The following is a 138,536-nucleotide window of genomic DNA, read 5'->3' as shown; positions in this document are numbered from 1 at the left end:
TGGGCAGCTGGGAGGGTTGCCTGGTGCTTTGTAAAGGCTGTAAAACTGAAGTAACTGTTTTCTCTCCGGCTGGCAGAGGATGAAGGCACGAGGGTTACGGGTAGCTGGGCAGCTGCCGACTTGCGCAGCCTGAGGCGGCACGCAGCGGGCCGGGAGGGGGGTGGGGGGCAGGTTGCGGGACCGGCACCCCCACGTGACGCGAGGTCCGCTGCGAGCGTGGCGGGGGAGCTGTGCTGCTCCTGCGGCCGAGCCCGAAGGAGCCTTTTCCTGGGAGGCGGGGCCACCCGGAGGTGCTCGGGGCCGCGGCCTTCTGGCTGGGCCAGAATGTCTGGGCGGTGCGCAGCGGGAGGAGGCGGTGGGCTCTGGAGGATGGGCTCGGTGAGGCCCCGTGTCGCGGCGGGAGGAGGGCACGCCTTGGCACCCGTCGTCCGCGGCGGCGGCGGGGAGGGAGCGTCTGGAAGGCTTTGGGCGGGTGAGGCTGGGCGGTGGGCGGCATCCCGGAGCGAGCGGTGGGTGTCCCCCGGTCCCGGGTGCCGTCTGGGGCCGTTGGGGCCCTGTAGGCAGGTCCGGATGTTAAGACGCGGTCCTGGGGGCAGCGCGGGAGGTTGTGCCAGGTGGGGCGGAGGGTCGCTGAGGTCTTTGCCGGGCTGTGTGTGTGAGGAATGTCGGCGGGGTCCGCCCCGGGACGAGCTCCGGCAGCCGTCCCGTCGGGGCGACTTTCCCCCCTTGGGCAGCACACCTGCGACTGCACGGTGTCTGCCCCTCACCAGACTGATTCTGGTGTAGGCAGTCTGTCTTGTTGCCCTTACTCTGAACCGTCTTGTCCTTCTAAAGAAAGGCTGCACTGGCCCCAGTGCTCCTTGCTGGCAGGCTCTGGGGCTTCTTGCAGCGTTACGGTTGTGGGTTGTGAGGCAGATGAAGCTACAGAGCAAGACCCCTTGCGGCCTCAGTGATGACTGGCAGTGGTATTGGAAACCACCAGCACTTCACGGAACTTCCAGCTCCTGATAGCTTGCTAGGTCCTGTATAGTGATCTGCTCCTGCGAGTCACCCTCCTGGTGACCAGGCTTTCTCCCGGCACTGGGTAGTGTTCAGATGCCTGCTCTCAGGGCCCTGTGCTCCAGCGTTGCAGCTCAGGCTGGAAGTGCTAGATCCCTTGTGGTTTTAGCTGGAATTAGCATGATTGGCAGTAGAAATCCTTACCCTTGAGGATCTCTTAGCATAGGATAGAAGTGATGCTTCAGGAAGTCTGTTTCTGGAGGATACCTTGTTGCAGTGCTTTGCCCTTTCTAGTTCGTTTATAGTGCCGTGAAAAACAAACGTTTCTTTTGGGCAAAATCGTCTGCAGGTGCTGGAGCTGTTGCATCATGACATTTACCCTACATCAGTTGGTACAAACTGGTTGAATGCATGTGGTTCTGTGTAGCTGTGTCTTTGGGTTTACGTAGTCCCATGTAGATAACACTGTATACTAGACCAACAGTTCTCTGTGGTCATCAGTGGCTTGTGGAGCTATGTAAGCTCTCTATGATTTCAAAATAACAACAGTAAGGGTGTGCAACGAATCCCAAAGGTTGACAATGGCACTAAGAATGTGGGAAACAAAATAATTCTCAGGCACTAGGAAACTCTTAGAAAAACTGCCTGGGTTTTGTGCTATCTGTGCACTACAGTAACTGTCTGCAGAAGTCATAGGATGAGGCTAAACCATTCTGTCATGCCTGGTGTTTCAAGCTATTGGTACAGCATTAGGTCTGAGGCAAAGTGGTTTCTGCTTGGTAAACATTTCCTTTTTTTTTTCTTTTTTAATGTGGGAGTTGTGATTAACATTATGCTGTGACTATTCAGCAGGTGTTAGAACAAGTCGTTTGACCCAAGGTGATTACATTGGAGATCCCTCCGTGCCCTTGCTTTGGCTAGAGCGAGGCTTTGCGTGTCCCCTGGGATCTGGCTGTATTGACCAGGCCCCAGTCTGAAGGAAGTTTTGTCCCTGCCTGTCTGAAATGGAATAAAGTAGGGTGAGGGACTTTTCAGATGAAACTTTGATATAGGAACAGCTCAGCTCTGTTGTTTTGGGGTGTTTTCTGAAGTGTTGTCTTTTTATTTTGTGTCAGCTTCACTCTGTCTTTAACAACTGAAGGTTTTCCTTTTGTCTTCTCTCCTGTTGACTCCAAGTATGTGCCTAGGAATCTCTCTATCAGGTAATGCAACCTGGGATGCAATATCTTATTTAGAGAGGTTTTTGCGCTGGGAATGGCTCAAAGCAATCGATTTGTTTAGTTAAATAAATAAATAAATGACAGCTCACTCTTCTGGACAGTTGTTGACTTGTGCTTAGATATTAACAATGTATGTAATCAGTATTGTTCCACACAATTAGAATAGTCAATATTACGCTTACAGGCAAGAATAGCATTTTAATGGCATTTGAATTTAGTATTCCAACTGTTTGTTTTGTTTGAGGCTCTGCTTAGAGACCAGTTTTTCCTCCTGGGGTTATGAAGTATATTGGGGGGACAGGACTTTATTAGCAGGAGCATCTACTGCACTACAAGCAGCAGTTATTTAAGGGTGACTGAAAAGAGTTCCTTTTTCTAAACTCTGACATACCACCACGTTCTAGATAATGTGTTTTTCCATGTGGAATTTGGTCATCTGCATTGTAGGTTATAGTTGGCTGTGAATTTCTATATTTTGGAGTCACAACCTGAAAAATGCTTTTGAAGTATGGTCATGTTGTCCAGATTATTGCAAAATATTAGCGGAAACGTAACGACTTGATAATAAATTTAAGCGTGATGTGTTGGGAATGTGGTGTGTGTCCCGTCCCGTCCGTGTCCCCCGCTCCCCTCCCTTCCCCCTCACCCCTTGTGGTTTTCTGTATTTCTTTTTTCCATATCCCTTCTTTTTTACTTCCATGTAAGCCTAAACCGAGATTGCCTTCTAGCTAAATGTGGCAGGGGGATGAAATTTGTGAGATCAGCTGATGCTCACAAATCGCTAGATGGCAGTGCCGCAGTTGCTGTCACCGAAAGTGCCTGTTTGCACTGGGCTGTCTGAGTTTCCTTTGTGTTTTCAGTGCAGTAATACAAAGCGTTCTACTTGGCAGAAGGACATAGAAGTCACTTCCTTATGAAATTAGGCTGGATTTCAGCAGGAGTTGCTGCAAATGTTGTGTTTGTGGCTTGGACAGTGGAGAATTATCTATTACTGTTTTTTTTAAGTCACTGAAAAGAGCAGCCACTTCCCTACCCATCTGGCATTGAGGATTTGCAGGCTGATCTTACTGGGGAGCTTTTTCCCTGGATCTCCCGTAGGGGAGGGTAGAAACGTTCACTGGAAACTTTGCTGAGGCCTGAACATTGTTTAAAAGTCCGTGGGTTGGTTGGGTTCTTTGCCTTCCATGTTCTTTCAGCCCAGTGCTTTCTGGTTTCTTCCGTGTAAGTGGTTTCAGATAGGCCGTTCAGATGAAAGTATTTAACCACATGTCCTGTAGGATCAATTTTAATTGTCAGCAGTTCTAGATTCTTTCAAGATGATGAGCTATTTGCTTCCAATTACACCTATCATAGTTTTGCTTTTCTCTTGTGAATTTTCTCTTTCCATCTCTCATCTTTTTCCTTCACCTTATTATTTTTATGCTTTTTCATGCAGCATTTGCAAACTACACCTGGCTTTTGTTGAGAATTCGGTGTATAGCAAAGTGTTACCTGGGCAAACTTCTTGTTCATCCCTGCCAAGTCAGGAGTTCACAAGGAGATTGTTGATTGTGTGAGGAGTTGGGTAAGCTAAAGGGAGAAGGATGATAGGGAGCATTTAGGCTTCAGGCTTCTCTAATTTTTGCAGGTTTGGGCTTGCTATTGCTGTTCAATGCTTGCTTCACTTTTCAGTTTGGTAATAACAGTAATTTTCCCTCTTGTCCTGGTTTTGGTCAGGATGGAGTTAAATTCATTTGTAGCAGCAGATGGAATGCTGATGTTGTTAATTGCTGTCAGACAGTCAAGGACTTTCTCAGCTCTTCATGAGAAAGGAGGGGCGAGGCCAGGACAGGTGACCTAACTGACCAAAGAGAGTATTCCACGCCAGTTACCTCCTGCCCAGGATATCGGGGGGCTGACGGGAGGAAGGCCGAGGGCGGCTCCGGGACGCGCGGTTCTTGGGGGACGGTCGGGTTCTGGGACGGCTCTGGGTGGCACGGGCTGAGTTGTGGGTTTGGTGAGAAACTGCACTGTGTATCAACAGCTTCATATATTTTTGCTCTAAAGTCCTGTCAGCATTGTTAGACGGTATCTTTCTGTTATCTTAGTAAACTCTCCTTATCCCAACCCACGGGCCTCTTATTTCTTGGTTTTGGGGTTATTTGCCCCTTCCTTTTCCCTTCCCTTACCTCTTACCCTCCCCTCCCCCCCTTCCCTTTTCCCTGCTCTTTTCCTTTAAGGAGCAGGCAGCTGCGTGGATCTCGGCTCTCAGCCGGGGTGAAACCACGACAGAGGTGAAATCAAGCAGCAGCTGAAAGGAGCCTTGATGAAAGAAAGTGTTTCTGGGAGGGTTTGGTCAGTGATTACAGATGTTGCACAGTGGGAAATTCTCTCTTTGTTTGCAGTGTATAATTGGAAGAAGAATGACTTTAGAAATACTTCTGCGAGGAGGAACGTGAACTCCCGTAGGTGAGTGAAAAGACAAAATCTTACTGCAAATTCTTCTGCTTAGTGAACTTTAGGGGAGGGCTGTGTAGCTCCTTTCTGAGGGATGCTGAGATGTGCTCATTCGTCAAGGTCAGTCTGTTCCCCACCAGGCAGTTACTGGCCCTTTCATCCCGTCTGCAGAGAAACTTTCAAGGTACTCAGAACCCACAGTCCCTGGGTCATCAGAGCTTTTAGGAGGTGTGCTGCACAGGAACCATACTTGCTTTCCGAGTCTGGGCTCAAATGCTTAATCTTGAGTTACTTTATTTCCTCTTACAACACATACTGGTTGTAAGAGGAAATACACTTTCTCCTTTGTGATTTCAATGCTTTCATTTGCTTTTGATGCTCCTTAGCCTGTCCAGACTAACACTGGCATCCTACTTTTTGTATTTTTCAGTTTGGTCATAACAGTAATTTTCCCTCTACATTAAACATAGCTGTATACACATTTTAAACAGCAGTGAGGGTTTTTTCTTTTTTTTTAGAGGAACCCCCCCTGTATTTTTGTAAGTGGAGTTCTTTATAAATACCTGTGAGTACTTTTACTCAACACATTACCTAAGGCTTTTCCTCTGATACTTGTTAAATGTAGTAAGCTGTCAGTCCTCAGTAGCTACTGAGGTAATGGATATGATGGAAAATATTTTCCTGCCAATTTTTCAGACATAAATTCCTTTCTGTAGGGTTTTTATGTTATTAAAATGTCCTTATGGAATTGCTACCTCAGGGAGTGGTACAAACAATCTCGGTCTGGTTTACCAGACTTGGGAGGAAGCAGGGGGTTTTAGGTGACTTCCTCTGCACTGAAGAACAAAAATCTCCAGGTGTTAATCTTAGTCTTTCATCCTCTCCTTTTCATCTCCTGAGGCCTTTCTCTTAATTTAGGGGGTTTTAAATAAGCACATCGCTTTACTTTTCCACAAGTAGTGCACTGTACAGGTGTAGTCAAAGATGCTGGAAGATACTTTCAATGTAATGTGGCCTTCAAAAGAAAAGCCAAAGTTTTCAATTACTGTCACTTCTGATACTCACCAGAGCAGTACGAGACCTGGATTTTACAGGAATTGTGTGCAGTGGAGAACTTGTTCAGTGTAAATGAATGTCATTGTACTTCTAGGTAGGTTGGAAGTAAATTTCCCTGGTTTCTTGTGGCGTGTCTGGAGGTTTCTTTAGCTTCTCCTTTAAGCAGACAGGGTCATAGAGTTCAGGTCACGGAGTCTGGAGCCCTAGGCCCTTGCAAGCTCTGCCACTATGCCTGGTGTTGGAGAAAGTGCTTGCAGTCAGTTTGATGGTGGGTCGAGAGCATCTGGGGCAGTGCTTAAGCTGGAGAGGGCTCCAACTTCAGGGGTAGTTGTGGTTCTTTACGGGCAGAAGGGGGAGACTTCGTTCTCTGTCTCGCTTCTTGCCACCTTTTGCATCCTGTCATGCATCAGCTCTGAAAAGAACAGGTCCTTCTTGGAGTTACTACAGCTCAGTATTGCAGCAAACACTATCCCTATTTCTCAAGATAAGCTTTTTCTTTATTTTCCTTTCTTTTTGTCTTACAGCTTTCTGTAGCTGAAGGAAAATGATGGAAGAGAGTGGAATAGAGACAACTCCACCCGGTACACCCCCACCAAACACAGCAGGGGAGACTACAGCTGCTACCACTGCTGCTACAGGTAGGTCATTAGGTACAGAAACTTCCTCAGAAACTCAGTGATATTTATTCATGTCTTTTTAAAGCACAGCAGTTCATCCAGAGGTGTTGGGATCAACCTAGAGAGCTCTTCTCCAGGCTGATGGGAAGAATTTGTTTCTTTCTCATGGCAGTATGGCATACATCTGACAGAGAGTAGTGTAAATGTTTTTATTATTCTTGAAACTTTTTGATGAAGTCATGTGGATGCACTTAGGGTTTTTAAGGACGTGGGGACAGGGAATACTGGCCAGTACAGTGCACAGTGAGATGAGCAGCACAGAAGGGAGTTCAAACAAGTCTACAGTCTTGTGGGGGATAGTGAGAAACGTGGACGATCACTTGGATTTTACTATTGTGGGTGGTAATCAGAGCACTGAATCTGATTTTTCCAGAGTCTGAACCCCATGTGCTTGACTACCGAATGCTCAGTTTTCTGACACATCTGGTAACATTACCTTGAGTCACACTAGTGCCGTGGACTCCCGAGTGGAGCGCTCTTAGCCCCAGGAGGATGTGCTGGGCGATCCATTGGGTGCAGGAAGAAAATACCAGAGCATTCCTTTATAATAGTTTTATCTAAAAAAAGAAGAAAAATCAAGCTTTACTCATATTGAAGATACTTCTTGGCATATATTTCAGAAACCACCAGAGACGTGGTAAAAATGTCTGTAATATTAAATGCAAACAATATGTTGACAAATGGATTTGTCAGGAAATTCTGTTGGAAGGAGACATAGAAAACATTGCTGATGATTATAAGAAACAAGCATGAGAACAGATCACAGTATGGAAGGTTTGCTGTACAGATGTTCCTAACGTGTTTCTGCTTATGGTTTTTGCTAAATTCTGTTTCAGTAATGAAATACAGAAAGAACAACTTTATTGTCAAATGCTGAAGGAGGGCTGTGCTGGAGAAGCTGCATCCTCAACAGTGAATGATTTCTTTAATAAAAGCCATGTTTTTATTAAGACTGCCTCAGAGTAACCATTGATGGAGTGATTGCTTTGACTAGGCTAAAAATGGATTCTCGAATAAGGTTACCGATCTATTTCCACCCATGACATTTATTGACCGCCTCATTCATAGGCAAGTTACTGCAGCAGTGAAAGTGGAGCTGGTGCACAAAGGGCTACAGGATGCCAGCAGTGTGGTTAATTTTATAGAAGTTCTCTTTAAATAGTAGGGGTTGTTTTTAGCTGCACCTTGTAATGGTAGAGGAAGTGACCGTGAAACTTTTGTGCATCGCACAGAGGTTTGCTGGTTGTCTTGTGGCAAGGGATTTAAATATGGCTTCAGCTTTCTTCTTGTACCAAAACAGACTTGCAGACTCGCTGACATTTTCTGTGATGACAAGTGGCCATCAGCAGTGTGCTACCCAGTAGTTATTTAAAAAAACCCCAAAACACACTTACAGTTTGTCCCTTCAAGATAAAGGTGGTGTTTTAAGGAGGAGTGATCTACTTCTTTGTAAGAAAGTCATGCGTTTGAGAAGGTGTTTTGAAAAGTGGTATTTGAAAGTGTTTACGTTGTCAATGCATTCCTGTTGCCAAAATCATTGCAAGTGTCACACAAAAAAACCTTTCCACTCTGTACATGTAAATTGGCAAAGAGAATTTCCTGAGCTATGTAGAAATCTTCCAGATGAATTAGTTTGGGTGGATTTTGAGCCCATTTGTTAGGAATACCAAAGTGCAACACCTTCTGATGATTTTTCCAGAAGAATTGAATGACATCAAGGAAGATGAACATTTGCTAGCTGAATTTCAAGATAAGCCTTCATATACTTGATGGCTGGGAGACGAAAACAAATAGCATGGTTTTGTAAGCACATCCAGCAACACCTTTTCATTTGGGTCTGTGTGTCTTTGTAAGGCATCTTTTCCAGGTGTGACAACCATTAAAGCCATGATTGGAATATAGAACCAGACCTCCAAATTGCTGATGATAACCCAAGATTGTAAAAATGATGAGGCTTCTGTAGTGACATTGCTCACACTACAATATTATTAATGGTATTCTATAGTGTGCTAACCGTTAATAACATAACATATTGTTTTATGAATATACTATTAAAATACTAATTTTCAGTGGGAGCAGAAGAGTTTCTTGATCTTTATCTCATCCTTTTAATATTTCTGTTCTGTATGTTTTAAAATCTATGGAATATACTAGGACAGTGGCCCATGTAAGTATTTTGTAGCTATGTTGGGGGTGTGCATGTTCCATTTTTTATTGACTGGTGTGCGTGATAAAGTTTGGAAACGACCTCCTTACGGTAACTTGGCACGTCACTTGACTGTCATCAATGTTTAGGCTGAGTGCAGTTTCACATCTGAGCTGATCCAACAGCTTAGTGCTGTAAAAACCAGTGTTTTCTGTTTCTCTGGCTTAATTTTCTGTCTAAATTTGGTTTAGAGAACAAAATTGGCTTATCCAAGGATCAGCTGGGGGCCAGACTGAAACACAGAAAGCAGAGGGTTTAGGAGCCTGAGTAGCTGGGTGCCAAAGAAGAGAGGGCTGCCTGGTGCTCAGCCCATCTCATAGACCTGTACCTCTGCAGTAAGTCCCAGCCTCACAGGTCCCCTGAGTGCATTTCTTAATCTAAAGAGGGACACTTCCTGCATCTTCGTTATTCCTGTGGATGAAGCAGGAAGAAGCGTGCTAGCTGGAAATTTCTGAGGCCCACTTCATCAGCTACAAAATGGGTAGTCAAATGTTGACTCGTCTTTTTAGCTGTGACAGATAGGGTCAGAGAAGAAAAGAGATTCCAGGCTACTATCTCCAGAAATTGAGGGCAATTGGTGGTGGTTGCAAACTCAAGCAGAACTAAACTTTTTTCCTTTGAAAGGAGAAAAGCAGACTTGGTCAAAACTTACTTGTAAACTAGCTGAACAATTACATACCTGAATCTCTGAGATGAAGGCTCGGTGTTTCTAAAATTCCATTTGTCTTTTTTTCCCCTAGCTTTGTCCAGTCCCCTTGCTACACCAAGCCTGTCATCTTCTCCTGAATGCTCAGCACCTCTGGCAGCTGGAGCATCTCCACTTCCTCCTCCTATGATGACTTCATCTTCTTTTCCACTTGTGCCATCTGCAACAGTTTCTACTATGGCGCCACCTCTAACTCCAGCCCGACCTCCAGTTGCCCCTTCGTCTTTTAGTACCTCTGTGTCGCAGTTCTCTACAGCTCCTTCATTAAGCTCTACTGCTGGCTCTGGTCTTCCTGCACCTCCTGCTGGTCCCCCGATTTCAGGATTTTCCATGTCTTCAACGTATGATATCACCAGAGGCCACGCTGGTCGAGCACCACAGAGCCCACTGATGCCATCATTCTCTGCACCTCCCGTCACAGGTAACTTTTTGTATATAGACCTTTGTGCTTGTGAGACAGGATGAGGGGTCTCCTGGGTGGCTACTTCAGCAGTCTGCTAGAGTCCCACAAGTTCAGCTTCTTTATTATTCTTGTGACACTTAATTACTGAGTAGCTGCGCTCAGAGGAATGGAGAATGGCCTTTGAAGTACGATCACGGTGTAGGACAAGAGTCCTCTTCCACAGAGTTCTGCTAGCACTCAGGCTCACAGAAAAGTGTTTGAGAGCAGTATTTTAAAATGTGCCCAGGAAAGCCCAGCTGACCATTTATTTCTGTGTTGCTGCTGTTCAGCTCAGAGGCAATTTCAGCCATTGTATTTCCACGGAATGGTAAGGTATCTCAGGCTGTAATCTCCTAATGGGCAAGTTTTTGTTCTGAGAAGCTCGCTATCTGTAAGAAGTCGTCTGTCACATGAGAGTAGCTTCTCTTTTCTTGCTTCTGGCTACTAAATTGCATCAGGACAGTGAAAAATACTTGCCTGCCATGCAAGCGAGTGCTGTAGTTGCTGAACTGAGGTGATTTTCTACTAGCCTAATGGAAACTTAGCTCTTCAGCTGCAGTTGAGTCAGGCTTTAACCATTGTTTGTGACATGTCTTTTAAGCAGTCTGTTCAAAGACCTATGGAAATTTGAAGACAATAAAAAGCACCACTCTTAAGCTAACATGTCTTTGTTTAATTTTACACATAAGGTGCAGGTAGGCTCAGTTCTATGAGCAGATATTGTTGAACTCATTCACAGTAGTTGCCTCTGCTAAACTCTAACAAGCAGGATTGTTCTGGGGCCTTCAAGAAATGAAAGGAATCAGCCCAGTATTATTCTATTCTTCCTGTTCATTTTCCTGTAAAACAATTGCATGTTGCTACGGCATAAGAAATGAAACGCAGTACTTGTGTCTTGTTTTTCCCTCTTCCTAGGTGTCTTCGCAGATCCTATTACTCAGCAAGCAACTTTCTCTTCCCCTTTGGCTCCTGGAACTGGTTCTGCAATCACTTTTCCTGAGGAGCTTGAAGACCCCAGAGTAGCTACTGCCCAAGGTGGAACACCTGCTGGAGGGCTGTGGGGGTTTATAAAGCTCTGTGGTTTTGTATGTTACCTTTCAGGAGGAACTACCATTTTTTGTTGTCTCTAACAAGATACAACTTTCAAGTGCATGTTGCTCTAGGTCCTGTCTTTCCTCTGTGCTCAGTTGCAGGTGGCTGTTTTTAATAGGCGCGTTTGCTGAAACTGTGCTTCTTTCCTTTCCAGAAGAGGAATGACTACATAAATGCAGGCGTCTAGGTGCTCGTGACAGGGAGATCCTTCTACCTTAGAGGTTTTGTCACATGCCCTTAAATCATGGGAAATGTCAGAACCTCTTTGATTCTTTGTACATCCTGGTTTTTTTTATCATTTCCTAATGAACTGAATTGGTTTTTTAGGGGATGCAAGTCCTTCCTGTTCTAAACCAAACAAGTCTCCTCAGGGAGAGGCAAATAAGTGTTTCTTCCACTGAGGAGGGGTTTCTTAAGAGGTGTCTGTGATATTTTGTAGGATTTTTCTATTCCGCTAGAGGGCACGGAGTGTATAATGCAGAACAGATAATCCTTGTGGTGCGATCTGATCGTAGAGAGGAAAAAAGCAGCAACAACTGACAGCATCTCATGAGCCTGTAACCTTTTTGGAGCTGTGACATGCTACATCTGAGTAGCGTCGTGAAGGCTGTGGCAGAAAGATGCAGGGACTGTGTGTGAGCTCTGAGCTGCCTTCAGGAGCAACACTACTATCTGTACTGTGCGATAGTAAATCGGAAGGAAGAATCAAGATTGACGTCCCAGTGGGACTGGAGACTTTTGGAGGGGCTTTCAAAGCCTTTTGAAGAAGAAAATCTGGAAGAATGAGTTGTGTGTGATGTGGCAGAGGGAGCCCCCCTTTACTCCAGTGATCTTGACAGTGCTACAGTCTTAAAGAGCAAGATTAATCGTCCATCAGTATGGTGAGAGCAGAGTTGTCGTGCTGCTTTTTTCTAGGGCACGTGTCTTATAATCATAAAAAGACAGCTTCTTTGGTCTTCAAGTAGAAATGTCTTCCAGTCACCATATTCCTCTTGCTTTTTTGCGATAGAAGGTAGTGTTCCAGAAGAGAAGGTTTTCCTTGTGACATGATTTTGTAGCCCGTTTGAAAGGGCAGTAGTGAATTAGTTGAAAAGCCAATCTCATCCACGTTATTGTTGCCTGTATACCAGTAGGATCCAGCAAGTGACCTATGTCTGTTTCTGGAGAATGTGTATGATTGACTTCAACCCAAATGTAGATTCTTTGATTGGAGTATTAAATGTTGTACGTGCTCTGTGTTTTCCATGACCTCTGAGAATTTCCTAGGTGGAAGAATGAGGAATCATTAGTTGTACTGAAGCTGTCAAGTGTTGGATGTGTGGAAGCACACGTCAGAGTCAGGTTTTTAAACATCAGACAGAATCTGTGAGGCTTAACTGTCAGTTGTTGCAGAAATGCAAGCTGGATTCTCTGTTGAAGTGCATACACGGCAGTGCTGCAGTTATCTCTGTTTCTGCTCTTGAAATCGATTGAACTACCTTTTTTGCTCTGCTGTTCTTCAGAAATCCAACACCATTCTTTTAGATGTCCCTCAAGGTAGATAATAGGCCAGCAAGACCCTGTCAGTGTTTGTGCTTACATTTAATGAACTTTTAGGTCTGTCAGCAGCTCCACCTGGGATTTGGCTGGAGAAGATAGAGCGTTTTTTCAGCGTTGTTTAGAATCTACTTATAAATTGAGGAATTTCAGCTCAATTTCAGCTGTAAAAATATTTGTTAGTAATGGGCCATTCAAAAATAGGTCCTCTTGTCTGTAAGGTCATAAAAAAGAGGCTCTTCAGTTGGAGTTGTCACAGTTTGAGTCTAGCTACCGAGTCTGATGATAGCTGTAATTAGTATTTGTTAAATGTTCAAGACTTCCCGTCCCAGAATAGGAGGAAATAAAGTGTGTTGCCCACCATCACTGGCAGGCCTGTTTCTGCATTGGTGCGTGAGAGGATGGCGGTGATGATATTTGGCCTTTGCTGTATCCGAAAAGTCACGCACTCCTAGTCACGTCTTGCAGCATTTGTGCTGGCGAGTGAGATGCACCAGGCATTACAAAGTGTAAATGTGGTAAGAAGACCACGAAGCAGCTTAATACTTGGGTTTTGTTTGGTTGGGTTTTAACTGTGCTATTGTGAGTTTCTTGGGGAAAAACGAGAAAATGATATGGAAGTCTGTTTGCTTATGTTTAGGGTGTAGCTGAGAATCCCATGGTGAAGTCTGTTCTTGATAAACCCAAACATTCAGTGGAGACCATGATTACACCGCTGGACCCTGGCATGGTTCCATATATCAGTAAGTATTTGTGACAAACCATTAAGTAATGCATAGAATGTTAGATTAATGTAACAGCACTTGAAGTTTATCTGGAGAGTGTGTTAATTCTGTCACAGTTACGTGGTGATTTCTCAGGTGCGTTGTCCAGTGAGACTCTCACTCTGCAGGCTGATTTTTTTATGTGCGTCTTAAGGTTCATTTACTTGTGTATTCTGCTGTAGTTTAGGTAGTAGCATAGTAATACCCTTCAGTTCAGGTTGTGAGAGATGAGCAAGTTACAGAGAACAAAACGGTGACAAGTCCTTGTCTGTAATCTGGAAGTCACATACTTTTTTCCCTCCCTGTTTCTCTGTTTGAGGGAGTGATATGGAATTGAGTTTAAAATATGCTGTATGTGTTCTGTTGGATCTGGTGATTAAATCCCGGTGTGTAAGGTATCGCATTGAGGGTCGACAAGCCGAAAGGTAAGCGTGCTCACAACGGTGTTTACATCGCTTTTGAGGCTTTCTTCTGACTTTCAGCTGTTCTGCTTTTCTAGCCCAACAGTATTTATACTATTTTAGGAAGCTCAGCAAACTTGAAGCAGTTCCTGAAACACTTGGGAAGAACATTGAAAAGGCTAAAACAGTCTAATAAAGTCTCAACTACAGGAAGGGAGGTTGTGGGGAGGTGGGCAATGGTCTCTTCAGCCAGGTGAGAGGAGATAGGAGAAGGGGAAATGGCACAAAGCTGCGCCAGCAGAGGTTTAGATTGGATATTAGAAAGAAATGTTTACTGAAAGGGTTGATGATCTACAAAGGTCTCTTCCAGTCGTATGATTCTGTGATTTTGTGAAGTATTGCTGAGCATTGAGCCTGGAATGAAAAGCATAGTATCTCAGTTAGAGCTTTAAAATGAATAGGAAGGAGCAGCATTGTGGTAGTCACAATTTTGTGTTTTACTAAAGTACAACCTGTGGGCTACGCTGCAGGTTTAAAAGTAAGTAGTAAAGTACCTCCAGCACAGAGAAGGGCAATGGAAACGTAGGATGAGAGAGTGGTTTGGTTTGGAAGTGACCTTACAAATTGTCCTCAGCAGAGGGGGCTGAAACTCTCTGCACTAGACCACACTGCTCAAAGCCACATCGAGCCTGACCTTAAGCACTTCCAGGGATGGGGCATTGACCCAGAAAAATCTGATTTTCCCTAAGGGGAATGTCAGTCTGTGGCATTGGGAGACTTCTCCTTTTCTTGTTTTTGCTGTAACTAGATCATTCTGAAGCTGCTTGTTGGAATAGCCTTTGGGGTTCTTGTGCAAACGCGGTCACAGCAGTGAAGAACATTTATGTCCGTTTTCTTCTAAAGCAGTTGATTGCCATCACATCTGGCATGCATTGTGATATGACTGTAGTTTGAAAGTGTATCAGGCATTTGTTCTTAGTCTGTCACTAGCACAGTACTTTGGGATGAAAACTAAACATGAGAAATTGAATAGGAAAAATGTAATCAGAAGTTAAGAGAGCCTTTGAGACTGGGTTGTCTCCCAACTAATTCTGTAGGTGAAAGACAGGTTGATCAACACTTGCCAAGGATCTTCCTGAACAGCTCCATTCTTAGATTTAGTATGTAGGAATGCATTGTGCAGCTTTTCAAACATGAGTTTTATCATAGCTTGTGTTACTGTTTGAGATTCCTGTTTGGGAAAGGCTATGGTGCTTTTTCATGACTTTTTTGGTTTTTCTACTGTTGAATAAAAAGAGTAATTTTTTTAAATCGCTGTTTTCTGTTTAACTTGAAAATTCTGCTCCACAGGGGTTTTTTGCACTCATCTCTGAGTGTTGTATGATGTGATTGAAAGAGAATGTTGTCTAACAGATCATGTTCCCATGTAGGGAGCCCAAGAAAGAATAGACAGCTTGCGCCGGACTGGAGTAATCCATGAAAAACAGCCTGCTGTATCGGTAGAAAACTTCATTGAGGAATTGCTTCCTGACAAGTGAGAACTTGAAATATATCCCTGAGGTGGGGAGAGGGCTGTTTCTCATTGACTCAAAGGGTCTTGCTTCCAGTGCTTTAAAGAATAAAATGTCATTTATATGTAGACACATATAAAATACATGAAACAACCGGAGCCGTAGAATTTTTTACAAGGGAACACAGGCACTTCAGTTTTTTATATATACATGAGTTGATACATGCAAATTTGATTTGAAAAATGCTGGGATGCCTTGATGTAAGTCATTGTTACATTTTTAACTACAGTTGTATTAGAGGTTGTAAAACGGTCATCATTCAAGGGCTAACATGTTGCTTTTCAACAGACTCTAACTTGGCTGTCATTGCAGGTGGTTTGACATTGGATGTCTGATTATCGAGGATCCAATTCATGGAATTCATCTGGAAGCTTTTACCCAAGCAACACCAGTGCCTTTGCAATATGTTCAGCAGGCGAGTTTTCTGTTTTCTTATTAATGTTGGATTAAGACTTAGGATTTAAGATTTAATTTATGATGTCAGCTCTTACTGGTAGTAGCTACACTTGAATTTCTTAGTTTATAAAATGAGGATCAAAAATATTTTTGAGTCATGCATTGTCTAAAAATTTTCAGGCCTTTGTAGAAAAGCAGTTCTTCCTTGGGAGTCTTCATTCTGCAGTACATGGCACTTGAGCCGCTGATTTTAATTCTTGTTAAAGAAGAAGAAATATTCCAAGAAGAAGTTAACCAAGGAAAAAATAACCTCAAAGTACTCCCTCAGAAAAGGAAGTACAGCTTTAATTATTGAATTGTTGTCATCAATCTGATTCCATGACTCACAAATGTTTAGATAGATAAGAATCCTCACTCTTCCTTAGGTGCAGAAGGAGGTCTTGTAGCTCAAGTAATGCACTAAGCAAGTGCACCTAGGAGGTGCAGTAAGCACTCTTACCCGTCCAAAGGCTCATTTTCCTTTCTTTAGCTTACTTCCCAGATGTGTTTGAGTGTCATCTAATGCCAACAAAATGGCATCACCAGTGAGGTGTCTGTGTGAGCACGTTAGCAATTGAGCAAAGTATCTGGCACGTCATTTAGGAACAAGTGTCTATTTTGAGATCTTGCCACTCAGTCTTTAATAAAGCTCATAGAGCCTTCATATTTATGTTGTTAACCACCAGCAAACAGACAGCATGCAGTACAACTGCAAGCCTTTTAACTTGCATTAGATCAAATTCTACTCTCCTGTTGAAAGAGAACTGTGCTTGTATATACTTCAACAGAAAAACACTGCTTGCTTTCATACTTTTCAGAGTTAAATTTTCCTGGTGTTGCTGGTACATTTTTCAGTTGAGTTGTGCATGGTGTGGCAGTGAGTCATTGGGCAGCAGTTGTTACCCTTATTCCCATTATGCCTGTCTCTTCCAGAATCAGAGTGGGTTTTTCTTGAATGCAAGATATTTAGGCTTCTATAAAACCAGTCCAAAACCAAGTTCTTATGCAAAAACTACTCACAGAATCATACAATATCCTGAGTTGGAAGGGACCCATGAAGATCATCAACTCCAAGTCCTGGCTCCACACAGGGCCAGCCAGGTCAGAGCACGTCACTGAATGGTCAGAATTCGCTAGGAGTTTACTGCAGTCATGGGCCTCCAACTTGAGGCATCTGGAGTCCCAAAGCCCATCGACTCTGTTGAAGACAGAGGCAGTGAAGGTGTTAAACTCCTTTTCTTTCTCTGTGTCCCTGTTAGTAATGTGACCGTTCTCATCTAGCAACAGACCAACGTTCTCTCTGGTCCTCCTCTTGTTGTTACTGTATTTGAAGACCCCAGACTGTCTACCACAGTATTGTCCAGCCTCGGCTCTCTCTAAGCTTTGGCCACACACATTTTCTCCCTGCAAAGGTGAAGAGTGTCCCCGTAATCCCCGCACATTTCCTGATCTTGCTTCCACTTTCTTTTTCTGCTGAGCTCTAGAGGAACATCCCTGCTCAGCCTCCTGCCCCACCTGCTTGATTTCTAATGTTTTGGAGTTGCCTATTCCTGTGCTTTTAGGAGGTGGTACTTAAAAAGTGGCCAGCATTGATGGACTTTCAAAAGCAGTTTCCCAGGGGACCTTACCAGCTACTTTCCTGAGCAGTCCAAAATCTGCTCTCCCTGTATCTAGTGTTGAAGTTTTGGAGGCAGTTTCCCTTCTTTCAACAAAGATTTTGAATTCCACTACTCTGTGGCCAAGAAGTCCACCTACTTCTACTTCCCCCCAAGTCCTTCTTTGTGGATGAGCAAGAGATCTAGGAGGGCACCTTTCTTCGTTGGCTCCCTCAATACCTGAACAAGGAAGTTACCATCCAGTTGCTTTCGGACTCTCCTGGACCTGTTTGTATTAGCTGTGGTGGTGTTCCCAGCTAACATCTGGCCAGTTGAAACCCCCGTAAGGACACGGACAGGGGATCTAGAGGTGGCTCTTAGTCCCTTGAAGAATAACTCATCAATGTTGTTGTTGTTCTGGCTGGGCAGTCCACAGTAGACTCCCACCCCTGACTCTGACACTCTTTTCCCGCTAGCCTGGTTTTATTCCCTTCCCCCTTCAGACCTAGTTTAAAGCCCACTCCACAAGCCCTGCCAACTGCTGGGCTAGGATCCTTGTTCCCCTTTGGGACAGGTGGACCCCATCTGCCGCCAGGAATCCCAGTGCCAAATAAACCATCCCATGATCAAAAACCCCCTGGTGTGAAAAGAGCTAATCACACGCAGAGTCGAGGTGTTCATTTCAGTTCTGGTCAGAACAGGGTGCCAGGCCTAAAACACCAGCACGTACACCCAGCACATCAAGCGTGCCTTTTTTATTACAGTCAGATGTAGCCGATCGGTGGTGTGAAACTTCCTTACCCACCTTTCATTCACCGTCACCATAAAGACGTGTTTTTCCTCATGGTTCAGAGACTTGGTGAGGCCTTGTAATTAGCACCCGCATGATTCACAAAACGGGGTACAACTCAGCATGATATGAACACATATACCCCTTTGACCTCAGTCAGAAGGCTCTTGTGACTTCTATTACATTTTTCCGTGCCTTGTGTCAAACATAGTGTGTTTGGAAAACACAGTTAGAAAAGGTTCTCATCAGAGACTGCTGAGCGTGATTGCCAGAGGACTGCCAGGCCCTGAGCATCTACAGGGGCACAGAAATCTGCTGGCTGTTCACGCTATTGCTAAGTGGAGAATCCAGTTTACTTCTAAAAGTTACAAATTCTGACATAAAGTACTTGAAACATGAATTTCTATAAATCACTGCTCCACTTCAGAGGCTTTTTAGAGCCGTATAGAGATTGCTCATAAACTCGATTTCCCTGGAATGTCCCAAAGCTGTATTTGATGGGAACTAACCCACTTTTTTCTTTGTTTTTCTCATATGTGCCAAGAGGAGTGTCCAGTGGGGACGTACGGGGTGCAGTGTGCTGAGCCCTGCAAGTGTATGAATGGTGGGAAATGCTACCATATTGGTGGTGCCTGTCTCTGTGAAGCAGGATACACTGGAGAGCAGTGTGAAACAAGGCTTTGTCCTGAAGGAATTTATGGTCTCAAGTGTGATAAAAGATGTCCCTGGCACAGGCCCACTACCTGGAGGTAGGCTTTACACCCTTGAACCTGTTCTTCTGTAGAGAAGATAGAAATCTGAAAAGAAAGATTTCCTGATTTTTCTAGTACTTTCATGCAATCTGAAGCAGCGAAGGACTTGTGAGAGAATCTGGTATTCCCTAACTGGATCAGGAAACTCTCAGCCCAAAAGAGCTTCTGAATTACAGTGCTTGCAGCTATATGTGATCTTAATATTCATTGCTGTATTTATTTGGTTGCTTACCCGCCAAATAAATATTATGACAAAGTGGGACCTTTGTCTCTGTTTACCAGGTGGGTAGATCATTACATTGCTCACTGTGTGTAGGCAGGATAGATCATATATCCCTTGCACGTTCTGGTGTGCTGTAAGTGCAAAATAACTGAAATCAGTATATGTCGTCAGTTGATGGCAGCTCCAGCCAATCCTCGTGCTTGTCAGCCTCTATGCTTCGTGAAGGGTTAGATATAGGTATACCTGGGAGGTTCTATTATTTTCCAGGGGTCCAGAGAGCACCAGCAGGTAACAAGCCTCTTATGCAAAGAGTTTTTTCAGAAATGGTTCTTGTCCATTACCTCTTTTGGTAGATATGCAAGGATTTGAGCTGGAGTGTGTATTGAACCCAGCCCTCTGTTCTCCGTGACCAGGTGAAAGTATCCATTTTTCCCTTGGTACTCAACAGTCAAGAGAAAAGAGAGAGTGAGCACTGGCTGGCTGAGACTAAGGCCACATAAACCCCGTTTCCTCAGTGGGGTACAGCAACAGCGCTGTGACCTGGTATGAGCAGATCCATACGTCCCTGCCACTTCCCATCACAGGTTGGGGGGTTTACAGAAACTTGTCATTCTGAAGATGCAGTTTGCAGGAAGAAGCAAAAAAGGCCTCTGTCTGCCTTTGTCAACATTAGCGCCTTGTTTTGTACAGGAATGTACAAAATGTAGGAATTGTAGCATTTCAGGCTGGTTTTGGCATGTCTTTACTCACGTGACACCTGGTGTAAAAAGAGCACACTGTAGCTACGTACTTTTCTACAAGGGTTTTTCCTTTTGTCTTGTAAGCTCTTTCTGGTGATCTTCCACCCCTGCTTCACATTTGTAAATAAGACTGTGGGAGGTCATTCTGCATCACCAACTAATTTGGTATAGTTAGGCTGGGATTAGGGTTTTTTCAGGACACGTTCTGGTGGCCTTTCTTTTGTCTCTTGCTTTCTCTGAGGGATATGTGCATACATATATATATAGGCTCCCTTTCTTAATGTATAAATCTTACTGCCAATTAGTCTGACTTCATGAAAACCCATCAAAATCCTTCAAAAGTATTACAGCTTCCTACATCTATTTACAGGACAGTGATGTATGTCTTAAAATGCCAGTACTAGTAGTTTTATAAATACGTTCTAATTTAGATCTCAAGAACTGTTCAGTTGTAGATTGTCATTTTTAGTCCTGAATTACTTATCCTTCCATCCCCTCCTGGCAGCTGTCACCCTGTGTCTGGGGAATGCTCCTGCAAGCCTGGCTGGTCGGGGCTCTACTGCAACGAGACGTGTTCTCCAGGATTCTATGGCGAGTCATGTCAGCAGATCCGCAGCTGCCAAAATGGTGCTGACTGCAATAGTGTGACTGGAAAATGCACCTGTGCCCCCGGATTTGAGGTAAATAAGTCTCTCTTTCGCAGTACATTTTCAACTCCATTGGCTTTAGTTGAGTGCCAAGTTCTTCATGGTGCCCGAGTGTCCTTTCTCCACCACAGGAAAAGAAAGGTAACGGTATTTAGGTACATAAATAATACTGGGCGTTGTCTAAGATTCTGAGGCAAAAATGTGATTGGTTCTCAGCACTGAAGTGAAGGCATTTCAGGAAAGAAAAGATAGTGACTTTGTAAGACAGTGATAAGTAGGAGGATGTGCTTGTGAGGTGTAAATAAAGGGAGGAATGATGGTTTCAATCATTATCTTGCTGCAGCAGCTCCTGATGTTCCATCCAGAGAAAATCTAGAGCAAGACACTTGTTTTTGCGGTTCAGGATGGATTATTCTGCAGCTTTTCCATGCATTTGCGGTTACCTGTGCTTTGGATATTTACAGGGTGACTGTTGTAGGAACAACAACTGTGAAAACTTCAGTCAAATTAATTCCTAAAAATACCGTAGACATCCACGTTCCATGAACCTGCTGTCTTACCGAGATTTGGTTTCGTGAAGGGCTTCCTTATTACTTAAGATACTGTCCATTGATCTAACCAAGTGGTGTTTGCTGTGTGACCTGAGCTCTCCCAACAACTAACAGGAAAGTAATGCTTACTGTGGACTTAAAGAGCATGAAGGAGTCCCTCGCCATGAAATTTCAGATACCTTAGTGACAGCCTGGAACAGGCATGTTCTCTGGCTTTTGTAGCACCTGAGTCAGTCTACAGAATGTACTGGTTCTATTGTCTGAATAGTTTTTAGACTCTGTTTTTGTGTCATTCAGGGTGCTGCTTGTGGTACTGCCTGTCTTCTGGGGACGTATGGAATAAACTGTTCATCTGTATGCAACTGCAAAAACGAAGCCATCTGTTCACCAGTAGATGTTTCTTGTGCCTGCAAAGCAGGTAAGCATCCCTTCAGATTAATTTCCTTTTTCCCTAATCATAAAATGAATTTGAGTTTTGGAAGTAGAGAAGAAGAAAGAAACTTAATAAAAAGCAGACCACGCTGAAGGCCATATCACCAGCTGATTTATGCATCTGCTGCTCTGGGAGGTGAAAACTAGGAAACCATCTGCCCCAAGAAGAGTGCACATGCCTCATGTTTGTGTTCTCAGTGGGCTGGAGGCTGCTGCGGCTTAGTGAATTACTGGTGTTTACCCTGAGGTGTGCCACCACTTCTCTCTTGGTGGCAGTGCTGTCATCTGCTGGATGTACCACAGGCATGCCTGCCATGTGTCTGACAGCAGCCTGCCTAGTCGAAATGCATAGGCGGGTTTCCCTCAGCCTGGGTGTGCATGACCTCTGGCTGCAACCCTTGCCCCTCTCAGCCACACAGAGGCACCGATTTCTTCCTGCCATTTTAGCACTGATGTTAGTATCTACTGGCAATTTATTCTATTTGAATGCTCTTTTCCTCACCAGCTCTCTGAGAAAACCTTGCCTAAGACCCTTCCAAGCCTTTGCGCGCTGTTCCCTGCTTCTGTGAGAAACTTTCTAGGTCTCCCAGTATTCGTGTGACTAGACTGACGGTCCTTGACCTCCCTGCCTGGCTCTCACCTCCCAGCAGTAATTCTGATGGACATTGTACCCCCTCAGAAACTGCACGTGCCTGCCCACCTCTGTCAGGGACTGATTTTTGCCTGAAATGACCCCTAAATGTGAAGTTCTCTATCCAGGGCACGAGGCGGCTTCGTTTCAATCCATGTGTTTTGCACAGTCTATTGATTAGGCTCAGTGCAGAATTACTTTTCCCTTGGCTTGCTGTAAACAAGGTACAAAATTAGAACCTTGGCTTGTGTCACTGCTGATGGTCACGTCAGACTGTCTCCTGCCGTTTCTATTGTATCAGATGGTCACATTTTTAAAAATCTATTTCCATTTCTCTGCCTCCAGCGTGCAGTCTGCAAATCATTGCTACCCAGCATAATAAAAAAAATAAACTGTATTGCAGAACTCCATCTGTTCAGTACTGGCGGAAGAGTGATGAAAGCAGCAGCTTGAATGTAGGGAATACAGTCCTTGCTTTTTCAACCCATGCCTTAAACCTTCAGTATCCTCTGGTGCTTGGTAGTGTAATTTCAAGGTGTCTGTGTTTTCCTTGCCAATCTGCCCTGAATTGCTATTGCACGGTGGCACCCATCTGCAAATGTGTGCTGTGCAGAGATGTCAGGAGGTGCCCTTCACCACCCTTGTTCCAACGTGGACGAGTCCTCGTCTGAAACTGCTGCTACTAGCTTGTAGCTAGTGGTACCCTGGGATTGCACATCTCCGAAAGATGCTGCCTGATAGGCAGAGTGAAACACGTCCTCAGAGAGGAATGGGGGAAAACTTGGATTAATTTGTCACTTGAAATTCTTCTTTTTGGCAGGTTGGCATGGTGTAGATTGCTCAATAAATTGTCCCAGAAGTACCTGGGGGCTTGGCTGTAACTTAACTTGCCAGTGCCTTAACGGAGGGGCTTGCAAAGCTCTGGATGGAACCTGTACCTGTGCTCCAGGCTGGAGAGGAGAAAAATGTGAATTCCCTTGCCAGGTAGTTTCATAATTTCACCAGATTTTGCACTGAATTTTGTCGGGGGGATAAGTCTCCAAGGAGGACTGCTCCTGGTAGCCCATACACAACTGGGTTGAAGATTGGTGACACATGACGACAAATCTTTGGGAAGAACTCTGCAGTGCAACACACTGAAGTGCAGAAAACACACAGTTAAGATGCACAGATGAAAAACTCTTCCTGCTTCCATGCTTTAAAGTTGAGCCTCAGACTTTTCTCCAGCTCCTTTAGAATTTGTTGAAAAACACAGACCCAAATTTTTCCCCGTTGGCATCAAATGCTCTCCAGAGTGCTTCTGTTAAAGCAGAAAAAACTGTGAGAGGAAAGAATGTGCCAGAAATAGATACTTAACATCAAACAACCTAGTTTTGATTACATTATCTTCTATCTCTGGTACAATATGAACGGAGAAGTTGCCTTCATTCTTAGTCAGCTGTGAGAAGGCACTGCGAAGAGTGCAGTGACAGACAGGTCTTTGCCTTCCTCTTGGGGCTCTGACGCTGTCACGCCGACATTGAGAAGTGCAAAGTTAGAAATCATTGCACTGCCATAACATTGCCTCATCAGGTCTGCTGCACCTTGCAATTTGTGCTTGGGGAGAGCAATCAAAATATCTAATTTCAAAGGTTTTAAAATGGTAAAAGTCAAAACCGATTTGTTTTATTCCATAACTGTTTTTTATTACATTTTGTAGTCAAAACATGAACTCTTTCTCTGAAAAACTGGCTCCATCTTTTCCAGTGATAGTGTTTGGTTTTCTAGGAAATTCTTAGAAACTCCAGTTTTTAAATAAATTCTCTGCTCTACAGGAGGACTGTGTGGGGCTGGAAGGAGACAGGGGCCAGTTCTGTGGCTGTTTTGTTCCATCTGTGATTCACAGGTATGGAAATGTTGTTGAGTGTGGGATCCACAGGCAAACTGGGAGTAGGAGGGTAGACGGGTCAATCTGAAACCTTGCGCGCCTTCACAGAACCATTCCTCAGGAAGTGGTGAAGAGCTGTAAATATGCAAGGCTGTGCTGGCAGCTCTGGTACGTAAAGCCTTGCGTGCAGGAACCCAGAAAGCTTGGCTCTGGCAGCCAAAAAGAGGATCAGTTGTGCAGAAGCTGTGCTTCCACTTAGGTTTTTCAAACTTGAGAACTCAAGTGTCTCTGCACATATTTTGTTCTGCATGAAAATTGTTGCACTTTTCTGCAAGGTTTCTCTGGCATTTTCCTTGTGGTTTTAGGAAGTATTTGTATTTGGTTATCCATTAGAATTTGTGTTTGGCACTGTTGTCTATGGAGAGCAAGGTAATTTGAAAACATGATGAAACTCTGCAGAAGGGCATGCTATCACAAACCTTTTATCTCCAGGAAGGGATTTGAGTTCTCACCTAAATGTCTATGTAAGTGTTGGGAAAACTCTTCCAGCTTCCATAAGATGGAGTTGACACTCTTAAGTATGCCCCTCTCAGAGGGTTCTGGAGTTTTGTGTCTCCGTGCGATACTGTAGCGTTGCAAGCTTCAGCTTTCCTGTTTGTATTCAAGGGTCAGTAGTCTCTGTGGACTCTCTCCACAGGAGTCCTCACAGAAAGAGAGGGAGGCTGCCACAGCCAGCACTCACCTAACTGAGCCCAGAGTGTTCTTGGCCTTATTGTCGTCCCAAAAGCCGCAGTGCGACCTCCCCTCAGTCACTCAGATACCGCTGGGAAATGGCAAGGCTGCAAAAATAATAAAAGTAATTGGAGTGAATGATGAGAAAATAGTAGTATTGTCATTGTGCCATCGATGAGTAGTTTGTGAGACACTAGGGCAGACAAATCACCAGAGACCAAAAGTATGGTAACGAATGAAGCCAGGTTAAAGTAGGTAGATTCTATGATTTGAAAGTCCGTAGTAAAAGTGTAGCATCTTTTTGTAACAGGTTCTAAAAATGAGCTGGCCGGTGTGATAGAACTATCCTGGGTGGAGATGACGACTTCAGGCGTAGCACAGACCTTGACTGCGTGACCTCAGGTATTGGAAAGGAGACACTGCTTTTGGCTTCAGTGAAATCTTCATCTATGGAAAGGAAAAAGATTTTGCTAGAAAGAGACTTTGTGCGTGATTCTAGAAAAAATGGAGTATCTGTCCTGGAATGATGTCATCACAGCAGCGTGTGTAACGGACTAGTTTCAACACGTTGGTGATGTCAGGACACACTGTATGACATAAAGAGCATAGTTTGCTTTCTGTTCGGTGTCTGGAAATATCCTCCTCCCACGCTTCACATGTCAGAGCAATACTCCTGAGCAATACTTTCATAACACGATCTCAAATAGCTGCTCTATAAAGTTACACTGCAGAGATAGCATCAGAAGGTAGGATTAAGAAAGGTGTTGTGGAACATATGTATATGCATAATAAGTGGAGCAGCAGGCAAAGGGTTTGTGACAATAGAGGAAGGAACTAAATTCAACAAAGTATGTTAGAATAGCTTGGGTTTTTTTTCTTTTAGGTTTGTTAAAGTAACCATCAGACTTGGTATTTTTTGGTGTTTAGTATTACCTACCAAAACAGCGAGGATCTCTAGGGAGATCGAGCCATGTAACTCGTATCGAGTGTATAATTAAAAGACTGAATCTTGAATGAAATTAAAATACGGGAAAGGTTCCAAGTTAAGTTCTGTGAGTGCTAATTGTGCATTGTGCTAATTGTGCTGCTGTGCAACAGCTATTTCTCTTGATGCGTTACCTAATATTCTAATTTATCAGGAAAAAAATACCAGAAGGGATTAGAGCAGCAAAGGAGGAGATTTTATGGAACCCCTGTCTGTCCTCCTCGCCCCCCCCTTTTTTTTCCCTCCTTTTTTAAAAGAAACTTGTGCCTTTCACGTAAGAATTAAGTGAATTCCTATTTCTGGTCTCAGGTTCTCTAAAAGTTAGGTGATGTGTAGCTGGCTGTATCATGTCATGAGTACCTAAAGGATCACTGGAAAACATTGGTAAGTTTTTCTCAGTGAAGTAATGGCTATTTGTTTTCCAAGTTAGGAAACAGGTAAGAAGTCAAGGTCTAAGATGACCATACTCCTCTACAGATAAAACTATCCAGTCTATCTTTTTAAATGACTTTTCTTCAAATATGCCTTAGGAGTTGTTTGCGTTGGAGAGGACATACAATGTGTAGTCAAATGTGTATAACATAAAAACTAGAGATGCATTTCACCTGCAACCCAAGTCAGCATGGCCTGACAAGTAACAGAATGTCAGTTAAGTCATTAAGAGCTGGGATATAGCAAACCTTAGAGGAAGACGAGCAAATCTCCATTTGTGAGTGTAAAGCCTTGAACTGCACGAATAATGAGGATGCCATTGCCAGCCTTGTGTATTTAGAAAGCAGCGCTAATTCAGAGTCAGGAAGTGCTCTGAAGAGTAGTTCACGGCTGTATAGAAAGTGTAGGAAGGAATGACGGTTTGTTCTTTCTGATTCCAGTCTGTTCCCCTGGGATTTATGGACACCGCTGCAGCCAGACATGCCCCCAGTGTGTACACAGCAGTGGTCCCTGCCACCATATTACTGGCTTACATGACTGCTTACCTGGATTTACAGGAGCCCTCTGTAACAAAGGTACAAGTTGTAGTAAAGACTCTCTGGGACAGAGAGACCAGGCACTTCAGCAATTTTCCTTCCGTCGCTTGGAAGCCATAAAACCAACAGCAGTTGCTGTTGTAGTGCTTGCAGCGTATAAATTAGGAATCTTAAGCAGGTTTAAACTGTTTGAACATTTGATCCTACAGTATGAAACCCACTGTATTGTTATTTGTATTATTTGTATAATGAGCATGTATAAAGGGCTTCCCAGAATTTCTAATGCCTTACTGAACATTATACTAAGCAGTACCTGTCTTGATCCTAGTATCAAGATTCCTCTTGAAATAAAGAAAAGGTAATCCCATTCTGATTACTAAGGAGTTCTAATTGTGTTTTGTTCCAGTATGTCCCAGTGGCAGATTTGGCAAGAACTGCATTGGAATATGCACGTGCACCAGTAACGGAACGTGCAATCCTATTGATAAATCCTGTCAGTGTTACCCTGGCTGGATTGGTAGTGACTGCTCTCAACGTAAGTATGGAATGTTCCCCTTTCTTTTAACAACAATCAGTTCAGGTTTGGCTATTTACATTATCTAGTATTTAGTAAAAAACCCACTGTCCAAGTCAGAAATGAGGACTGTGTGGTATAGGAGGAAGAAATCCGAAAGTTTTCTTCTTCAGTTTATCAGCACTATCAGCAACATAATTGCACTCTGGCTTTTCTAAGAAGTGGGATGGAGAATATGAGAGAAGAGACCAATTTTCAGTCTTTCACTGCCCAAGAAGAGTTGTAGAGGATCTGCAGAGAGCTTCTGGCTGCTTCTTGCAGAAGCCACCCCTGCTTCCCCCCTTCGCCACCAGAACCTTGCCACATAAAAGCACAACGCAGATACCCCTTTTTACTGCCATTCTACCTCACTTGAGGAGTATTGCCTTGGTATGCTAAACCAGTGAAGACTTTGTTACTGACTCAGAGTGCTAGGCCCTAATTTCATTATGTTTCATAGGAGTTCTTTTATGAAATAATTCAGCATTCTCCAGATGCCTTGTCAGGTCTATGAAAATACTGATAATAGGAGAGAAAAACCTGAGGCAGAATTCTCACGAGAAATAGATCCAATTCCATGAAGTACCAAAATCCACACGGTCCAAAACACTGTATTCCAAAGTTTCAGTCAACCCATTTCTGTGAATAAAAGAAGCCACACCAAAGCCTGATACGTCAACATTCCAAAGAGACTGTGCTGATTTCCAGGGAGGTGCATTTCCGAATACCATCCCACATTGGTTTCACGTCACTTACGGTAACTCATTTATGGCTTGGCTAGTCCAGGTTAACTAGCTCTGTACCAGTGCAATGTAGCAGCTGGTGACTTTGGAAAAAAAACTCTTTGCTGTCTAAATTCTGTGAAGTGATTGGCATGCACAACTAAGTATCATAGCAAGATAAATCTTGAGCCGATTCCTGTGGAAGCCAGTAGCAAGAAAGGCGTCTGGTTTTATGGTAAAATAAGTAGGTATTTTGGAGAGTAGAAGAATAGGGGTATTTAGGAGGAGGAGAGACTTACTCACAAATCAATAACAAGAAAATGGTGCCAGCAATATGAGTGGAAGCATCTATTTAGACTATGCTCATGGGCTGTAACAGAGCAAGTTTCTTTGCTTTGTGTACAGGCCTTTTGTTCACATGGAAAATAACGATTCCATTAAATTCTTCTGGAACCAGTAACCTTCTTAAAACTTTTAACCTTTCATCTGTATGGGATTTACATTCCTTCATAGCTGACCACTATTTTCAAACAAAAACAATAACAAAAAGAATCATAAGGCACATATGAAGCAAAAACAAGAAAAACCAAACTTAGTGTTTATTTTTTTGTCACTACAATGTAGTATATTTCTTAATGAAGTGAAATTTGGGCAAAACCACCACTTTGCAAAAATGCAGCCCACACATAGATGAGTCCTTTTGCATTTAAAGGATTCAGGAATTACTTTTTTTAAAAAATACTATATTCATCAATGCAACCACAGCAGCAAGAGTCCACTTGATAAAGGTACAGTCCTGATCATTTGCACTCTATTTAGGTAATTACCTAGACTCTAACATTAGAAATTAAAGAATTAAGCTTCATATTTAGCCTAAATCTATAGGCTGTGAGATGTGTTTCAACCTTCTCTGTTTGTACTCCTTCAGTTTTGAGGCTTAGAAGACTTATACCTTTGGCTGTGTTCAACGTAACTGCTTGCAGATTAAAAAATAATGAAAAGAGGAAAGTTACTTGGCTTTCTGTGTGGAGAAAGCTGGTATGAGTGTCCTAGTTACTGAGGATCAAGTTTGAATTGCTGGCTTTTTCGACACTTCCAATTTTTTTCAACACTTTTTATGTAGAGTAAAAGAAGTCCTTAGTTAGAGAAAACCCAACCTGTGGCGATTTGCTCAGAATGGAGTAGCCCAAGAAATGGCTTTAAAAGCAAAACAACAAACACCAAGTGAAGCAGTGCTTCTATGTGAATGTAAGCAGCTCTGTTTGTGGATATCACTGATCTTTGTCATTTGGGATCAATTAATGAATTGCTGTGGGTTGTTTTAGCTTGCCCACCTTCCCACTGGGGACCGAACTGCATCCACACGTGCAATTGCCATAATGGAGCTTACTGCAGTGCCTGCGATGGGGAGTGCAAATGTACTCCAGGATGGACTGGCCTTTACTGTACACAGAGTAAGTGACTTTTGTCATCCATTCTTGGTCTATAAACGAGTGACAGAACTTTCCTTTGGTGTTTTCACATTTCAGTCGTTGATGTCTTCCCACGCTGCTAAGCATTTTTGGCCCAGAAGATGTTACACGTTACCTCCGCGGTAGCAGGGGAGGCAGCTGCATAAGCACTGGCAGAGTGCTGGCAACTACATTTGAACTCCTCTTTAGCCTTGCTTTAGAGGAAGACAACTTTTGGCTGCGGCTGGGCATCCCTGTGGAAGAGTCTGTCATGTGCACACACAGAATGAATGACTCTGACATTCAGATGCTCCCCCTGCGGATGTGCAGTACTGGCTGTAGTCCATTAATATACTTACCCAGGATGTTTGCATTTTAGTTCTGGAGCAGTTGCTTCACTCCAGTTCTCTTCCCGCTCCTTCTATTGCAGGATGTCCCCTGGGTTTTTACGGGAAGGACTGTGCATTGCTATGCCAGTGTCAGAACGGAGCTGACTGCGACCACATCAGTGGGCAGTGCACCTGCCGCACGGGCTTCATGGGGAAGCACTGTGAGCAAAGTGAGTAGGAATGGCAAGTGTTGGTGCCTAAGAGCAATTACTCAACCGTCAGGGGAGTCTCTGTTTTGGCCAGTGTTTTGATACATCCTCTTTGCTTCAGGGGGAGTCTTAATGGGGTAGATGCTTCAGGAGTTGGACCTGGGCTTTTTCCAGAGAAAACCTGCAGAATTGGTTATGAAGACCTTATCTCTTGCTGTCTTCCCACATCGGCACACATGTCATATGACGTGACACCAGCCAGATGTCTGGCTCCGCTCATACGACTGCATGGGTTTTGAAGCACGGGGCTCTGAGTAGCCTGGGAGACCTGACAGTCTGGTGGAGAAGGACAATTGGTTGCTGTTTTGCCTGTTTCTTCATTGTCTTTTACCCTTTTCTTCTTTTTCGGTTTTCGTTCCTTCCTAATTTCACGGCCTTAGTGGCAGGCCCAGTACAAGTAAAGCCAAATCCCAAGTAGAGACAATTCCCTTCTCCTTTTCCCTCTTCCCTTCTCATAGTCTCCCAGATACACAGAGATCCTCTCGAAGCAAATCTTGTCCGTAGGGGTCTGCCACTGGTGACACATTGCCATCTGCTGGCCATGGACAGACAGAGTTTAGGGCTAGGAACAAAGGGTAGCGTCCGTGGTGCTGCAGATCTGTAATCCCGATACAGTTAAGAAGCTCCATCTGAAGGCTCGAGTCTGAAACAAGTGAAGGCAAAGAGCAAACCTGGGAGTGACGCAACGGGTACGTGAAACTTCAGGCACTGCTGTCTTCTGCCCACAGCTGTTAAGGCAGGCAGCAGGTGAAGAAGGTGGCAGAAAGAGTTTTCAGAGCCAAGAAAGAGCTGTCAGCAAAGGTGGGGGTGCTCTTGAGGCACTAGAGAGTGTTGCTATGAACTTGGTGGTTAAAATTCTCTGTAATTGGGACAGTGACTGCAGAGGCAAAAGAGAGCAAGGAACCTCAGGAGAGAAGTAAGTTAGCAAGTAACATGCTCTTGCTTCAAGTGACCTGTCAGTTCCTGCTCTGTGTCCCTAAATCCGTCAAATGAATGGCAATTTCCTAGGTAGCTCTTTCCAGAAACTCTCCCATTAGGTTTTGGAATGAGTGCAGAGCTGTCAAAAACTTCTCCTCAGAAAGAAATGCCATGCTATTGATAGTTGTTGATTTTATTTTCTTTTCAGAAGCCATCCCTCACAGTACCGGTGGAAATTCCAACAGTCACTATTTCTCTAACCCCAGTTATCATACTCTGACTCAGTGCGCTACCGCACCTCATGTCAACAACATGGACAGACTGACCCTGGCAAAGGTAGAGCATCAAAATCTCAGTGCTCCTCTGTCAATTAGCTTCTAGTTTATTTCATTTGGTTCCATCATGTTTCAGGTTTGGTTTCTTTTTGTGGTGGGTTGACCCTGGCTGGAGGTCTGGTGCCCAGCAAAGCCGCTCTATAACTCCCCTCCACAGCTGGACAGGGGAGAGAAGATATAACCAAAAGCTTATGAGTTGAGATAAGAGCAGGGAGAGATCATTCCGCAGGTAACATCATGGGCAAAGCATCTAATTTCCTACCAAATCAAAAGAGAGTGAGATAATGAGGTATAAAACCAAATCTTCAAACACCTCCCCTCACCCCTCCCTTCTTCCTGGCCTCAACTTTATTCACAAATTCTCTGCCACCTACCCCCGAGCGGCACAGGACGGGGGCAGAATGGGGATTGTGGCCAGTTAATCACACATTGTCTTTGCCGCTCCTTCCTCTTCAGGCAGAGGACTCCTCACATGCTTCCCCCGCTCCAGTGTGGGGTCTTTCCCACATCAGACAATCCTCCATGAACTTCTCCAACATGAATCCTTACCATGGGGGCTACAGCTCTTCACCAACTGCCCCGGTGTGGCTTACATGTGGCTCAGACCTCCAGGGACAGACTGCTCCAGCCTGCTTCCCCACAGAGCCACAGCTTGCCCCAGGCAAACCTGCTGCGGTGTGGGCTCCTCTGTCCACGGGCTGCAGGTCCTGCCAGGAGCTTGCTCTAATGCAGGCTTCCCATGAGGTCACTGCCTCCTTCAGGTGTGTCCACCCGCTCCAGCATGGAGCTGCAGCTGGGATCTCTACTTGGCATCTTCCTCCTGGGCTGCAGCAGGACTGCCTGCTTCACCATGGTCTTCTCCATGGGCTGCTGGGGAGTCTCCCCTCTGGTGCCTGGAGCGCTTCCTCCCCCTCCTTCTTCCCTGGCCTTGGTGTCTGCAGAGTTTCTTCATCTTCTCACTCCCTTCTCTGGCAGCAAGAAGTGTCTGCCTGTGGGTTTTTTTCCTTCTGAAACATCCTATCACAGAGGTGCTGCCACCATCGCTGATGGGCTCGTCACTGGCCAGCGGTGGGTCCATCCTTGAGCCGTCGGGTATTTACTCTGTCAGACGTAGGGGAAGCTTCTAGGAGCTTCTTGCAGAAGCCACCCCTGGCCCCCCACCGCTACCAAAACCTGGCCACGCAAACCCAAACCACTTTGCCTGATTAGCACCTGGAAATCCTGTAACTTCCCATCAGTTTCAGTTTCTGTTATCTGTCTTCCTTTGAATTAGGCCAAAACCAATCAGCTGTTTGTGAACCTTAAAAACGTGGAACCTGGAAAACGAGGAACTGTCATGGACTACGCGGGAACATTGCCTGCAGACTGGAAACATGGTGGCTACCTCAACGAGCTTGGTAAGAAGGAAGAAGGAGGAGGAGGAGAGGGTGAATGGTATTTACTGTGTTTGGGATAGAGAGGGAAGCAGGGAATTTTTCCTGGTTCTCCGCTCAGGGTAATGCCAAGGTGGTCTGGCTGTGCGTGAGGTTCAGGGTTATGGGTTCGACCTTTCTTCAAGGAGACAAAAAAGTGACTCCTTGTGAGGAGCGGTGAATCCACCTGATGCCCAGTGCAGACATGATATGCAAAACTCTCATCATATTGTCATACAACTATTTTCATACTAATTACTTTCATAAATCAATGGGTGTTGTAAATAAGGATCTGCTTTGGCAAAATTACTTTGATTAAATAGGTGTGGGGTTGGGTGAATCCTTTTCTCTAATCCCCACCACACAGAATCAAGGCTTTTTGAAGTAGTTTCTCATCATCTGGGCTGCTGCAGATGTAAATTGTAGCAGCATCTTCCCAGCTAAGCCTCCTGTCTGCTGAAACACAGCACATTGTCCGTCAAAAGAAAATTCCTGAGAAGGGGTGAGAATTTCTGTATCCTGTTGTCGCTTCATCCTTTCCCAATCTCAAGCATCCCAAAAAGGCTGGATCACACTCCTCATGTCTCTGCCCAGTGAAAGCCTTAGAAGGGACTCTGAGTGCCATTATTCTTTAGATGATTTAATTACCTTCATTTCTAGTCCTTCTCACTGTCAGGTTCTGGGGATCAGGTGCAGCATCAGAAGCAGTCTGCAGCAGGATTTTTCCCTGCCCATCCCTAGCCTTGGTCTAACAACAGCTCCGGCCGAGACGCGGGGTTTTTAAGAAAACAGTTTAACGCTCAGAGTTCAGCTTTACATTTTCTTAGAGCAGATGTACCAGCACTTGGGACTTCTGAGAGATCCTGGCTGTGGCTACCCCACTGCATGGGGAGATTCTGGAAGACTGGAGGAATGCTGATGTTATGCCTGGTTTCTAGAAGGTGCAGTGGGATTGCTTGGGTAGCTCTAGGCTTGTGACCTGGGTGTCAGGCTTGGCAAAAACAGCAGGACAGCTGACATGAGACCTAGTAAATAAAGATGGAGTAGGAATAAATTTAGTTGGTTTAGGTCTTCTCAAATAACCTAATTTTGTTCTTGGAAACTGTGTATTTTGTTTAGAGAGAGACTGTCTAGAGAAAGTTCCTTTAGACTTCTGTAATGCTTGTAACAGAGTACCATGATGCAATCTTGGTTGCAGTGACCATGAAATGTTGGAGTTCTAGATCCTCAGGGAAGTAAGGAGGGTGCACAGCAAGCTCACTACCCTGGACTGCAGCAGAACATACTTCGGCCTCTTCAGGGACCTGCTCAGTAGAGTACCATGGAACGAAGCCCTGGAAGGACCAGGGGCCCAGGACAGCTGGTTAGTATTCAAGGACTGCCTCTTTCAAGCTCTGGAGAGATGCAGCCCAACAAATGCACCAGGAGACCTGCCTGGATGAACAAGGCGCTCCTGGGCAAACTCAGACAGGGAAAGGAAGCCTACAGAGGGTAGAAGCATGGGCAGGTAGTCTAGGGGGAATAACGAGAAACTGTTCCAACAGCCAGGGACCAGGTTAAGAAAGCTAAAGTGCTGACAGAATTAAATCTGGCCTGAGACATCAAGGGCAACATCAAAAGCTTCTATAGCTCCGTCAGTGACAAAATGAGGGTGAGAGGAAAAATTGGCCTTGTCTCCAGAAGGAAACAGGAGATGCAGTTACCCAGGATCTGGAGAAGGCTGAGGTACTTCATGACTTTTTGCCTCAGTCTTTTCTGGCAAGTGCTCAAGCCACAGTGCCCAAGGCACAGAAAGTGAAAGCACGTGAAGTACAGTGTCCAGCTCTGAGCTCCCCAGTAAAAGACACTGAGCTGCTGAAGTGAGGCCAGGGGAGGGCTACAAAGGTCACCGCAGGGCTGGAGCACCTCTCCTACAAAGACAGGCTGAGAGAGTTGTGCTTGTTCCGCCTTGAGAAGAGAAGGCTCTGGATATTCTGTAGCAGCCTTTCACTACCTAACAGGGAGGGGGCTACCAGAAATCTGGAGAGGGGCTGTTTACAAGGGCATATAGTGAAAGGACAAAATGTAATGGCCTTAACCTGAAAGAGGTTAGATTTAGATCAGGTGTTAGGATGGAATTTTTCTCTGTTGGGGTGGTGAGGCCCCGTCACAGGCTGCCCAGAGAAGCGGTGGCTGCCCCCTCCCTGGCATTGTTCAGGGCCAGGCTGGATGGGGCTTTGGGCAACCTGGTCTAGTGGAGGGTGTCTCTGCCCACGGCAGGGCGCTGGAACTAGATGTGCTTTGAGGTCCCTTCCAACCCCAACCACTCTGGGATTATCTGTATTGAATGCCAGCTACTATTCTAACCAGAATTGACAGTTCTCAGACTGCAACAGGAATTTGCTGATGACAAGACCAAGGGCCATAAACAAGAATAGCAGTAGAAGTGGATTCATTAAGGACTGTCTAACCATTTGGAAGTGCTATGACTGGTTTCTATTTAAATATTTGATGGGGAGCGAGTTGTTAGAACTCAACACCCTGTGTAGCATTGATGTCCATACTACTAGCATGCTTGAGAGAAACACGTGTTTTTCTTGTTGCAGATCTAGTGAAGAACTCCCAATATAATTTAAGTAATTGCTCGTAAAGTAGTTCTGAGAACCCCTACGCTACTATAAAAGACCCACCAGCTCTTGTCCCCAGAAGTTCAGAATGCGGCTATGTGGAAATGAAGTCCCCGGCACGCGGGGACTCCCCGTATGCTGAGATCGCTGGCTCTGCTTCAGCCAATAGGAACGTTTATGAAGTTGGTAAGTGCAAAATGTACTTCTCGATGTTGAAGGTTAAGAACAAAGAGCACAGGACTTTTTCCTTTGAGCCAGGTTACTCAAAACACATTAAAAATCAGCTAAAAAAGCGATACGTTCAGGTTCTGGTTTCTGCTCCACCCATCTCTTTTCCAGGGAAGTGGTAGAGTTCACAAGGACAGAGCTTTAAATACCTTCAGCTCTGATCTCTAACCTAGAGAGAGCGCTCAATTTCCCTGGTTTGAAGGCCTGTCTTTAAACAACAGCGTAAGCTAAGCATTTGATCGCACTCTATTTTAGGCTGTTGTGGTGGTTGCACCTTGACTGGAGGCCGGGTTCCTAGCAAAGACACTCTTCTCACTCCCCTTTTCAGCTGGGGGAGAAAATACCTCTTGAGAGGCTTAGGAGTGGAGATAAGGACAGGGAGAGATCATTCCGCAATCAGCGTCACAGGCAGAACAGACTCAACAGGGAATTGAAAAAACCCATCTTACCACACTCACATGCACAGAAACCAGGGTAGAATAACGAGAAGTGCAACCAAATCCTAAAAGGCCTGTCCCTGCCTCTCCCTTCTTCAAAGACTCAACTTTATTCATTATTTCTCTCCCTTCCTCCTCGCTGAGGTGTCACAGGGGGGTGGCGGAATGGGGGTTTCCATCAGTTCCTCATAAGTAATCTTCCTTCTTAGCGGGAAAGGGGGGGGTGGGCATTCCTTACACTCTTCCCCTCCTCCAGCATGGGGTCCTCCACAAACTTCTTCAACGTCAGTCTTTTCCCACAGGGCTCCATCTCTTCACCAGCTGTCCCAGCGTGGGTCACTGCTATGGAGTACAGTCATAAAATCATAGAACGTCTCTGAGTCTCTCAGGCCCACACTGCTCCATCCTGGTGCCCCCCAGTGCCCCCAGAAAACATGCTGTGGCCTGGGGCCTGTCTCTGCATAGGCTGCAGGTCCTGCCAGGAGCTTGCTCCAACACAGGTCACTGCATCTTCTACACTTGTCTCCCCGCTCCAGCCTGGGGCCTCTCCACGGGCTGCAGGAAGCATCTCTGCTCCCCATCATCTTCAGTGGGTGGCAAGGGGACAACCTGTTCCCCATGCTCTTCTCCACGGGCTGCAGGGGAATCTCTCCTGTGGCACCTGGAGCGCCTCCTCCTCCCCTTCTTCACTGACCTTGGTGTCTGCAAAGTTTCTTTCATCTTCTCACTCCCTCCTCTGGTGGCAAAAAGCGTCCACTTGTGGGATTTTTCCTTAAATATGTGACCACAGAGGGGCTGTGACTGGTGCTGATGGGCTTGGCCTTGGTCAGTGGCGGATCGGTCCTTGAGCTGGTTTGGCCATGCAGACCCACAGGAGCAGTTAAGTACTGAACACAGCTGGAGTAAGTTTATGGGAGGGATAGAAAGAATCTGTTTCCTCTTCTTGACATGAAAACCAGCATCTTCCCCCCCAGAGGCTGTATTTCACTGACAGGTGCCCTATCGAGTTCCTGCGTTACTGTGGCTGGTGTAGTTCCAGAAAACTTGGGGTTCTGGTAGAATCCTCCTTATCCCAATGGTCTCTAGGCTGGAATAAAGTCTATGTCTTCTGTCATAGGATACCATTTGCCTTTTCTGTTCCCAATTAGACATTCCTCCAAAACGCACCAGTTCTCCCAACATTTCTAAGGATTTTTATCCTTAGGAGCTGCCATTCAGCTCCATACGTTGCAGTTCTGACCACTACTTCTGCCACTACACAACTAATGCTCCATAACATATCAGTAATTACTTCAGAAAAGGTGTGTGCTACATCAGTTTATTTTTGCCACCAGGGACTGATTATGTAAGGAGTGGACAAAGGTGATGACTGCTGTAAATCTTAACTGCGAGGAAAGGTTTACATTTTATAAACAGGTAGTAATAATGTCTGTAATAGAGGATAAAAATTGTCAAGTATTCTGTTTTTTTTTTATTCTTAGAAATAACTGAGCAATCTCTGTGCATACTTGCTAAAAAGGCACCTTTTCTTTTTTATAGCTGACGTAGAGAAACACGTGCTTAAGCTGGTCTTTTGCATCGCTGATAATGTGACACATGTACCCCCCATTCTTTATTAACTCCTGTCTCCATTTCTATGCTGTGTGTCTGTGTTCTAGCCATCTAGTTGTAATTGCAAAAATATTCTACCGTGTGTGCGTTTCTTTGGCATTTTGGCCAACTGGCCTTTATTTTGTCCGGCTGAAGGAACCTCTGGGCAGAGGGAGAGGATTGAAGGCAGAATTCGTGTCGTCCCCATGTCTGTCAGAGGTGGTTACCTAATACATAACACTTTAACCTACTTCATTGGGAAAAAACATCAAGGTGGTGTTGTCAAGGCTAGTAACGAGGAAGCAGAAGGAAAGTCCAAACCAGTCCCTCCTTAAAGTTTAGCTTATTCTGTTGGCTCTGCATGGAGAGCACCTTTCCAACAGGCTCCTTTCTCTCCCTCCAGAACAGCCTGTTGGGAACTGTGAAATCTGCCAAGGTAGCGATGCATTGGAGCAGAATTGTTCCCCAAACATCTCAGCTGGAAATAAAATGGTTGATCCAGACCGGACATTCTGTGTCAGTGCCAAGTTACCTCTAGAACCCTGCATCAGGTGCGGCAGGACTGTTTCTAGCTGCTGCTGCTGGTGATGGTGCCGGAAAACATGCTTGTAATGGAGCCCCAGCAGGCTCCTCCACCCTCTTCTGGCAGTAGCTCTCCAGCTTCTTGGGAGCAGCGTGTCCCAACATTTGCTCTGTGCCCAGGTAAAAGGGGTAGGCAGTTGCATCGTACGGCATACAGCGGGAAGCACGAGTCCTCCCTGAATTTATTTCAGCGAAGGATCACTGGTAGACACTCTGAACAGATTACCTGCAGGGCTCACATAGTTTTGTCAAATGACAGCCACAGGACAAAAGCCCGTGGGACTGGCGTTGGCAATCCCACTGTCCCCTCTGTGCCCCAGGAGGCTTCCACTGAAGGACACTCATCTGTCAATTTGAGAGACCACCCCCCCAACTTAATCTTCATGCTTATCATCTAGCCCTTTCTGTAGATCCCAGTATGCTCTTTAGAGAATTTAAATCCAAACAGAGATACTATATTGTGGTGGGAATTTAACAAGTAAGCTGACGAGTAATTTCAGCAAGTACTGTCTACTAAGAGAAAGGCCTTCACCAGGGACAGGGACGGCAAGAGAAGCTTTGCTGCTAAACAGTCACATTACAAGAGTGAGAAATGTCACACTGAAAAGGGAGCAACTTGGTACCAGTTTACTAAAGTGCAAAACGATGCACAAGGTGTGTAGCTGACTTTAATTGAGGTAGTAAGTAGAAACTTGAGGTTTTCCATAATGTAGGTGTACTAATGGTGGTCATGGAGAAACACCATGAACCTCAAGGTTTTTTAAAAGGCTTAAAGGCTTTTAAGCAAAGATTTTAATCACAACACAGTCACGCATAAAGTTTGTCCTTATTTTGATGTACTCAGAGAAGTCACATAAATTTTAATTGGAGATGCACATGCAGATTAGGGGAAAGAAGATTTCAGTGCATTCATACTTTCTGTTGAGACAATCTGCAAAGCTGAGTTCATATTGAAGGGAATACAGAATAAAACAAACTCCAAAGTGGCCAAGGTGTCAGTTAAGATCTATTGGATTCTCCAAGTACCGTGACCATGACTGAATTTGTTTCATTACATAGGTATCCATCTAATGATCCTTATACTGAAGCTCTGAAGTCCAGACTGAAGAATACACAGCTCATTTGGACAGAAATTTTGACAGAACGATGCGTGTTTCCTAATTGCTGCCCAGAAAATCATGTGGTTTGGTAGGCTTGTACTAGTGCTAAAGCACAGAACTTCCCAGTTTTAGCCCACAACGTTTCACTTTGGTGTGACTGAACTGTAATACATCCTTAAAGAAAAGCTATCAAGTGTGCCTGGCTTTTTTTCTTAGCTGTAACAAAATGGTGTTTTGTTGTGAAAATGTTTCTGTTTTCCAAAGATGACTGCTGTTGGTCCTTCTGCCCTTCACTACCATTTATTTCACCTCATGTACCTGTAGGCTGATGGAATAAAGTTTCTAATGAAAGATGTGAATGCTGTGACGTTTTTTCCTTTCCCTTTCTTTTGCTGAGGGTGGGTCTAGAAATAGCGCAGGAACTATAAAACATGTTACACTTACCCATGCTGGACAACCAAGTCATGTATTTGATGGCATACAAGTCTCTCTCTTAGAGACAGCAAGTAGTTCCTGAGATGCTTTGTCATAAATTGTGGTGGTTTGGCCCTGGCTGGAGGCCAGACGCCCACCAAAGCTGCTCTATCACTTCAGACTTTGGTCATGATTTCACTCCCTTCTTCCCCCGCACTGCGGCACAGGGAGGGGCTTGCTCTAACGTGGGTCACAGCATCTCCTCTATGTCTCCACCTGCTTCATCTAGCGTGGAGCCTCTCCAGGGGCTGCAGGTGGGGTCTCAGCCTTTTCCATGGGCTCTGGGGGGACACCCGCTCCACCATGGCTTTCTCCACAGGCTGCAGGGGCATCATTCTCTCCAGCAGCAGGGCGAGGCCTCCTCTCCCGCCCTCCCCGGCCTTGCTGCCTGCACAGCTCCTTACATCTTCTCACTCCCCTCTTTGGTGGGAAAATGCACCTGCCTGCGTTTTTATTCTCCTAAATGTGATTCCCTGATGCGCTGTGACATTGGACGATTGGCTCGGCCTTGTTCAGCAGCAACTCTGGCCTTGAATTAGCCCATGTTTACTCTCTCGGGCCTGCAGAGAGCTTCTGGCTGCTTCTTGCAGCAGCCATTTTCTGCAGCCCCCCGCCCCCTTTTCCACCAGGACCCAGCCACGCAAAACTCTGACAGAAATCAAGGCTGATTTTGAGCTCCTAAACTTCTGTGATGTTCTGCCTGTTCCTAGACGAGCCACGTCCAGAAGTAGGGCAATTCTTCCAAGCCAGTCTCTTGAATACTTTAACCTTTACCCTTGAGAAAGATGGGAAGTTGACTTCACAAAAGCAAGATATTTTCCCTTTAATAAATTAATAATAATAACAACAATGATCGCCTTGGAATAATGACTAAGGAGCCAGTAACAACGTACAAACGCAGCATAAAGGGGCAAAGCATATGGCAGTTTCTCCTTTGTAACTCTGACCTCCAAGGATTCATTTCAAACACTGGTTACAGGCAGATGTGTGGGAAATTGTTATTTATTTTAGTTCTACTTATTTATTGCTTTAAATATTATTCCAATTTAGTTAGCGTTTGATCAAGGATGAGATTTGGCATAATGGAAGGAGAGAAAGGCAGGAGAAAACCCACAAGAGTGAGCCAAGTGCTTCGGGCTTGTTCCTCAGGGCTCAGTTCTAGGGCTAGTTCCAGTCAATCCTTTTATCAGTGATCCGGGGGCAGGGGTTGGATGCACCGTTAGCAAGTTTACTGATGCTACTAAACCGGCAGCCGCTGTTAAGTCTCTTGAGCAAGAACAGGCCTTGCAGTGGGCTGTAGATACACTGGAGCATGGGGCAGTCATCAAGGGCATGAAATTTAACAAGACAAACTATTGGCTTCTGCACCTTGGGTGGGTGGGTGCCAGGCACAAGTATAAATTCACAGAATAACAGAATATCCTGAGTGGGAAGAGATGCACAAGGATCATCAAGTGCAACGCTTGGCTCCACACATGGCCGGCCAAGCCAGAGCATGTGAGTGAGCGCTCAAAGCTGTGTCAAGGCAGGTTCAGACTTGAGCTCAGGATCAATTTCTGTATCAAGAGGGTGATCAAACACTGCAACAGCCTTCCTCAAGGGATGGCCCATGCCCCGTGCCCATCCGTTTCAGAGGCATTTGGACAATGCCCTTAACAACAGGCTTGAACTTTTGGTCAGCCCTGGAGTGGTCGGGCAGTCGGACTAGAAGATTGTTGGAGTTCCTTCCACCAGGGACAGTTCTGTTCTGTTGTGTTTTATTGTCCGTCAAGGTTTGTGAAAGCCAGAAGACCACCAAAAAGTAGTCATCTGACATGGCAGCTTCTGGAAGCTGCCTGAGTGCCATGTTTACTGGTCACCAACGGACAAGCGTGACGTCACCCAGCCCTGTAACCCAGCACACAGGGGTGCCCAACGGCCTCAAGCGCAGACTCCAGCTGAGCAGCCAGCGAGGCTGGAGTGCTGAGCGAAGGCTTGGTGCTGCTGCCTTACTCAGGACGGTTTTCCAGTGCGGTATCCCAGAGATACTGAAGGGTGTGTCCAGGGCACACGCGGCGCATCTTCGAGCGCAGCTTCCAGCTGCTGCAGCGCCATTTGGAGGAAGCAGTTCACCACCCGCAGCTCCTCCCAGCCCACCGCAGCCAGAACAGCATGGCCACGGAGGTGGAACACCGCTGTCCAGTCTGCCTGGACAGCATTGACAACGCCGCCTTCGTGATGCCATGCCTCCACCAGTTCTGCTACGCCTGCATCCTGCGGTGGGCTAACAGCAAACCTGAGTGCCCCCTCTGCAAGAGGGGAGTACAATCCATCTTGCACTCGGTGCGGGCAGACCATGAATTTGAAGAGGTCCACATCAGACCACCACGAGAGGACTCAACATGGCCTGCCATACCTGCAGCTGGAGGAGCGCCCGCACACCCGGGGACCGACAGCCCCCCTCGCCCGCTAGCTGCCCAGCCGCCGGCGGTGGAGACGGTGCCCAGGGCTACAGTGGGTGGCCTGCAGCCAGACACCTGGGCATCTCTCTTTGATGAGCACCCAGCCCTCCTCCAACGCTTTCTGCCGTGGCTACAACAACACCTGAGGGCCACATTTCAACGGCAGCCTTCCACAGCAGATGTGTTGGAGGACCTCATCCGGGCCGTCCTGGGCTTATACGGGCTGGATGAAGACGTGCTGGTCCGGCTGCTGCAGCCCAGCCTGCAGGAGCGCGCAGTGTCGTTCGTGCGCCGGCTCATCAGTGTCGCCGTGCGGCGCTGCCGCAGGGAGGCCCGACGTCTCCTGGGCCTGGAGGATGGCCCTGCAGCCGAGGCGCGGGAGGGCAGGCCCACCTCTGCCCCCCATCCTGCTGCCTCCAGAGCCGGCTCTCCTGCCCCTGGACCAGCCCCCTCCAGCAGCCCAGCAGGGGCTCGGGAAGAGGAGCGCCCCAGCACCTCGGCCGCTGCTCTTGCTGGGCATCCCACCAGCCCACACCACGCCCCCTCTCCCATCCACGGGGAGCGTGAAGAGCCGGCGGCGGGTCTGGGGCAGGCTGTGGCAGGTCCCTCCAGTGCCAGCCAGGGCAGGGACCGTGCCCCTGGGAGACCAAGACGAGCAGCAAAGAGGAGGGCCAGCGGCTCCCAGGACTCTTCCCAGCCCCCCAAGAGGCCACCCTCCCAGGAAAACTAGACCTGGGCCCAGGAGCTGCCAACACCAGAGCCGGTCCAGCAGCTGGGGCACACCCCCATCACTCGCCACCCCAGCGCTGTCCACCACCTTCACTGGACCCAGGAAGTGCACTGGCAGCAGCAGAGGTGAGTTGTGGGGGAAACCCTGGGCAGCTGGGAGGGTTGCCTGGTGCTTTGTAAAGGCTGTAAAACTGAAGTAACTGTTTTCTCTCCGGCTGGCAGAGGATGAAGGCACGAGGGTTACGGGTAGCTGGGCAGCTGCCGACTTGCGCAGCCTGAGGCGGCACGCAGCGGGCCGGGAGGGGGGTGGGGGGCAGGTTGCGGGACCGGCACCCCCACGTGACGCGAGGTCCGCTGCGAGCGTGGCGGGGGAGCTGTGCTGCTCCTGCGGCCGAGCCCGAAGGAGCCTTTTCCTGGGAGGCGGGGCCACCCGGAGGTGCTCGGGGCCGCGGCCTTCTGGCTGGGCCAGAATGTCTGGGCGGTGCGCAGCGGGAAGAGGCGGTGGGCTCTGGAGGATGGGCTCGGTGAGGCCCCGTGTCGCGGCGGGAGGAGGGCACGCCTTGGCACCCGTCGTCCGCGGCGGCGGCGGGGAGGGAGCGTCTGGAAGGCTTTGGGCGGGTGAGGCTGGGCGGTGGGCGGCATCCCGGAGCGAGCGGTGGGTGTCCCCCGGTCCCGGGTGCCGTCTGGGGCCGTTGGGGCCCTGTAGGCAGGTCCGGATGTTAAGACGCAGTCCTGGGGGCAGCGCGGGAGGTTGTGCCAGGTGGGGCGGAGGGTCGCTGAGGTCTTTGCCGGGCTGTGTGTGTGAGGAATGTCGGCGGGGTCCGCCCCGGGACGAGCTCCGGCAGCCGTCCCGTCGGGGCGACTTTCCCCCCTTGGGCAGCACACCTGCGACTGCACGGTGTCTGCCCCTCACCAGACTGATTCTGGTGTAGGCAGTCTGTCTTGTTGCCCTTACTCTGAACCGTCTTGTCCTAAAGAAAGGCTGCACTGGCCCCAGTGCTCCTTGCTGGCAGGCTCTGGGGCTTCTTGCAGCGTTACGGTTGTGGGTTGTGAGGCAGATGAAGCTACAGAGCAAGACCCCTTGCGGCCTCAGTGATGACTGGCAGTGGTATTGGAAACCACCAGCACTTCACGGAACTTCCAGCTCCTGATAGCTTGCTAGGTCCTGTATAGTGATCTGCTCCTGCGAGTCACCCTCCTGGTGACCAGGCTTTCTCCCGGCACTGGGTAGTGTTCAGATGCCTGCTCTCAGGGCCCTGTGCTCCAGCGTTGCAGCTCAGGCTGGAAGTGCTAGATCCCTTGTGGTTTTAGCTGGAATTAGCATGATTGGCAGTAGAAATCCTTACCCTTGAGGATCTCTTAGCATAGGATAGAAGTGATGCTTCAGGAAGTCTGTTTCTGGAGGATACCTTGTTGCAGTGCTTTGCCCTTTCTAGTTCGTTTATAGTGCCGTGAAAAACAAACGTTTCTTTTGGGCAAAATCGTCTGCAAGTGCTGGAGCTGTTGCATCATGACATTTACCCTACGTCAGTTGGTACAAACTGGTTGAATGCATGTGGTTCTGTGTAGCTGTGTCTTTGGGTTTACGTAGTCCCATGTAGATAACACTGTATACTAGACCAACAGTTCTCTGTGGTCATCAGTGGCTTGTGGAGCTATGTAAGCCCTCTATGATTTCAAAATAACAACAGCAAGGGTGTTCAACTGTCCTGATTTTGGTCCGGATGGAGTTAAATTCATTTGTAACAGCGGATGGAATGCTGTGTTTGGGAGTTAAAATGGGAGTAGTGCTGATAACACCCTGATGTTTCTGATTGCTGTCAGACAGTCAAGGACTTTCTCAGCTCTTCATGAGAAAGGAGGGGCGAGGCCAGGACAGGTGACCTAACTGACCAAAGAGAGTATTCCACGCCAGTTACCTCCTGCCCAGGATATCGGGGGGCTGACGGGAGGAAGGCCGAGGGCGGCTCCGGGACGTGCGGTTCTTGGGGGACGGTCGGGTTCTGGGACGGCTCTGGGTGGCACGGCCTGAGTTGTGGGTTTGGTGAGAAACTGCACTGTGTATCAACAGCTTCATATATTTTTGCTCTAGAGTCCTGTCAACATTGTTATATTGTATCTTTCTGTTATCTTAGTAAACTCTCCTTATCCCAACCCACGGGCCTCTTATTTCTTGGTTTTGGGGTTATTTGCCCCTTCCTTTTCCCTTCCCTTACCTCTTACCCTCCCCTCCCCCCCTTCCCTTTTCCCTGCTCTTTTCCTTTAAGGAGCAGGCAGCTGTGTGGATCTCGGCTCTCAGCCGGGGTGAAACCACGACAGAGGTGAAATCAAGCAGCAGCTGAAAGGAGCCTTGATGAAAGAAAGTGTTTCTGGGAGGGTTTGGTCAGTGATTACAGATGTTGCACAGTGGGAAATTCTCTCTTTGTTTGCAGTGTATAATTGGAAGAAGAATGACTTTAGAAATACTTCTGCGAGGAGGAACGTGAACTCCCGTAGGTGAGTGAAAAGACAAAATCTTACTGCAAATTCTTCTGCTTAGTGAACTTTAGGGGAGGGCTGTGTAGCTCCTTTCTGAGGGATGCTGAGATGTGCTCATTCGTCAAGGTCAGTCTGTTCCCCACCAGGCAGTTACTGGCCCTTTCATCCCGTCTGCAGAGAAACTTTCAAGGTACTCAGAACCCACAGTCCCTGGGTCATCAGAGCTTTTAGGAGGTGTGCTGCACAGGAACCATACTTGCTTTCCGAGTCTGGGCTCAAATGCTTAATCTTGAGTTACTTTATTTCCTCTTACAACACATACTGGTTGTAAGAGGAAATACACTTTCTCCTTTGTGATTTCAATGCTTTCATTTGCTTTTGATGCTCCTTAGCCTGTCCAGACTAACACTGGCATCCTACTTTTTGTATTTTTCAGTTTGGTCATAACAGTAATTTTCCCTCTACATTAAACATAGCTGTATACACATTTTAAACAGCAGTGAGGGTTTTTTCTTTTTTTTTAGAGGAACCCCCCCTGTATTTTTGTAAGTGGAGTTCTTTATAAATACCTGTGAGTACTTTTACTCAACACATTACCTAAGGCTTTTCCTCTGATACTTGTTAAATGTAGTAAGCTGTCAGTCCTCAGTAGCTACTGAGGTAATGGATATGATGGAAAATATTTTCCTGCCAATTTTTCAGACATAAATTCCTTTCTGTAGGGTTTTTATGTTATTAAAATGTCCTTATGGAATTGCTACCTCAGGGAGTGGTACAAACAATCTCGGTCTGGTTTACCAGACTTGGGAGGAAGCAGGGGGTTTTAGGTGACTTCCTCTGCACTGAAGAACAAAAATCTCCAGGTGTTAATCTTAGTCTTTCATCCTCTCCTTTTCATCTCCTGAGGCCTTTCTCTTAATTTAGGGGGTTTTAAATAAGCACATAGCTTTACTTTTCCACAAGTAGTGCACTGTACAGGTGTAGTCAAAGATGCTGGAAGATACTTTCAATGTAATGTGGCCTTCAAAAGAAAAGCCAAAGTTTTCAATTACTGTCACTTCTGATACTCACCAGAGCAGTACGAGACCTGGATTTTACAGGAATTGTGTGCAGTGGAGAACTTGTTCAGTGTAAATGAATGTCATTGTACTTCTAGGTAGGTTGGAAGTAAATTTCCCTGGTTTCTTGTGGCGTGTCTGGAGGTTTCTTTAGCTTCTCCTTTAAGCAGACAGGGTCATAGAGTTCAGGTCACGGAGTCTGGAGCCCTAGGCCCTTGCAAGCTCTGCCACTATGCCTGGTGTTGGAGAAAGTGCTTGCAGTCAGTTTGATGGTGGGTCGGGAGCATCTGTGGCAGTGCTTAAGCTGGAGAGGGCTCCAACTTCAGGGGTAGTTGTGGTTCTTTACGGGCAGAGGGGGGAGACTTCGTTCTCTGTCTCGCTTCTTGCCACCTTTTGCATCCTGTCATGCATCAGCTCTGAAAAGAACAGGTCCTTGGAGTTACTACAGCTCAGTATTGCAGCAAACACTATCCCTATTTCTCAAGATAAGCTTTTTCTTTATTTTCCTTTCTTTTTGTCTTACAGCTTTCTGTAGCTGAAGGAAAATGGTGGAAGAGAGTGGAATAGAGACAACTCCACCCGGTACACCCCCACCAAACACAGCAGGGGAGACTACAGCTGCTACCACTGCTGCTACAGGTAGGTCATTAGGTACAGAAACTTCCTCAGAAACTCAGTGATATTTATTCATGTCTTTTTAAAGCACAGCAGTTCATCCAGAGGTGTTGGGATCAACCTAGAGAGCTCTTCTCCAGGCTGATGGGAAGAATTTGTTTCTTTCTCATGGCAGTATGGCATACATCTGACAGAGAGTAGTGTAAATGTTTTTATTATTCTTGAAACTTTTTGATGAAGTCATGTGGATGCACTTAGGGTTTTTAAGGACGTGGGGACAGGGAATACTGGCCAGTACAGTGCACAGTGAGATGAGCAGCACAGAAGGGAGTTCAAACAAGTCTACAGTCTTGTGGGGGATAGTGAGAAACGTGGACGATCACTTGGATTTTACTATTGTGGGTGGTAATCAGAGCACTGAATCTGATTTTTCCAGAGTCTGAACCCCATGTGCTTGACTACCGAATGCTCAGTTTTCTGACACATCTGGTAACATTACCTTGAGTCACACTAGTGCCGTGGACTCCCGAGTGGAGCGCTCTTAGCCCCAGGAGGATGTGCTGGGCGATCCATTGGGTGCAGGAAGAAAATACCAGAGCATTCCTTTATAATAGTTTTATCTAAAAAAAGAAGAAAAATCAAGCTTTACTCATATTGAAGATACTTCTTGGCATATATTTCAGAAACCACCAGAGACGTGGTAAAAATGTCTGTAATATTAAATGCAAACAATATGTTGACAAATGGATTTGTCAGGAAATTCTGTTGGAAGGAGACATAGAAAACATTGCTGATGATTATAAGAAACAAGCATGAGAACAGATCACAGTATGGAAGGTTTGCTGTACAGATGTTCCTAACGTGTTTCTGCTTATGGTTTTTGCTAAATTCTGTTTCAGTAATGAAATACAGAAAGAACAACTTTATTGTCAAATGCTGAAGGAGGGCTGTGCTGGAGAAGCTGCATCCTCAACAGTGAATGATTTCTTTAATAAAAGCCATGTTTTTATTAAGACTGCCTCAGAGTAACCATTGATGGAGTGATTGCTTTGACTAGGCTAAAAATGGATTCTCGAATAAGGTTACCGATCTATTTCCACCCATGACATTTATTGACCGCCTCATTCATAGGCAAGTTACTGCAGCAGTGAAAGTGGAGCTGGTGCACAAAGGGCTACAGGATGCCAGCAGTGTGGTTAACTTTATAGAAGTTCTCTTTAAATAGTAGGGGTTGTTTTTAGCTGCACCTTGTAATGGTAGAGGAAGTGACCGTGAAACTTTTGTGCATCGCACAGAGGTTTGCTGGTTGTCTTGTGGCAAGGGATTTAAATATGGCTTCAGCTTTCTTCTTGTACCAAAACAGACTTGCAGACTCGCTGACATTTTCTGTGATGACAAGTGGCCATCAGCAGTGTGCTACCCAGTAGTTATTTAAAAAAACCCCAAAACACACTTACAGTTTGTCCCTTCAAGATAAAGGTGGTTTATCCCTTCAAGATAAAGGTGGTGTTTTAAGAAGGAGTTACCTACTTCTTTGTAAGAAAGTCATGCGTTTGAGAAAATTGTTATTTGAAAGTGTTTACGTTGTCAATGCATTCCTGTTGCCAAAATCATTGCAAGTGTCACACAAAAAACCCTTTCCACTCTGTATATGTAAATTGGCAAAGAGAATTTCCTGAGCTATGTAAAAATCTTCCAGATGAATTAGCTTTGGTGGATTTTGAGCCCATTTGTTAGGAATACCAAAGTGCAACACCTTCTGATGATTTTTCCAGAAGAATTGAATGACATCAAGGAAGATGAACATTTGCTAGCTGAATTTCAAGATAAGCCTTCATATACTTGATGGCTGGGAGACGAAAACAAATAGCATGGTTTTGTAAGCACATCCAGCAACACCTTTTCATTTGGGTCTGTGTGTCTTTGTAAGGCATTTTTTCCAGGTGTGACAACCATTAAAGCCATAATCGGAATATAGAACCAGACCTCCAAATTGCTGATGTAAAATTAATGAGGCTTCTGTAGTAACATTGCTCACACTACAATATTATTAATGGTATTCTATAGTGTGCTAACCATTAATAACATAACATATTGTTTTATGAATATACTATTCAAATACTAATTTTCAGTGGGAGCAGAAGAGTTTCTTGATCTTTATCTCATCCTTTTAATATTTCTGTTCTGTATGTTTTAAAATCTATGGAATATACTAGGACAGTGGCCCATGTAAGTATTTTGTAGCTATGTTGGGGGTGTGCATGTTCTGTTTTTTATTGACTGGTGTGCGTGATAAAGTTTGGAAACGACCTCCTTACGGTAACTTGGCACGTCACTTGACTGTCATCAATGTTTAGGCTGAGTGCAGTTTCACATCTGAGCTGATCCAACAGCTTAGTGCTGTAAAAACCAGTGTTTTCTGTTTCTCTGGCTTAATTTTCTGTCTAAATTTGGTTTAGAGAACAAAATTGGCTTATCCAAGGATCAGCTGGGGGCCAGACTGAAACACAGAAAGCAGAGCGTTTAGGAGCCTGGGTAGCTGGGTGCCAGGGAAGAGAGGGCTGCCTGGGGCTCAGCGTGCTAGCTGGAAATTTCTGAGGCCCACTTCATCTGCTACAAAATGGGTGGTCAAATGTTGACTCGTCTTTTTAGCTGTGATAAATAGGGTCAGAGAAGAAAAGAGATTCCAGGCTACTATCTCCAGAAATTGAGGGCAATTGGTGGTGGTTGCAAACTCAAGCAGTACTAAACTTTTTTCCATTGAAAGGAGAAAAGCAGACTTGGTCAAAACTTACTTGTAAACTAGCTGAACAATTACATACCTGAATCTCTGAGATGAAGGCTTGGTGTTTCTAAAATTCCATTTGTCTTTTTTTCCCCTAGCTTTGTCCAGTCCCCTTGCTACACCAAGCCTGTCATCTTCTCCTGAGTGCTCAGCACCTCTGGCAGCTGGAGCATCTCCACTTCCTCCTCCTATGATGACTTCATCTTCTTTTCCACTTGTGCCATCTGCAACAGTTTCTACTATGGCGCCACCTCTAACTCCAGCCCGACCTCCAGTTGCCCCTTCGTCTTTTAGTACCTCTGTGTCGCAGTTCTCTACAGCTCCTTCATTAAGCTCTACTGCTGGCTCTGGTCTTCCTGCACCTCCTGCTGGTCCCCCGATTTCAGGATTTTCCATGTCTTCAACATATGATATCACCAGAGGCCACGCTGGTCGAGCACCACAGAGCCCACTGATGCCATCATTCTCTGCACCTCCCGTCACAGGTAACCTTTTGTATATAGACCTTTGTGCTTGTGAGACAGGATGAGGGGTCTCCTGGGTGGCTACTTCAGCAGTCTGCTAGAGTCCCACAAGTTCAGCTTCTTTAGTATTCTTGTGACACTTAATTACTGAGTAGCTGCGCTCGGAGGAATGGAGAATGGCCTTTGAAGTACGATCACGGTGTAGGACAAGAGTCCTCTTCCACAGAGTTCTGCTAGCACTCAGGCTCACAGAAAAGTGTTTGAGAGCAGTATTTTAAAATGTGCCCAGGAAAGCCCAGCTGACCATTTATTTCTGTGTTGCTGCTGTTCAGCTCAGAGGCAATTTTAGCCATTGTATTTCCACGGAATGGTAAGGTATCTCAGGCTGTAATCTCCTAATGGGCAAGTTTTTGTTCTGAGAAGCTCGCTATCTGTAAGAAGTCGTCCGTCACATGAGAGTAGCTTCTCTTTTCTTGCTTCTGGCTACTAAATTGCATCAGGACAGTGAAAAATACTTGCCTGCCATGCAAGCGAGTGCTGTAGTTGCTGAACTGAGGTGATTTTCTACTAGCCTAATGGAAACTTAGCTCTTCAGCTGCAGTTGAGTCAGGCTTTAACCATTGTTTGTGACATGTCTTATAAGCAGTCTGTCCAGAAAGACCTATGGAAATTTGAAGACAATAAAAAGCACCACTCTTAAGCTAACATGTCTTTGTTTAATTTTACACATCAGGTGCAGGTAGGCTCGGTTCTATGAGCAGATATTGTTGAACTCATTCACAGTAGTTGCCTCTGCTAAACTCTAACAAGCAGGATTGTTCTGGGGCCTTCAAGAAATGAAAGGAATCAGCCCAGTATTATTCTATTCTTCCTGTTCATTTTCCTGTAAAACAATTGCATGTTGCTACGGCATAAGAAATGAAACGCAGTACTTGTGTCTTGTTTTTCCCTCTTCCTAGGTGTCTTCACAGATCCTATTACTCAGCAAGCAACTTTCTCTTCCCCTTTGGCTCCTGGAACTGGTTCTGCAATCACTTTTCCTGAGGAGCTTGAAGACCCCAGAGTAGCTACTGCCCAAGGTGGAACACCTGCTGGAGGGCTGTGGGGGTTTATAAAGCTCTGTGGTTTTGTATGTTACCTTTCAGGAGGAACTACCATTTTTTGTTGTCTCTAACAAGATACAACTTTTAAGGGCATGTTGCTCTAGGTCCTGTCTTTCCTCTGTCCTCATTTGCAAGGTGGCTGTTTTTTGCTGAAACTGTGCTGCTTTCCTTTCCAGAAGAGGAATGACTACATAAATGCAGGCATCTTGGTGCTCGTGACAGGGAGATCCTTCTACCTTAGAGGTTTTGTCACATGCTCTTAAATCATGGGAAATGTCAGAACCTCTTTGATTCTTTGCACATCCTGGGTTTTTTTATCATTTCCTAATGAACTGAATTGTTTTTTTAGGGAATGCAAGTCCTGCCTGTTCTAAACCAAACAAGTCTCCTCAGGGAGAGGGAAATAAGTGTTTCTTCCACTGAGGAGGGGTTTCTTAAGAGGTGTCTGTGGTATTTGGTAGGATTTTTTCTATTCCGCTAGAGGGCACGGAGTGTATAATGCAGAACAGATAATCCTTGTGGTGCGATCTAATCGTAGAGAGGAAATAAGCCGCAACAACTGACAGCATCTCATGAGCCTGTAACCTTTTTGGAGCTGTGACATGCTACATCTGAGTAGTGTTGTGAAGGCTGTGGCAGAAAGATGCAGGGACTGTGTGTGAGCTCTGAGCTGTCTTCAGGAGCAACACGACTATCTGTACTGTAAATCGGAAGGAAGAATCAAGATTGACGTCCCAGTGGGACTGGAGACTTTTGGAGGGGCTTTCAAGGCCTTTTGAAGAAGAAAATCTGGAAGAATGAGTTGTGTGTGACGTGGCAGAGGGAGCCCTCCCTTACTCCAGTCATCTTGACAGTGCTACAGTCTTAAAGAGCAAGATTAATCGTCGATCAGTATGGTGAGAGCAGAGTTGTCGTGCTGCTTTTTTCTAGGGCACGTGTCTTATAATCATAAAAAGACAGCTTCTTTGGTCTTCAAGTGAAAATGTCTTCCAGTCACCATATTCCTCTTGCTTTTTTGCGATAGAAGGTAATGTTCCAGAAGAGAAGGTTTTCCTTGTGACATGATTTTGTAGCCCGTTTGAAAGGGCAGTAGTGAATTAGTTGAAAAGCCAATCTCATCCACGTTATTGTTGCCTGTATACCAGTAGGATCCAGCAAGTGACCTATGTCTGTTTCTGGAGAATGTGTATGATTGACTTCAACCCAAATGTAGATTCTTTGATTGGAGTATTAAATGTTGTACGTGCTCTGTGTTTTCCATGACCTCTGAGAATTTCCTAGGTGGAAGAATGAGGAATCATTAGTTGTACTGAAGCTGTCAAGTGTTGGATGTGTGGAAGCACACGTCAGAGTCAGGTTTTTAAACATCAGACAGAATCTGTGAGGCTTAACTGTCAGTTGTTGCAGAAATGCAAGCTGGATTCTCTGTTGAAGTGCATACACGGCAGTGCTGCAGTTATCTCTGTTTCTGCTCTTGAAATCGATTGAACTACCTTTTTTGCTCTGCTGTTCTTCAGAAATCCAACACCATTCTTTCAGATGTCCCTCAAGGTAGATAATAGGCCAGCAAGACCCTGTCAGTGTTTGTGCTTACATTTAATGAACTTTTAGGTCTGTCAGCAGCTCCACCTGGGATTTGGCTGGAGAAGATAGAGCGTTTTTTCAGCGTTGTTTAGAATCTACTTATAAATTGAGGAATTTCAGCTCAATTTCAGCTGTAAAAATATTTGTTAGTAATGGGCCATTCAAAAATAGGTCCTCTTGTCTGTAAGGTCATAAAAAAGAGGCTCTTCAGTTGGAGTTGTCACAGTTTGAGTCTAGCTACCGAGTCTGATGATAGCTGTAATTAGCATTTGTTAAATGTTCAAGACTTCCCGTCCCAGAATAGGAGGAAATCAAGTGTGTTGCCCACCATCACTGGCAGGCCTGTTTCTGCATTGGTGCGTGAGAGGATGGCGGTGATGATATTTGGCCTTTGCTGTATCCGGAAAGTCACGCACTCCTAGTCACGTCTTGCAGCATTTGTGCTGGGGAATGAGATGCACCAGGCATTACAAAGTGTAAATGTGGTAAGAAGACCACGAAGCAGCTTAATACTTGGGTTTTGTTTGGTTGGTTTTTAACTGTGCTATTGTGAGTTTCTTGGGGAAAAACGAGAAAATAATATGGAAGTCTGTTTGCTTATGTTTAGGGTGTAGCTGAGAATCCCACGGTGAAGTCTGTTCTTGATAAACCCAAACATTCAGTGGAGACCATGATTACACCGCTGGACCCTGGCATGGTTCCATATATCAGTAAGTATTTGTGACAAACCATTAAGTAATGCATAGAATGTTAGATTAATGTAACAGCACTTGAAGTTTATCTGGAGAGTGTGTTAATTCTGTCACAGTTACGTGGTGATTTCTCAGGTGCGTTGTCCAGTGAGACTCTCACTCTGCAGGCTGATTTTTTTATGTGCGTCTTAAGGTTCATTTACTTGTGTATTCTGCTGTAGTTTAGGTAGTAGCATAGTAATACCCTTCAGTTCAGGTTGTGAGAGATGAGCAAGTTACAGAGAACAAAACGGTGACAAGTCCTTGTCTGTAATCTGGAAGTCACATACTTTTTTCCCTCCCTGTTTCTCTGTTTGAGGGAGTGATATGGAATTGAGTTTAAAATATGCTGTATGTGTTCTGTTGGATCTGGTGATTAAATCCCGGTGTGTAAGGTATCGCACTGAGGGTCGACAAGCCGAAAGGTAAGCGTGCTCACAACGGTGTTTACATCGCTTTTGAGGCTTTCTTCTGACTTTCAGCTGTTCTGCTTTTCTAGCCCAACAGTATTTATACTATTTTAGGAAGCTCAGCAAACTTGAAGCAGTTCCTGAAACACTTGGGAAGAACATTGAAAAGGCTAAAACAGTCTAATAAAGTCTCAACTACCAGAGGGGAGGTTGTGGGGAGGTGGGCAATGGTCTCTTCAGCCAGGTGAGAGGAGATAGGAGAAGGGGAAATGGCACAAAGCTGCGCCAGCAGAGGTTTAGATTGGATATTAGAAAGAAATGTTTACTGAAAGGGTTGATGATCTACAAAGGTCTCTTCCAGTCGTATGATTCTGTGATTCTGTGAAGTATTGCTGAGCATTGAGCCTGGAATGAAAAGCATAGTATCTCAGTTAGAGCTTTAAAATGAATAGGAAGGAGCAGCATTGTGGTAGTCACAATTTTGTGTTTTACTAAAGTACATTCATGTCACGTCTAACTGAGCTGAGATTTCTACAATTTGTCAGAGTACTGGACAGGTTTTATGGGTTGGGTTTTTGTTTGGCTGGTTTAGGTGTTTTTTCCTTGCTGTGTTTTGTTTGTTTGGTTTGTTTTGCTTTTTGCTTTTTGCTTTTGTTGCAGCAGTCTGGTGAGCAGTCCTCCTTCTTAGTTGTGCTAGTGCTGCTCTTTGCATGTAGGTGAAGCTGGTCAGGAAACTGATGAGGCAGAGAAGAAAGCATTAACACCTTTGTGCGCTTTGTTTTTCTGAGCTGTCACTCAATTGGACCTGTGGTGTGATCCAGCTGACCACATTGCTGCACCATTGTACTAAAGCAGTGGGCAATATGTGGAATAAAACGGGATCATCTCTCATAGGGGGAAAGGGTGAATCAGCTTGGTCTCGGTAGTCTGGGGAAGACTTAAGGGGGGATCTGGTCAATACTCCTAAATATCTGAAGGGAGAATGGGGCCAGACTCTTTTCAGTGACAGGACACGGGGTAATGGGCACAAACTGGAACGCAGAAGGTTCTCTTCCATTCCCTACCATTCTTTGATTCTCTTGAGTGCATCCAGGCAGCTTCTGAGTATGTTTGAGGATGGAGACTTCCTCGTGGTTCTGGACAACCTGTGCCAATGCTTGGTTACCTTCATGGTTAAAAAGATCCTTCAGATGTTTGTATGGAACCTCCTTTGTTTCAGTTTGTGCCCATTGCTTCTGCTCCTGTCCATGGGCACCACCAAAAAGAGTCTGGCTTCTTCCTCTTTGCAGGCTCCCTTCAGATATGTGTACAAATCAGTGAGATCCCTCTGGCTTTATCTTCTGCAGGCTGAACGTGCCTATCTCTGTCAGTCTTTCCCCCTAAAAGAGAGATTCTAGCCCAGTGGTTCATCTAGTTCAATATTCTGTCTTCAGCAGAAGCAGCAGGAGGTGAATGTCAGGATTATTCTTCTAAATCCATGAGTTGTCATCTTAAATGAGCACTATGCTTTGTTTCAGGTGCAGAATACGCCTCAGTTCCTGTTGTCCTTTTTTCATTGATGAATCACTTAGGAAGTAAAAGTTAGGTGACTAGCTAAATTAAGTGACTTCTGCTTCAGGAAAGAACTTTTGTGCAACGTGTGAGAAAGAGAAAACCAACTGAAGCATAGTCTTAAGATGTAGAATGTATTTAAACTGGCTTGTAATGGGAATGAAGAATAGTACACGCTCATAGATATACATCTCTCTCTATATATATACACACACCTGTGTTTTACAGAAACTGGGAGAGAACTGGACATAGTGGTTACTTCTACCAAAGAGGTGAAAGTTGCAGCCATTCGAGATGCCTTTCAAGAAGTCTTTGGAATGGCCGTTGTTACTGGAGAGGCTGCGCAGTCTAACATCGCACCCCAACCTGTGGGCTACGCTGCAGGTTTAAAAGTAAGTACTAAAGTACCTCCAGCACAGAGAAGGGCAATGGAAACGTAGGATGAGAGAGTGGTTTGGTTTGGAAATGACCTTACAAATTGTCCTCAGTAGAGGGGGCTGAAACTCTCTGCACTAGACCACACTGCTCAAAGCCACATCGAGCCTGACCTTAAGCACTTCCAGGGATGGGGCATTGACCCAGAAAAATCTGATTTTCCCTAAGGGGAATGTCAGTCTGTGGCATTGGGAGACTTCTCCTTTTCTTGTTTTTGGTGTAACTTGCCGCCTGTTCCGTTAGATCATTCTGAAGCTGCTTGTTGGAATAGCCTTTGGGGTTCTTGTGCAAACGCGGTCACAGCAGTGAAGAACATTTATGTCCATTTTCTTCTAAAGCAGTTGATTGCCATCACATCTGGCATGCATTGTGATATGACTGTAGTTTGAAAGTGTATCAGGCATTTGTTCTTAGTCTGTCACTAGCACAGTACTTTGGGATGAAAACTAAACATGAGAAATTGAATAGGAAAAATGTAATCAGAAGTTAAGAGAGCCTTTGAGACTGGGTTGTCTCCCAACTAATTCTGTAGGTGAAAGACAGGTTGATCAACACTTGCCAAGGATCTTCCTGAACAGCTCCATTCTTACATTTAGTATGTAGGAATTCATTGTGCAGCTTTTCAAACAGCTGTGCTGGCCCAGAAGAAGAGTTAGCAAGGGTTGTTTCACCACCTTTTAAAAATACACAGTTGTTCCTTGTATCTAGGTGGAACCATCTCCTTGGCCAATACCTAAACCCAGTGACACCAACGATTTTGTATTCTGTTTCTTCAATGTAAGCAAACCATTTCCTCCATAAAAAGGAGGTATTTTCTCCTAACTGCTGTGGCAGCATTCACAGCGGAGTGAAGCTTATCCTCATAGCAATGTATTAGCTGAAACAATTTTATATGGAGGTAAAGGAGAAAAATAGACATGTTGCTTTACCTGATTAGCTACTGCAGCGTAGTGGTAATAGTGTTTGTATGGCAACTCAGAGTGAGAACAGGGTTGGAGTAAATGATTCCTTAGCTGGATAGGTACCAGAACAGAGAGGGTCTCTTCACTGGACAGAGTTGGTCCAAAGCTCTGAAAGGATCAAAGCACAACAGATCTTAAGATGCAAAAATGTTGATGTGAGTAACAGGATATATTCTGATACTTCAGTGAGTTTTATCATAGCTTGTGTTACTGTTTGAGATTCCTGTTTGGGAAAGGCTATGGTGCTTTTTCATGACTTTTGTTTCTTGTTTTTCTACTGTTGATAAAAAGAGTAATTTTTCAAAATCGCTGTTTTCTGTTTAACTTGAAAATTCTGCTCCAGAGGGGTTTTTTGCACTCATCTCTGAGTGTTGTATGATGTGATTGAAAGAGAATGTTGTCTAACAGATCATGTTCCCATGTAGGGAGCCCAAGAAAGAATAGACAGCTTGCGCCGGACTGGAGTAATCCATGAAAAACAGCCTGCTGTATCGGTAGAAAACTTCATTGAGGAATTGCTTCCTGACAAGTGAGAACTTGAAATATATCCCTGAGGTGGGGAGAGGGCTGTTTCTCATTGACTCAAAGGGTCTTGCTTCCAGTGCTTTAAAGAAAAAAATGTCATTTATATGTAGACACATATAAAATACATGAAACAACAGGAACCATAGAATTCTTTAGATGGGAACACAGGCACTACAGTTTTTCGTATATACATGAACTGATACATGCAAATTTGATTTGAAAAATGCTGGGATGCCTTGATGTAAGTCATTGTTACATTTTTAACTACAGTTGTACTAGAGGTTGTAAAACGGTCATCATTCAAGGGCTAACATGTTTCTTTTCAACAGACTCTAACTTGGCTGTAATTGCAGGTGGTTTGACATTGGATGTCTGATTATCGAGGATCCAATTCATGGAATTCATCTGGAAGCTTTTACCCAAGCAACACCAGTGCCTTTGCAATATGTTCAGCAGGCGAGTTTTCTGTTTTCTTATTAAAGTTGGATTAAGACTTAGGATTTAAGATTTAATTTATGATGTCAGCTCTTACTGGTAGTAGCTACACTTGAATTTCTTAGTTTATAAAATGAGGATCAAAAATATTTTTGAGTCATGCATTGCCTAAAAATCTTCAGGCCTTTGTAGAAAAGCAGTTCTCCCTTGGGAGTCTTCATTCTGCAGTACATGGCACTTGAGCCGCTGATTTTAATTCTTGTTAAAGAAGAAGAAATATTCCAAGAAGTTAACCAAGGAAAAAATAACCTCAAAGTACTCCCTCAGAAAAGGAAGTACAGCTTTAATTATTGAATTGTTGTCATCAATCTGATTCCATGACTCACAAATGTTTAGATAGATAAGAATCCTCACTCTTGCTTAGGTACAGAAGGAGGTCTTGTAGCTCAAGTAATGCACTAAGCAAGTGCACCTAGGAGGTGCAGTAAGCACTCTTACCCGTCCAAAGGCTCATTTTCCTTTCTTTAGCTTACTTCCCAGATGTGTTTGAGTGTCATCTAATGCCAACAAAATGGCATCACCAGTGAGGTGTCTGTGTGAGCACGTTAGCAATTGAGCAGAGCAGGCTTCTTATCAGTCCTTCCTTCCGCCCTTCTTCAAAAGCAGAGCTGTTAGCAAAGCAGGTCAGTACGTTTACCCCTAAACTAAAGAGTGTCAAAGCACTGACCCAAACACATTTCTGTCCCCATGAAAATTTATCTTTATGGGTAACCCCAGGGGTGTCCAAGCACCACTTCTGTCCTCTCTTCAGCTTGGAACGCCCCCATGCTGCCCCTCCCCTCGCCCCATAGGCTGTGCCTAGCACCTGGAACCAGTGGATCTGTGACATCAGCCCTGCGGCCAAGGGCACCCCAGGCAACGGGAGTACTGTGAGCACTCTGTCAGCTGCTGCGCTGTGGGTAACAAGCTCTGCTTGCTTCTTGCAGCTACCACGTTCTCCTGCTGCTCCTCCTGACAGACATGAAACTGCTCTCCTTCCTCATTTTGCTGTCCTTGTGCTGGCCTGTGCAGGGCACATGGGATACCTGCTGGTAAGTGGCCCTTGGCTCTTGAAGGTAGCATGGGCAAGCCTTATGGGATTCACTGGAGGGTTTCCACTTGTCCCCCATGGTCACGCCACGGCTTCCTGAACCCCCTGTGGGGCCCTCGGATCTTTGCCAGCACCCAGGCTGCTGGCACCGCTTGTCTACGGGGCTAAAGCCAAAACAGAGGCAGATGGGTGCACGCTCCATGGCGTTCCCTGGCCCTCCTGTCCATACAGCACCTTGCGGGGAGGGAAGACGGCTGACCTTCAGCCTGAACAGCAGCAAGTCATTGAGCAGGACAGTAACGATCTTCTGCTTACAGGACCTGCGGGCACCGGCCCATGGCCTGGAACTCAGGCATGTCGCGTGTTGTGGGCGGCAGAGATGCCCAGAAGGGAGCCTGGCCCTGGATTGTGAGCATCCAGAATCCCTGGAACGTGGGCACAGGGCATATATGCGGAGGCTCCCTGATCCACCCACAGTGGGTCCTTACAGCAGCCCACTGTTTCATCAACGTCTGGTAAGGAGGAGTAGGGAACAGCACACAACACTCCCAGCTGCCCTGCCCACAGCACCTCAGGCTACCCTCACCCCATCCCGTTCCATTCGCCCGCTGGACACCCACTGTCTGGACTCTCCCCAGCCCAGCTCAGGAGAAAGGTGGGCTCACGCCACTGCTTCCCAGCAGCCTCCAGCTCCAAGTTCCTGGTGCCCAAGGCGTGCTAGGGTGGTTGGGCCCTCTGTAGCACCACTTTCCTCTCTGCCTTGTCAAGAGCAGGTGGCAGACAACGGCTGGGCTGTGACAGCACGTAGCTCCGCTGGCTCTGAGTGCTCTCTCTGTCTGCCTTCCAGGGACGTCAGCATGTGGCATGTGGTCATCGGTGCCACGCAGTTGACGCGGCTGGGTCCTGAGGCACAAGTGCGCCGTATCATGCAGGTGATTGTTCACGAGCACTACAGCAACATCACACAGAAGAATGACATCGCGCTTATGGAATTGGACCAGCCTGTCCAGTGCAATGACTACATCCAGCTTGCCTGTGTGCCTGATGCCTCGCTGAGAGTTTCAGAGCTGACCAACTGCTATGTCAGCGGCTGGGGCTCCACAACTGCAAGATGTGAGTTCCTGAGCACTCCTTGTGTCCTGAGAGCAAGCATGGAACACTGGGGAGGCGGGCTGGGCTTTCAGGCAGCAGAGGCGAAATGTCGACACAGTCAGGTTGCATGGGGATGTGTGCCTAGAGAGAGGAGGCGGGCCTGACCCATTAGTCAAAGCAAGACACAAAGCAAACACTGCTACAGTGCATTCTGGAGGCCAAGCCAAGCCCTAGGCAAGGGGCTTACCCAGACCAGGGAGGAGAACCAGGAATGAGCTGCTGCATTCTTTGCTCACAGCTGCAGAAGCCACCGACAGGCTGCAGGAGGCCAAGGTCTACCTCATCGACATCAAGCAGTGTAACAGCAGCAACTGGTACCGAGGGGCCATCCACAGCCACAACCTGTGTGCTGGTTATCCCCAGGGTGGCATCGACACCTGCCAGGTAGGAGTCTGCGACAAACCGGTCCCCAGCACCACTAGCAGCCCTGTCACAACAGCCCAAAGTTCTGCTGGCATGGGCTTTGCCTGGCAAGTCACCTTCCCAGCACTGCTGGGACTTGCCTCTCCTTCCCCATGAGCATGTCCTTGTCCGGTGCCCCACCTTGGCCCACCTAGGGCTCTTGATAGCCTGTAGGCCCACATCCCAGTCCTGGCAGATGAGTCTTCTGTGCATCCAGCATCACTGCGCGGAGCTGAGGGAGAGTCAATCCCCTCAGAGGCAAGAGGGGGATCTCTGGCTCATGGGAAGGAGCTAGCCATAGTGCTGACAATGGCCACCCAACACCACCTTCATGCTCTCTCCTTCCCCTCAGGGTGACAGTGGTGGCCCCCTTGTCTGCCAGGACAAGAATGCCGAGTACTTCTGGCTCGTGGGATTGACCAGCTGGGGCACAGGCTGTGCAAGAGCAAGGCGGCCTGGCATCTACACGTCCACCCAGCACTTCTATGAATGGATCCTGGTCCAGATGGGAGCCAGCTCGGCATTCAGGAGTACCCCAACAGCACAGGCATGGAGTCACTTCCTCACCACCTCAAGACCATGGCAGAAGCCAGCCCCAACACCAGCTCCAGCGGGTGGGCCTACCTCCTGCCCATTTCCCATTGAGAAACTGGTGCAGTTCTTCACTGGGGTGCGGGAGCTCCTGCGGGGCATGTGGGAAGACAAGGCATGAGGAAGCAGGAGGGACAGCGTCCAGGCTGGGCAGCATGGTACCACCGCTGTCTGCTGCTGGGCCAATGGCCTCTGATACGCAGCGTCAGAGGCCTGCTCTGTCTCGCCCACATTCCTCAGGGTTTCACACAGTTGCTGATTTCAGCCCAGTTCTTGAAATAAAGTTGCCCATTTTCACTGTTCACCAAGCTTCGGACAAGTCTCCTGGGAAAGGGCAAGTGCTTCCATGTTCCTCGCAGCCAAAATCCAGCCACAGTCACATAGGGCACAAAGGGGAAGAGTCACTCCAAAGGCCTGCAACCATGTCAGCTCAGAGAGGAGGTTGCTCGCAGCCATGGTGGGTTGGAGCAACCTGTCATCACCCAGAGGTGAGAAAGAAGAGCAGAGGTTTAGGATTATTTCCATGTCTCTACAGAGACGGGTGCTAGGTGGCAATTCCACCAAACTAGCCCCCTACACACAGAATTTACAACCTGTATCTCTTGTTACAGGATTAGAAAAGCCTGCCTAAATTTCCATTAATTGGTGAGTAATTAACGCATCAAGCATAGTCAAATTAGCAGGCATGCTGCTTGAAGGTGCTGGACTGGGGCGTTTACACAGGCCTTGAGCTGGGTGGGTGGTTGTGATCTCCCCCTGCCACCTGTCCCTTCCGCCCAGTTTCTGTTGCCTTCAGGCATCTCTGGATGTGCCCCAGCTGTTGCACCTGCAGCGGCAGGATGTTTCCTCTTGAGTCGCTGAGGAGAAGGGCTCTGGAGTGGGAGACCGCATTGAGGGACCCTTCCTGAAAGCGGCAAGGCTGGGCACAGAACCACGAGGGTAAAAAAAGCGAAGGGAGAAAGGTAGAGAGAGAGAGGCACCCAACTTCCCCCTCGCCCACCACAGCAAGACCCCCTGACCGCATGGTGCGGTGACTCATCGGAGGCGGAGCTAAGGGTGATGGGGGAATAATCCCTCTTGATACATCCCTTTGAGCAAGAAATCAGGAAAGCATGGCAGTAGACCTGTGTGGATGAGCAGGGAGCTCATGAGTAACCTCAAAGGGAAGCAGAAGGTCTATGAATTGTGGAAAAAGGGTCTGAGCACCTGGAAAGAATATAGGAATGTTGTGAGGGCCTGTAGGGATGCGTCTAGGAAGGCTAAAGGCCACCAGGAAATCAAACTGGCAAGGGACATAAAGGATAATAAAAAGGGTTTTTTTTAGATATGTGAATAGTAAGATGACCAGGGATAATGGGAGTCTACTGCTGAATGAGAAGGGTGTCCTGGTTATGGGGAATGCTGAGAAGGTGGAGATACTGAATGCCTTCTTTGCTGTCTTCACTTCAAAGGCCCCTCGGGACCCCCAGCACTGGAAGTAAGTAATAGAGTTTGGGAAATGAAGAGCTTCCCTCTGTTTGAGGTGGGGGTGGTCCAGGAGGGTCTCAAAAGAATTAATGCACATAAATCCATGGGCCCGGATGGGATGCATCCATGTGTCCTGAGGGAGCTGGCAGAAGTGATTGCTGAGCCGCTCTCTATCATCAGCAGTGTGCTACCCAGTAGTTATTTAAAAAAACCCCAAAACACACTTACAGTTTGTCCCTTCAAGATAAAGGTGGTGTTTTAAGGAGGAGTGATCTACTTCTTTGTAAGAAAGTCATGCGTTTGAGAAGGTGTTTTGAAAAGTGGTATTTGAAAGTGTTTACGTTGTCAATGCATTCCTGTTGCCAAAATCATTGCAAGTGTCACACAAAAAAACCTTTCCACGCTGTACATGTAAATTGGCAAAGAGAATTTCCTGAACTATGTAGAAATCTTCCAGATGAATTAGTTTGGGTGGATTTTGAGCCCATTTATTAGGAATACCAAGGTGCAACACCTTCTGATGATTTTTCCAGAAGAATTGAATGACATCAAGGAAGATGAACATTTGCTAGCTGAATTTCAAGATAAGCCTTCATATACTTGATGGCTGGGAGACGAAAACAAATAGCATGGTTTTGTAAGCACATCCAGCAACACCTTTTCATTTGGGTCTGTGTGTCTTTGTAAGGCATTTTTTCCAGGTGTGACAACCATTAAAGCCATAATCGGAATATAGAACCAGACCTCCAAATTGCTGATGTAAAATTAATGAGGCTTCTGTAGTAACATTGCTCACACTACAATATTATTAATGGTATTATATATTGTGCTAACCGTTAATAACATAACATATTGTTTTATGAATATACTATTCAAATACTAATTTTCAGTGGGAGCAGAAGAGTTTCTTGATCTTTATCTCATCCTTTTAATATTTCTGTTCTGTATGTTTTAAAATCTATGGAATATACTAGGACAGTGGCCCATGTAAGTATTTTGTAGCTATGTTGGGGGTGTGCATGTTCCATTTTTTATTGACTGGTGTGCGTGATAAAGTTTGGAAACGACCTCCTTACGGTAACTTGGCACGTCACTTGACTGTCATCAATGTTTAGGCTGAGTGCAGTTTCACATCTGAGCTGATCCAACAGCTTAGTGCTGTAAAAACCAGTGTTTTCTGTTTCTCTGGCTTAATTTTCTGTCTAAATTTGGTTTAGAGAACAAAATTGGCTTATCCAAGGATCAGCTGGGGGCCAGACTGAAACACAGAAAGCAGAGCGTTTAGGAGCCTGGGTAGCTGGGTGCCAGGGAAGAGAGGGCTGCCTGGGGCTCAGCGTGCTAGCTGGAAATTTCTGAGGCCCACTTCATCTGCTACAAAATGGGTGGTCAAATGTTGACTCGTCTTTTTAGCTGTGATAAATAGGGTCAGAGAAGAAAAGAGATTCCAGGCTACTATCTCCAGAAATTGAGAGCAATTGGTGGTGGTTGCAGACTCAAGCAGTACTAAACTTTTTTCCATTGAAAGGAGAAAAGCAGACTTGGTCAAAACTTACTTGTAAACTAGCTGAACAATTACATACCTGAATCTCTGAGATGAAGGCTCGGTGTTTCTAAAATTCCATTTGTCTTTTTTTCCCCTAGCTTTGTCCAGTCCCCTTGCTACACCAAGCCTGTCATCTTCTCCTGAGTGCTCAGCACCTCTGGCAGCTGGAGCATCTCCACTTCCTCCTCCTATGATGACTTCATCTTCTTTTCCACTTGTGCCATCTGCAACAGTTTCTACTATGGCGCCACCTCTAACTCCAGCCCGACCTCCAGTTGCCCCTTCGTCTTTTAGTACCTCTGTGTCGCAGTTCTCTACAGCTCCTTCATTAAGCTCTACTGCTGGCTCTGGTCTTCCTGCACCTCCTGCTGGTCCCCCGATTTCAGGATTTTCCATGTCTTCAACATATGATATCACCAGAGGCCACGCTGGTCGAGCACCACAGAGCCCACTGATGCCATCATTCTCTGCACCTCCCGTCACAGGTAACCTTTTGTATATAGACCTTTGTGCTTGTGAGACAGGATGAGGGGTCTCCTGGGTGGCTACTTCAGCAGTCTGCTAGAGTCCCACAAGTTCAGCTTCTTTAGTATTCTTGTGACACTTAATTACTGAGTAGCTGCGCTCGGAGGAATGGAGAATGGCCTTTGAAGTACGATCACGGTGTAGGACAAGAGTCCTCTTCCACAGAGTTCTGCTAGCACTCAGGCTCACAGAAAAGTGTTTGAGAGCAGTATTTTAAAATGTGCCCAGGAAAGCCCAGCTGACCATTTATTTCTGTGTTGCTGCTGTTCAGCTCAGAGGCAATTTCAGCCATTGTATTTCCACGGAATGGTAAGGTATCTCAGGCTGTAATCTCCTAATGGGCAAGTTTTTGTTCTGAGAAGCTCGCTATCTGTAAGAAGTTGTCCGTCACATGAGAGTAGCTTCTCTTTTCTTGCTTCTGGCTACTAAATTGCATCAGGACAGTGAAAAATACTTGCCTGCCATGCAAGCGAGTGCTGTAGTTGCTGAACTGAGGTGATTTTCTACTAGCCTAATGGAAACTTAGCTCTTCAGCTGCAGTTGAGTCAGGCTTTAACCATTGTTTGTGACATGTCTTATAAGCAGTCTGTCCAGAAAGACCTATGGAAATTTGAAGACAATAAAAAGCACCACTCTTAAGCTAACATGTCTTTGTTTAATTTTACACATCAGGTGCAGGTAGGCTCGGTTCTATGAGCAGATATTGTTGAACTCATTCACAGTAGTTGCCTCTGCTAAACTCTAACAAGCAGGATTGTTCTGGGGCCTTCAAGAAATGAAAGGAATCAGCCCAGTATTATTCTATTCTTCCTGTTCATTTTCCTGTAAAACAATTGCATGTTGCTACGGCATAAGAAATGAAACGCAGTACTTGTGTCTTGTTTTTCCCTCTTCCTAGGTGTCTTCGCAGATCCTATTACTCAGCAAGCAACTTTCTCTTCCCCTTTGGCTCCTGGAACTGGTTCTGCAATCACTTTTCCTGAGGAGCTTGAAGACCCCAGAGTAGCTACTGCCCAAGGTGGAACACCTGCTGGAGGGCTGTGGGGGTTTATAAAGCTCTGTGGTTTTGTATGTTACCTTTCAGAAGGAACTACCATTTTTTGTTGTCTCTAACAAGATACAACTTTTAAGGGCATGTTGCTCTAGGTCCTGTCTTTCCTCTGTGCTCAGTTGCAGGTGGCTGTTTTTAATAGGCGCGTTTGCTGAAACTGTGCTTCTTTCCTTTCCAGAAGAGGAATGACTACATAAATGCAGGCGTCTAGGTGCTCGTGACAGGGAGATCCTTCTACCTTAGAGGTTTTGTCACATGCCCTTAAATCATGGGAAATGTCAGAACCTCTTTGATTCTTTGTACATCCTGGGTTTTTTTATCATTTCCTAATGAACTGAATTGGTTTTTTAGGGGATGCAAGTCCTGCCTGTTCTAAACCAAACAAGTCTCCTCAGGGAGAGGCAAATAAGTGTTTCTTCCACTGAGGAGGGGTTTCTTAAGAGGTGTCTGTGGTATTTTGTAGGATTTTTCTATTCTGCTAGAGGGCACGGAGTGTATAATGCAGAACAGATAATCCTTGTGGTGCGATCTAATCGTAGAGAGGAAATAAGCAGCAACAACTGACAGCATCTCATGAGCCTGTAACCTTTTTGGAGCTGTGACATGCTACATCTGAGTAGCGTCGTGAAGGCTGTGGCAGAAAGATGCAGGGACTGTGTGTGAGCTCTGAGCTGCCTTCAGGAGCAACACTACTATCTGTACTGTGCAATTGTAAATCGGAAGGAAGAATCAAGATTGACGTCCCAGTGGGACTGGAGACTTTTGGAGGGGCTTTCAAAGCCTTTTGAAAAAGAAAATCTGGAAGAATGAGTTGTGTGTGATGTGGCATAGTGAGCCCCCCTTTACTCCAGTGACTTCCAGATTACAGACAAGGACTTGTCACCGTTTTGTTCTCTGTAACTTGCTCATCTCTCACAACCTGAACTGAAGGGTATTACTATGCTACTACCTAAACTACAGCAGAATACACAAGTAAATGAACCTTAAGACGCACATAAAAAAATCAGCCTGCAGAGTGAGAGTCTCACTGGACAACGCACCTGAGAAATCACCACGTAACTGTGACAGAATTAACACACTCTCCAGATAAACTTCAAGTGCTGTTACATTAATCTAACATTCTATGCATTACTTAATGGTTTGTCACAAATACTTACTGATATATGGAACCATGCCAGGGTCCAGCGGTGTAATCATGGTCTCCACTGAATGTTTGGGTTTATCAAGAACAGACTTCACCATGGGATTCTCAGCTACACCCTAAACATAAGCAAACAGACTTCCATATCATTTTCTCGTTTTTCCCCAAGAAACTCACAATAGCACAGTTAAAACCCAACCAAACAAAACCCAAGTATTAAGCTGCTTCGTGGTCTTCTTACCACATTTACACTTTGTAATGCCTGGTGCATCTCACTCGCCAGCACAAATGCTGCAAGACGTGACCAGGAGTGCGTGACTTTTCGGATACAGCAAAGGCCAAATATCATCACCGCCATCCTCTCACGCACCAATGCAGAAACAGGCCTGCCAGTGATGGTGGGCAACACACTTGATTTCCTCCTATTCTGGGACGGGAAGTCTTGAACATTTAACAAATACTAATTACAGCTATCATCAGACTCGGTAGCTAGACTCAAACTGTGACAACTCCAACTGAAGAGCCTCTTTTTTATGACCTTACAGACAAGAGGACCTATTTTTGAATGGCCCATTACTAACAAATATTTTTACAGCTGAAATTGAGCTGAAATTCCTCAATTTATAAGTAGATTCTAAACAACGCTGAAAAAACGCTCTATCTTCTCCAGCCAAATCCCAGGTGGAGCTGCTGACAGACCTAAAAGTTCATTAAATGTAAGCACAAACACTGACAGGGTCTTACTGGCCTATTATCTACCTTGAGGGACATCTAAAAGAATGGTGTTGGATTTCTGAAGAACAGCAGAGCAAAAAAGGTAGTTCAATCGATTTCAAGAGCAGAAACAGAGATAACTGCAGCACTGCCGTGTATGCACTTCAACAGAGAATCCAGCTTGCATTTCTGCAACAACTGACAGTTAAGCCTCACAGATTCTGTCTGATGTTTAAAAACCTGACTCTGACGTGTGCTTCCACACATCCAACACTTGACAGCTTCAGTACAACTAATGATTCCTCATTCTTCCACCTCCCTGTTTCTCTGTTTGAGGGAGTGATATGGAATTGAGTTTAAAATATGCTGTATGTGTTCTGTTGGATCTGGTGATTAAATCCCGGTGTGTAAGGTATCGCACTGAGGGTCGACAAGCCAAAAGGTAAGCGTGCTCACAACGGTGTTTACATCGCTTTTGAGGCTTTCTTCTGACTTTCAGCTGTTCTGCTTTTCTAGCCCAACAGTATTTATACTATTTTAGGAAGCTCAGCAAACTTGAAGCAGTTCCTGAAACACTTGGGAAGAACATTGAAAAGGCTAAAACAGTCTAATAAAGTCTCAACTACCAGAGGGGAGGTTGTGGGGAGGTGGGCAATGGTCTCTTCAGCCAGGTGAGAGGAGATAGGAGAAGGGGAAATGGCACAAAGCTGCGCCAGCAGAGGTTTAGATTGGATATTAGAAAGAAATGTTTACTGAAAGGGTTGATGATCTACAAAGGTCTCTTCCAGTCGTATGATTCTGTGATTCTGTGAAGTATTGCTGAGCATTGAGCCTGGAATGAAAAGCATAGTATCTCAGTTAGAGCTTTAAAATGAATAGGAAGGAGCAGCATTGTGGTAGTCACAATTTTGTGTTTTACTAAAGTACATTCATGTCACGTCTAACTGAGCTGAGATTTCTACAATTTGTCAGAGTACTGGACAGGTTTTATGGGTTGGGTTTTTGTTTGGCTGGTTTAGGTGTTTTTTCCTTGCTGTGTTTTGTTTGTTTGTTTTGTTTTGCTTTTTGCTTTTGTTGCAGCAGTCTGGTGAGCAGTCCTCCTTCTTAGTTGTGCTAGTGCTGCTCTTTGCATGTAGGTGAAGCTGGTCAGGAAACTGATGAGGCAGAGAAGAAAGCATTAACACCTTTGTGCGCTTTGTTTTTCTGAGCTGTCACTCAATTGGACCTGTGGTGTGATCCAGCTGACCACATTGCTGCACCATTGTACTAAAGCAGTGGGCAATATGTGGAATAAAACGGGATCATCTCTCATAGGGGGAAAGGGTGAATCAGCTTGGTCTCGGTAGTCTGGGGAAGACTTAAGGGGGGATCTGGTCAATACTCCTAAATATCTGAAGGGAGAATGGGGCCAGACTCTTTTCAGTGGTGCCCAGTGACAGGACACGGGGTAATGGGCACAAACTGGAACGCAGAAGGTTCTCTTCCATTCCCTACCATTCTTTGATTCTCTTGAGTGCATCCAGGCAGCTTCTGAGTATGTTTGAGGATGGAGACTTCCTCGTGGTTCTGGACAACCTGTGCCAATGCTTGGTTACCTTCATGGTTAAAAAGATCCTTCAGATGTTTGTATGGAACCTCCTTTGTTTCAGTTTGTGCCCATTGCTTCTGCTCCTGTCCATGGGCACCACCAAAAAGAGTCTGGCTTCTTCCTCTTTGCAGGCTCCCTTCAGATATGTGTACAAATCAGTGAGATCCCTCTGGCTTTATCTTCTGCAGGCTGAACGTGCCTATCTCTGTCAGTCTTTCCCCCTAAAAGAGAGATTCTAGCCCAGTGGTTCATCTAGTTCAATATTCTGTCTTCAGCAGAAGCAGCAGGAGGTGAATGTCAGGATTATTCTTCTAAATCCATGAGTTGTCATCTTAAATGAGCACTATGCTTTGTTTCAGGTGCAGAATACGCCTCAGTTCCTGTTGTCCTTTTTTCATTGATGAATCACTTAGGAAGTAAAAGTTAGGTGACTAGCTAAATTAAGTGACTTCTGCTTCAGGAAAGAACTTTTGTGCAACGTGTGAGAAAGAGAAGACCAACTGAAGCATAGTCTTAAGATGTAGAATGTATTTAAACTGGCTTGTAATGGGAATGAAGAATAGTACACGCTCATAGATATACATCTCTCTCTCTATATATACACACACCTGTGTTTTACAGAAACTGGGAGAGAACTGGACATAGTGGTTACTTCTACCAAAGAGGTGAAAGTTGCAGCCATTCGAGATGCCTTTCAAGAAGTCTTTGGAATGGCCGTTGTTACTGGAGAGGCTGCGCAGTCTAACATCGCACCCCAACCTGTGGGCTACGCTGCAGGTTTAAAAGTAAGTACTAAAGTACCTCCAGCACAGAGAAGGGCAATGGAAACGTAGGATGAGAGAGTGGTTGGGTTTGGAAATGACCTTACAAATTGTCCTCAGCAGAGGGGGCTGAAACTCTCTGCACTAGACCACACTGCTCAAAGCCACATCGAGCCTGACCTTAAGCACTTCCAGGGATGGGGCATTGACCCAGAAAAATCTGATTTTCCCTAAGGGGAATGTCAGTCTGTGGCATTGGGAGACTTCTCCTTTTCTTGTTTTTGGTGTAACTTGCCGCCTGTTCCGTTAGATCATTCTGAAGCTGCTTGTTGGAATAGCTTTTGGGGTTCTTGTGCAAACGCGGTCACAGCAGTGAAGAACATTTATGTCCGTTTTCTTCTAAAGCAGTTGATTGCCATCACATCTGGCATGCATTGTGATATGACTGTAGTTTGAAAGTGTATCAGGCATTTGTTCTTAGTCTGTCACTAGCACAGTACTTTGGGATGAAAACTAAACATGAGAAATTGAATAGGAAAAATGTAATCAGAAGTTAAGAGAGCCTTTGAGACTGGGTTGTCTCCCAACTAATTCTGTAGGTGAAAGACAGGTTGATCAACACTTGCCAAGGATCTTCCTGAACAGCTCCATTCTTACATTTAGTATGTAGGAATTCATTGTGCAGCTTTTCAAACATGAGTTTTATCATAGCTTGTGTTACTGTTTGAGATTCCTGTTTGGGAAAGGCTATGGTGCTTTTTCATGACTTTTTTGGTTTTTCTACTGTTGAATAAAAAGAGTAATTTTTTTAAATCGCTGTTTTCTGTTTAACTTGAAAATTCTGCTCCAGAGGGGTTTTTGCACTCATCTCTGAGTGTTGTATGATGTGATTGAAAGAGAATGTTGTCTAACAGATCATGTTCCCATGTAGGGAGCCCAAGAAAGAATAGACAGCTTGCGCCGGACTGGAGTAATCCATGAAAAACAGCCTGCTGTATCGGTAGAAAACTTCATTGAGGAATTGCTTCCTGACAAGTGAGAACTTGAAATATATCCCTGAGGTGGGGAGAGGGTTGTTTCTCATTGACTCAAAGGGTCTTGCTTCCAGTGCTTTAAAGAATAAAATGTCATTTATATGTAGACACATATAAAATACATGAAACAACCGGAGCCGTAGAATTTTTTACAAGGGAACACAGGCACTTCAGTTTTTTATATATACATGAACTGATACATGCAAATTTGATTTGAAAAATGCTGGGATGCCTTGATGTAAGTCATTGTTAAATTTTTAACTACAGTTGTATTAGAGGTTGTAAAACGGTCATCATTCAAGGGCTAACATGTTGCTTTTCAACAGACTCTAACTTGGCTGTCATTGCAGGTGGTTTGACATTGGATGTCTGATTATCGAGGATCCAATTCATGGAATTCATCTGGAAGCTTTTACCCAAGCAACACCAGTGCCTTTGCAATATGTTCAGCAGGCGAGTTTTCTGTTTTCTTATTAAAGTTGGATTAAGACTTAGGATTTAAGATTTAATTTATGATGTCAGCTCTTACTGGTAGTAGCTACACTTGAATTTCTTAGTTTATAAAATGAGGATCAAAAATATTTTTGAGTCATGCATTGCCTAAAAATCTTCAGGCCTTTGTAGAAAAGCAGTTCTCCCTTGGGAGTCTTCATTCTGCAGTACATGGCACTTGAGCCGCTGATTTTAATTCTTGTTAAAGAAGAAGAAATATTCCAAGAAGAAGTTAACCAAGGAAAAAATAACCTCAAAGTACTCCCTCAGAAAAGGAAGTACAGCTTTAATTATTGAATTGTTGTCATCAATCTGATTCCATGACTCACAAATGTTTAGATAGATAAGAATCCTCACTCTTCCTTAGGTGCAGAAGGAGGTCTTGTAGCTCAAGTAATGCACTAAGCAAGTGCACCTAGGAGGTGCAGTAAGCACTCTTACCCGTCCAAAGGCTCATTTTCCTTTCTTTAGCTTACTTCCCAGATGTGTTTGAATGTCATCTAATGCCAACAAAATGGCATCACCAGTGAGGTGTCTGTGTGAGCACGTTAGCAATTGAGCAAAGTATCTGGCACGTCATTTAGGAACAAGTGTCTATTTTGAGATCTTGCCACTCAGTCTTTAATAAAGCTCATAGAGCCTTCATATTTATGTTGTTAACCACCAGCAAACAGACAGCATGCAGTACAACTGCAAGCCTTTTAACTTGCATTAGATCAAATTCTACTCTCCTGTAGAAAGAGAACTGTGCTTGTATATACTTCAACAGAAAAACACTGCTTGCTTTCATACTTTTCAGAGTTAAATTTTCCTGGTGTTGCTGGTACATTTTTCAGTTGAGTTGTGCATGGTGTGGCAGTGAGTCATTGGGCAGCAGTTGTTACCCTTATTCCCATTATGCCTGTCTCTTCCAGAATCAGAGTGGGTTTTTCTTGAATGCAAGATATTTAGGCTTCTATAAAACCAGTCCAAAACCAAGTTCTTATGCAAAAACTACTCACAGAATCATACAATATCCTGAGTTGGAAGGGACCCATGAAGATCATCAACTCCAAGTCCTGGCTCCACACAGGGCCAGCCAGGTCAGAGCACGTCACTGAATGGTCAGAATTCGCTAGGAGTTTACTGCAGTCATGGGCCTCCAACTTGAGGCATCTGGAGTCCCAAAGCCCATCGACTCTGTTGAAGACAGAGGCAGTGAAGGTGTTAAACTCCTTTTCTTTCTCTGTGTCCCTGTTAGTAATGTGACCGTTCTCATCTAGCAACAGACCAATGTTCTCTCTGGTCCTCCTCTTGTTGTTACTGTATTTGAAGACCCCAGACTGTCTACCACAGTATTGTCCAGCCTCGGCTCTCTCTAAGCTTTGGCCACACACATTTTCTCCCTGCAAAGGTGAAGAGTGTCCCCGTAATCCCCGCACATTTCCTGATCTTGCTTCCACTTTCTTTTTCTGCTGAGCTCTAGAGGAACGTCCCTGCTCAGCCTCCTGCCCCACCTGCTTGATTTCTAATGTTTTGGAGTTGCCTATTCCTGTGCTTTTAGGAGGTGGTACTTAAAAAGTGGCCAGCATTGATGGACTTTCAAAAGCAGTTTCCCAGGGGACCTTACCAGCTACTTTCCTGAGCAGTCCAAAATCTGCTCTCCCTGTATCTAGTGTTGAAGTTTTGGAGGCAGTTTCCCTTCTTTCAACAAAGATTTTGAATTCCACTACTCTGTGGCCAAGAAGTCCACCTACTTCTACTTCCCCCCAAGTCCTTCTTTGTGGATGAGCAAGAGATCTAGGAGGGCACCTTTCTTCGTTGGCTCCCTCAATACCTGAACAAGGAAGTTACCATCCAGTTGCTTTCGGACTCTCCTGGACCTGTTTGTATTAGCTGTGGTGGTGTTCCCAGCTAACATCTGGCCAGTTGAAACCCCCGTAAGGACACGGACAGGGGATCTAGAGGTGGCTCTTAGTCCCTTGAAGAATAACTCATCAATGTTGTTGTTGTTCTGGCTGGGCAGTCCACAGTAGACTCCCACCCCTGACTCTGACACGCTTTTCCCGCTAGCCTGGTTTTATTCCCTTCCCCCTTCAGACCTAGTTTAAAGCCCACTCCACAAGCCCTGCCAACTGCTGGGCTAGGATCCTTGTTCCCCTTTGGGACAGGTGGACCCCATCTGCCGCCAGGAATCCCAGTGCCAAATAAACCATCCCATGATCAAAAACCCCCTGGTGTGAAAAGAGCTAATCACACGCAGAGTCGAGGTGTTCATTTCAGTTCTGGTCAGAACAGGGTGCCAGGCCTAAAACACCAGCACGTACACCCAGTACATCAAGCGTGCCTTTTTTATTACAGTCAGATGTAGCCGATCGGTGGTGTGAAACTTCCTCACCCACCTTTCATTCACCATCACCATAAAGACGTGTTTTTCCTCATGGTTCAGAGACTTGGTGAGGCCTTGTAATTAGCACCCGCATGATTCACAAAGCGGGGTACAACTCGGCATTAAAATCAGTACAGGGGAGTTAAGGAGACGTCGTTTCTTGATGCTATTGCAAGGCTAGATTTGTGTTATATGCACTTACAAAAGGGGCAGAATACTTTGCAGGGTCCTCTTCTTCTAAATTCTTGGTCCATGAAGAGATGCCATCCTGGTTACTGTAATCTCAGAAGGTACCGTGAAGGGTACGTGAAGTGTCATGTACTTTGCACTCTGAACCCTTAACTTTTCCTACATCGGTAACAATTTCTACATGATCGGAGTTAACTTGGGAGAATCGACTTTAAATTCCCGTTTTGCCTAAAACCTTTTGGCTGAGACAACACTGTCCTCACCAGGAAGACAGTGTTTCAGAAGGTCATGAAGGTGATGTTTAAAAAGTAAGTGGAGTTGCAGTGCTGGAATTCCAGATGGTCATTTGGAGACAATCCATTCACAGCTGATTTGTATAACTTCACTGGGAAACATTTGTAGGGGGTTATTAGCTCTATTATTACGCTGCACCTTTGAAGTAATGGGGATTTTATTGCTCCCCTCAGGGCAGAGTTGCAAATACCTCGACACTTGGATACGAGTAAGGGATTGAGGCCAGTACTGCGGAGGCATGATATGAACACATATACCCCTTTGACCTCAGTCAGAAGGCTCTTGTGACTTCTATTACATTTTGCCGTGCCTTGTGTCAAACATAGTGTGTTTGGAAAACACAGTTAGAAAAGGTTCTCATCAGAGACTGCTGAGCGTGATTGCCAGAGGACTGCCAGGCCCTGAGCATCTACAGGGGCACAGAAATCTGCTGGCTGTTCACGCTATTGCTAAGTGGAGAATCCAGTTTACTTCTAAAAGTTACAAATTCTGACATAAAGTACTTGAAACATGAATTTCTATAAATCACTGCTCCACTTCAGAGGCTTTTTAGAGCCGTATAGAGATTGCTCATAAACTCGATTTCCCTGGAATGTCCCAAAGCTGTATTTGATGGGAACTAACCCACTTTTTTCTTTGTTTTTCTCATATGTGCCAAGAGGAGTGTCCAGTGGGGACGTACGGGGTGCAATGTGCTGAGCCCTGCAAGTGTATGAATGGTGGGAAATGCTACCATATTGGTGGTGCCTGTCTCTGTGAAGCAGGATACACTGGAGAGCAGTGTGAAACAAGGCTTTGTCCTGAAGGAATTTATGGTCTCAAGTGTGATAAAAGATGTCCCTGGCACAGGCCCACTACCTGGAGGTAGGCTTTACACCCTTGAACCTGTTCTTCTGTAGAGAAGATAGAAATCTGAAAAGAAAGATTTCCTGATTTTTCTAGTACTTTCATGCAATCTGAAGCAGCGAAGGACTTGTGAGAGAATCTGGTATTCCCTAACTGGATCAGGAAACTCTCAGCCCAAAAGAGCTTCTGAATTACAGTGCTTGCAGCTATATGTGATCTTAATATTCATTGCTGTATTTATTTGGTTGCTTACCCGCCAAATAAATATTATGACAAAGTGGGACCTTTGTCTCTGTTTACCAGGTGGGTAGATCATTACATTGCTCACTGTGTGTAGGCAGGATAGATCATATATCCCTTGCACGTTCTGGTGTGCTGTAAGTGCAAAATAACTGAAATCAATAGATGTGGTCAGTTGATGGCAGCTCCAGCCAATCCTCATGCTTGTCAGCCTCTATGCTTTGTGAAGGGTTAGATATAGGTATACCTGGGAGGTTCTATTATTTTCCAGGGGTCCAGAGAGCACCAGCAGGTAACAAGCCTCTTATGCAAAGAGTTTTTTCAGAAATGGTTCTTGTCCATTGCCTCTTTTGGTAGATATGCAAGGATTTGAGCTGGAGTGTGTATTGAACCCAGCCCTCTGTTCTCTGTGACCAGGTGAAAGTATCCATTTTTCCCTTGGTACTCAACAGTCAAGAGAAAACAGAGAGTGAGCACTGGCTGGCTGAGACTAAGGCCATATAAACCCCGTTTCCTCAGTGGGGTACAGCAACAGCGCTGTGACCTGGTATGAGCAGATCCATACGTCCCTGCCACTTCCCATCACAGGTTGGGGGGTTTACAGAAACTTGTCATTCTGAAGATGCAGTTTGCAGGAAGAAGCGAAAAAGGCCTCTGTCTGCCTTTGTCAACATTAGCGCCTTGTTTTGTACAGGAATGTACAAAATGTAGGAATTGCAGCATTTCAGGCTGGTTTTGGCATGTCTTTACTCACGTGACACCTGGTGTAAAAAGAGCACACTGTAGCTACGTACTTTTCTAGAAGGGTTTTTCTTTTGTCTTGTAAGCTCTTTCTGGTGATCTTCCACCCCTGCTTCACATTTGTAAATAAGACTGTGGGAGGTCATTCTGCATCACCAACTAATATGGTATAGTTAGGCTGGGATTAGGGTTTTTTCAGGACACGTTCTGGTGGCATTTCTTTTGTCTCTTGCTTTCTCTGAGGGATATGTGCATACATATATATATCGGCTCCCATTCTTAATGTATAAATCTTACTGCCAATTAGTCTGACTTCATGAAAACCCATCAAAATCCTTCAAAAGTATTACAGCTTCCTACACCTATTTACAGGACAGTGATGACTGTCTTAAAATGCCAGTACTAGTAGTTTTATAAATACGTTCTAATTTAGATCTCAAGAACTGTTCAGTTGTAGATTGTCATTTTTAGTCCTGAATTACTTATCCTTCCATCCCCTCCTGGCAGCTGTCACCCTGTGTCTGGGGAATGCTCCTGCAAGCCTGGCTGGTCGGGGCTCTACTGCAACGAGACGTGTTCTCCAGGATTCTATGGCGAGTCATGTCAGCAGATCCGCAGCTGCCAAAATGGTGCTGACTGCAATAGTGTGACTGGAAAATGCACCTGTGGCCCTGGATTTGAGGTAAATAAGTCTCTCTTTCGCAGTACATTTTCAACTCCATTGGCTTTAGTTGAGTGCCAAGTTCTTCATGGTGCCCGAGTGTCCTTTCTCCACCACAGGAAAAGAAAGGTAACGGTATTTAGGTACATAAATAATACTGGGCGTTGTCTAAGATTCTGAGGCAAATCTGGGATTGGTTCTCAGCACTGAAGTGAAGGCATTTCAGGAAAGAAAAGATAGTGACTTTGTAAGACAGTGATAAGTAGGAGGATGTGCTTGTGAGGTGTAAATAAAGGGAGGAATGATGGTTTCAATCATTATCTTGCTGCAGAAGCTCCTGATGTTCCATTCAGAGAAAATCTAGAGCAAGACACTTGTTTTTGCGGTTCAGGATGGATTATTCTGCAGCTTTTACATGCATTTGCGGTTACCTGTGCTTTGGATATTTACAGGGTGACTGTTGTAGGAACAACAACTGTGAAAACTTCAGTCAAATTAATTCCTAAAAATACTGTAGACATCCACGTTCCATGAACCTGCTGTCTTACCGAGATTTGGTTTCGTGAAGGGCTTCCTTATTACTTAAGATACTGTCCATTGATCTAACCAAGTGGTGTTTGCTGTGTGACCTGAGCTCTCCCAACAACTAACAGGAAAGTAATGCTTACTGTGGACTTAAAGAGCATGAAGGAGTCCCTCGCCATGAAATTTCAGATACCTTAGTGACAGCCTGGAACAGGCATGTTCTCTGGCTTTTGTAGCACCTGAGTCAGTCTACAGAATGTACTGGTTCTATTGTCTGAATAGTTTTTAGACTCTGTTTTTGTGTCATTCAGGGTGCTGCTTGTGGTACTGCCTGTCTTCTGGGGACGTATGGAATAAACTGTTCATCTGTATGCAACTGCAAAAACGAAGCCATCTGTTCACCAGTAGATGTTTCTTGTGCCTGCAAAGCAGGTAAGCATCCCTTCAGATTAATTTCCTTTTTCCCTAATCATAAAATGAATTTGAGTTTTGGAAGTAGAGAAGAAGAAAGAAACTTAATAAAAAGCAGACCACGCTGAAGGCCATATCACCAGCTGATTTATGCTTCTGCTGCTCTGGGAGGTGAAAACTAGGAAACCATCTGCCCCAAGAAGAGTGCACATGCCTCATGTTTGTGTTCTCAGTGGGCTGGAGGCTGCTGCGGCTTAGTGAATTACTGGTGTTTACCCTGAGGTGTGCCACCACTTCTCTCTTGGTGGCAGTGCTGTCATCTGCTGGATGTACCACAGGCATGCCTGCCATGTGTCTGACAGCAGCCTGCCTAGTCGAAATGCATAGGCGGGTTTCCCTCAGCCTGGGTGTGCATGACCTCTGGCTGCAACCCTTGCCCCTCTCAGCCACACAGAGGCACCGATTTCTTCCTGTCATTTTAGCACTGATGTTAGTATCTACTGGCAATTTATTCTATTTGAATGCTCTTTTCCTCACCAGCTCTCTGAGAAAACCTTGCCTAAGACCCTTCCAAGCCTTTGCGCGCTGTTCCCTGCTTCTGTGAGAAACTTTCTAGGTCTCCCAGTATTCGTGTGACTAGACTGACGCTCCTTGACCTCCCTGCCTGGCTCTCACCTCCCAGCAGTAATTCTGATGGACATTGTACCCCCTCAGAAACTGCACGTGCCTGCCCACCACTGTCAGGGACTGATTTTTGCCTGAAATGACCCCTAAATGTGAAGTTCTCTATCCAGGGCACGAGGCGGCTTCGTTTCAATCCATGTGTTTTGCACAGTCTATTGATTAGGCTCAGTGTAGAATTACTTTTCCCTTGGCTTGCTGTAAACAAGGTACAAAATTAGAACCTTGGCTTGTGTCACTGCTGATGGTCACGTCAGACTGTCTCCTGCCGTTTCTATTGTATCAGATGGTCACATTTTTAAAAATCTATTTCCATTTCTCTGCCTCCAGCGTGCAGTCTGCAAATCATTGCTACCCAGCATAATCAGCAGTGAAGGGTGCATTTTAGACCCATTTCCCATTACAGTCTTTTTTGCATCTGGAGGGAAGTACAGCAATGATCTAGAAGGTCTTCCATGTATCCTTGGAGAAATGCAACTTAGGCACTGCTGCTATGTTTCCTTCTGTTTTGTGTCTAGGATTTTAGTTTCTAAACTGTATTGCAGAACTCCATCTGTTCAGTACTGGCGGAAGAGTGATGAAAGCAGCAGCTTGAATGTAGGGAATACAGTCCTTGCTTTTTCAACCCATGCCTTAAACCTTCAGTATCCTCTGGTGCTTGGTAGTGTAATTTCAAGGTGTCTGTGTTTTCCTTGCCAATCTGCCCTGAATTGCTATTGCACGGTGGCACCCATCTGCAAATGTGTGCTGTGCAGAGATGTCAGGAGGTGCCCTTCACCACCCTTGTTCCAACGTGGACGAGTCCTCGTCTGAAACTGCTGCTACTAGCTTGTAGCTAGTGGTACCCTGGGATTGCACATCTCCGAAAGATGCTGCCTGATAGGCAGAGTGAAACACGTCCGCAGAGAGGAATGGGGGAAAACTTGGATTAATTTGTCACTTGAAATTCTTCTTTTTGGCAGGTTGGCATGGTGTAGATTGCTCAATAAATTGTCCCAGAAGTACCTGGGGGCTTGGCTGTAACTTAACTTGCCAGTGCCTTAACGGAGGGGCTTGCAAAGCTCTGGATGGAACCTGTACCTGTGCTCCAGGCTGGAGAGGAGAAAAATGTGAATTCCCTTGCCAGGTAGTTTCATAATTTCACCAGATTTTGCACTGAATTTTGTCGGGGGGATAAGTCTCCAAGGAGGACTGCTCCTGGTAGCCCATACACAACTGGGTTGAAGATTGGTGACACATGACGACAAATCTTTGGGAAGAACTCTGCAGTGCAACACACTGAAGTGCAGAAAACACACAGTTAAGATGCACAGATGAAAAACTCTTCCTGCTTCCATGCTTTAAAGTTGAGCCTCAGACTTTTCTCCAGCTCCTTTAGAATTTGTTGAAAAACACAGACCCAAATTTTTCCCCGTTGGCATCAAATGCTCTCCAGAGTGCTTCTGTTAAAGCAGAAAAAACTGTGAGAGGAAAGAATGTGCCAGAAATAGATACTTAACATCAAACAACCTAGTTTTGATTACATTATCTTCTATCTCTGGTACAATATGAACGGAGAAGTTGCCTTCATTCTTAGTCAGCTGTGAGAAGGCACTGCGAAGAGTGCAGTGACAGACAGGTCTTTGCCTTCCTCTTGGGGCTCTGATGCTGTCACCCCGACATTGAGAAGTGCAAAGTTAGAAATCATTGCACTGCCATAACATTGCCTCATCAGGTCTGCTGCACCTTGCAATTTGTGCTTGGGGAGAGCAATCAAAATATCTAATTTCAAAGGTTTTAAAATGGTAAAAGTCAAAACTGATTTGTTTTATTCCATAACTGTTTTTTATTACATTTTGTAGTCAAAACATGAACTCTTTCTCTGAAAAACTGGCTCCATCTTTTCCAGTGATAGTGTTTGGTTTTCTGGGAAATTCTTAGAAACTCCAGTTTTTAAATAAATTCTCTGCTCTACAGGAGGACTGTGTGGGGCTGGAAGGAGACAGGGGCCAGTTCTGTGGCTGTTTTGTTCCATCTGTGATTCACAGGTATGGAAATGTTGTTGAGTGTGGGATCCACAGGCAAACTGGGAGTAGGAGAGTAGATGGGTCAATCTGAAACCTTGCGCGCCTTCACAGAACCATTCCTCAGGAAGTGGTGAAGAGCTGTAAATATGCAGGGCTGTGCTGGCAGCTCTGGTACGTAAAGCCTTGCGTGCAGGAACCCAGAAAGCTTGGCTCTGGCAGCCAAAAAGAGGATCAGTTGTGCAGAAGCTGTGCTTCCACTTAGGTTTTTCAAACTTGAGAACTCAAGTGTCTCTGCACATATTTTGTTCTGCATGAAAATTGTTGCACTTTTCTGCAAGGTTTCTCTGGCATTTTCCTTGTGGTTTTAGGAAGTATTTGTATTTGGTTATCCATTAGAATTTGTGTTTGGCACTGTTGTCTATGGAGAGCAAGGTAATTTGAAAACATGATGAAACTCTGCAGAAAGGCATGCTATCACAAACCTTTTATCTCCAGGAAGGGATTTGAGTTCTCACCTAAATGTCTATGTAAGTGTTGGGAAAACTCTTCCAGCTTCCATAAGATGGAGTTGACACTCTTAAGTATGCCCCTCTCAGAGGGTTCTGGAGTTTTGTGTCTCCGTGCGATACTGTAGCGTTGCAAGCTTCAGCTTTCCTGTTTGTATTCAAGGGTCAGTAGTCTCTGTGGACTCTCTCCACAGGAGTCCTCACAGAAAGAGAGGGAGGCTGCCACAGCCAGCACTCACCTAACTGAGCCCAGAGTGTTCTTGGCCTTATTGTCGTCCCAAAAGCCGCAGTGCGACCTCCCCTCAGTCACTCAGATACCGCTGGGAAATGGCAAGGCTGCAAAAATAATAAAAGTAATTGGAGTGAATGATGAGAAAATAGTAGTATTGTCATTGTGCCATCGATGAGTAGTTTGTGAGACACTAGGGCAGACAAATCACCAGAGACCAAAAGTATGGTAACGAATGAAGCCAGGTTAAAGTAGGTAGATTCTATGATTTGAAAGTCCGTAGTAAAAGTGTAGCATCTTTTTGTAACAGGTTCTAAAAATGAGCTGGCCGGTGTGATAGAACTATCCTGGGTGGAGATGACGACTTCAGGCGTAGCACAGACCTTGACTGCGTGACCTCAGGTATTGGAAAGGAGACACTGCTTTTAGCTTCAGTGAAATCTTTATCTTTGGAAAAGAAAAAGATTTTGCTGGAAAGAGACTTTGTGCTTGATTCTAGAAAAAATGGAATATCTGTCCCGGGATGATGTCATCACAGCAGCGTGTGTAACGGACTAGTTTCAACACGTTGGTGATGTCAGGACACACTGTATGACATAAAGAGCATAGTTTGCTTTCTGTTCGGTGTCTGGAAATATCCTCCTCCCACGCTTCACACGTCAGAGCAATACTCCTGAGCAATACTTTCATAACACGGTCTCAAATAGCTGCTCTATAAAGTTACACTGCAGAGATAGCATCAGAAGGTAGGATTAAGAAAGGTGTTGTGGAACATATGTATATGCATAATAAGTGGAGCAGCAGGCAAAGGGTTTGTGACAATAGAGGAAGGAACTAAATTCAACAAAGTATGTTAGAATAGCTTGGGTTTTTTTTCTTTTAGGTTTGTTAAAGTAACCATCAGACTTGGTATTTTTTGGTGTTTAGTATTACCTACCAAAACAGCGAGGATCTCTAGGGAGATCGAGCCATGTAACTCGTATCGAGTGTATAATTAAAAGACTGAATCTTGAATGAAATTAAAATACGGGAAAGGTTCCAAGTTAAGTTCTGTGAGTGCTAATTGTGCATTGTGCTAATTGTGCTGCTGTGCAACAGCTATTTCTCTTGATGTGTTACCTAATATTCTAATTTATCAGGAAAAAAATACCAGAAGGGATTAGAGCAGCAAAGGAGGAGATTTTATGGAACGGCCTCTCCCTGTCTGTCCTCCTCGCCCCCCCCTTTTTTTTTCCTCCTTTTTTAAAAGAAACTTGTGCCTTTCGCGTCATATGACGTGACACCAGCCAGATGTCTGGCTCCGCTCATACGACTGCATGGGTTTTGAAGCACGGGGCTCTGAGTAGCCTGGGAGACCTGACAGTCTGGTGGAGAAGGACAATTGGTTGCTGTTTTGCCTGTTTCTTCATTGTCTTTTACCCTTTTCTTCTTTTTCGGTTTTCGTTCCTTCCTAATTTCACGGCCTCAGTGGCAGGCCCAGTACAAGTAAAGCCAAATCCCAAGTAGAGACAATTCCCTTCTCCTTTTCCCTCTTCCCTTCTCATAGTCCCCCAGATACACAGAGATCCTCTCGAAGCAAATCTTGTCCGTAGGGGTCTGCCACTGGTGACACATTGCCATCTGCTGGCCATGGACAGACAGAGTTTAGGGCTAGGAACAAAGGGTAGCGTCCGTGGTGCTGCAGATCTGTAATCCCGATACAGTTAAGAAGCTCCATCTGAAGGCTCGAGTCTGAAACAAGTGAAGGCAAAGAGCAAACCTGGGAGTGACGCAACGGGTACGTGAAACTTCAGGCACTGCTGTCTTCTGCCCACAGCTGTTAAGGCAGGCAGCAGGTGAAGAAGGTGGCAGAAAGAGTTTTCAGAGCCAAGAAAGAGCTGTCAGCAAAGGTGGGGGTGCTCTTGAGGCACTAGAGAGTGTTGCTATGAACTTGGTGGTTAAAATTCTCTGTAATTGGGACAGTGACTGCAGAGGCAAAAGAGAGCAAGGAACCTCAGGAGAGAAGTAAGTTAGCAAGTAACATGCTCTTGCTTCAAGTGACCTGTCAGTTCCTGCTCTGTGTCCCTAAATCCGTCAAATGAATGGCAATTTCCTAGGTAGCTCTTTCCAGAAACTCTCCCATTAGGTTTTGGAATGAGTGCAGAGCTGTCAAAAACTTCTCCTCAGAAAGAAATGCCATGCTATTGATAGTTGTTGATTTTATTTTCTTTTCAGAAGCCATCCCTCACAGTACCGGTGGAAATTCCAACAGTCGCTATTTCTCTAACCCCAGTTATCATACTCTGACTCAGTGCGCTACCGCACCTCATGTCAACAACATGGACAGACTGACCCTGGCAAAGGTAGAGCATCAAAATCTCAGTGCTCCTCTGTCAATTAGCTTCTAGTTTATTTCATTTGGTTCCATCATGTTTCAGGTTTGGTTTCTTTTTGTGGTGGGTTGACCCTGGCTGGAGGTCTGGTGCCCAGCAAAGCCGCTCTATAACTCCCCTCCACAGCTGGACAGGGGAGAGAAGATATAACCAAAAGCTTATGAGTTGAGATAAGAGCAGGGAGAGATCATTCCGCAGGTAACATCATGGGCAAAGCATCTAATTTCCTACCAAATCAAAAGAGAGTGAGATAATGAGGTATAAAACCAAATCTTCAAACACCTCCCCTCACCCCTCCCTTCTTCCTGGCCTCAACTTTATTCACAAATTCTCTGCCACCTACCCCCGAACGGCACAGGACGGGGGCAGAATGGGGATTGTGGCCAGTTAATCACACATTGTCTTTGCCGCTCCTTCCTCTTCAGGCAGAGGACTCCTCACATGCTTCCCCCGCTCCAGTGTGGGGTCTTTCCCACATCAGACAATCCTCCATGAACTTCTCCAACATGAATCCTTACCATGGGGGCTACAGCTCTTCACCAACTGCCCCGGTGTGGCTTACATGTGGCTCAGACCTCCAGGGACAGACTGCTCCAGCCTGCTTCCCCACAGAGCCACAGCTTGCCCCAGGCAAACCTGCTGCGGTGTGGGCTCCTCTGTCCACGGGCTGCAGGTCCTGCCAGGAGCTTGCTCTAATGCAGGCTTCCCATGAGGTCACTGCCTCCTTCAGGTGTGTCCACCCGCTCCAGCATGGAGCTGCAGCTGGGATCTCTACTCGGCATCTTCCTCCTGGGCTGCAGCAGGACTGCCTGCTTCACCATGGTCTTCTCCATGGGCTGCTGGGGAGTCTCCCCTCTGGTGCCTGGAGCGCTTCCTCCCCCTCCTTCTTCCCTGGCCTTGGTGTCTGCAGAGTTTCTTCATCTTCTCACTCCCTTCTCTGGCAGCAAGAAGTGTCTGCCTGTGGGTTTTTTTCCTTCTGAAACATCCTATCACAGAGGTGCTGCCACCATCGCTGATGGGCTCGTCACTGGCCAGCGGTGGGTCCATCCTTGAGCCGTCGGGTATTTACTCTGTCAGACGTAGGGGAAGCTTCTAGGAGCTTCTTGCAGAAGCCACCCCTGGCCCCCCACCGCTACCAAAACCTGGCCACGCAAACCCAAACCACTTTGCCTGATTAGCACCTGGAAATCCTGTAACTTCCCATCAGTTTCAGTTTCTGTTATCTGTCTTCCTTTGAATTAGGCCAAAACCAATCAGCTGTTTGTGAACCTTAAAAACGTGGAACCTGGAAAACGAGGAACTGTCATGGACTACGCGGGAACATTGCCTGCAGACTGGAAACATGGTGGCTACCTCAACGAGCTTGGTAAGAAGGAAGAAGGAGGAGGAGGAGAGGGTGAATGGTATTTACTGTGTTTGGGATAGAGAGGGAAGCAGGGAATTTTTCCTGGTTCTCCGCTCAGGGTAATGCCAAGGTGGTCTGGCTGTGCGTGAGGTTCAGGGTTATGGGTTCGACCTTTCTTCAAGGAGACAAAAAAGTGACTCCTTGTGAGGAGCGGTGAATCCACCTGATGCCCAGTGCAGACATGATATGCAAATCTCTCATCATATTGTCATACAACTATTTTCATACTAATTACTTTCATAAATCAATGGGTGTTGTAAATAAGGATCTGCTTTGGCAAAATTACTTTGATTAAATAGGTGTGGGGTTGGGTGAATCCTTTTCTCTAATCCCCACCACACAGAATCAAGGCTTTTTGAAGTAGTTTCTCATCATCTGGGCTGCTGCAGATGTAAATTGTAGCAGCATCTTCCCAGCTAAGCCTCCTGTCTGCTAAAACGCAGCACATTGTCCGTCAAAAGAAAATTCCTGAGAAGGGGTGAGAATTTCTGTATCCTATTGACACTTCATCCTTTCCCAATCTCAAGCATCCCAAAGGCTGGATCACACTCCTCATGTCTCTGCCCAGTGAAAGCCTTAGAAGGGACTCTGAGTGCCATTAATCTTTAGATGATTTAATTACCTTCATTTCTAGTCCTTCTCACTGTCAGGTTCTGGGGATCAGGTGCAGCACCAGAAGCAGTCTGCAGCAGGATTTTTCCCTGCCCATCCCCAGCCTTGGTCTAACAACAGCTCCGCCCGAGACCCGGGGTTTTTAAGAAAACAGTTTAACGCTCAGAGTTCAGCTTTACATTTTCTTAGAGCAGACGTACCAGCACTTGGGACTTCTGAGAGATCCCGGCTGTGGCTACCCCACTGCATGGGGAGATTCTGGAAGACTGGAGGAATGCTGATGTTATGCCTGGTTTCTAGAAGGTGCAGTGGGATTGCTTGGGTAGTTCTAGGCTTGTGACCTGGGTGTCAGGCTTGGCAAAAACAGCAGGACAGCTGACATGAGACCTAGTAAATAAAGATGGAGTAGGAATAAATTTAGTTGGTTTAGGTCTTCTCAAATAACCTAATTTTGTTCTTGGAAACTGTGTATTTTGTTTAGAGAGAGACTGTCTAGAGAAAGTTCCTTTAGACTTCTGTAATGCTTGTAACAGAGTACCATGATGCAATCTTGGTTGCAGTGACCATGAAATGTTGGAGTTCTAGATCCTCAGGGAAGTAAGGAGGGTGCACAGCAAGCTCACTACCCTGGACTGCAGCAGAGCATACTTCGGCCTCTTCAGGGACCTGCTCAGTAGAGTACCATGGAACGAAGCCCTGGAAGGACCAGGGGCCCAGGACAGCTGGTTAGTATTCAAGGACTGCCTCTTTCAAGCTCTGGAGAGATGCAGCCCAACAAATGCACCAGGAGACCTGCCTGGATGAACAAGGCGCTCCTGGGCAAACTCAGACAGGGAAAGGAAGCCTACAGAGGGTAGAAGCATGGGCAGGTAGTCTAGGGGGAATAACGAGAAACTGTTCCAACAGCCAGGGACCAGGTTAAGAAAGCTAAAGTGCTGACAGAATTAAATCTGGCCTGAGACATCAAGGGCAACATCAAAAGCTTCTATAGCTCCGTCAGTGACAAAATGAGGGTGAGAGGAAAAATTGGCCTTGTCTCCAGAAGGAAACAGGAGATGCAGTTACCCAGGATCTGGAGAAGGCTGAGGTACTTCATGACTTTTTGCCTCAGTCTTTTCTGGCAAGTGCTCAAGCCACAGTGCCCAAGGCACAGAAAGTGAAAGCACGTGAAGTACAGTGTCCAGCTCTGAGCTCCCCAGTAAAAGACACTGAGCTGCTGAAGTGAGGCCAGGGGAGGGCTACAAAGGTCACCGCAGGGCTGGAGCACCTCTCCTACAAAGACAGGCTGAGAGAGTTGTGCTTGTTCCGCCTTGAGAAGAGAAGGCTCTGGATATTCTGTAGCAGCCTTTCACTACCTAACAGGGAGGGGGCTACCAGAAATCTGGAGAGGGGCTGTTTACAAGGGCATATAGTGAAAGGACAAAATGTAATGGCCTTAACCTGAAAGAGGTTAGATTTAGATCAGGTGTTAGGATGGAATTTTTCTCTGTTGGGGTGGTGAGGCCCCGTCACAGGCTGCCCAGAGAAGCGGTGGCTGCCCCCTCCCTGGCATTGTTCAGGGCCAGGCTGGATGGGGCTTTGGGCAACCTGGTCTAGTGGAGGGTGTCTCTGCCCACGGCAGGGCGCTGGAACTAGATGTGCTTTGAGGTCCCTTCCAACCCCAACCACTCTGGGATTATCTGTATTGAATGCCAGCTACTATTCTAACCAGAATTGACAGTTCTCAGACTGCAACAGGAATTTGCTGATGACAAGACCAAGGGCCATAAACAAGAATAGCAGTAGAAGTGGATTCATTAAGGACTGTCTAACCATTTGGAAGTGCTATGACTGGTTTCTATTTAAATATTTGATGGGGAGCGAGTTGTTAGAACTCAACACCCTGTGTAGCATTGATGTCCATACTACTAGCATGCTTGAGAGAAACACGTGTTTTTCTTGTTGCAGATCTAGTGAAGAACTCCCAATATAATTTAAGTAATTGCTCGTTAAGTAGTTCTGAGAACCCCTACGCTACTATAAAAGACCCACCAGCTCTTGTCCCCAGAAGTTCAGAATGCGGCTATGTGGAAATGAAGTCCCCGGCACGCGGGGACTCCCCGTATGCTGAGATCGCTGGCTCTGCTTCAGCCAATAGGAACGTTTATGAAGTTGGTAAGTGCAAAATGTACTTCTCGATGTTGAAGGTTAAGAACAAAGAGCACAGGACTTTTTCCTTTGAGCCAGGTTAATCAAAACACATTAAAAAATCAGTTAAAAAAGCGATACGTTCAGGTTCTGTTTTCTGCTCCACCCATCTCACAACGTCTTTTCCAGGGAAGTGGTAGAGATCACAAGGACAGAGCTTTAAATACCTTCAGCTCTGATCTCTAACCTAGAGAGAGCGCTCAATTTCCCTGGTTTGAAGGCCTGTCTTTAAACAACAGCGTAAGCTAAGCATTTGATCGCACTCTATTTTAGGCTGTTGTGGTGGTTGCACCTTGACTGGAGGCCGGGTTCCTAGCAAAGACACTCTTCTCACTCCCCTTTTCAGCTGGGGGAGAAAATACCTCTTGAGAGGCTTAGGAGTGGAGATAAGGACAGGGAGAGATCATTCCGCAATCAGCGTCACAGGCAGAACAGACTCAACAGGGAATTGAAAAAACCCATCTTACCACACTCACATGCACAGAAACCAGGGTAGAATAATGAGAAGTGCAACCAAATCCTAAAAGGCCTGTCCCTGCCTCTCCCTTCTTCAAAGACTCAACTTTATTCATTATTTCTCTCCCTTCCTCCTTGCTGAGGTGTCACAGGGGGGTGGCGGAATGGGGGTTTCCATCAGTTCCTCATAAGTAATCTTCCTTCTTAGCGGGAAAGGGGGGGGTGGGCATTCCTTACACTCTTCCCCTGCTCCAGCATGGGGTCCTCCACAAACTTCTTCAACATCAGTCTTTTCCCACGGGGCTCCATCTCTTCACCAGCTGTCCCAGTGTGGGTCACTGCTATGGAGTACAGTCATAAAATCATAGAATGTCTCTGAGTCTCTCAGGCCCACACTGCTCCATCCTGGTCCCCCACAGAGTCACAAGTCCCCCCAGAAAACATGCTGTGGCCTGGGGCCTGTCTCTGCATAGGCTGCAGGTCCTGCCAGGAGCTTGCTCCAACACAGGTCACTACATCTTCAACGTGTGTCTCCCCACTCCAGCCTGGGGGCCTCTCCACGGGCTGCAGGAAGCATCTCTGCTCCCCATCATCTTCAGTGGGTGGCAAGGGGACAACCTGTTCCCCATGCTCTTCACAGGCTGCAGGGGAATCTCTCCTGTGGTGCCCGGAGCGCCTCCTCCTCCCCTTCTTCACTGACCTTGGTGTCTGCAAAGTTTCTTCCATTTTCTCACTCCCTCCTCTGGTGGCAAAAGCTTCCACTGGTGGGTTTTTTCCTCTTAAATATGTGACCACAGAGGGGCTGTGACCGGTGCTGATGGGCTCGGCCTTGGTCAGCGGCGGATCGGTCCTTGAGCTGGTTTGGCCATGCAGACCCACAGCAGCAGTTAAGTACTGAACACAGCTGGAGTAAGTTTATGGGAGGGATAGAAAGAATCTTTCCTCTTCTTGACATGAAAACCAGCATCTTCCCTCCCAGAGGCTGTATTTCACTGACAGGGGCCCTATCGAGTTCCTGCGCTACTGTGGCTGGTGTAGTTCCAGAAAACTTGGGGGTCTGGTAGAATCCTCCTTATCCCAATGCTCTCTAGGCTGGAATAAAGTCTATGTCTTCTGTCATAGGATACCATTTGCCTTTTCTGTCCCCAGTTAGACATTCCTCCAAAACCCACCAGTTCTCCCCACATTTCTAAGGATTTTTATAAAAACTAATTAAAAATTCGTTATGAAACTAATTAAAATCCCCAAATTAGTTTGGTGGGTGGGTTTTTTAATTTTGTGTTTATTGTTGGGGGGGTTTGTTTGGTTGGTTTTGTTTATGCACAGACAAAGCACACTTGCTTCTGTCAGGAAATGTACTTGTGGCAGGGCCCTGCTGCAAACCCACAGGTGTAACTTAGTGTAAAGCCAAAGCACCATAATATCCCTCTTTGTTCCCACACCTGCCTTGTGACAAGGAATACTGAAGCAGAGAAGAGAGGATCTTTTGTAATGCAAACTGAAGTGTAACCCCGCGTTTGTTTCTGTTTGCTGCTTCTAGTGTTGAATGCATCTTCTCTCTTTTATCACAGAACCTACGTTGAGTGTTGTCCAGGGAGCACTCAGCAGCACCGGACGTTTCAGCCAGGATCCGTATGATCTGCCAAAAAACAGCCACATTCCATGTCATTATGACTTGCTACCAGTTCGAGACAGCCCCACATCCTCACCGAAAGAGGTCGGCAGTGAATGACCCCAAAAGCTGATGTGTAGCACAGTGGGACTCTCCCGGGGCAAAGTGGCAGGACTGTGCTCCTTCCTCTAGTTTCCTTTCCATCAGATTTGGTTCCAAATCTGTCCAGCAGACAGCTGCTGTACCTGAAACAGAATCTCAATGTGAGGTTTGTATTGTGTCTACAAGTGACAGATGGACAAATGCCACACTCTGGGGATCCTGGTTGTTCTTTTTTCATGGCAGTTAATTTTATAGACGCAGGTATGCAGCACATTTATACTGTAATATACTGGCTTAAAAATACTAGCTTGCAGATCAGTTTTTATAACATCCCATTTCAGACACTTTAAATATAGACTTCGTGTCCTCCCAGGACAGTGCAGTTTACCAAATACCACTTTGTACAGGTGATTTGATTCACTAGTTCTGTAGAAGAAAAGGCGCTTGGCCAAATTTTACCTTCCATTCTGATCTCAAGACATGATCTGATGGTGATAAGGAAGCTTGGGGAATCCATGACCAGGTTTTTCTTGTCCATTACTGGTGGTGGGCATACCTTGCTTGCATAGTTTGGGAGTTAAAAGCATTGCGTACCTCAGTATGCTACGATGGATGCCTCGAGAAACTCCTGGTATTCCAGACCCAGCACCAGCCTTCAACAAGTCTTTTGCTGCCATTCAGCTCCATACGTTGCAGTTCTGACCACTACTTCTGCCACTACACAACTAATGCTCCATCACATATCAGTAATTACTTCAGAAAAGGTGTGTGCTACATCAGTTTATTTTTGTCACCAGGGACTGATTATGTAAGGAGTGGACAAAGGTGATGACTGCTGTAAATCTTAACTGCGAGGAAAGGTTTACATTTTATAAACAGGTAGTAATAATGTCTGTAATAGAGGATAAAAATTGTCAAGTATTCTGTGGTTTTTTTTTTTCTTAGAAATAACTGAGCAATCTCTGTGCATACTTGCTAAAAAGGCACCTTTTCTTTTTTATAGCTGACGTAGAGAAACACGTGCTTAAGCTGGTCTTTTGCATCGCTGATAATGTGACACATGTACCCCCCATTCTTTATTAACTCCTGTCTCCATTTCTATGCTGTGTGTCTGTGTTCTAGCCATCTAGTTGTAATTGCAAAAATATTCTACCGTGTGTGCGTTTCTTTGGCATTTTGGCCAACTGGCCTTTATTTTGTCCGGCTGAAGGAACCTCTGGGCAGAGGGAGAGGATTGAAGGCAGAATTCGTGTCGTCCCCATGTCTGTCAGAGGTGGTTACCTAATACATAACACTTTAACCTACTTCATTGGGAAAAAACATCAAGGTGGTGTTGTCAAGGCTAGTAACGAGGAAGCAGAAGGAAAGTCCAAACCAGTCCCTCCTTAAAGTTTAGCTCATTCTGTTGGCTCTGCATGGAGAGCACCTTTCCAACAGGCTCCTTTCTCTCCCTCCAGAACAGCCTGTTGGGAACTGTGAAATCTGCCAAGGTAGCGATGCATTGGAGCAGAATTGTTCCCCAAACATCTCAGCTGGAAATAAAATGGTTGATCCAGACCGGACATTCTGTGTCAGTGCCAAGTTACCTCTAGAACCCTGCATCAGGTGTGGCAGGACTGTTTCTAGCTGCTGCTGCTGGTGATGGTGCCGGAAAACATGCTTGTAACAGAGCCCCAGCAGGCTCCTCCACCCTCTTCTGGCAGTAGCTCTCCAGCTTCTTGGGAGCAGCGTGTCCCAACATTTGCTCTGTGCCCAGGTAAAAGGGGTAGGCAGTTGCATCGTATGGCATACAGCGGGAAGCACGAGTCCTCCCTGAATTTATTTCAGCGAAGGATCGCTGGTAGACACTCTGAACAGATTACCTGCAGGGCTCACATAGTTTTGTCAAATGACAGCCACAGGACAAAAGCCCGTGGGACTGGCGTTGGCAATCCCACTGTCCCCTCTGTGCCCCAGGAGGCTTCCACTGAAGGACACTCATCTGTCAATTTGAGAGACCACCCCCCCAACTTAATCTTCATGCTTGTCATCTAGCCCTTTCTGTAGATCCCAGTATGCTCTTTAGAGAATTTAAATCCAAACAGAGATACTATATTGTGGTGGGAATTTAACGAGTAAGCTGACGAGTAATTTCAGCAAGTACTGTCTACTAAGAGAAAGGCCTTCACCAGGGACAGGGACGGCAAGAGAAGCTTTGCTGCTAAACAGTCACATTACAAGAGTGAGAAATGTCACACTGAAAAGGGAGCAACTTAGTACCAGTTTACTGAAGTGCAAAACGATGCACAAAGTGTGTAGCTGACTTTAATTGAGGTAGTAAGTAGAAACCTAAGGTTTTCCATAATGTAGGCGTACTAATGGTGGTCATGGAGAAACACCATGAACCTCAAGGCTTTTTAAAACGCTTAAAGGCTTTTAAGCAAAGATTTTAATCACAACACAGTCACACATGAAGTTTGTCCTTATTTTGATGTACCCAGAGAAGTCACATAAATTTTAATTGGAGATGCGCATGCAGATTAGGGGAAAGAAGATTTCAGTGCATTCATACTTTCTGCTGAGACAATCTGCAAAGCTGAGTTCATATTGAAGGGAATACAGAATAAAACAAACTCCAAAGTGGCCAAGGTGTCAGTTAAGATCTGTTGGATTTTCCAAGTACCGTGACCATGATTGAATTTGTTTCTTTACGTAGGTATCCAACTAATGATCCTTATACTGAAGCTCTGAAGTCCAGACTGAAGAATACACAGCTCATTTGGACAGAAATTTTGACAGAAAGATGCAAATCGTGTGGTTTGGTAGGCTTGTACTAGTGCTAAAGCACAGAACTTCCCAGTTTTAGCCCACAACGTTTCACTTTGGTGTGACTGAACTGTAATACATCTTTAAAGAAAAGCTATCAAGTGTGCCTGGCTTTTTTTCTTAGCTGTAACAAAAAGGTGTTTTGTTGTGAAAATGTTTCTGTTTTCCAAAGATGACTGCTGTTGGTCCTTCTGCCCTTCACTACCATTTATTTCACTTCATGTACCTGGAGGCTGATGGAATAAAGTTTCTAATGAAAGATGTGAAATGCTGTGACGTTTTTTCCTTTCCCTTTCTTTTGCTGAGGGTGGGTCTAGAAATAGCGCAGGAACTATAAAACATGTTACACTTACCCATGCTGGACAACCAAGTCATGTATTTGATGGCATACAAGTCTCTCTCTTAGAGACAGCAAGTAATTCCTGAGATGCTTTGTCATAAATTGTGGTGGTTTGGTCCTGGCTGGAGGCCAGACGCCCACCAAAGCCGCTCTATCACTTCAGACTTCACTTTGGTCATGATTTCACTCCCTTCTTCCCCTGCATTGTGGCACAGGGAGGGGCTTGCTCTAACGTGGGTCACAGCATCTCCTCTATGTCTCCACCTGCTTCATCTAGCGTGGAGCCTCTCCAGGGGCTGCAGGTGGGGTCTCAGCCTTTTCCATGGGCTCTGGGGGGACACCCGCTCCACCATGGCTTTCTCCACAGGCTGCAGGGGCATCATTCTCTCCAGCAGCAGGGCGAGGCCTCCTCTCCCGCCCTCCCCGGCCTTGCTGCCTGCACAGCTCCTTACATCTTCTCACTCCCCTCTTTGGTGGGAAAATGCACCTGCCTGCGTTTTTATTCTCCTAAATGTGATTCCCTGAGGCGCTGTGACATTGGACGATTGGCTCGGCCTTGTTCAGCAGCAACTCTGGCCTTGAATTAGCCCATGTTTACTCTCTCGGGCCTGCAGAGAGCTTCTGGCTGCTTCTTGCAGCAGCCATTTTATGCAGCCCCCCGCCCCCTTTTCCACCAGGACCCAGCCACGCAAAACTGTGACAGAAATCAAGGCTGATTTTGAGCTCCTGAACTTCTGTGATGTTCTGCCTGTTCCTGGAGGAGCCACGTCCAGAAGTAGGGAAATTCTTCCAAGCCAGTCTCTTCAATTTATCCCTTTACCCTTGAGAAAGATGGGAAGTTGACTTCACAAAAGCAAGATATTTTCCCTTTAATAAATTAATAATAATAATAACAATGAACGCCTTGGAATAATGACTAAGGAGCCAGTAACAACGTACAAATGCAGCATAAAGGGGCAGAGCATATGGCAGTTTCCCCTTTGTAACTCTGACCGCCAACGATTCATTTCAAACACTGGTTACAGGCAGATGTGAGGGAAATTGTTATTTATTTTAGTTCTACTTATTTATTGCTTTAACTATTTTTCCAATTTAGTTAGAGTTTGATCAAGGATGAGATTTGGCATAATGGAAGGAGAGAAAGGCAGGAGAAAACCCACAAGAGTGAGCCAAGTGCTTAGGGCTTGTTCCTCAGGGCTCAGTTCTAGGGCCAGTTCCAGTCAATCCTTTTATCAGTGATCCGGGGGCAGGGGTTGGATGCACCGTTAGCAAGTTTACTGATGCTACTAAACCGGCAGCCGCTGTTAAGTCTCTTGAGCAAGAACAGGCCTTGCAGTGGGCTGTAGATACACTGGAGCATGGGGCAGTCATCAAGGGCATGAAATTTAACAAGACAAACTATTGGCTTCTGCACCTTGGGTGGGTGGGTGCCAGGCACAAGTATAAATTCACAGAATAACAGAATATCCTGAGTGGGAAGAGATGCACAAGGATCATCAAGTGCAACTCTTGGCTCCACACAGGGCCGGCCAAGCCAGAGCATGTGACTGAGCGCTCAAAGCTGTGTCAAGGCAGGTTCAGACTTGAGCTCAGGATCAATTTCTGTACCAAGAGGGTGATCAAACACTGCAACAGCCTTCCTCAAGGGATGGCCCATGCCCCGTGCCCATCCGTTTCAGAGGCATTTGGACAATGCCCTTAACAACAGGCTTGAACTTTTGGTCAGCCCTGGAGTGGTCGGGCAGTCGGACTAGAAGATTGTTGGAGTTCCTTCCACCAGGGACAGTTCTGTTCTGTTGTGTTTTATTGTCCGTCAAGGTTTGTGAAAGCCAGAAGACCACCAAAAAGTAGTCATCTGACATGGCAGCTTCTGGAAGCTGCCTGAGTGCCATGTTTACTGGTCACCAACGGACAAGCGTGACGTCACCCAGCCCTGTAACCCAGCACACAGGGGTGCCCAACGGCCTCAAGCGCAGACTCCAGCTGAGCAGCCAGCGAGGCTGGAGTGCTGAGCGAAGGCTTGGTGCTGGTGCCTTACTCAGGACGGTTTTCCAGTGCGGTATCCCAGAGATACTGAAGGGTGTGTCCAGGGCACACGCGGCGCATCTTCGAGCGCAGCTTCCAGCTGCTGCAGCGCCATTTGGAGGAAGCAGTTCACCACCCGCAGCTCCTCCCAGCCCACCGCAGCCAGAACAGCATGGCCACGGAGGTGGAACACCGCTGTCCAGTCTGCCTGGACAGCATTGACAACGCCGCCTTCGTGATGCCATGCCTCCACCAGTTCTGCTACGCCTGCATCCTGCGGTGGGCTAACAGCAAACCTGAGTGCCCCCTCTGCAAGAGGGGAGTACAATCCATCTTGCACTCGGTGCGGGCAGACCATGAATTTGAAGAGGTCCACATCAGACCACCACAAGAGGACTCAACATGGCCTGCCATACCTGCAGCTGGAGGAGCGCCCGCACACCCGGGGACCGACAGCCCCCCTCGGCCGCTAGCTGCCCAGCCGCCGGCGGTGGAGACGGTGCCCAGGGCTACAGTGGGTGGCCTGCAGCCAGACACCTGGGCATCTCTCTTTGATGAGCACCCAGCCCTCCTCCAACGCTTTCTGCCGTGGCTACAACAACACCTGAGGGCCACATTTCAACGGCAGCCTTCCACAGCAGATGTGTTGGAGGACCTCATCCGGGCCGTCCTGGGCTTATACGGGCTGGATGAAGACGTGCTGGTCCGGCTGCTGCAGCCCAGCCTGCAGGAGCGCGCAGTGTCGTTCGTGCGCCGGCTCATCAGTGTCGCCGTGCGGCGCTGCCGCAGGGAGGCCCGACGTCTCCTGGGCCTGGAGGATGGCCCTGCAGCCGAGGCGCGGGAGGGCAGGCCCACCTCTGCCCCCCATCCTGCTGCCTCCAGAGCCGGCTCTCCTGCCCCTGGACCAGCCCCCTCCAGCAGCCCAGCAGGGGCTCGGGAAGAGGAGCGCCCCAGCACCTCGGCCGCTGCTCTTGCTGGGCATCCCACCAGCCCACACCACGCCCCCTCTCCCATCCACGGGGAGCGTGAAGAGCCGGCGGCGGGTCTGGGGCAGGCTGTGGCAGGTCCCTCCAGTGCCAGCCAGGGCAGGGACCGTGCCCCTGGGAGACCAAGACGAGCAGCAAAGAGGAGGGCCAGCGGCTCCCAGGACTCTTCCCAGCCCCCCAAGAGGCCACCCTCCCAGGAAAACTAGACCTGGGCCCAGGAGCTGCCAACACCAGAGCCGGTCCAGCAGCTGGGGCACACCCCCATCACTCGCCACCCCAGCGCTGTCCACCACCTTCACTGGACCCAGGAAGTGCACTGGCAGCAGCAGAGGTGAGTTGTGGGGGAAACCCTGGGCAGCTGGGAGGGTTGCCTGGTGCTTTGTAAAGGCTGTAAAACTGAAGTAACTGTTTTCTCTCCGGCTGGCAGAGGATGAAGGCACGAGGGTTACGGGTAGCTGGGCAGCTGCCGACTTGCGCAGCCTGAGGCGGCACGCAGCGGGCCGGGAGGGGGGTGGGGGGCAGGTTGCGGGACCGGCACCCCCACGTGACGCGAGGTCCGCTGCGAGCGTGGCGGGGGAGCTGTGCTGCTCCTGCGGCCGAGCCCGAAGGAGCCTTTTCCTGGGAGGCGGGGCCACCCGGAGGTGCTCGGGGCCGCGGCCTTCTGGCTGGGCCAGAATGTCTGGGCGGTGCGCAGCGGGAGGAGGCGGTGGGCTCTGGAGGATGGGCTCGGTGAGGCCCCGTGTCGCGGCGGGAGGAGGGCACGCCTTGGCACCCGTCGTCCGCGGCGGCGGCGGGGAGGGAGCGTCTGGAAGGCTTGGGGCGGGTGAGGCTGGGCGGTGGGCGGCATCCCGGAGCGAGCGGTGGGTGTCCCCCGGTCCCGGGTGCCGTCTGGGGCCGTTGGGGCCCTGTAGGCAGGTCCGGATGTTAAGACGCGGGCCTGGGGGCAGCGCGGGAGGTTGTGCCAGGTGGGGCGGAGGGTCGCTGAGGTCTTTGCCGGGCTGTGTGTGTGAGGAATGTCGGCGGGGTCCGCCCCGGGACGAGCTCCGGCAGCCGTCCCGTCGGGGCGACTTTCCCCCCTTGGGCAGCACACCTGCGACTGCACGGTGTCTGCCCCTCACCAGACTGATTCTGGTGTAGGCAGTCTGTCTTGTTGCCCTTACTCTGAACCGTCTTGTCCTAAAGAAAGGCTGCACTGGCCCCAGTGCTCCTTGCTGGCAGGCTCTGGGGCTTCTTGCAGCGTTACGGTTGTGGGTTGTGAGGCAGATGAAGCTACAGAGCAAGACCCCTTGCGGCCTCAGTGATGACTGGCAGTGGTATTGGAAACCACCAGCACTTCACGGAACTTCCAGCTCCTGATAGCTTGCTAGGTCCTGTATAGTGATCTGCTCCTGCGAGTCACCCTCCTGGTGACCAGGCTTTCTCCCGGCACTGGGTAGTGTTCAGATGCCTGCTCTCAGGGCCCTGTGCTCCAGCGTTGCAGCTCAGGCTGGAAGTGCTAGATCCCTTGTGGTTTTAGCTGGAATTAGCATGATTGGCAGTAGAAATCCTTACCCTTGGGGATCTCTTAGCATAGGATAGAAGTGATGCTTCAGGAAGTCTGTTTCTGGAGGATACCTTGTTGCAGTGCTTTGCCCTTTCTAGTTCGTTTATAGTGCCGTGAAAAACAAACGTTTCTTTTGGGCAAAATCGTCTGCAAGTGCTGGAGCTGTTGCATCATGACATTTACCCTACGTCAGTTGGTACAAACTGGTTGAATGCATGTGGTTCTGTGTAGCTGTGTCTTTGGGTTTACGTAGTCCCATGTAGATAACACTGTATACTAGACCAACAGTTCTCTGTGGTCATCAGTGGCTTGTGGAGCTATGTAAGCCCTCTATGATTTCAAAATAACAACAGTAAGGGTGTGCAACGAATCCCAAAGGTTGACAATGGCACTAAGAATGTGGGAAACAATTCTCAGGCACTAGGAAACTCTTAGAAAAACTGCCTGGGTTTTGTGCTATCTGTGCACTACAGTAACTGTCTGCAGAAGTCGTAGGATGAGGCTAAACCATTCTGTCATGCCTGGTGTTTCAAGCTATTGGTACAGCATTAGGTCTGAGGCAAAGTGGTTTCTGCTTGGTAAACATTTCCTTTTTTTTTTCTTTTTTAATGTGGGAGTTGTGATTAACATTATGCTGTGACTATTCAGCAGGTGTTAGAACAAGTCGTTTGACCCAAGGTGATTACATTGGAGATCCCTCCGTGCCCTTGCTTTGGCTAGAGCGAGGCTTTGCGTGTCCCCTGGGATCTGGCTGTATTGACCAGGCCCCAGTCTGAAGGAAGTTTTGTCCCTGCCTGTCTGAAATGGAATAAAGTAGGGTGAGGGACTTTTCAGATGAAACTTTGATATAGGAACAGCTCAGCTCTGTTGTTTTGGGGTGTTTTCTGAAGTGTTGTCTTTTTATTTTGTGTCAGCTTCACTCTGTCTTTAACAACTGAAGGTTTTCCTTTTGTCTTCTCTCCTGTTGACTCCAAGTATGTGCCTAGGAATCTCTCTATCAGGTAATGCAACCTGGGATGCAATATCTTATTTAGAGAGGTTTTTGCGCTGGGAATGGCTCAAAGCAATCGATTTGTTTAGTTAAATAAATAAATAAATGACAGCTCACTCTTCTGGACAGTTGTTGACTTGTGCTTAGATATTAACAATGTATGTAATCAGTATTGTTCCACACAATTAGAATAGTCAATATTACGCTTACAGGCAAGAATAGCATTTTAATGGCATTTGAATTTAGTATTCCAACTGTTTGTTTTGTTTGAGGCTCTGCTTAGAGACCAGTTTTTCCTCCTGGGGTTATGAAGTATATTGGGGGGACAGGACTTTATTAGCAGGAGCATCTACTGCACTACAAGCAGCAGTTATTTAAGGGTGACTGAAAAGAGTTCCTTTTTCTAAACTCTGACATACCACCACGTTCTAGATAATGTGTTTTTCCATGTGGAATTTGGTCATCTGCATTTGTAGGTTATAGTTGGCTGTGAATTTCTATATTTTGGAGTCACAACCTGAAAAATGCTTTTGAAGTATGGTCATGTTGTCCAGATTATTGCAAAATATTAGCGGAAACGTAACGACTTGATAATAAATTTAAGCGTGATGTGTTGGGAATGTGGTGTGTGTCCCGTCCCGTCCGTGTCCCCCGCTCCCCTCCCTTCCCCCTCACCCCTTGTGGTTTTCTGTATTTCTTTTTTCCATATCCCTTCTTTTTTACTTCCATGTAAGCCTAAACCGAGATTGCCTTCTAGCTAAATGTGGCAGGGGGATGAAATTTGTGAGATCAGCTGATGCTCACAAATCGCTAGATGGCAGTGCCGCAGTTGCTGTCACCGAAAGTGCCTGTTTGCACTGGGCTGTCTGAGTTTCCTTTGTGTTTTCAGTGCAGTAATACAAAGCGTTCTACTTGGCAGGAGGACATAGAAGTCACTTCCTTATGAAATTAGGCTGGATTTCAGCAGGAGTTGCTGCAAATGTTGTGTTTGTGGCTTGGACAGTGGAGAATTATCTATTACTGTTTTTTTTAAGTCACTGAAAAGAGCAGCCACTTCCCTACCCATCTGGCATTGAGGATTTGCAGGCTGATCTTACTGGGGAGCTTTTTCCCTGGATCTCCCGTAGGGGAGGGTAGAAACGTTCACTGGAAACTTTGCTGAGGCCTGAACATTGTTTAAAAGTCCGTGGGTTGGTTGGGTTCTTTGCCTTCCATGTTCTTTCAGCCCAGTGCTTTCTGGTTTCTTCCGTGTAAGTGGTTTCAGATAGGCGGTTCAGATGAAAGTATTTAACCACATGTCCTGTAGGATCAATTTTAATTGTCAGCAGTTCTAGATTCTTTCAAGATGATGAGCTATTTGCTTCCAATTCCACCTATCATAGTTTTGCTTTTCTCTTGTGAATTTTCTCTTTCCATCTCTCATCTTTTTCCTTCACCTTATTATTTTTATGCTTTTTCATGCAGCATTTGCAAACTACACCTGGCTTTTGTTGAGAATTCGGTGTATAGCAAAGTGTTACCTGGGCAAACTTCTTGTTCATCCCTGCCAAGTCAGGAGTTCACAAGGAGATTGTTGATTGTGTGAAGAGTTGGGTAAGCTAAAGGGAGAAGGATGATAGGGAGCATTTAGGCTTCAGGCTTCTCTAATTTTTGCAGGTTTGGGCTTGCTATTGCTGTTCAATGCTTGCTTCACTTTTCAGTTTGGTAATAACAGTAATTTTCCCTCTTGTCCTGGTTTTGGTCAGGATGGAGTTAAATTCATTTGTAGCAGCAGATGGAATGCTGATGTTGTTAATTGCTGTCAGACAGTCAAGGACTTTCTCAGCTCTTCATGAGAAAGGAGGGGCGAGGCCAGGACAGGTGACCTAACTGACCAAAGAGAGTATTCCACGCCAGTTACGTCCTGCCCAGGATATCGGGGGGCTGACGGGAGGAAGGCCGAGGGCGGCTCCGGGACGCGCGGTTCTTGGGGGACGGTCGGGTTCTGGGACGGCTCTGGGTGGCACGGCCTGAGTTGTGGGTTTGGTGAGAAACTGCACTGTGTATCAACAGCTTCATATATTTTTGCTCTAAAGTCCTGTCAGCATTGTTAGACGGTATCTTTCTGTTATCTTAGTAAACTCTCCTTATCCCAACCCACGGGCCTCTTATTTCTTGGTTTTGGGGTTATTTGCCCCTTCCTTTTCCCTTCCCTTACCTCTTACCCTCCCCTCCCCCCCTTCCCTTTTCCCTGCTCTTTTCCTTTAAGGAGCAGGCAGCTGCGTGGATCTCGGCTCTCAGCCGGGGTGAAACCACGACAGAGGTGAAATCAAGCAGCAGCTGAAAGGAGCCTTGATGAAAGAAAGTGTTTCTGGGAGGGTTTGGTCAGTGATTACAGATGTTGCACAGTGGGAAATTCTCTCTTTGTTTGCAGTGTATAATTGGAAGAAGAATGACTTTAGAAATACTTCTGCGAGGAGGAACGTGAACTCCCGTAGGTGAGTGAAAAGACAAAATCTTACTGCAAATTCTTCTGCTTAGTGAACTTTAGGGGAGGGCTGTGTAGCTCCTTTCTGAGGGATGCTGAGATGTGCTCATTCGTCAAGGTCAGTCTGTTCCCCACCAGGCAGTTACTGACCCTTTCATCCTGTCTGCAGAGAAGCTTTCAAGTTAATTGAAAAGGTACTCAGAACCCACAGTCCCTGGGTCATCAGAGGTTTTAGGAGGTGTGCTGCACAGGAACCATACTTGCTTTCCGAGTCTGGGCTCAAATGCTGAATCTTGAGTTACTTTATTTCCTCTTACAACACATACTGGTTGTAAGAGGAAATACACTTTCTCCTTTGTGATTTCAATGCTTTCATTTGCTTTTGATGCTCCTTAGCCTGTCCAGACTAACACTGGCATCCTACTTTTTGTATTTTTCAGTTTGGTCATAACAGTAATTTTCCCTCTACATTAAACATAGCTGTATACACATTTTAAACATCAGTGAGGGTTTTTTCTTTTTTTTAGAGGAACCCCCCCTGTATTTTTGTAAGTGGAGTTCTTTATAAATACCTGTGAGTACTTTTACTCAACACATTACCTAAGGCTTTTCCTCTGATACTTGTTAAATGTAGTAAGCTGTCAGTCCTCAGTAGCTACTGAGGTAATGGATATGATGGAAAATATTTTCCTGCCAATTTTTCAGACATAAATTCCTTTCTGTAGGGTTTTTATGTTATTAAAATGTCCTTATGGAATTGCTACCTCAGGGAGTGGTACAAACAATCTCGGTCTGGTTTACCAGACTTGGGAGGAAGCAGGGGGTTTTAGGTGACTTCCTCTGCACTGAAGACCAAAAATCTCCAGGTGTTAATCTTAGTCTTTCATCCTCTCCTTTTCATCTCCTGAGGCCTTTCTCTTAATTTAGGGGGTTTTAAATAAGCACATAGCTTTACTTTTCCACAAGTAGTGCACTGTGCAGGTGTAGTCAAAGATGCTGAAAGATACTTTCAATGTAATGTGGCCTTCAAAAGAAAAGCCAAAGTTTTCAATTACTGTCACTTCTGATACTCACCAGAGCAGTACGAGACCTGGATTTTACAGGAATTGTGTGCAGTGGAGAACTTGTTCAGTGTAAATGAATGTCATTGTACTTCTAGGTAGGTTGGAAGTAAATTTCCCTGGTTTCTTGTGGCGTGTCTGGAGGTTTCTTTAGCTTCTCCTTTAAGCAGACAGGGTCATAGAGTTCAGGTCACGGAGTCTGGAGCCCTAGGCCCTTGCAAGCTCTGCCACTATGCCTGGTGTTGGAGAAAGTGCTTGCAGTCAGTTTGATGGTGGGTCAGGAGCATCTGGGGCAGTGCTTAAGCTGGAGAGGGCTCCAACTTCAGGGGTAGTTGTGGTTCTTTACGGGCAGAAGGGGGAGACTTCGTTCTCTGTCTTGCTTCTTGCCACCTTTTGCATCCTGTCATGCATCAGCTCTGAAAAGAACAGGTCCTTCTTGGAGTTACTACAGCTCAGTATTGCAGCAAAGACTATCCCTATTTCTCAAGATAAGCTTTTTCTTTATTTTCCTTTCTTTTTGTCTTACAGCTTTCTGTAGCTGAAGGAAAATGGTGGAAGAGAGTGGAATAGAGACAACTCCACCCGGTACGCCCCCACCAAACACAGCAGGGGAGACTACAGCTGCTACCACTGCTGCTACAGGTAGGTCATTAGGTACAGAAACTTCCTCAGAAACTCAGTGATATTTATTCATGTCTTTTTAAAGCACAGCAGTTCATCCAGAGGTGTTGGGATCAACCTAGAGAGCTCTTCTCCAGGCTGATGGGAAGAATTTGTTTCTTTCTCATGGCAGTATGGCATACATCTGACAGAGAGTAGTGTAAATGTTTTTATTATTCTTGAAACTTTTTGATGAAGTCATGTGGATGCACTTAGGGTTTTTAAGGACGTGGGGACAGGGAATACTGGCCAGTACAGTGCACAGTGAGATGAGCAGCACAGAAGGGAGTTCAAACAAGTCTACAGTCTTGTGGGGGATAGTGAGAAACGTGGACGATCACTTGGATTTTACTATTGTGGGTGGTAATCAGAGCACTGAATCTGATTTTTCCAGAGTCTGAACCCCATGTGCTTGACTACCGAATGCTCAGTTTTCTGACACATCTGGTAACATTACCTTGAGTCACACTAGTGCCGTGGACTCCCGAGTGGAGCGCTCTTAGCCCCAGGAGGATGTGCTGGGCGATCCATTGGGTGCAGGAAGAAAATACCAGAGCATTCCTTTATAATAGTTTTATCTAAAAAAAGAAGAAAAATCAAGCTTTACTCATATTGAAGATACTTCTTGGCATATATTTCAGAAACCACCAGAGACGTGGTAAAAATGTCTGTAATATTAAATGCAAACAATATGTTGACAAATGGATTTGTCAGGAAATTCTGTTGGAAGGAGACATAGAAAACATTGCTGATGATTATAAGAAACAAGCATGAGAACAGATCACAGTATGGAAGGTTTGCTGTACAGATGTTCCTAACGTGTTTCTGCTTATGGTTTTTGCTAAATTCTGTTTCAGTAATGAAATACAGAAAGAACAACTTTATTGTCAAATGCTGAAGGAGGGCTGTGCTGGAGAAGCTGCATCCTCAACAGTGAATGATTTCTTTAATAAAAGCCATGTTTTTATTAAGACTGCCTCAGAGTAACCATTGATGGAGTGATTGCTTTGACTAGGCTAAAAATGGATTCTCGAATAAGGTTACCGATCTATTTCCACCCATGACATTTATTGACCGCCTCATTCATAGGCAAGTTACTGCAGCAGTGAAAGTGGAGCTGGTGCACAAAGGGCTACAGGATGCCAGCAGTGTGGTTAACTTTATAGAAGTTCTCTTTAAATAGTAGGGGTTGTTTTTAGCTGCACCTTGTAATGGTAGAGGAAGTGACCGTGAAACTTTTGTGCATCGCACAGAGGTTTGCTGGTTGTCTTGTGGCAAGGGATTTAAATATGGCTTCAGCTTTCTTCTTGTACCAAAACAGACTTGCAGACTCGCTGACATTTTCTGTGATGACAAGTGGCCATCAGCAGTGTGCTACCCAGTAGTTATTTAAAAAAACCCCAAAACACACTTACAGTTTGTCCCTTCAATATAAAGGTGGTGTTTTAAGGAGGAGTGATCTACTTCTTTGTAAGAAAGTCATGCGTTTGAGAAGGTGTTTTGAAAAGTGGAATTTCCTGAGCTATGTAAAAATCTTCCAGATGAATTAGCTTTGGTGGATTTTGAGCCCATTTGTTAAGAATACCAAGGTGCAACACCACCTGATGATTTTTCCAGAAGAATTGAATGACATCAAGGAAGATGAACATTTGCTAGCTGAATTTCAAGATAAGCCTTCATATACTTGATGGCTGGGAGACGAAAACAAATAGCATGGTTTTGTAAGCACATCCAGCAACACCTTTTCATTTGGGTCTGTGTGTCTTTGTAAGGCATCTTTTCCAGGTGTGACAACCATTAAAGCCATGATTGGAATATAGAACCAGACCTTCAAATTGCTGATGATAACCCAAGATTATAAAAATGATGAGGCTTCTGTAGTGACATTGCTCACACTACAATATTATTAATGGTATTCTATATTGTGCTAACCGTTAATAACATAACATATTGTTTTATGAATATACTATTAAAATACTAATTTTCAGTGGGAGCAGAAGAGTTTCTTGATCTTTATCTCATCCTTTTAATATTTCTGTTCTGTATGTTTTAAAATCTATGGAATATACTAGGACAGTGGCCCATGTAAGTATTTTGTAGCTATGTTGGGGGTGTGCATGTTCCATTTTTTATTGACTGGTGTGCGTGATAAAGTTTGGAAACGACCTCCTTACGGTAACTTGGCACGTCACTTGACTGTCATCAATGTTTAGGCTGAGTGCAGTTTCACATCTGAGCTGATCCAACAGCTTAGTGCTGTAAAAACCAGTGTTTTCTGTTTCTCTGGCTTAATTTTCTGTCTAAATTTGGTTTAGAGAACAAAATTGGCTTATCCAAGGATCAGCTGGGGGCCAGACTGAAACACAGAAAGCAGAGGGTTTAGGAGCCTGGGTAGCTGGGTGCCAGGGAAGAGAGGGCTGCCTGGTGCTCAGCCCATCTCATAGACCTGTACCTCTGCAGTAAGTCCCAGCCTCACAGGTCCCCTGAGTGCATTTCTTAATCTAAAGAGGGACACTTCCTGCATCTTTGTTATTCCTGTGGATGAAGCAGGAAGAAGCGTGCTAGCTGGAAATTTCTGAGGCCCACTTCATCTGCTACAAAATGGGTAGTCAAATGTTGACTCGTCTTTTTAGCTGTGATAAATAGGGTCAGAGAAGAAAAGAGATTCCAGGCTACTATCTCCAGAAATTGAGGGCAATTGGTGGTGGTTGCAAACTCAAGCAGAACTAAACTTTTTTCCTTTGAAAGGAGAAAAGCAGACTTGGTCAAAACTTACTTGTAAACTAGCTGAACAATTACATACCTGAATCTCTGAGATGAAGGCTCGGTGTTTCTAAAATTCCATTTGTCTTTTTTTCCCCTAGCTTTGTCCAGTCCCCTTGCTACACCAAGCCTGTCATCTTCTCCTGAGTGCTCAGCACCTCTGGCAGCTGGAGCATCTCCACTTCCTCCTCCTATGATGACTTCATCTTCTTTTCCACTTGTGCCATCTGCAACAGTTTCTACTATGGCGCCACCTCTAACTCCAGCCCGACCTCCAGTTGCCCCTTCGTCTTCTGTGTCGCAGTTCTCTACAGCTCCTTCATTAAGCTCTACTGCTGGCTCTGGTCTTCCTGCACCTCCTGCTGGTCCCCCGATTTCAGGATTTTCCATGTCTTCAACGTATGATATCACCAGAGGCCACGCTGGTCGAGCACCACAGAGCCCACTGATGCCATCATTCTCTGCACCTCCCGTCACAGGTAACCTTTTGTATATAGACCTTTGTGCTTGTGAGACAGGATGAGGGGTCTCCTGGGTGGCTACTTCAGCAGTCTGCTAGAGTCCCACAAGTTCAGCTTCTTTAGTATTCTTGTGACACTTAATTACTGAGTAGCTGCGCTCGGAGGAATGGAGAATGGCCTTTGAAGTACGATCACGGTGTAGGACAAGAGTCCTCTTCCACAGAGTTCTGCTAGCACTCAGGCTCACAGAAAAGTGTTTGAGAGCAGTATTTTAAAATGTGCCCAGGAAAGCCCAGCTGACCATTTATTTCTGTGTTGCTGCTGTTCAGCTCAGAGGCAATTTCAGCCATTGTATTTCCACGGAATGGTAAGGTATCTCAGGCTGTAATCTCCTAATGGGCAAGTTTTTGTTCTGAGAAGCTCGCTATCTGTAAGAAGTCGTCTGTCACATGAGAGTAGCTTCTCTTTTCTTGCTTCTGGCTACTAAATTGCATCAGGACAGTGAAAAATACTTGCCTGCCATGCAAGCGAGTGCTGTAGTTGCTGAACTGAGGTGATTTTCTACTAGCCTAATGGAAACTTAGCTCTTCAGCAGCAGTTGGGCCAGGCTTTAACCATTGTTTGTGACATGTCTTTTAAGCAGTCTGTCCAGAAAGACCTATGGAAATTTGAAGACAATAAAAAGCACCACTCTTAAGCTAACATGTCTTTGTTTAATTTTACACATAAGGTGCAGGTAGGCTCGGTTCTATGAGCAGATATTGTTGAACTCATTCACAGTAGTTGCCTCTGCTAAACTCTAACAAGCAGGATTGTTCTGGGGCCTTCAAGAAATGAAAGGAATCAGCCCAGTATTATTCTATTCTTCCTGTTCATTTTCCTGTAAAACAATTGCATGTTGCTACGGCATAAGAAATGAAACGCAGTACTTGTGTCTTGTTTTTCCCTCTTCCTAGGTGTCTTCGCAGATCCTATTACTCAGCAAGCAACTTTCTCTTCCCCTTTGGCTCCTGGAACTGGTTCTGCAATCACTTTTCCTGAGGAGCTTGAAGACCCCAGAGTAGCTACTGCCCAAGGTGGAACACCTGCTGGAGGGCTGTGGGGGTTTATAAAGCTCTGTGGTTTTGTATGTTACCTTTCAGGAGGAACTACCATTTTTTGTTGTCTCTAACAAGATACAACTTTTAAGGGCATGTTGCTCTAGGTCCTGTCTTTCCTCTGTGCTCAGTTGCAGGTGGCTGTTTTTAATAGGCGCGTTTGCTGAAACTGTGCTTCTTTCCTTTCCAGAAGAGGAATGACTACATAAATGCAGGCGTCTAGGTGCTCGTGACAGGGAGATCCTTCTACCTTAGAGGTTTTGTCACATGCCCTTAAATCATGGGAAATGTCAGAACCTCTTTGATTCTTTGTACATCCTGGTTTTTTTTATCATTTCCTAATGAACTGAATTGGTTTTTTAGGGGATGCAAGTCCTGCCTGTTCTAAACCAAACAAGTCTCCTCAGGGAGAGGGAAATAAGTGTTTCTTCCACTGAGGAGGGGTTTCTTAAGAGGTGTCTGTGGTATTTTGTAGGATTTTTCTATTCCGCTAGAGGGCACGGAGTGTATAATGCAGAACAGATAATCCTTGTGGTGCGATCTAATTGTAGAGAGGAAATAAGCAGCAACAACTGACAGCATCTCATGAGCCTGTAACCTTTTTGGAGCTGTGACATGCTACATCTGAGTAGTGTCGTGAAGGCTGTGGCAGAAAGATGCAGGGACTGTGTGTGAGCTCTGAGCTGCCTTCAGGAGCAACACTACTATCTGTACTGTGCAATAGTAAATCGGAAGGAAGAATCAAGATTGACGTCCCAGTGGGACTGGAGACTTTTGGAGGGGCTTTCAAGGCCTTTTGAAGAAGAAAATCTGGAAGAATGAGTTGTGTGTGACGTGGCAGAGGGAGCCCTCCCTTACTCCAGTCATCTTGACAGTGCTACAGTCTTAAAGAGCAAGATTAATCGTCCATCAGTATGGTGAGAGCAGAGTTGTCGTGCTGCTTTTTTCTAGGGCACGTGTCTTATAATCATAAAAAGACAGCTTCTTTGGTCTTCAAGTGAAAATGTCTTCCAGTCACCATATTCCTCTTGCTTTTTTGCGATAGAAGGTAATGTTCCAGAAGAGAAGGTTTTCCTTGTGACATGATTTTGTAGCCCGTTTGAAAGGGCAGTAGTGAATTAGTTGAGAAGCCAATCTCATCCACGTTATTGTTGCCTGTATACCAGTAGGTTCCAGCAAGTGACCTATGTCTGTTTCTGGAGAATGTGTATGATTGACTTCAACCCAAATGTAGATTCTTTGATTGGAGTATTAAATGTTGTACGTGCTCTGTGTTTTCCATGACCTCTGAGAATTTCCTAGGTGGAAGAATGAGGAATCATTAGTTGTACTGAAGCTGTCAAGTGTTGGATGTGTGGAAGCACACGTCAGAGTCAGGTTTTTAAACATCAGACAGAATCTGTGAGGCTTAACTGTCATTTTTTGCAGAAATGCAAGCTGGATTCTCTGTTGAAGTGCATACACGGCAGTGCTGCAGTTATCTCTGTTTCTGCTCTTGAAATCGATTGAACTACTTTTTGCTCTGCTGTTCTTCAGAAATCCAACACCATTCTTTCAGATGTCCCTCAAGGTAGATAATAGGCCAGTAAGACCTTGTCAGTGTTTGTGCTTACATTTAATGAACTTTTAGGTCTGTCAGCAGCTCCACCTGGGATTTGGCTGGAGAAGATAGAGCGTTTTTTCAGCGTTGTTTAGAATCTACTTATAAATTGAGGAATTTCAGCTCAATTTCAGCTGTAAAAATATTTGTTAGTAATGGGCCATTCAAAAATAGGTCCTCTTGTCTGTAAGGTCATAAAAAAGAGGCTCTTCAGTTGGAGTTGTCACAGTTTGAGTCTAGCTACCGAGTCTGATGATAGCTGTAATTAGTATTTGTTAAATGTTCAAGACTTCCCGTCCCAGAATAGGAGGAAATCAAGTGTGTTGCCCACCATCACTGGCAGGCCTGTTTCTGCATTGGTGCGTGAGAGGATGGCGGTGATGATATTTGGCCTTTGCTGTATCCGAAAAGTCACGCACTCCTGGTCACGTCTTGCAGCATTTGTGCTGGCGAGTGAGATGCACCAGGCATTACAAAGTGTAAATGTGGTAAGAAGACCACGAAGCAGCTTAATACTTGGGTTTTGTTTGGTTGGGTTTTAACTGTGCTATTGTGAGTTTCTTGGGGAAAAACGAGAAAATGATATGGAAGTCTGTTTGCTTATGTTTAGGGTGTAGCTGAGAATCCCATGGTGAAGTCTGTTCTTGATAAACCCAAACATTCAGTGGAGACCATGATTACACCGCTGGACCCTGGCATGGTTCCATATATCAGTAAGTATTTGTGACAAACCATTAAGTAATGCATAGAATGTTAGATTAATGTAACAGCACTTGAAGTTTATCTGGAGAGTGTGTTAATTCTGTCACAGTTACGTGGTGATTTCTCAGGTGCGTTGTCCAGTGAGACTCTCACTCTGCAGGCTGATTTTTTTATGTGCGTCTTAAGGTTCATTTACTTGTGTATTCTGCTGTAGTTTAGGTAGTAGCATAGTAATACCCTTCAGTTCAGGTTGTGAGAGATGAGCAAGTTACAGAGAACAAAACGGTGACAAGTCCTTGTCTGTAATCTGGAAGTCACATACTTTTTTCCCTCCCTGTTTCTCTGTTTGAGGGAGTGATATGGAATTGAGTTTAAAATATGCTGTATGTGTTCTGTTGGATCTGGTGATTAAATCCCGGTGTGTAAGGTATCGCATTGAGGGTCGACAAGCCGAAAGGTAAGCGTGCTCACAACGGTGTTTACATCGCTTTTGAGGCTTTCTTCTGACTTTCAGCTGTTCTGCTTTTCTAGCCCAACAGTATTTATACTATTTTAGGAAGCTCAGCAAACTTGAAGCAGTTCCTGAAACACTTGGGAAGAACATTGAAAAGGCTAAAACAGTCTAATAAAGTCTCAACTACCAGAAGGGAGGTTGTGGGGAGGTGGGCAATGGTCTCTTCAGCCAGGAGAGAGAAGATAGGAGAAGGGGAAATGGCACAAAGCTGCGCCAGCAGAGGTTTAGATTGGATATTAGAAAGAAATGTTTACTGAAAGGGTTGATGATCTACAAAGGTCTCTTCCAGTCGTATGATTCTGTGATTTTGTGAAGTATTGCTGAGCATTGAGCCTGGAATGAAAAGCATAGTATCTCAGTTAGAGCTTTAAAATGAATAGGAAGGAGCAGCATTGTGGTAGTCACAATTTTGTGTTTTACTAAAGTACAACCTGTGGGCTACGCTGCAGGTTTAAAAGTAAGTAGTAAAGTACCTCCAGCACAGAGAAGGGCAATGGAAACGTAGGATGAGAGAGTGGTTTGGTTTGGAAGTGACCTTACAAATTGTCCTCAGCAGAGGGGGCTGAAACTCTCTGCACTAGACCACACTGCTCAAAGCCACATCGAGCCTGACCTTAAGCACTTCCAGGGATGGGGCATTGACCCAGAAAAATCTGATTTTCCCTAAGGGGAATGTCAGTCTGTGGCATTGGGAGACTTCTCCTTTTCTTGTTTTTGGTGTAACTTGCCGCCTGTTCCGTTAGATCATTCTGAAGCTGCTTGTTGGAATAGCCTTTGGGGTTCTTGTGCAAACGCGGTCACAGCAGTGAAGAACATTTATGTCCATTTTCTTCTAAAGCAGTTGATTGCCATCACATCTGGCATGCATTGTGATATGACTGTAGTTTGAAAGTGTATCAGGCATTTGTTCTTAGTCTGTCACTAGCACAGTACTTTGGGATGAAAACTAAACATGAGAAATTGAATAGGAAAAATGTAATCAGAAGTTAAGAGAGCCTTTGAGACTGGGTTGTCTCCCAACTAATTCTGTAGGTGAAAGACAGGTTGATCAACACTTGCCAAGGATCTTCCTGAACAGCTCCATTCTTAGATTTAGTATGTAGGAATTCATTGTGCAGCTTTTCAAACAGCTGTGCTGGCCCAGAAGAAGAGTTAGCAAGGGTTGTTTCACCACCTTTTAAAAATACACAGTTGTTCCTTGTATCTAGGTGGAACCGTCTCCTTGGCCAATACCTAAACCCAGTGACACCAACTATTTTGTATTCTGTTTCTTCAATGTAAGCAAACCATTTCCTCCATAAAAAGGGGGTATTTTCTCCTAACTGCTGTGGCAGCATTCACAGCAGAGTGAAGCTTATCCTCATAGCAATGTATTAGCTGAAACAATTTTATATGGAGGTAAAGGAGAAAAATAGACATGTTGCTTTACCTGATTAGCTACTGCAGCGTAGTGGTAATAGTGTTTGTATGGCAACTCAGAGTGAGAACAGGGTTGGAGTAAATGATTCCTTAGCTGGATAGGTACCAGAACAGAGAGGGTCTCTTCACTGGACAGAGTTGGTCCAAAGCTCTGAAAGGATCAAAGCACAACAGATCTTAAGATGCAAAAATGTTGATGTGAGTAACAGGATATATTCTGATACTTTAGTGAGTTTTATCATAGCTTGTGTTACTGTTTGAGATTCCTGTTTGGGAAAGGCTATGGTGCTTTTTCATGACTTTTGTTTCTTGTTTTTCTACTGTTGATAAAAAGAGTAATTTTTTAAAATCGCTGTTTTCTGTTTAACTTGAAAATTCTGCTCCACAGGGGTTTTTTGCACTCATCTCTGAGTGTTGTATGATGTGATTGAAAGAGAATGTTGTCTAACAGATCATGTTCCCATGTAGGGAGCCCAAGAAAGAATAGACAGCTTGCGCCGGACTGGAGTAATCCATGAAAAACAGCCTGCTGTATCGGTAGAAAACTTCATTGAGGAATTGCTTCCTGACAAGTGAGAACTTGAAATATATCCCTGAGGTGGGGAGAGGGTTGTTTCTCATTGACTCAAAGGGTCTTGCTTCCAGTGCTTTAAAGAATAAAATGTCATTTATATGTAGACACATATAAAATACATGAAACAACAGGAACCATAGAATTCTTTAGATGGGAACACAGGCACTACAGTTTTTCATATATACATGAACTGATACATGCAAATTTGATTTGAAAAATGCTGGGATGCCTTGATGTAAGTCATTGTTACATTTTTAACTACAGTTGTATTAGAGGTTGTAAAACGGTCATCATTCAAGAACTAACATGTTGCTTTTCAACAGACTCTAACTTGGCTGTCATTGCAGGTGGTTTGACATTGGATGTCTGATTATCGAGGATCCAATTCATGGAATTCATCTGGAAGCTTTTACCCAAGCAACACCAGTGCCTTTGCAATATGTTCAGCAGGTGAGTTTTCTGTTTTCTTATTAAAGTTGGATTAAGACTTCAGATTTAAGATTTAATTTATGATGTCAGCCCTTACTGGTAGTAGCTACACTTGAATTTCTTAGTTTATAAAATGAGGATCAAAATATTTTTGAGTCATGCATTGCCTAAAAATCTTCAGGCCTTTGTAGAAAAGCAGTTCTCCCTTGGGAGTCTTCATTCTGCAGTACATGGCACTTGAGCCGCTGATTTTAATTCTTGTTAAAGAAGAAGAAATATTCCAAGAAGAAGTTAACCAAGGAAAAAATAACCTCAAAGTACTCCCTCAGAAAAGGAAGTACAGCTTTAATTATTGAATTGTTGTCATCAATCTGATTCCATGACTCACAAATGTTTAGATAGATAAGAATCCTCACTCTTCCTTAGGTGCAGAAGGAGGTCTTGTAGCTCAAGTAATGCACTAAGCAAGTGCACCTAGGAGGTGCAGTAAGCACTCTTACCCGTCCAAAGGCTCATTTTCCTTTCTTTAGCTTACTTCCCAGATGTGTTTGAGTGTAATCTAATGCCAACAAAATGGCATCACCAGTGAGGTGTCTGTGTGAGCACATTAGCAATTGAGCAAAGTATCTGGCACGTCATTTAGGAACAAGTGTCTATTTTGAGATCTTGCCACTCAGTCTTTAATAAAGCTCATAGAGCCTTCATATTTATGTTGTTAACCACCAGCAAACAGACAGGTTCTCATCAGAGACTGCTGAGCGTGATTGCCAGAGGACTGCCAGGCCCTGAGCATCTACAGGGGCACAGGAATCTGCTGGCTGTTCACGCTATTGCTAAGTGGAGAATCTAGTTTACTTCTAAAAGTTACAAATTTTGACATAAAGTACTTGAAACATGAATTTCTATAAATCACTGCTCCACTTCAGAAGCTTTTTAGAGCCGTATAGAGATTGCTCATAAACTCGATTTCCCTGGAATGTCCCAAAGCTGTATTTGATGGGAACTAAACCACTTTTTTCTTTGTTTGTTTTTCTCATAGGTGCCAAGAGGAGTGTCCAGTGGGGACTTACGGGGTGCAGTGTATTGAGCCCTGCAAGTGTATGAATGGTGGGAAATGCTACCATATTAGTGGTGCCTGTCTCTGTGAAGCAGGATACACTGGAGAGCAGTGTGAAACAAGGCTTTGTCCTGAAGGAATTTATGGTCTCAAGTGTGATAAAAGATGTCCCTGGCACAGGCCCACTACCTGGAGGTAGGCTTTACACCCTTGAACCTGTTCTTCTGTAGAGAAGATAGAAATCTGAAAAGAAAGATTTCCTGATTTTTCTAGTACTTTCATGCAATCTGAAGCAGCGAAGGACTTGTGAGAGAATCTGGTATTCCCTAACTGGATCAGGAAACTCTCAGCCCAAAAGAGCTTCTGAATTACAGTGCTTGCAGCTATATGTGATCTTAATATTCATTGCTGTATTTATTTGGTTGCTTACCCGCCAAATAAATATTATGACAAAGTGGGACCTTTGTCTCTGTTTACCAGGTGGGTAGATCATTACATTGCTCACTGTGTGTAGGCAGGAGAGATCATACATCCCTTGCACGTTCTGGTGTGCTGTAAGTGCGAAATAACTGAAATCAGTAGATGTGGTCAGTTGATGGCAGCTCCAGGGCATGAAGGGCAAGCCCATCCTTGTGCTTAGCAGCCTCTATGCTTCGTGAAGGGTTAGATATAGGTATACCTGGGAGGTTCTACTATTTTCCAGGGGTCCAGAGAGCAGCAGCAGGTAACAAGCCTCTTAGGCAAAGAGTTTTTTCACAAATGGTTCTTGTTGATTGCCTCTTTTGGTAGATATGCAAGGATTTGAGCTAGAGTGTGTATTGAACCCAGCCCTCTGTTCTCTGTGACCAGGTGAAAGTATCCATTTTTCCCTTGGTACTCAACAGTCAAGAGAAAACGGAGAGTGAGCACTGGCTGGCTGAGACTAAGGCCACATAAACCCCGTTTCCTCAGTGGGGTACAGCAACAGCGCTGTGACCTGGTATGAGCAGATCCATACGTCCCTGCCACTTCCCATCACAGGTTGGGGGGTTTACAGAAACTTGTCATTCTAAAGATGCAGTTTGCAGGAAGAAGCAAAAAAGGCCTCTGTCTGCCTTTGTCAACATTAGCGCCTTGTTTTGTACAGGAATGTCTTTACTCACGTGACACCTGGTGTAAAAAGAGCACACTGTAGCTACGTACTTTTCTAGAAGGGTTTTTTCTTTTGTCTTGTAAGCTCTTTCTGGTGATCTTCCACCCCTACTTCACATTTGTATTTTTTAAGCCAAAGTATAGGCCATCTTGCAAGTTTGCATTTTTCTCACAGACTTTGTGTACATGGTCAAAAGCTTTTCATGGGAATGTTAAATTGCATAGGGTGCTACAGAATAGGCAGTATCTCTCCAGATCTCTTTAATTCCCTTTTTTAATGTATAAATCTTACTGCCAATTAGGCTTAACTGCATGAGAACCCATCAAAAACCTTCAGAAGTGTTGCAGCTTTTTACATCTAATTACAAATTACAGAGTCCTAAGTTTGGTGTGAATCAGTATATGAGTCAGTATGCCTTAGTAACACTCACTGGGGGGCCAAGAATATTCAATGACTCTGCTTTATACCCAGTGCTACTGCATGAGAACCCATCAAAAACCTTCAGAAGTGTTGCAGCTTCTTACATCTAATTACAAATTACAGAGTCCTAAGTTTGGTGTGAATCAGTATATGAGTCAGTATGCCTTAGTAACACTCACTGGGGGGCCAAGAATATTCAATGACTCTGCTTTATACCCAGTGCTATCTCATGTGTGTTGTGTCCTCCTCTGCAGAAACGAAAAAACCACTCCAAACAGGACAGTGATGTCTGTCTTAAAATGCCAGTACTATTAATTTTATAAATACGTTCTAATTTAGATCTCAAGAACTGTTCAGTTGTAGATTGTCACATTTAGTCCTGAATTACTTATCCTTCCATCCCCTCCTGGCAGCTGTCACCCTGTGTCTGGGGAATGCTCCTGCAAGCCTGGCTGGTCGGGGCTCTACTGCAACGAGACGTGTTCTCCAGGATTCTATGGCGAGTCATGTCAGCAGATCTGCAGCTGCCAAAATGGTGCTGACTGCAATAGTGTGACTGGAAAATGCACCTGTGGCCCTGGATTTAAGGTAAATAAGTCTCTCTTTCACAGTACATTTTCAACTCCATTGGCTTTAGTTGATTGCCAAGTTCTTCATGGTGCCCGAGTGTCCTTTCTCCACCACAGGAAAAGAAAGGTAACGGTATTTAGGTACATAAATAATACTGGGCGTTGTCTAAGATTCTGAGGCAAATCTGGGATTGGTTCTCAGCACTGAAGAGCATTTCAGGAAAGAAAAGATAGTGACTTTGTAAGACAGTGATAAGTAGGAGGATGTGCTTGTGAGGTGTAAATAAAGGGAGGAATGATGGTTTCAATCATTATCTTGCTGCAGCAGCTCCTGATGTTCCATCCAGAGAAAATCTAGAGCAAGACACTTGTTTTTGCAGTTCAGGATGGATTATTCTGCAGCTTTTACATGCATTTGCGGTTACCTGTGCTTTGGATATTTACAGGGTGACTGTTGTAGGAACAACAACTATGAAAACTTCAGTCAAATTAATTCCTAAAAATACCGTAGACATCCACGTTCCATGAACCTGCTGTCTTACTGAGATTTGGTTTCGTGAAGGGCTTCCTTATTACTTAAGATACTGTCCATTGATCTAACCAAGTGGTGTTTGCTGTGTGACCTGAGCTCTCCCAACAACTAACAGGAAAGTAATGCTTACTGTGGACTTAAAGAGCATGAAGGAGTCCCTCGCCATGAAATTTCAGATACCTTAGTGACAGCCTGGAACAGGCATGTTCTCTGGCTTTTGTAGCACCTGAGTCAGTCTACAGAATGTACTGGTTCTATTGTCTGAATAGTTTTTAGACTCTGTTTTTGTGTCATTCAGGGTGCTGCTTGTGGTACTGCCTGTCTTCTGGGGACGTATGGAATAAACTGTTCATCTGTATGCAACTGCAAAAACGAAGCCATCTGTTCACCAGTAGATGGTTCTTGTGCCTGCAAAGCAGGTAAGCATCCCTTCAGATTAATTTCCTTTTTCCCTAATCATAAAATGAATTTGAGTTTTGGAAGTAGAGAAGAAGAAAGAAACTTAATAAAAAGCAGAGCACCCTGAAGGCCATATCACCAGCTGATTTATGCATCTGCTGCTCTGGGAGGTGAAAACTAGGAAACCATCTGCCCCAAGAAGAGTGCACATGCCTCATGTTTGTGTTCTCAGTGGGCTGGAGGCTGCTGCGGCTTAGTGAATTACTGGTGTTTACCCTGAGGTGTGCCACCACTTCTCTCTTGGTGGCAGTGCTGTCATCTGCTGGATGTACCACAGGCATGCCTGCCATGTGTCTGACAGCAGCCTGTCTAGTCGAAATGCATAGGCGGGTTTCCCTCAGCCTGGGTGTGCATGACCTCTGGCTGCAACCCTTGCCCCTCTCAGCCACACAGAGGCACCGATTTCTTCCTGCCATTTTAGCACTGATGTTAGTATCTCCTGGCAATTTATTCTATTTGAATGCTCTTTTCCTCACCAGCTCTCTGAGAAAACCTTGCCTAAGACCCTTCCAAGCCTTTGCGCGCTGTTCCCTGCTTCTGTGAGAAACTTTCTAGGTCTCCCAGTATTCGTGCGACTAGACTGACGCTCCTTGACCTCCCTGCCTGGCTCTCACCTCCCAGCAGTAATTCTGATGGACATTGTACCCCCTCAGAAACTGCACGTGCCTGCCCACCTCTGTCAGGGACTGATTTTTGCCTGAAATGACCCCTAAATGTGAAGTTCTCTATCCAGGGCACGAGGCGGCTTCGTTTCAATCCATGTGTTTTGCACAGTCTATTGATTAGGCTCAGTGCAGAATTACTTTTCCCTTGGCTTGCTGTAAACAAGGTACAAAATTAGAACCTTGGCTTGTGTCACTGCTGATGGTCACGTCGGACTGTCTCCTGCCGTTTCTATTGTATCAGATGGTCACATTTTTAAAAATCTATTTCCATTTCTCTGCCTCCAGCGTGCAGTCTGCAAATCATTGCTACCCAGCATAATCAGCAGTGAAGGGTGCATTTTAGAACCATTTCCCATTACAGTCTTTTTTGCATCTGGAGGGAAGTACAGCAATGATCTAGGAGGTCTTCCATGTATCCTTGGAGAAATGCAACTTAGGCACTGCTGCTATGTTTCCTTCTGTTTTGTGTCTAGGATTTTAGTTTCTAAACTGTATTGCAGAACTCCATCTGTTCAGTACTGGCGGAAGAATGATGAAAGCAGCAGCTTGAATGTAGGGAATACAGTCCTTGCTTTTTCAACCCATGCCTTAAACCTTCAGTATCCTCTGGTGCTTGGCAGTGAAATTTCAAGGTGTCTGTGTTTTCCTTGCCGATCTGCCCTGCATTGCTATTGCATGGTGGCACCCATCTGCAAATGTGTGCTGTGCAGAGATGTCAGGAGGTGCCCTTCACCACCCTTGTTCCAACGTGGACAAGTCCTCGTCTGAAACTGCTGCTACTAGCTTGTAGCTAGTGGTACCCTGGCATTGCACATCTCCGAAAGATGCTGCCTGATAGGCAGAGTGAAACACGTCCTCAGAGAGGAATGGGGGAAAACTTGGATTAATTTGTCACTTGAAATTCTTCTTTTTGGCAGGTTGGCATGGTGTAGATTGCTCAATAAATTGTCCCAGAGGTACCTGGGGGCTTGGCTGTAACTTAACTTGCCAGTGCCTTAACAGAGGGTCTTGCAGTGCTCTGGATGGAACCTGTACCTGTGCTCCAGGCTGGAGAGGAGAAAAATGTGAATTCCCTTGCCAGGTAGTTTCATAATTTCACCAGATTTTGCACTGAATTTTGTCGGGGGGATAAGTCTCCAAGGAGGACTGCTCCTGGTAGCCCATACACAACTGGGTTGAAGATTAGGGACACGCGCCAACAAATCTTTGGGAAGAACTCTCCAGTGCAACACACTGAAGTGCACAAAACACACAGTTATGATGCACAGATGAAAAACTCTTCCTGCTTTCATGCTTTAAAGTCGAGCCTCAGACTTTTCTCCAGCTCCTTTAGAATTTGTTGAAAAACACAGACCCAGATTTTTCCCTGTTGGCATCAAATGCTCTCCAGAGTGCTTCTGTTAAAGCAGAAAAAACTATGAGAGGAAAGAATGTGCCAGAAATAGATACTTAACATCAAACAACATAATTTTAGTTAAATTATCTTCTATCTCTGGTACAATATGAACGGAGAAGTTGCCTTTATTCTTAGTCAGCTGTGAGAAGGCACTGCGAAGAGTGCAGTGACAGACAGGTCTTTGCCTTCCTTTTGGGGCTCTGACGCCGTCACGCCGACATTGAGAACTGCAAAGTTAGAATTCATTGCACTGACATGACATTGCTGCATCAGGTCTGCTGCACCTTGCAATTTGTGCTTGGGGAGAGCAATCAAAATATCTAATTTCAAAGGTTTTAAAATGGTAAAAGTCAAACCTGATGTGTTTTATTCCATAACTGTTTTTTATTACATTTTGTAGTCAAAACATGAACTCTTTCTCTGAAAAACTGGGTTTTCCAGAGTCCATCTTTTCCAGTGATAGAGTTTGGTTTTCTGGGAAATTCACCTTTAAGCTTCTCTCAGGTTGGAGGAGCTCTACTGAGCAGTAATGTGGTAGGAATAGCTGAACTACAGTGTTAAACTGGGAGCCACGACTTTGTTTTGCATGAAAATTTGTTCTGTTGAACTTCTCTCAGAATACTCAGCTTTTTTTTGTTTGGGGTTTTGGTGGTTGTTTTTAGTTTCCAGGTGAGCTACAGTTTACGTTGACGGATTGAGTAGAGTGACAGACAAATTCTAAGACGTTCTGCAAAGTGGATTAGAGTTCCATCTGTGCACGTTCATGCAGCGTTTTCAACAGTACGTCTCCATCAGAAGACTAATGTTTCTTTGTCCTAGGGCAGCTTTGTTTATCACTTAGTGTCTGATCTGGAGGACGATGCGATCTCCCAAGCTCCAATAGCTCTTCCAAAACGGACTTACTAAAACAGATGGGTAGTGTCTCATAGCATTTGCTTCACTGTTGCAAATAGAGCCACAATAGTGCTTAAAAGCATTTCTCCATCAGATAATTTAGCATGCCCATGCTCCTTGTCTTGCTGTCTCTCTCTGCCTGTGTCAAGTGAAGTCTGTAAGCATGTACATATTCCAATGCATATTCTGCCTCCGAATTCCAGAGTAGGAGAATGAATGGGAAACTAATTCAGTTGAGTCCAGAGTTATCTTGGTTTTGTTCTTGTTTGAGGAGTTTATTTAAATCAACGTATTTCAATTTCTTTCAGTAACTTCAGAAAATTCCTATCACTGCCCAGATCGTTACTTAAGTCTAAATAAATAGCAGACTAAACATACCACTTTTCAATTAGGTACTTGAGGATTTCCTTTCTTTGCAAATCTGATTATACGCAAAGGAAATGCCTAATCTTTTCTTTTTCTCTGTATAAAAATGTACTGTTGCCATGAGCAAGGGCTCCTAGCACTTGAGTGCTCTTAGATTTTGTTCTACTTCAGACTCGAAATTGCTGGAATTGAATAGGTAAATGCTGTGGAACCTAGTAGAATTGTAGGCACGAACACCAAAACCAGCAAAGGAGCTTTCCTATAGGGTTTATTCTGACTTTGAAGGACTGATAAATTCATTTAATTTAGAAGGCAAAGCCTCTTTTTAGCTCGTTTTAAACCCTGGCATGGATTTTCTTTCCTTTTTTGTTTTGCTGTGGGCAGCCTCATAAGTATCACCCCACCCTAGTGGGGTTTTTCCATGTTGCTAATTTAGTTTTGACACTTCTCGTGTAAGATCAGTTCACAGCTGTACTTTCCCTTGTTTTACAAATGCAGTTGTGAAGATTTTTGCTCTTTTCCGTTTGTCAGATTGATTTTGTATGGAACTGCCCCCAGATGTATGTGCCACCTTCTGTGGAAGAAGAAAAGGCAAATTCAGACGTTCAGATGTAGTTCCATGAAAATCAGCTGTGCTTTTGTGGCACAGCTCAGCACAGCAAGAAGGGTGTTTAACCTACAACTGTAATTTCTCTTGATGGTTCAAAAAACGTTGCGTAGCCAGAAGAAATGTTTTGTGCCCTGTCTCCTGGCCAGAGAAATTCTCTTTTAACAGCACATGCTGTAGTGCAGAGAGAAGGACTTTTAATCAAAGGGATACACTTTGCATTGTTTAGGCAATGAGCTTTACCCTGAAGATACATTTTAATCTAACGTTTTAGTACTTTGTTGTAGAAATTGTGGTATTCTGTGGTATCTTCTTTTTGTCCAGTACGTCGACAACTCAGGAGCTGAGGCAGAAAGGAGTCTGAACTGCTTTCTCATCAAGGGATTCCCCGGTCCTGGAGTAGGACCTCAGCTGTTAGGGAAATTAGAGGGACAGTCCAAGAAGGCTTCGTTGCAGCCTCTGATAGTGTAGGTTGCCATGTTCTGGATCACCGTCTCCAAGTCCCTCCTCTGGGATTTTTCCAGAGAATATAATTCTTTATTTTCCCCTCGTAACTGAAGGAATGAAAATGCAGGACACAAAAACTGCTGCAGAAGCCCAAAGTGCTTTATCTTAAGAACGCAGCTTATGGATTCAGGAGAGATGCGTGGTTGTTTTTTGAGGCAGGACTGACCAGAACTTGTTCTCTTCTAGCTCCCAGCTGTCGTCATCTCTGGGTTGTTTGTTTGGTTTCCACAGGATGGCACGTACGGTATGGATTGCGCTGAACGCTGTGACTGCAGCCATGCAGACAGTTGTCATCCCACCACGGGTTCCTGTCGCTGTCTGCCGGGATGGTCAGGTACAAAAGAGACTCTTGAAGGACAATGGGAGTTTCCACTATGGCGGGGCTTGGTCTTGCCTTTCACTTGGTGTGCACAAGAGGACTGTGTGGGGCTGGAAGGAGACAAGGGCCAGTTCTGTGGCTGTTTTGTTCCATCTGTGATTCACAGGTATGGAAATGTTGTTGAGTGTGGGATCCACAGACAAACGGGGAGTAGGAGAGTAGACGGGTCAATCTGAAACCTTGCGCGCCTTCACAGAACCATTCCTCAGGAAGTGGTGAAGAGCTGTAAATATGCAGGGCTGTGCTGGCAGCTCTGGTACGTAAAGCCTTGCGTGCAGGAACCCAGAAAGCTTGGCTCTGGCAGCCAAAAAGAGGATCAGTTGTGCAGAAGCTGTGCTTCCACTTAGGTTTTTCAAACTTGAGAACTCAAGTGTCTCTGCACATATTTTGTTCTGCATGAAAATTGTTGCACTTTTCTGCAAGGTTTCTCTGGCATTTTCCTTGTGGTTTTAGGAAGTATTTGTATTTGGTTATCCATTAGAATTTGTGTTTGACGCTGTTGTCTATGAAGAGCAAGGTAATTTGAAAACATGATGAAACTCTGCAGAAAGGCATGCTATCACAAACCTTTTATCTCCAGGAAGGGATTTGAGTTCTCACCTAAATGACTATGTAAGTGTTGGGAAAACTCTTCCAGCTTCCGCAAGATGGAGTTGACATTCTTAAGTTTGCCCCTCTCAGAGGGTTCTGGAGTTTTGTGTCTCCGTGCGATACTGTAGCGTTGCAAGCTTCAGCTTTCCTGTTTGTATTCAAGGGTCAGTAGCCTCTGTGGACTCTCTCCACAGGAGTCCTCACAGAAAGAGAGAGAGGCTCCCACAGCCAGCACTCACCTAACTGAGCCCAGAGTGTTCTTGGCCTTATTGTCGTCCCAAAAGCCACAGTGTGACCTCCCCTCAGTCACTCAGATACCGCTGGGAAATGGCAAGGCTGCAAAAATAATAAAAGTAATTGGAGTGAATGATGAGAAAATAGTAGTATTGTCATTGTGCCATCGATGAGTAGTTTGTGAGACACTAGGGCAGACAGATCTCCAGAGACAGAAAGTATGGTAACGAATGAAGCCAGGTTAAAGTAGGTAGATTCTATGATTTGAAAGTCCGTAGTAAAAGTGTAGCATCTTTTTGTAACAGGTTCTAAAAATGAGCTGGCCGGTGTGATAGAACTATCCTGGGTGGAGATGACGACTTCAGGCGTAGCACAGACCTTGACTGCGTGACCTCAGGTATTGGAAAGGAGACACTGCTTTTGGCTTCAGTGAAATCTTTATCTTTGGAAAGGAAAAAGATTTTGCTGGAAAGAGACTTTGTGCTTGATTCTAGAAAAAATGGAATATCTGTCCCGGGATGATGTCATCACAACAGCGTGTGTAACGGACTAGTTTCAACACGTTGGTGATGTCAGGACACACTGTATGACATAAAGAGCATAGTTTGCTTTCTGCTCGGTGTCTGGAAATATCCTCCTCCCACACTTCACACGTCAGAAAGGTGGTGTGGAACATATGTATATGCATAATAAGTGGAGTAGCAGGCAAAGGGTTTGTCACAATAGAGGAAGGAACTAAGTGCAACAAAGTATGTTAGAGTAGCTTAGCTACCTAATATTCTAATTTATCAGGAAAAAAATACCAGAAGGGATTAGAGCAGCAAAGGAGGAGATTTTATGGAACAGCCTCTCCCTGTCCGTCTCCCTAGCCTCTCCTTTTTTTTTTTTTCCTCCTTTCTTTTAAAAAACTTGTGCCTTTTGCGTAAGTATTAAGTGAATTCCTATTTCTGGTCTCAGGTTCTCTAAAAGTTAGGTGATGTGTAGCTGGCTGTATCATGTCATGAGTACTTAAAGGATCACTGGAAAACATTGGTAAGTTTTTCTCAGTGAAGTAATGGCTATTTGTTTTCCAAGTTAGGAAACAGGTAAGAAGTCAAGGTCTAAGATGACCATACTCCTCTACAGATAAAACTGTCCAGTCGATCTTTTTAAATGACTTTTCTTCAAATATGCCTTAGGAGTTGTTTGTGTTGGAGAGGACATACTATGTGTAGTCAAATGTGTATAACATAAAAACTAGAGATGCATTTCACATGCAACCCAAGTCAGCATGGCCTGACAAGTAACAGAATGTCAGTTAAGTCATTAAGAGCTGGGATATAGCAAACCCTAGAGGAAGACGAGCAAATCTCCATTTGTGAGTGTAAAGCCTTGAACTGCACGAATAATGAGGACGCCATTGCCAGCCTTGTGTATTTAGAAAGCAGCGCTAATTCAGAGTCAGGAAGTGCTCTGAAGAGTAGTTCACGGCTGTATAGAAAGTGTAGGAAGGAATGACGGTTTGTTCTTTCCGATTCCAGTCTGTTCCCCTGGGTTTTATGGACACCGCTGCAGACAGACATGCCCCCAGTGTGTACACAGCAGTGGTCCCTGCCACCATATTACTGGCTTACATGACTGCTTACCTGGATTTACAGGAGCCCTCTGTAACAAAGGTACAAGTTGTAGTAAAGACTCTCTGGGACAGAGAGACCAGGCACTTCAGCAATTTTCCTTCCGTCGCTTGGAAGCCATAAAACCAACAGCAGTTGCTGTTGTAGTGCTTGCAGCGTATAAATTAGGAATCTTAAGCAGGTTTAAACTGTTTGAACATTTGATCCTACAGTATGAAACCCACTGTATTGTTATTTCTATTATTTGTATAATGAGCATGTATAAAGGGCTTCCCAGAATTTCTAATGCCTTACTGAACATTATACTAAGCAGTACCTGTCTTGATCCTAGTATCAAGATTCCTCTTGAAATAAAGAAAAGGTAATCCCATTCTGATTACTAAGGAGTTCTAATTGTGTTTTGTTCCAGTATGTCCCAGTGGCAGATTTGGCAAGAACTGCATTGGAATATGCACGTGCACCAATAACGGAACGTGCAATCCTATTGATAAATCCTGTCAGTGTTACCCTGGCTGGATTGGTAGTGACTGCTCTCAACGTAAGTATGGAATGTTCCCCTTTCTTTTAACAACAATCAGTCTGGGTTTGACTATTTACATTATCTAGTTTGTAGTAAAAGACCCCACTGTCCAAGTCAGAAAAGAGGACTGTGTGGTATGGGAGGAAGAAATCCGAAAGTTTTCTTCTTCAGTTTATCAGCACTATCAGCAACATAATTGCACTCTGGCTTTTCTAAGAAGTGGGATGGAGAATATGAGAGAAGAGACCGATTTTCAGTCTTTCACTGCCCAAGAAGAGTTGTAGAGGATCTGCAGAGAGCTTCTGGCTGCTTCTTGCAGAAGCCACCCCTGCTTCCCCGCTTCGCCACCAGAACCTTGCCACATAAAAGCACAACGCAGATACCCGTTTTTACTGTCATTCTACCTCACTTGGGGAGTATTGCCTTGGTATGCTAAACCAGTGAAAACTTTGTTACTCACTCAGAGGTCTTAATTTCATTATGTTTCATAGGAGTTCTTTTATTAAATAAATCAGCATTCTCCAGATGCCTTGTCAGGTCTATGAAAATACTGATAATAGGAGAGAAATACCTGAGGCAGAATTCTCACAAGAAATAGATTGATTCCATGAAGTACCAAAATCCACACGGTCCGAAACACTGTATTCCAAAGTTTCAGTTAACCCATTTCTGTGAATAAAAGAAGCCACACCAGAGCCTGATACGTCAACATTCCAAAGAGACTGTGCTGATTTCCATGGAGGTGCATTTCCGAATACCATCCCGCATTGGTTTCACGTCACTTATGGTAACTCATTTATGGCTTGGCTAGTCCAGGTTAACTAGCTCTGTACCAGTGCAATGTAGCAGCTGGTGACTTTGGAAAAAAAACTCTTTGCTGTCTAAATTCTGTGAAGGATTGGCATGCACAACTAAGTATCATAGCAAGATAAATCTTGAGCCGATTCCTGTGGAAGCCAGTAGCAAGAAAGGTGTCTGGTTTTATGGTAAAATAAGTAGGTATTTTGGAGAGTAGAAGAATAGGGGTATTTAGGAGGAGGAGAGACTTACTCACAAATCAATAACAAGAAAATGGTGCCAGCAATATGAATGGAAGCATCTATTTAGACTGTGCTCATGGGCTGTAACAGAGCAAGTTTCTTTGCTTTGTGTACAGGCCTTTTGTTCACATGGAAAATAACGATTCCATTAAATTCTTCTGGAACCAGTAACCTTCTTAAAACTTTTAACCTTTCATCTGTATGGGATTTACATTCCCTCATAGCTGACCACTATTTTCAAACAAAAACAATAACAAAAAGAATCATAAGGCACAACTGAAGCAAAAACAAGAAAAACCAAACTTAGTGCTTTTTTTTATTGTCACTACAATGTAGTATATTTCTTAATGAAGTGAAATTTGGGCAAAACCACCACTTTGCAAAAATGCAGCCCACACATAGATGAGTCCTTTTGCATTTAAAGGATTCAGGAATTTCTATTTTTTAGAAATACTATATTCATCAATGCAACCACAGCAGCAAGAGTCCACTTGATAAAGGTACAGTCCTGATCATTTGCACTCTATTTAGGTAATTACCTAGACTCTAACATTAGAAATTAAAGAATTAAGCTTCATATTTAGCCTAAATCTATAGGCTGTGAGATGTGTTTCAACCTTCTCTATTTGTACTCCTTCAGTTTTGAGGCTTAGAAGACTTATACCTTTGGCTGTGTTCAACATAACTGCTTGCAGATTAAAAAATAATGAAAAGAGGAAAGTTACTTGGCTTTCTGTGTGGAGAAAGCTGGTATGAGTGTCCTAGTTACTGAGGATCAAGTTTGAATTGCTGGCTTTTTCGACACTTCCAATTTTTTTCAACACTTTTTATGTAGAGTAAAAGAAGTCCTTAGTTAGAGAAAACCCAACCTGTGGCGATTTGCTCAGAATGGAGTAGCCCAAGAAATGGCTTTAAAAGCAAAACAACAAACACCAAGTGAAGCAGTGCTTCTATGTGAATGTAAGCAGCTCTGTTTGTGGATATCACTGATCTTTGTCATTTGAGATCAATTAATGAATTGCTGTGGGTTGTTTTAGCTTGCCCACCTTCCCACTGGGGACCGAACTGCATCCACACGTGCAATTGCCATAATGGAGCTTACTGCAGTGCCTGCGATGGGGAGTGCAAATGTACCCCAGGATGGACTGGCCTTTACTGTACACAGAGTAAGTGACTTTTGTCATCCATTCTTGGTCTATAAACGAGTGACAGAACTTTCCTTTGGTGTTTTCACATTTCAGTCGTTGATGTCTTCCCACGCTGCTAAGCATTTTTGGCCCAGAAGATGTAACACGTTACCTCCGCGGTAGCAGGGGAGGCAGCTGCACAAGCACTGGCAGAGTGCTGGCAACTACATTTGAACTCCTCTTTAGCCTTGCTTTAGAGGAAGACAACTTTTGGCTGCGGCTGGGCATCCCTGTGGAAGAGTCTGTCATGTGCACACACAGAATGAATGACTCTGACATTCAGATGCTCCCCCTGCGGATGTGCAGTACTGGCTGTAGTCCATTAATATACTTACCCAGGATGTTTGCATTTTAGTTCTGGAGCAGTTGCTTCACTCCAGTTCTCTTCCCGCTCCTTCTATTGCAGGATGTCCCCTGGGTTTTTATGGGAAGGACTGTGCATTGCTATGCCAGTGTCAGAACGGAGCTGACTGCGACCACATCAGTGGGCAGTGCACCTGCCGCATGGGCTTCATGGGGAAGCACTGTGAGCAAAGTGAGTAGGAATGGCAAGTGTTGGTGCCTAAGAGCAATTACTCAACCCTCAGGGGAGCCTCAGTTTTGGCCAGTGTTTTGATACATCCTCTTGGTGCAGAATGCCCTCAGGGTACATACGGGTATGGATTTCGGCAGATTTGTGACTGTCTGAACAACTCAACGTGTGACCACATCACGGGAACATGTTACTGCAGCCCAGGCTGGAAGGGGGCCAGATGTGATCAAGGTAAAGCCTCCATCCAAGTAAATTCTCCTAGTTGTTTGATAGGAAATTTGGATTAGCCTATTACATTCCATCTCTGTATCGCTCACTAAATTAGTCTGATAAAGCTCGTAGGTTTAAATAGTCCATCCTGTTAAGTGATGTATATTCTGTGGATTTTGTACGTATTCCATGCCTCAGTAATAGTTCACTGGAGCAAAGCAATCAGTGTAGTTGTGTGAAATACAGAGTCCTTCCTAGAATGTTCTGAGTTGGCAGGGACCCAGAAGGATCATAGGGTCCAACTCCTGGCTCCACACAGGACCAGCCAAGTCAGAGCATGGGACCGAGCGCATCGTCCAGCCGCTTCTTGAACTCAGTCAAGCTGGGTGCTGTGACCACTTCCCTGGGGAGTCTGGAACAGGACAGGACAGCCTTTACAGCGCTGTCCTCTCCAAAAAGGCAGAATTGCTGATGGAGCGAGTGCTTGACCTGCTTTGAGCTTTTGCCTAGAAAATGTTGTTACTTTCTCAAGTCCATGAAAACACCTCTTTCTAGGCAGAACATGAATGATTCTCCTTAAGGCCAGGAATGTCTTCACATTGGTATCAAACATCATTCAATTGTTTTGCCTGATTAAACACAGTTAAATTAGCAGAAAGGTTTAGAAGTTAAAAATTGCCTTCAGTTCCTGACACAGAAGCCTCTGAATTCATGCCACATTTTTAATTTCTTTTTTTTAAATTTCAGCTGCAGTAATAATACTTGGAAACATGAAGAGTTTAAGTCGCACCAGTACGGCCATCCCTGCTGATTCTTATCAGATAGGGGCTATCGCAGGCATCATCATTCTTGTCATGGTTCTGCTTTCCCTGCTGGTGCTGTTCATCCTTTACAGACGTAAGCAAAAAGGAAAAGAATATGCCTGCAGTGACCTACACCCCTGCTCTGAGGGCCATCAATGCAGATTACACCATTCCAGGTAAGTGACATTTTGAAGGTGGGGGTTTTTCTCCATCTCTTTACATTGCACTTTTTTAGCTGAGCTCTGAAGGGTTCTCACGTGCCCCTAACAGTGCCCATTTCACCATTTGGGATGAGCAAGGGTTGCTGTGAGCAGGCGCATATGTGGTTTTGAAGAGGATGTCTACAGTACTGCCATGGGAGGCTTCCTGGAAGGAGAGGCAGGGGAGGGCTTCCACCTGTGGGAAGAGGAAGCCTGAGACACTGCTGTCAGTTGCCTTTCACGGGGCAGAGAGACCACCCTGGCAGCCGTGCCGGTGAACTGGCACAGGGGACCAGTGGGGTGTGATGGCAGATGTACGTGCTTACCTTTCAGCTGTCAGAGACAGTTCAGCCCAGTTCAGAGGGTGCTGCCCCAGCACCTCCAGCCGCTCAGCCTGTTCTCTGTTAGTCTCTGCGTTTGATCCTCTGCGGGTGGCTTCCCCTGCTTGTAACGAACAAGCGACCATGTACCTCACTCTGTGGTGTGATATTTTGCACTCTCAAAGGGTTTTCTGCGTTATACACTGGAGGCATGGCCTTTTCTATTCCTGTGTGTCTACTTAAAAACAGGATTGGAAATGGGCAAAATACAGTTTCTACTGAGACTTTAGTTCCGTGCCAACAGCTGGACTGCACAAAGGCGGCTGCTGTAGCTGTGGCCAGTCAGGATTTCACAGGAGCTGTGGCAAGATTTCCTGGAGAGGCAGGGAGCAGAGAGGCTCAAGTCTGAAACAAGTGAAGGCAAAGAGCAAACCCGGGAGTGACGCAACGGGTACGTGAAACTTCAGGCACTGCCGTCTTCTGCACACAGCTGTTAAGGCAGGCAGCAGGTGAAGAAGGTGGCAGAAAGAGTTTTCAGAGCCAAGAAAGAGCTGTCAGCAAAGGTGAGAGTGCTCTTGAGGCACTAGAGAGTGTTGCATCTCCTCAGAAAGAAATGCCATGTTATTGATAGTTGTTGATTTTCTTTTCTTTTCAGAAGCCATCCCTCACAGTACCGGTGGAAATTCCAACAGTCACTATTTCTCTAACCCCAGTTATCATACTCTGACTCAGTGCGCTACCCCACCTCATGTCAACAACATGGACAGACTGCCCCTGGCAAAGGTAGAGCATCAAAATCTCAGTGCTCCTCTGTCAATTAGCTTCTAGTTTATTTCATTTGGTTCCATCATGTTTCACGTTTGGTTTCTTTTTGTGGTGGGTTGACCCTGGCTGGAGGCCAGGTGCCCAGCAAAGCCGCTCTATAACTCCCCTCCACAGCTGGAGAGGGGAGAGAAGATATAACCAAAAGCTTATGAGTTGAGATAAGAGCAGGGAGAGATCATTCCGCAGATAACATCATGGGCAAAACAGCCGCAACGCGGAATAAAATGCATCTAATTTCCTACCTAATCAAAAGAGACTGGGATAATGAGATATAAAACCAAATGTTCAAACACCTCCCCTCACCTCTCCCTTCTTCCTGGCCTCAACTTCACAAATTCTCTGCCACCTGCCCCCGAGCGGCACAGGAGGGGGCAGAATGGGGATTGTGGCCAGTTAATCACACGTTGTCTTTGCTGCTCCTTCCTGTTCGGGCAGAGGACTCCTCACATGCTTCCCCTGCTCCAGTGTGGGGTCTTTCCCATATCAGACAATCCTCCATGAACTTCTCCAACATGAATCCTTACCATGGGGGCTACAGCTCTTCACCAACTGCCCCGGCGTGGCTTCCGTGGGGCTCAGACCTCCAGGGACAGACTGCTCCAGCCTGCTTCCCCACAGAGCCACAGGCTGCCCCAGGGAAACCTGCTGTGGCATGGCCTCCTCTGTCCACGGGCTGCAGGTCCTGCCAGGAGCTTGCTCTAATGCAGGTTTCCCATGGGGTCACTGCCTCCTTCAGGTGTGTCCACCCGCTCCAGCATGGAGCTGCAGCTGGGATCTCTACTCGGCATCATCTTCCTCCTGGGCTGCAGGAGGACTGCCTGCTTCACCCTGGTCATCTCCATGGGCTGCTCGGGAATCTCCCCTCTGGTGCCTGGAGCGCTTCCTCCCCCTCCTTCTTCCCTGGCCTTGGTGTCTGCAGAGTTTCTTCATCTTCTCACTCCCTTCTCTGGCAGCAAGAAGTGTCTGCCTGTGGGTTTTTTTCCTTCTGAAACATCCTATCACAGAGGTGCTGCCACCATCGCTGATGGGCTCATCGCTGGCCAGCGGTGGGTCCATCCTTGAGCCGTCGGGTATTTACTCTGTTGGATGTAGGGGAAGCTTCTAGGAGCTTCTTGCAGAAGCCACTCGTGGCCTCCCACCACTACCAAAACCTGGCCACGCAAACCCAAACTACTTTCCCTGATTAGCACCTGGAAATCCTATAACTTCCCATCAGTTTCAGTTTCTGTTATCTGTCTTCCTTTGAATTAGGCCAAAACCAATCAGCTGTTTGTGAACCTTAAAAACGTGGAACCTGGAAAACGAGGAACTGTCATGGACTACGCGGGAACATTGCCTGCAGACTGGAAACATGGTGGCTACCTCAACGAGCTTGGTAAGAAGGAAGAAGGAGGAGGAGGAGAGGGTGAATGGTATTTACTGTGTTTGGGATAGAGAGGGAAGCAGGGAATTTTTCCTGGTTCTCCGCTCAGGGTAATGCCAAGGTGGTCTGGCTGTGCGTGAGGTTCAGGGTTATGGGTTCGACCTTTCTTCAAGGAGACAAAAAAGTGACTCCTTGTGAGGAGCGGTGAATCCGCCTGATGCCCAGTGCAGACATGATATGCAAAACTCTCATCATATTGTCATACAAATATTTTCATACTAATTACTTTCATAAATCAATGGGTGTTGTAAATAAGGATCTGCTTTGGCAAAATTACTTTGATTAAATAGGTGTGGGGTTGGGTGAATCCTTTTCTCTAATCCCCACCACACAGAATCAAGGCTTTTTGAAGTAGTTTCTCATCATCTGGGCTGCTGCAGATGTAAATTGTAGCAGCATCTTCCCAGCTAAGCCTCCTGTCTGCTAAAACACAGCACATTGTCTGTCAAAAGAAAATTCCTGAGAAGGGGTGAGAATTTCTGTATCCTGTTGTCGCTTCATCCTTTCCCAATCTCAAGCATCCCAAAAAGGCTGGATCACACTCCTCATGTCTCTGCCCAGTGAAAGCCTTAGAAGGGACTTTGAGTGCCATTAATCTTTAGATGATTTAATTACCTTCATTTCTAGTCCTTCTCACTGTCAGGTTCTGGGGATCAGGTGCAGCATCAGAAGCAGTCTGCAGCAGGATTTTTCCCTGCCCATCCCCAGCCTTGGTCTAACAACAGCTCCGCCCGAGACCCGGGGTTTTTAAGAAAACAGTTTAACGCTCAGAGTTCAGCTTTACATTTTCTTAGAGCAGATGTACCAGCACTTGGGACTTCTGAGAGATCCCGGCTGTGGCTACCCCACTGCATGGGGAGATTCTGGAAGACTGGAGGAATGCTGATGTTATGCCTGGTTTCTAGAAGGTGCAGTGGGATTGCTTGGGTAGCTCTAGGCTTGTGACCTGAGTGTCAGGCTTGGCAAAAACAGCAGGACAGCTGACATGAGACCTAGTAAATAAAGATGGAGTAGGAATAAATTTAGTTGGTTTAGGTCTTCTCAAATAACTTAATTTTGTTCTTGGAAACTGTGTATTTTGTTTAGAGAGAGACTGTCTAGAGAAAGTTCCTTTAGACTGCTGTAATGCTTGTAACAGAGTACCATGATGCAATCTTGGTTGCAGTGACCATGAAATGTTGGAGTTCTAGATCCTCAGGGAAGTAAGGAGGGTGCACAGCAAGCTCACTACCCTGGACTGCAGGAGAACATACTTCGGCCTCTTCAGGGACCTGCTCAGTAGAGTACCATGGAACGAAGCCCTGGAAGGACCAGGGGCCCAAGACAGCTGGTTAGTATTCAAGGACTGCCTCCTTCAAGCTCTGGAGAGATGCAGCCCAACAAATGCACCAGGAGACCTGCCTGGATGAACAAGGAGCTCCTGGGCAAACTCAGACAGAGAAAGGAAGCCTACAGAGGGTAGAAGCATGGGCAGGTAGTCTAGGGGGAATAACGAGAAACTGTTCCAACAGCCAGGGACCAGGTTAAGAAAGCTAAAGTGCTGACAGAATTAAATCTGGCCTGAGACATCAAGGGCAACATCAAAAGCTTCTATAGCTCCATCAGTGACAATATGAGAGTGAGAGAAAAATTGGGCTTGTCTCCAGAAGGAAACAGGAGATGCAGTTACCCAGGATCTGGAGAAGGCTGAGGTACTTCATGACTTTTTGCCTCAGTCTTTTCTGGCAAGTGCTCAAGCCACAGTGCCCAAGGCACAGAAAGTGAAAGCACATGAAGTACAGTGTCCAGCTCTGAGCTCCCCAGTAAAAGACACTGAGCTGCTGAAGTGAGGCCAGGGGAGGGCTACAAAGGTCACCACAGGGCTGGAGCACCTCTCCTACAAAGACGGGCTGAGAGAGTTGTGCTTGTTCCACCTGGGGAAGAGAAGGCTCTGGGGAGATTCTGTAGCAGCCTTTCACTACCTAACCGGGAGGGGGCTACCAGAAATCTGGAGAGGGGCTGTTTACAAGGGCATATAGTGAAAGGACAAAAGGTCATGGCCTTAACCTGAAAGAGGGTAGATTTAGATCAGGTGTTAGGATGGAATTCTTCTCTGTTGGGGTGGTGAGGTCCCGTCACAGGCTGCCCAGAGAAGCGGTGGCTGCCACCTCCCTGGCATTGTTCAGGGCCAGGCTGGATGGGGCTTTGGGCAACCTGGTCTAGTGGAGGGTGTCTCTGCCCACGGCAGGGCGTTGGAACTAGATGTGCTTTGAGGTCCCTTCCAACCCCAACCACTCTGGGATTATCTGTATTGAATGCCAGCTACTATTCTAACCAGAATTGACAGTTCTCAGACTGCAACAGGAATTTGCTGATGACAAGACCAAGGGCCATAAACAAGAATAGCAGTAGAAGTGGATTCATTAAGGACTGTCTAACCATTTGGAAGTGCTATGACTGGTTTCCATTTAAATATTTGTTGGGGAGCGACTTGTTAGAACTCAACACCCTGTGTAGCATTGATGTCCATACTACTAGCATGCTTGAGAGAAACACGTGTTTTTCTTGTTGCAGATCTAGTGAAGAACTCCCAATATAATTTAAGTAATTGCTCGTTAAGTAGTTCTGAGAACCCCTACGCTACTATAAAAGACCCACCAGCTCTTGTCCCCAGAAGTTCAGAATGCGGCTATGTGGAAATGAAGTCCCCGGCACGCGGGGACTCCCCGTATGCTGAGATCGCTGGCTCTGCTTCAGCCAATAGGAACGTTTATGAAGTTGGTAAGTGCAAAATGTACTTCTCGATGTTGAAGGTTAAGAACAAAGAGCACAGGACTTTTTCCTTTGAGCCAGGTTAATCAAAACACATTAAAAAATCAGTTAAAAAAGCGATACGTTCAGGTTCTGTTTTCTGCTCCACCCATCTCACAACGTCTTTTCCAGGGAAGTGGTAGAGATCACAAGGACAGAGCTTTAAATACCTTCAGCTCTGATCTCTAACCTAGAGAGAGCGCTCAATTTCCCTGGTTTGAAGGCCTGTCTTTAAACAACAGCGTAAGCTAAGCATTTGATCGCACTCTATTTTAGGCTGTTGTGGTGGTTGCACCTTGACTGGAGGCCGGGTTCCCAGCAAAGACACTCTTCTCACTCCCCTTTTCAGCTGGGGGAGAAAATACCTCTTGAGAGGCTTAGGAGTGGAGATAAGGACAGGGAGAGATCATTCCGCAATCAGCGTCACAGGCAGAACAGACTCAACAGGGAATTGAAAAAACCCATCTTACCACACTCACATGCACAGAAACCAGGGTTGAATAATGAGAAGTGCAACCAAATCTTAAAAAGCCTGTCCCTGCCTCTCCCTTCTTCAAAGACTCAACTTTATTCATTATTTCTCTCCCTTCCTCCTCGCTGAGGTGTCACAGGGGGGTGGCGGAATGGGGGTTTCCATCAGTTCCTCATAAGTAATCTTCCTTCTTAGCGGGAAAGGGGGGGGTGGGCATTCCTTACACTCTTCCCCTCCTCCAGCATGGGGTCCTCCACAAACTTCTTCAACGTCAGTCTTTTCCCACGGGGCTCCATCTCTTCACCAGCTGTCCCAGCGTGGGTCACTGCTATGGAGTACAGTCATAAAATCATAGAACATCTATGAGTCTCTCAGGCCCACACTGCTCCATCCTGGTGCCCCCCAGTGCCCCCAGAAAACATGCTGTGGCCTGGGGCCTGTCTCTGCATAGGCTGCAGGTCCTGCCAGGAGCTTGCTCCAACACAGGTCACTACATCTTCTACATGTGTCTCCCCGCTTCAGCCTGGGGCCTCTCCACGGGCTGCAGGAAGCATCTCTGCTCCCCATCATCTTCAGTGGGTGGCAAGGGGACAACCTGTTCCCCATGCTCTTCTCCACGGGCTGCAGGGGAATCTCTCCTGTGGCACCTGGAGCGCCTCCTCCTCCCCTTCTTCACTGACCTTGGTGTCTGCAAAGTTTCTTCCATCTTCTCACTCCCTCCTCTGGTGGCAAAAAGCGTCCACTGGTGGGTTTTTTTCCTCTTAAATATGTGACCACAGAGGGGCTGTGACTGGTGCTGACGGGCTTGGCCTTGGTCAGCGGCGGATCGGTCCTTGAGCTGGTTTGGCCATGCAGACCCACAGCAGCAGTTAAGTACTGAACACAGCTGGAGTAAATTTATGGGAGGGATAGAAAGAATCTGTTTCCTCTTCTTGACATGAAAACCAGCATCTTTCCACCCCCCCCACAACGGGGCTGTATTTGACTGACAGGGGCCCTATCAAGTTCCTGCGTTACTGTGGCTGGTGTAGTTCCAGAAAAGTTGGGGGTCTGGTAGAATCCTCCTTATCCCAATGCTCTCTAGGCTGGAATAAAGTCTATGTCTTCTGTCATAGGATACCATTTGCCTTTTCTGTCCCCAGTTAGACATTCCTCCAAAACCCACCATTCCTCCCCACATTTCTAAGGATTTTTATAAAAACTAATTAAAAATTCGTTATGAAACTAATTAAAATCCCCAAATTAGTTTGGTGGGTGGGTTTTTTAATTTTGTGTTTATTGTTGGGGGGGTTTGTTTGGTTGGTTTTGTTTATGCACAGACAAAGCACACTTGCTTCTGTCAGGAAATGTACTTGTGGCAGGGCCCTGCTGCAAACCCACAGGTGTAACTTAGTGTAAAGCCAAAGCACCATAATACCCCTCTTTGTTCCCACACCTGCCTTGTGACAAGGAATACTGAAGCAGAGAAGAGAGGATCTTTTGTAATGCAAACTGAAGTGTAACCCCGCGTTTGTTTCTGTTTGCTGCTTCTAGTGTTGAATGCATCTTCTCTCTTTTATCACAGAACCTACGTTGAGTGTTGTCCAGGGAGCACTCAGCAGCACCGGACGTTTCAGCCAGGATCCGTATGATCTGCCAAAAAACAGCCACATTCCATGTCATTATGACTTGCTACCAGTTCGAGACAGCCCCACATCCTCACCGAAAGAGGTCGGCAGTGAATGACCCCAAAAGCTGATGTGTAGCACAGTGGGACTCTCCCGGGGCAAAGTGGCAGGACTGTGCTCCTTCCTCTAGTTTCCTTCCCATCAGATTTGGTTCCAAATCTGTCCAGCAGACAGCTGCTGTACCTGAAACAGAATCTCAATGTGAGGTTTGTATTGTGTCTACAAGTGACAGATGGACAAATGCCACCACACTCTAGGGATCCTGGTTGTTCTTTTGCAGGTATGCAGCACATTTATACTGTAATATACTGGCTTAAAAATACTAGCTTGCAGATCAGTTTTTATAACATCCCATTTCAGCCACTTTAAATATAGACTTCGTGTCCTCCCAGGACAGTGCCATTTACCAAATACCACTTTATACAGGTGATTTGATTCACTAGTTCTGTAGAATAAAAGGTGCTTGGCCAAATTTTACCTTCCATTCTGATCTCAAGACATGATCTAATGGTGATAAGGAAGCTTGGGGAATCCATGACCAGGTTTTTCTTGTCCATTACTGGTGGTGGGCATACCTTGCTTGCATAGTTTGGGAGTTAAAAGCATTGCGTACCTCAGTATGCTACGGTGGATGCCTTGAGAAACTCCTTATATTCCAGACCCAGCACCAGCCTTCAACAAGTCTTTTGCTGCCATTCAGCTCCATACGTTGCAGTTCTGACCACTACTTCTGCCACTACACAACTAATGCTCCATCACATATCAGTAATTACTTCAGAAAAGGTGTGTGCTACATCAGTTTATTTTTGTCACCAGGGACTGATTATGTAAGGAGTGGACAAAGGTGATGACTGCTGTAAATCTTAACTGCGAGGAAAGGTTTACATTTTATAAACAGGTAGTAATAATGTCTGTAATAGAGGATAAAAATAGTAAAGTGTTCTGTTTTTTTTTTTTTCTTAGAAATAACTGAGCAATCTCTGTGCATACTTGCTAAAAAGGCACCTTTTTTATAGCTGACGTAGAGAAACACGTGCTTAAGCTGGTCTTTTGCATCACTGATAACGTGACACATGTACCCCCTATTCTTTATTAACTCCTGTCTCCATTTCTATGCTGTGTGTCTGTGTTCTAGCCATCTAGTTGTAATTGCAAAAATATTCTACCGTGTGTGCGTTTCTTTGGCATTTTGGCCAACTGGCCTTTATTTTGTCCGGCTGAAGGAACCTCTGGGCAGAGGGAGAGGATTGAAGGCAGAATTCGTGTCGTCCCCATGTCTGTCAGAGGTGGTTACCTAATACATAACACTTTAACCTTCTTCATTGGGATAGGCAGTTGCATCGTATGGCATACAGCGGGAAGCACGAGTCCTCCCTGACTTTATTTCAGCGAAGGATCGCTGGTAGACACTCTGAACAGATTACCTGCAGGGCTCACATAGTTTTGTCAAATGACAGCCACAGGACAAAAGCCCGTGGGACTGGCGTTGGCAATCCCACTGTCCCCTCTGTGCCCCAGGAGGCTTCCACTGAAGGACACTCATCTGTCAATTTGAGAGACCACCCCCCCAACTTAATCTTCATGCTTGTCATCTAGCCCTTTCTGTAGATCCCAGTATGCTCTTTAGAGAATTTAAATCCAAACAGAGATACTATATTGTGGTGGGAATTTAATGAGTAAGCTGACGAGTAATTTCAGCAAGTACTGTCTACTAAGAGAAATGCCTTCACCAGGGACAGGGACAGCAAGAGAAGCTTTGCTGCTAAACAGTCACATTACAAGAGTGAGAAATGTCACACTGAAAAGGGAGCAACTTGGTACCAGTTTACTAAAGTGCAAAACGATGCACAAAGTGTGTAGCTGACTTTAAATGAGGTAGTAAGTAGAAACCTAAGGTTTTCCATAATGTAGGTGTACTAATGGTGGTCATGGAGAAACACCATGAACCTCAAGGTTTTTTAAAAGGCTTAAAGGCTTTTAAGCAAAGATTTTAATCACAACACAGTAACATATAATGTTTGTCCTGATGTACCCAGCAAAGTCACATAAATTTTAATTGGAGATGCACATGCAGATTAGGGGAAAGAAGATTTCAGTGCATTCATACTTTCTGCTGAGACAATCTGCAAAGCTGAGTTCATATTGAAGGGAATACAGAATAAAACAAACTCCACAGTGGCCAAGGTGTCAGTTAAGATCTGTTGGATTCTCCAAGGACCGTGACCATGATTGAATTTGTTTCATTACGTAGGTATCCAACTAATGATCCTTATACTGAAGCTCTGAAGTCCAGACTGAAGAATACACAGCTCATTTGGACAGAAATTTTGACAGAAAGAAGCATGTTTCCTAATTGCTGCCCAGAAAATCGTGTGGTTTGGTAGGCTTGTACTAGTGCTAAAGCACAGAACTTCCCAGTTTTAGCCCACAAGGTTTCACTTTGGTGTGACTGAACTGTAATACATCTTTAAAGAAAACCTATCAAGTGTGCCTGGCTTTTTTTCTTCGCTGTAACAAAAAGGTGTTTTGTTGTGAAAATGTTTCTGTTTTCCAAACATGACTGCTGTTGGTCCTTCTGCCCTTCACTACCATTTATTTCACTTCATGTACCTGTAGGCTGATGGAATAAAGTTTCTAATGAAAGATGTGAAATGCTGTGACGTTTTTTCCTTTCCCTTTCTTTTGCTGAGGGTGGGTCTAGAAATAGCGCAGGAACTATAAAACATGTTACACTTACCCATGCTGGACAACCAAGTCATGTATTTGATGGCATACAAGTCTCTCTCTTAGAGACAGCAAGTAGTTCCTGAGATGCTTTGTCATAAATTGTGGTGGTTTGGTCCTGGCTGGAGGCCAGACGCCCACCAAAGCTGCTCTATCACTTCAGACTTTGGTCATGATTTCACTCCCTTCTTCCCCTGCATTGTGG

The 138,536-nt window shown here is 45.4% G+C and overlaps 5 protein-coding genes across 5 annotated transcripts; all 5 read left to right on the top strand.

Annotated features, from left to right (window-relative positions):
- Positions 1-18,460: 18,460 nt before the first annotated feature.
- LOC311203713 (uncharacterized protein) lies at positions 18,461-89,851 on the top strand (the record flags this gene model as incomplete). Its single annotated transcript, XM_084278470.1, is given in 14 exon segments — positions 18,461-18,675; positions 20,147-20,321; positions 21,137-21,257; positions 22,723-22,886; positions 24,135-24,198; positions 26,359-26,493; positions 26,861-26,989; positions 29,055-29,183; positions 29,611-29,739; positions 30,905-31,032; positions 32,305-32,428; positions 34,993-35,069; positions 35,073-35,235; positions 89,618-89,851. Coding segments are annotated over 14 exon segments (1,914 nt in total). The 3' UTR covers positions 89,779-89,851.
- On the top strand, positions 46,712-57,811 carry LOC311203252 (protein PRRC1-like; the record flags this gene model as incomplete). The annotated part of the gene is made up of 7 exons (XM_084277906.1): positions 46,712-46,805; positions 49,665-50,051; positions 50,990-51,147; positions 53,325-53,427; positions 55,638-55,801; positions 57,232-57,335; positions 57,685-57,811. 7 exons carry the CDS (start codon positions 46,712-46,714, stop codon positions 57,809-57,811), a joined length of 1,137 nt encoding a protein of 378 aa, XP_084134032.1.
- Positions 59,211-61,122, top strand: LOC311203251 (acrosin-like; the record flags this gene model as incomplete). Its single annotated transcript, XM_084277905.1, has 4 exons — positions 59,211-59,371; positions 59,704-59,969; positions 60,247-60,392; positions 60,763-61,122. The coding sequence occupies 4 exons, from the start codon at positions 59,211-59,213 to the stop codon at positions 61,120-61,122; spliced, it is 933 nt and encodes a 310-aa protein (XP_084134031.1).
- Positions 61,456-87,730, top strand: LOC311203250 (uncharacterized protein; the record flags this gene model as incomplete). The annotated part of the gene is made up of 12 exons (XM_084277904.1): positions 61,456-61,489; positions 64,110-64,496; positions 65,435-65,604; positions 68,523-68,529; positions 69,652-69,815; positions 70,723-70,826; positions 76,503-76,677; positions 77,493-77,613; positions 83,229-83,356; positions 84,629-84,752; positions 87,351-87,557; positions 87,720-87,730. 12 exons carry the CDS (start codon positions 61,456-61,458, stop codon positions 87,728-87,730), a joined length of 1,632 nt encoding a protein of 543 aa, XP_084134030.1.
- Positions 89,852-95,102: 5,251 nt separating the features above from the next.
- LOC311203712 (uncharacterized protein) lies at positions 95,103-135,738 on the top strand (the record flags this gene model as incomplete). The annotated part of the gene is given in 17 exon segments (XM_084278469.1): positions 95,103-95,779; positions 113,237-113,449; positions 115,220-115,394; positions 116,206-116,326; positions 117,949-118,112; positions 121,033-121,135; positions 123,526-123,660; positions 124,028-124,156; positions 126,216-126,344; positions 126,772-126,900; positions 127,000-127,128; positions 127,855-128,020; positions 128,022-128,086; positions 129,086-129,213; positions 130,507-130,660; positions 133,232-133,438; positions 135,505-135,738. Coding segments are annotated over 17 exon segments (2,985 nt in total). The 3' UTR covers positions 135,666-135,738.
- Positions 135,739-138,536: the final 2,798 nt, after the last annotated feature.

This window comes from Gallinula chloropus, assembly GCF_964237585.1.
Source record: "Gallinula chloropus genome assembly, chromosome: Z".
Taxonomy (NCBI): Eukaryota; Metazoa; Chordata; class Aves; order Gruiformes; family Rallidae; genus Gallinula; species Gallinula chloropus.
The sequence above is the reverse complement of the archived record's forward strand: the minus strand, read 5'-3'. Positions and strand labels throughout refer to the sequence as shown.